Source organism: Pristiophorus japonicus, chromosome 17, assembly GCF_044704955.1.
Source record: "Pristiophorus japonicus isolate sPriJap1 chromosome 17, sPriJap1.hap1, whole genome shotgun sequence".
Classification (NCBI taxonomy): Eukaryota; Metazoa; Chordata; class Chondrichthyes; family Pristiophoridae; genus Pristiophorus; species Pristiophorus japonicus.
The window spans coordinates 82,473,939-82,618,117 of record NC_091993.1 but is presented as its reverse complement, the minus strand read 5'-3'; the positions used below and the strand labels follow the sequence as shown (position 1 = coordinate 82,618,117).

General features: G+C 43.7%; 3 protein-coding genes across 6 annotated transcripts; 2 read left to right on the top strand and 1 right to left on the bottom strand.

Moving 5' to 3' along the window:
- The first annotated feature begins 16,924 nt into the window (after positions 1–16,924).
- Positions 16,925–53,301, top strand: LOC139227834 (NADH-cytochrome b5 reductase 3-like). Its single transcript, XM_070858907.1, has 9 exons — positions 16,925–17,041; positions 34,168–34,317; positions 34,415–34,487; positions 36,091–36,197; positions 38,239–38,368; positions 45,936–46,019; positions 46,730–46,815; positions 48,876–48,975; positions 51,534–53,301. The coding sequence occupies exons 1-9, from the start codon at positions 17,027–17,029 to the stop codon at positions 51,704–51,706; spliced, it is 918 nt and encodes a 305-aa protein (XP_070715008.1). The 5' UTR covers positions 16,925–17,026; the 3' UTR covers positions 51,707–53,301.
- A 10,497-nt stretch (positions 53,302–63,798) lies between these two features.
- Positions 63,799–92,186, top strand: fance (FA complementation group E). The gene is made up of 10 exons (XM_070858906.1): positions 63,799–64,140; positions 67,154–67,808; positions 76,487–76,531; positions 77,351–77,404; positions 78,652–78,795; positions 83,001–83,124; positions 84,527–84,602; positions 86,507–86,573; positions 87,982–88,107; positions 90,216–92,186. The coding sequence occupies exons 1-10, from the start codon at positions 63,932–63,934 to the stop codon at positions 90,318–90,320; spliced, it is 1,605 nt and encodes a 534-aa protein (XP_070715007.1). The 5' UTR covers positions 63,799–63,931; the 3' UTR covers positions 90,321–92,186.
- An 845-nt stretch (positions 92,187–93,031) lies between these two features.
- Positions 93,032–143,669, bottom strand: LOC139227831 (probable E3 ubiquitin-protein ligase makorin-1). 4 transcript variants are annotated; one of them, XM_070858905.1, is made up of 9 exons: positions 143,483–143,669; positions 129,749–129,872; positions 118,718–118,846; positions 117,580–118,004; positions 102,986–103,113; positions 102,237–102,430; positions 100,795–100,902; positions 96,156–96,285; positions 93,032–93,967 (listed from the first exon to the last, which is right to left on the bottom strand). In XM_070858905.1, exons 3-9 carry the CDS (start codon positions 118,783–118,785, stop codon positions 93,773–93,775), a joined length of 1,248 nt encoding a protein of 415 aa, XP_070715006.1. In that variant the 5' UTR covers positions 118,786–118,846; positions 129,749–129,872; positions 143,483–143,669; the 3' UTR covers positions 93,032–93,772. The 4 variants fall into 4 exon arrangements, with proteins under 4 accessions (XP_070715006.1, XP_070715005.1, XP_070715004.1 ...); XM_070858904.1 differs by having other exon boundaries at positions 143,488–143,669; XM_070858903.1 differs by lacking the exon at positions 129,749–129,872.
- Between the last annotated feature and the right edge of the window lie 510 nt (positions 143,670–144,179).

Sequence of the window (144,179 nt, the reverse complement as noted above, 5' to 3'; positions counted from 1 at the left end):
TCAACAAATTTTAGAAGGAAACTCTATTAACATGTATAAAATTATTTTGTAGAATGTTTAACCAGTGATACCTGATGCTTTATGATTCAGTTTGTGAAAGAATCAAAGATTGATAGAGAATTCAAACAGGCTGCAAAGTTGAGAAAACACAGACCCCATGCCTACGTGAGAATGAGCACATTGTATTAAGTCATCAATCAACTTGACATTTCAGGACTTTTGGCAGCGAGCCAATTAGGAGTTAACAATATGTCAATTGAGCCAATAAGGTCAAAGGAGGCGAGTTCATTTCTGTAAATTGATCCAGGTTAAGAACAGCCATTTTTGCCATGTGTTATCAAAAGGACAAAGGGTTGGCAATCAGCCAGAGCTTGTTGCTGCTGTTGGAATAAAATTACTTTAAATCTACAACCAGATTTCGCATTTCATTGAAAATTAAGAGATCTAACAGTTAAGAAGCTTTGCTGAAACCTCTCGACAAAATCGTCCCAGTCTTCCCCAGCACAGTACCATTCCTCTGTGCTACCGGTGGCCATTCTCGTGGGTCGTGAATTCCCGTTTCTCGTCGCCAATGTAAAGTCCTGACTCTACAGTATGAAACCACACGAAGCACATTCTGGGGACAAGGTCACTCTGTGACCTTAACTCTTTATTCACAGGACTCCAAAGACGATGACCCTGCATGAGACCTCCCTTTTTATACCTATGTGATCAGGTAAGGAGTGTCTCCCACAAGTTCGCCCCTTGTGGTCAAGGTGTGCATCTATGCAGTCATACAGTGGTGTTACATTGTGGTTACATACATGACAAAGACGATGATTTTAAAATCAATGCAGTGTTTGGAATCAATGGTTGATGAACAATTCGGATGTAGTGTGGAACAGGATATAGCTGGCTGAACTTCATACAATTTCTGGAGGGGTAGGATGGGAAGCTACCAGGGCACGGAGTATTCAAGTTTAGAGGTGACAAAACCACTGAAATAGGTTTTGGTGGTAATGTGCAAGTGGAAATAAGCAGTATTGGTGATGGATACATGGGGGTCTGAAGCTCAGTTCTGGGTTGAAGAGGACATCAAGGTACCGGATGGTTTAGTTTGGTCTGAGCGAATGGCTAAAGGGGTTATAGAATTGGTGGCAAGGGAGTGAAGTTTACAACAGGGACTGAAAACCATGCCTTTGGTTTTCCTGGTGTTCATTTTGGGGTGGTGTTTTAACTCATTCATGTCTTAATATTGAGCAGGTGGTCTAACCAGTGGTCAAGAGATGTGGTGGAGAGGTGTCACATTACGCCCTCAGTGCTGAAGAACAGAGCAGGCCGGGGAGCGGAAGGAGCAGCGTGGCAGCATACCACTCCAGGGAGCAGCACGTGCTGGAGCAGGAGAGCAACGGCAGTGAAGAGGGACGTCACCAAGGTCCAGGTCGGTGATTGGAGCGTGGGCAGGTACTGCAGGAGTGGCGAGGTCAGGGCGAAGGAGCGCCGAGCGATTGCAGAGCGACATGATCGGGGCCCAGGAGAGGTGTGAGTTCGGGGCCAGGGGCCGAGGGGCAGCACAGGTCAGCCCACACTGTGATATGCGTGCACTAGGTCCATGCAGCTGAGCTGGTCTCCAGTCGTCTTGGTTAATCCTTGCCACTGGACCAAGACCTAGCTCTGTCAAGCCCGTGTGGTGGCTGGTGTGCAACGGTCACCACATGTTAAAAAAATCCACGCACAGGCATCTTCCACCCTTCAAGATTTAGTTCGGGACCTGTAATCTTAGGTCCTTCATTGAAACACCTGTGAACTTTCTGACGTGGAAGCAAGTCACCCTCGATTCGAGGGACTGCCTATGATAATGACTGTGTAGTTAACTGTATGAAATGATACAGAGAGATTGAGGTGGATAAGGAGAGATAATGCATTGCTGTTATGAGAACAGAGGATGTTAGTCATTACTTTGGCAGTCTTGGTGTAGTGAGAAGGGTGAAAATTGGACTGAAATAATTTGAACACAACATTTTGGAAAAGATCAGCAAAGACCTAGGTGCTGATGACACACTTGAAAACCTTTTGGAGGTGAGGGAGGTTAGATAGGGGCAGTAATTGAAGAGGATGAGTCAACTTGTGTTTTTTAAGGAGCAGGTGATGATGATGGCTTTGAATTGGAAAATAATAGTACCTGAGGAAAAGGAGCCATGAAAAATCTCAACCTGCATAGGGGCCAAGAGGGAGAAACATTTTTATCCAGAGAGTGGTTAGAATATGGAACTTGCTACCGCATGGAGTGGTTGAGGTGATTAGCATAGATGCATTTAAGCGGAAGCTAAATAAGTACGTGACGGAGAAAGCAATAGAAGGAACTATTGATAGGGTGAGATAAAGTAAGGTGGGATGAAGGTCATGGGGAACATAAATACTGGCATAGACCTGTTACATAGAAACATAGAAAATAGGTGCAGGAGTAGGCCATTTGGCCCTTCGAGCCTGCACCACCATTCAATAAGATCATGGCTGATCATTCCCTCAGTACCCCTTTCCTGCTATCTCTCCATACCCCTTGATCCCCTTAGCCCTAAGGGCTATATCTAACTCCCTCTTGAATATAGCCAATGAACTGGCATCAACAACTCTCTGCGGCAGGGAATTCCACAAGTTAACAACTCTCTGAGTGAAGAAGTTTTTCCTTATCTCAGTCCTAAATGGCCTAACCCTTATTCTAAGACTGTGTCCCCTGGTTCTGGACTTCCCCAACATCGGGAACATTATACCCGCATCTAATCTGTCCCGTCCCGTCAGAATCTTATATGTTTCTAGGAGATCCCCTCTCATCCTTCTGAACTCCAATGTATAAAGGCCCAGTTGATCCAGTCTCTCTTCATATGTCAGTCCTGCCATCCCGGGAATCAGTCTGGTGAACCTTCGCTGCACTCAATAGCAAGAACGTCCTTCCTCAGATTAGGAGACCAAAACTGAACACAATATTCCAGGTGAGGCCTCACAAAGGCCCTGTACAACTGCAGTAAGACCTCCCTGCTCCTATACTCAAATCCCCTAGCTATGAAGGCCAACATACCATTTGCCTTCTTCACCGCCTGCTGTACCTGTATGCCAACTTTCAATGACTGATGAACCATGACACCCAGGTCTCGTTGCACCTCCCCTTTTTCTAATCTGCCGCCATTCAGATAATATTCTGCCTTTGCGTTTTTGCCACCAAAGTGGATAACCTCACATTTATCCACATTATACTGCATCTGCCATGCATTTGCCCACTCATCTAACCTGTCCAAGTCATTACCCCCAATATCATGTGCTTTAATTATGTACACCAATCTCTTGTGTGGGACCTTGTCAAAAGCTTTTTGAAAGTTCAAATATACCACATCCACTGGTTCTCCCTTGTCCAGTGTACTAGTTACATTCTCAAAAAATTCTAGAAGATTTGTCAAGCATGATTTCTCTTTCATAAATCCATGCTGACTTGGACCTATCCTGTCACTGCTTTACAAATGCGCTGCTATTTCATCCTTAATGCTTGATTCCAACATTTTCCCCACTACTGATGTCAGGCTAACCGGTCTATAATTACCTGCTTTCTCTCTTCCTCCCTTTTTAAAAAGTGGTGTTACATTAGCTATCCTCCAGTCCAGAGAAACTGATCCAGAGTCGATAGACTGTTGGAAAATGATCACCAATGCATCCACTATTTCTAGGGCCACTTCCTTAAGCACTTTGGGATGCAAACTATCAGGCCCCGGGGATTTATCGGCCTTCAATCCCATCATTTTCCCTAACACAATTTCCCGCCTAATAAGGATATCCTTCAGTTCCTCCTTCTCACTAGACACTCGGTCCCCTAGTACTTCCAGAAGGTTATTTGTGTCTTCCTTCATAAAGACAGAACCGAAGTATTTGTTCAATTGGTCTGCCATTTCTTTGTTCCCCATTATAAATTCACCTGAATCTGACTGCAAGGTACCTACGTTTGTCTTCACTAATCTTTTTCTCTTCACATATCTATAGAAGCTTTTGCAGTCAGTTTTTATATTCCCAGCAAGCTTCTTCTCGTACTCTATTTCCCCCTCTTGATGAAACCTTTTGTCTTCCTCCCAGTCCTCAGGCTTGTTGCTTTTTCTGGCCAATTTATATGTCTTTTCCTTGGATTTAACACTATCCTTAATTTCCCTTGTTAGCCACCTTCCCCGTTTTATTTTTACTCCAGACAGGGATGTACAATTGCTGAAGTTCATCCACGTGATCTTTAAATGTTTGCCATTGCCTAGCCACCGTCAATCCTTTAAATATCATTTGCCAGTCTATTCTAGCCAATTCACGACTCAAACCATCGAAGTTACCTTTCCTTAAGTTCAGTACCCTAGTTTCTGAATTAACTGTGTCACTCTCCATCTTAATAAATAATTCTACCATGTTCTGGTCACTCTTCCCCAAGGGGCCTAGCACAACAAGATTGCTAATAGTCCTTTCTCATTACACCACCCAGTCTAAGATGGCCAGCTCCCTAGTTGGTTCCTCGACATATTGGTCTAGAAAACCATCCCTAATACACTCCAGGAAATCCTCCTCCACCGCATTGCTACCAGTTTGGTTAGCCCAATCAACATGTAGATTAAAGTCACCCATGATAACTGCTGTACCTTTGTTGCATGCATCCCTAATTTCTTGTTTAATGCTGTCCCCAACCTTACTACTACTGTTTGCTGTTCTGTACACAACTCCCACTACCGTTTTCTGCCCCTTGGTATTCCGTAGCTCCACCCAGACCGATTCCACATCATCCAAGCTAATGTCCTTTCTTACTATTGCATTAATTTCCTCTAACCAGCAATGCCACCCCCTGTCTCCTTTTCCTTTCTATCTATCCTTCCTAAATGTTGAATACCCCTGGATGTTGAGTTCCCAGCCTTGGTCACCCTGGAGCCATGTCTCCATGATGTCAGTTACATCATACCCGCTAACTGCTATCTGCGCAGTTAATTTGTCCACCTTATTCCCAATACTCGTCACATTGAGGCACAGAGCCTTCAGGCTTGACTTTCTAACACACTTTGGCCTTTTAGAATTTTGGTGTAATGTGGCCCTTTTTGCTTTTTGCCTTAGGTTTCTCTGCCCTCCACTTTTAATTTTCTTCTTTCTATCTTTTGCTTCTGTCCCCATTCTACTTCCCTCTGTCTCCCTGCTAGGTTCCCATCCCCCTGCCATATTGGTTTAACTCCTCCCCAGCAGCACTAGCAAACACTCCCCCTCGGACATTGGTTCCGGTCCTGCCCAGGTGCAGATGGCGAGGTATCGGTTCTACACCTACAAAAGGTCTGAAGGCCAGGAAGCTAAGACGCCTTGCAGGACATTGCAAATTTGAAGGACATTTGGAGCACATGCTCAGAGACTTTTACATACATGGCATTGGCCACGAAACCATACTTCACAAGCTTTTGACTGTAGAGACCCCAACCTTGAGTAAGGCCATAGCGATAGCCCAGGCGTTCATTGCCACCTGTGACAATACTAAGCAAATCTCTCAGCACACAAGTGCTGCTACAAGCACTTTGAACAAAGTGATGTTGTTTTCGAATCGTAACGTACAGTGCAGGTCACATATACCTGCACCTACACGCCCGCAGATGTCTCAGAGTCTACCATCAAGGGTGATGAATGCAAAGCCATTAACACCTTGTTGGCACTGCGGGAATGATCATCATTTCTATTCATGCCGATTCAAAGGATACATTTGCAAGGGCTGTGGAACAATGGGACACCTCCAACGAGTGAGCAGGCGAGCTGCTAAGCCTGTTAAGCCTGCAAACCACCACATTGCAGAGGAGAATAGATCCACGGAGGATCACTACGAACCACAGCCTCAGATAGAGGAGGCAGAAGTACATGGGGTGCACACATTCACCACGAATTTTCCCCCGATAATGCTGAATGTTGAACTAACTAGACTCCCGGTGTCAATGGAGCTGGACATGGGCGCGAGCCAGTCCATCATGGGCAAAAAGACTTTCAAAAGGTTGTGGTGCAACAAGGCCTCAAGGCCAGTCTTAACTCCAGTTCGTATGAGACTAAGAACTTACACCAAAAAACTGATTCCTGTAATTGGCAGTGCTGCTGTAAAGGTCTCCTACGATGGAGCGGTGCACAAGCTAGCACTCTGGGTGGTAACGGGCGATGGTCCCATGCTGCTCGGCAGGAGCTGGCTGGGAAAGATACGCTGGAACTGGGACGATGTCTGAGCGCTATCGGCTGCTGACGACACTTCGTTTGCCCAGGTCTTAAACAAATTTCCTTTGCTGTTCGAACCATGCATCGGGAAATTCCAAGGAGCAAAAGTGAAGATCCACCTAATTCCGGGGGCGCGACCCATCCATCACAAGGTGGCAGTAGTACCGTACATGATGAGAGAAAGGGTAGTGATCAAACTAGACCAGCTGCAACGAGCGGGCATAATTTCACCGATCGAGTTCAGCGAGTGGGCCAGTCCTATTGTCCCAGTCCTCAAGGGAGACGGCACCATAAGAATCTGTGGCGATTACAAAGTAACTATCAATCGTTTCTCCCTGCAGGACCAATACCCACATACCCACTACCAAAAGCCGACGACCTCTTTGCAACGCTGGCGGGAGGAAAGACATTCACGAAGCTGGATCTGAATTCAGCCTACATGACGCAGGAACTGAAGGAATCCTCGAAGACCCTCACCTGCATCAACTCGCACAAAGATCTTTTTATTTATAACAGATGCCCGTTTAGAATCCGATCAGCGGCGGCGATATCCCAGAGAAACATGGAAAGTTTACTGAAGTCGGTCCCGCACCCCGTGGTCTTCCAGGGCGACATCTTGGTCACAGGTCGGAGCACAGTCGAGCACCTGCAGAACCTGGAGGAGATTCTTAGTCGACTCAACCGCGTGGGGCTCAGGTTAAAACGCTCGAAGTGCGTTTTCCTGGCGCCTGAAGTGGAGTTCCTGGGAAGGAGGATTGCGGCGGACGGCATCAGGCCCACCAACGCAAAGACGGAGGCAATCGAGAACGCACCAAGGCCACAAAATGTGATGGAGCTGCGGTTGTTTCTGAGATACTTGAACTACTTTGGTAACTTCTTACCAGGTCTCAGCACCCTGCTAGAACCACTACATGTCTTACTACGAAAAGGGGGCAAATGGATTTGGGGCAAAAGCCAAGAAAATGCCTTTGTAAAAGTGAGAAAATTGTTATGCTCAAACAAATTGCTTGTGTTGTATGATCCATGTAAGCGTTTGGTACTAGCATATGATGCGTTGTCATATGGTGTCAGGTGTATATTGCAACAAGCTAATGATTTCGGGAAACTGCAACCAGTTGCTTATGCATCCAGGATCTGTCTAAGGCCGAGAGAGCCTACAGCATGATTGAAAACGAAGCGTTAGCGTGTGTCTATGGGGTAAAGAAAATACATCAATACCTGTTTGGGCTAAAATTCAATTTGGAAACTGACCATAAGCCACTTATATCCCTGTATTCCGAGAGTAAAGGGATAAATACCAACACATCGGCCCGCATCCAGAGATGGGCGCTCACGTTGTCCGCATACAACTACACCATCCGTCACAGGCCAGGCACAGAAAACTGCACCGATGCTCTCAGTAGGCTGCCATTGCCCACCACAGGGGTGGAAATGGTGCAGGCAGCAGATCTAGCCATGGTTATGGGAGCATTTGAGAGTGAGCAATCACCCGTCACTGCTTGACAGATCAAAACCTGGACAAGCCAGGATCCCTGATTATCTCTAGTGTTAGCGTTAGTGTTTTCTCAGAAGAATCACTCAACACTCAGAGTCGGTTCCAATGCTGATGCGGCCTTTATTACGCTTAGCGGGGAGGAAATCACAAGACTGAGTCCAGGCTTCTCTCCACAGAACAAAGGGTTACATTCACTTTTATATGGTTCACAACAGTTACAAACAGTTTACTACAGTTACACAGCCCATCACGGCTGGACACAAGCCAATCACAACGATTATAGATTATATATAGGTTCTTTTAACCCAATAGAATTCCCCTTATGTCTCAGGAACCATGTGTTCGTCTCTTGTCAGCTTGGGCTGATTGATATAGGTTCTCTCACTAGTTCTTTCTTCCTGGGGAATTAATTGGTTTATGGCCTTGAATACGGGAGATGGGTTCTCTCCTCATTATTCTTATCCTGCATCCAAGGCATTCCTATAGTGGGCCTCACAGGGTTATTGCTCGGTCATTGAACATTCAACAGTTCACAGCTTGACTACCTGATTTCCCATCATGCCTGGGCAGCCATTTTATGTGTGGCCACTTTAAACTTATATGCGTTTAGATATACCTAGCAGGTGCCTAATGCCTAGTATTCTGGTATATTCTAAAGGTGCCTATCTCCTACAACAACTCCCCCTTTCGGTAAAGGGACTAGTCCTAGTCCCCTTTTAACCGACCATTCGACCTTTATTAGATTTTGTGCACGGCCCGGTACTCCCTGCCTCAACGTGCTGGCCAGTCACGCGGTTTCAGGAGTCCCAGTTGCTTAAATCGAATTGACAAAGGCCAAATCCTCCTGCCCCCTTATAAAACAGGCTTGTTTAGTATCCGGGGAATGGTGATTTGTCCGTCTTCGTTGTGCGTGGTGTCTGCATGCCTGGCAGGCCATTACGCCCCATGTTATTGCTAAGATCAATTGTATCCCGACCAGTACATGTGAAATTATTCGAATCCATGGGTGGATGTTCACATTTATTCCCCAGTCCCAGACCTTTCTCCACCAACTCTGACTTTGTAAGTCTACCTCGGTATCTTCTTCCAGTACTTTGATTTTAGTTTGTAGTTGGTGGTAGAGCTTTACGGATTGACCCACTCTGAGCCTCAACTCTCGTAATACTTCGGTTAGATGTGGGATAAGGACCTGATCTGGTTCGTCATAATCCTGTAAATGATCATGGAGCTGATCGGTTACCTCAATAACTTCGGACTTCTGGCGCCTAACCTGGGTGATATGCGCTTGCCCGATCGCGACAGGTCGTAGTGGTGTAAAGCAAAAGTTTGGCTGTGGTATAGGGCACTGCAGGTCATTATACTGGAATGAACGCTCAGTAGTAGAGACGCAGTACCTTCCCTTCCCTCCGTAGCCTGCCCTCGCGAAGTGCATGTGTGCGGGCACTATTTCTAGTACACACCCGTCGGTTCGGTTAAACCCGCACTCGTCTAGCTCCCCTCTGCCCACCGGGTGAGGGCATACTGTGATTTCCCCCTTTTGCTTGCAATCTGCTAGGGAAATCCCGGTAAGTATGTTGTTTCGACGAACGGCAGAGGTGGTGGTCAGGTAGTAGCGTATGGAGACATTTTCCCGTATTATTCCGATATTCTCTCGTTGGTATAGGGGGAACGGCCCTGAGTCCGGCGTGGCTATAGGGATCATCAGGACTATCCCTATCCCGGTAGTCCTACCCATCTGGCAATCTGGAATTGCTTGGTATACTCTGGTCAGTCCCTTCAGAGTACAATTATCCAGTGTCCCCCTTTGGTTAGCCAACTGAGCTAAATGTGAACTGTCTATCCAATCGGGTACTTCCCCGCGTTGGATCTGGTCGAGATTGTGGCGGATCTGTCCCACCATCCACAGACCATAAGCGTGACAGAGTTGCCCCTGTCTTTGCTTTCCCTGTATCTTCCTGTTCTCTATCAATGAGGTGATTGATGGTTCTGGCGTGAGCTTCCAGGACTGAGATGCCATCCAGTTGGATTTTGGCACCCTCCTTTCCTAGGTTGGCTTGGTCTTCCTGGTTTTGCTCCACCCTCTCCAATAACCCCTTCATCACCCCTCTAAGCTGTTCCACCCTCTCATTTAATCCTTGTATATCTATCGAGTTCACTACGGAGTCCCTGTATTGAAAACGGTAGCAACATCATTAACTATTTCCCTCTTCATCCTGGGGGCTAACCCCTGTCCCCGGAACCTACTGGCACCCATTGCATCGGCAGCCTGCTGCATTACAACTTTACTTAATACATTGTACATTTTCCTTGACTGTTCGGTACAGTATTCCGGCATCTGGATGCCTGAAATATTGATCAGAACAGGCACAATTTCATGTTTAACATTATCATACAACAGTTCCCCTTCGTTGTATATTACAATCCCATTCTCTGGTCCCTTAGTAGTTATGGGACAAGGCAGTTTCTCGGGCAATGTAGTGGTTCTTATGGGGTGCGGTGTTGGAGGGGGTGAGAAACATACATACAATGATATTGCAGCCACCCCCGCCTCCTCGTAATACCCACACAGCCCCATTCCCTTCTTGCGGATGACCGATTGCTGGGATTGTCCCGGAGGCGCGCAAATTATGCCGAAAGTACATTCATCGGGCCCTTTGACAACCCTCCGTTTAATGCATCTGCTCCTTATACCCGTGGAGCACTGTACACATACTCTTATTCTTATTAGGATTCTTATTAGGATTCACTTGTAACCATGCATTAAAATAAGTCCTGTCCTTGCTCCAGTCCTTGGCTGCTGGGATGCACATTCCGTCCGTTAAATTAAACAAGACTCCATAGTTCATGTAGTTGTTTATTTCCAGCGTGCTCTGCTGTCCGTCGGTGTTGCCCAGGGTACGTGCATGTCGCAGGGCTATCCATATTACGAGTAGCGCCATTCGTATTCCCATTCCGGTAAGTATTATCTGTAATTTTAAACAGACGGCCTGGTCGTCACCAGGGGTTAAGTTTTTTGCTCTACGAGTGTCCCTGTCACCCTGCAAAATCAGAAGCACAAGGTTATAATCGAACCATTTCGAGCTGAATCTGTAGGGCGTGTGCCCGTGTCTTTACCCACTTAAATATTACCCAAACTCCTATTATGACCAAGGCCAAAGCTATTCCTCCAAACATCGCTGTCTGCTTTACCGTTAGGTTGGGTTTGTGGACTACACCTACCCACCGTGGGGTACATTGGCTCTACTGCCGTAGGTGATGGTGCTATGGCTGCGCACTGCACTATCCGTCTAGTCCCGTTATCTCTTCCAGCCTGTTTATCTTAGCTTTTAACTCTTCAATTTGTTTTATTGAGTATCTATTTCTTTATTGTATCAGGCAAGTATTATTACATAAGCTAGTTCTGTTTTTATTTTTGTTTCCTCTGTTAGGTGAGTCTTTTTTTTTCCTATTAAGAAATCCAAATTAATAATGTTCAGTATAAAACGGCTGTCAATGGAAAGGGTTAACTCCTTTCCAGGTTTGTAAGAAGACCTGATGTCATTACGTGACTTCACGTAATCATCTGAAAAAAAGTCTTTGTGCCTTCAAAACTGGCTTCGAAATTAGGAATCCGTTAAACAGCATAAATCATTAGAGTAAACTCCAATGTTTTCTTAACTTCTAATTCAAGTACTTGCCAAAGAAATTGTTTTTTAAATTGTTTTAAAACAAGACCACACATACAATAGCAATTTTGTTTACTGAAATTCAATTCTGTTTTTTTTTATTTCTCTCTTTCTCCTCATTATCTTCAAAACCCTCCTGCTTGTTTAGACTGTTCGGGACATTTTTGATAAACACTGTCCATTTTGGAAATCTTTTCAAACTGCATTGAAACTTTTTCATAATTTAAAATTCGAATCCATGTGGAGTGTTTTTTACCTATTCCAATTTTTTTTCCTTCTAATTAAACCAATATCTTTTTCACAGCAAACATCAACTAGTATTTAGTAAGTTATGTCTTTTTCCATTTAGTCCGTTACATCTATTTTTTTCTTTCTTCAAATTAGGTTTTGTATTTTACACGGAGGGTTCGTAACTCCATAAAGTTGCTAATTTAAAATCAATTGTTTACTTTCAAAGTGGCGTCTTTATCTTTTTCTTTTTCTCCATAACTGGAATGGAGTCCAGCTTTGAGAGTTTGAGGGCTGCCTTTCGTTATCTCAAAATGCTCCAGTTTCAAAGTCGTTACTAAAGTTTGCTGTTTTTAACATTTTCCAAAAGTCCCTTTTACACCTTCGCAGATAACTCGCCACTCGCCCAGAAGTTTGACCTGATCAGATTTAATTTAATAATTTTTTTTTTTTTGAATCCACCTCAGTATTTTCTGTGCCTTCTCTGAATATCTCAAAATCCCAATTCAAACTTTGTAATTTCAATCTTTATTTAAAACTTTTTTTTTGCTAGAAGCTCTTTTTTTTTTAAAGCATTCTTTATCTCATTCCGAGACTAAATTTATGTCTTTCAACCCAATCAATCATTGCATGTTTTCTTTCGGCAAGTAAGTGAGCATGTCAAATAAATCTTTTGCTCAACAAACCTATCCTTTATTTGTTTACTTTCCTAGCTCCGTAACTTATCATCCGAATAATTCCACACCTGCGTTTCTAACTTAAATGTCTTAAAACTTCCCACATACAGGACAACACTACAAAGGGTTAAAAAAAGACTTTCACTCTGTTTCTAAAATAAACAGACACTTGCATTCCTCTTCCAACCAGGCTTTCGGAACATGAAAACATAAAAAAATTCATTCTGCAGTCAAAAATCACACAGACACTTCTCACTCAACGACCAGACATTTACAACAGTCTCTCTTCTTGTTTTGGCTGGCTCTATTTTTGGATCCATGACCTTTCAGGGAATTCGTAGTTTTATCTAAATAATTCCTCACATAACTAGTTCCTGAGGATTCCACCCTGCTTTAATCATTTTTTCGATTAGCTTCTTTTGTTTTTCCGCCAGGTGGCGGGTAAGCGACCCTTCTGGTCCCCACTCGAGTTTACTTGTTTTCATGGCCATTCCTGGGTAGGACTAGTACCGTTAGGAATCTACTCTCAGCGGTCCGCTTTCTTTCTAGCGCGACTTGTAGTAAACTGTCTCTTGGCTACTGTCAGGTCACAAGTTCTGCTGTTACACAAATTTATACAATTCTTAAAAACGCGTTTAAGCAATTCCCGCAGTGCTCTACGTATCCTTAACGACTACCTACCACCGCTCGGCCCGTTGGTCCGACCCTGTTCACAGGTTTGGATTCCGTTAGCCGCTGTACACCGCTTGGTTCTACCCCGGGGTATTTCAAATTACACTACTGGGTCCGGAAGATGTCTCTCGGTATCACGATCCCACGGTCTAAGTGTGTTCCCTACGCCTACTTGGTTCCTGGCCGTCACGTGGGACAAAAGTCCTCTTAATTCAGGCTCAGGCTAGGCGTTTGAGATATTAGACTGTCTCCTCGTGTCGATCAACCAGCTTCCACCTTCCGCACCCTTTATACTTAAAAATCGTTTTTTTTTTATACTCACCCGGGTTTTTCCAAGGGCGTCCAGCGACTCCGGGAAATCCCGTCGACTACGCCACTGTTAGCGTTAGTGTTTTCTCAGAAGAATCACACAACACTCAGAGTCGGTTCCAATGCTGATGCGGCCTTTATTACGCTTAGCGGGGAGGAAATCACAAGACTGAGTCCAGGCTTCTCTCCACAGAACAAAGGGTTACATTCACTTTTATATGTTTCACAACAGTTACAAACAGTTTACTACAGTTACACAGCCCATCACGGCTGGACACAAGCCAATCACAACGATTATAGATTACATATAGGTTCTTTTAACCCAATAGAATTCCCCTTATGTCTCAGGAACCATGTGTTCGTCTCTTGTCAGCTTGGGCTGATTGATATAGGTTCTCTCACTAGTTCTTTCTTCCTGGGGAATTAATTGGTTTATGGCCTTGAATACGGGAGATGGGTTCTCTCCTCATTATTCTTATCCTGCATCCAAGGCATTCCTATAGTAGGCCTCACAGGGTTATTGCTCGGTCATTGAACATTCAACAGTTCACAGCTTGACTACCTGATTTCCCATCATGCCTGGGCAGCCATTTTATGTGTGGCCACTTTAAACTTATATGCGTTTAGATATATCTAGCAGGTGCCTAATGCCTAGTATTCTGGTATATTCTAAAGGTGTCTACCTCCTACAACACTAGTCAAAAGCTGTGTGCTTCACGGGAGCTGGTCCAGTGTCCCAGTGGAAATGCAGGAAGAGATAAAGCCGTTCCAGCGGCGCAAAGATGAAATGTCTATACAGGCAGACTGCCTCCTATGGGGCAATCGAGTAGTGGTCCCCAAGAAGGGCAGAGACACCTTCATCAATGACCTCCATAGTACCCACCCAGGTATCGTAATGATGAAAGCGATAGCCAGATCCCACGTGCGGTGACCCAGTATCGATGCGGATTTAGAGCCCTGCATTCATAGATGTAATACATGCTCGCAGTTAAGCAATGTACCCAGGGAAGCGCCGCTAGGTTTATGATCTTGGCCCTCCAAACCGTGGTCTAGGGGCACGTCGACTATGCAGGCCCGTTCTTGGGTAAAATGTTCCTTGTGGTTGTAGATACGTACTCCAAGTGGATTGAATGTGAGATAATGTCGGCTAGCACGTCCGCTGCCACTACTGAAAGCCTGCGGGCCATGTTTGCCACACATGGCTTTCTGATGTCCTGGTGAGCGACAATGGGCCATATTTTACCAGTGCTGAGTTCAAAGAATTCATGACCCGTAACGGGATCAAACATGTCACATCTGGCCCATTTAAACCAGCGTCCAATGGTCAGGCAGAGAGAGCAGTGCAAACCATCAAGCAAGGCTTGAAGAGGGTAACTGAAGGCTCACTGCAGACTCGCCTATCCCGAGTCCTGCTTAGCTACCGCACGAGACTACACTCACTCACTGGGATCCCACCTGCTGAACTACTCATGAAAAGAGCACTTAAGACAAGGCTCTCGTTAGTTCACCCTGATCTACATGAACAGGTAGAGAGCAGATGGCTTCAACAAAGTACATACCATGATAGCGCAAGTGTGTCACGCGAGATTGAAGTCAATGATCCTGTCTTTGTATTAAATTATGGACAAGGTCCCAAGTGGTTTCCCAGCATTGTCGTGGCTAAAGAGGGGACCAGGGTGTTTCGGGTCAAACTTTCAAATGGACTCATTCACCACAAACACTTGGACCAAATCAAACTCAGATTCACGGACTACCCTGAGCAACCCACCTTGGACCCTACCTTTTTTGATCCCCCAAAACACACACCAGTGGCAACCGACACCACGGTTGACCACAAAGCAGAACCCATCATCCACCCAGCAGCCCAGCAAGGGCCCAACAAATGATTCAACAACACCAGCTTTCACACCGAGATGAACAACCAGGGCAAGAAGGGCCCCAGATCGACTCACATTGTAAATAGTTACACGATTGACTTTGGGGGGGGGGAATGTTGTTATATATGTGGACTTGTATTTACTCTGTACAGCCACCAGAGGGCTCATTCCCTGGAGTCCCAAAGGATCCCATAATCCCTTGGGAGCACAGGTATTTAAGAAGGCTTCACAGGTTGGAGAGGCACTCTGGAGACCTGCAATAAAAAACTAAGGTCACACTTTACTTTGAGCTCACAGTGTTCAGTCTGACTCTTTCTCCATACACAACACCTGCTCCGCCATTCAATAAGGTCACGGCTGATCTTCGACCTCAACTTCACTTTCCTGCCCGATCTGCATATCCCTTGATTCCCATAGAGTCCAGAAATGTATCGATCGCCATCTTGAATATACTCAATGGCTCAGCATCTGCAGCCCTTTTGAGCAGAGAATGCCAAAGATTCACAACCCTCTGAGTGAAGAAATTCCTCCTCATCCCAGTCTTAAATACCCCTTATCCTGAGACTGCGCCCCTAGTTCTAAACAGGAAGATTGAGAATAACGTGGGCCACTTCCCCTATCTCAGGAGCCTCCTATCAACAAGAGCAGGCATTGACGACGAGATCCAACACCACCTCCAGTGCGCCAATGCAGCCTTTGGCCGCCTGAGGAAAAGAGTGTTTGAAGACCAGTCCTACAAAACTGTCACCAAGCTCATGGTCTACAGGGCCGTAGTAATACCCGCCCTCCTGTATGGCTCAAAGACGTGGACCATGTACAGTAGACACCTCAAGTCGCTGGAGAAATACCACCAGCGATATCTCCGCAAGATCCTGCAAATCCCCTGGGAGGACAGACGCGCAAACGTTTGCGTCCTCATCCAGGCCAACATCCCCAGCATTGAAGCACTGACCACACTTGATCAGCTCCGCTGGGCAGGCTACGTAATTCACATGCCAGACACGAGACTCCCAAAGCAAGCGCTCTACTCGGAACTCGTCCACGGCAAACGAGCCAAAGGCGGGCAGAGGAAATGTTACAAGGGCACCCTCAAAGCATCCCTGATAAAGTGCGACATTCCCATCTGGGAGTCCCTGGCCATAGACTGCCCTAAGTGAAGGATGTGCATTCGGGAGGGCGCTGAGCTCCTCGAGTATTGTCGCGAAGAGCATGCAGAAATCAAGCGCAGGCAGCGGAAGGAGCGTGCGGCAAATCAGGCTCCCTGCCCACCCTTTCCCTCAACGACTATCTGTCCCACCTGTGACAGACTCTGGTTCTCGTATTGGAGTGTACAGCCACCTAAGAACTCATGCTAAGAGTGGAAGCAAGTCTTCCTTGATTCTGAGGGACTGCCTATGTTGATGAGTTCTAGACACTCCAGCCAGGTGAAACAACCTCTCAGCATCTACCCTGGCAATCCCTCTCAGAATCTTGTATGTTTCAATAAGATCACCTCTCATTCTTCTAAACTCAAGAGAATACAGGCCCAATCTACTCAATCTTCCCAGTTCCCACCCTCCCAGTATGCGTCGACAGTGGGTAGAAGCTGTTTAATTTGGTGTGTTGCAGCATGGTGAAGGGCCTACGGATGTTTTTAATCTGCAGTGAAGGCGCTATGTAAATGCACGTTGTGGGTGCGTGCTCCAGCTGATCACCTCTCCCAGGGTCACCGCCCCGAGACAGCAGTGAGTCTCCTGGCCGCTGGGGGGCGCTGGTCACTCTGTCGGTCGGAGCGCGCATGCGTGGCGGGCGCGGGTGTTTCTGGGAGAGTGAAGGGCGGGCAACAGCCGTAAGTGCAAGTGTCCGAGTATCAGAGGCCACAGCCTGAGTGCCGGCCCCGCCATGGGATATGCGCTGGTAAGTGAGTGAGGGAAAGCAGTGTACCTGTCGGGGGGGGGGGGTCTCTGTCATTCGGGGGAGTCTCTCAGCAAGCGCTGGGCTGACGGCAGCACCGCCAGGGGCGGGGTGTGTCGGGCTGTGGGGAGGGGAGGGAAGGTGGAGCTTGTGCTGGTGCAGGGGCTGTTTAACTACACAGTTGTCAGAAAGTAAAAGACCATGTGCACACAGGCAATGTATAAACCAGCTGCTTTTTGTGTAAAATAGCTTTCTTCCATTGCTGTGTTGTTTATAGCCACTTAGGTTTGTAAGACCTGATACTATAATGTTCATCCTGTGTTTAATTATTTTGTGTTATTGCATTTTTGCTTCCGGTTGAGCTCACTGCACTGGAAAATAATTGCCATGTTGAGTACAAAAAAACCTTTGTGGCTGTTCTGGGGGTGTGATACTGTGTTTTGGGGCGGGCGAGGAGGGAGGTGGAATTCTCCCTGCATTTGTACAAATATACCTGGAACGTACGGTGGAATATTTGACTAGTGGGTGGATCATAAAAATGGAGAACACTGCCAAAATGCCGCAGGGTCTTAATATATTCATCTGGCAGCATGTCCTTGAAACTAGTTTTGAAAGTTAGCTTGCCTGTTAAAGGAATAGCATTGCTTGTATTTAGTAAGGATTTTAGTTAATGTTAAATAACTTGAAACCATTGGACTTTACCATCAAGCATTTAGTGTTGCACTACAATAACTTGCTCAAGATGTTTTATTGACTTAAGATTGCTGAAGAAATACATGCTATTAATGGAAATCAATATCTTGCTTTCAATTTAAGCTCAAATTAAAGCATTCTACACCATTACATTTTTTTTTGTAGTAGGTATAGAGGGTGCAGAATTCCTAAAATGCATCCAGGAGAACTTTTTAGCCAGTATGTAGCAAGCCCAACAAGAGAGTGTGCGGTTAAGGACTTAGTTTTAGGGAATGAAGCTGGGCAGTTGGAAGGGGTATCAGTGGGAGAGCATTTTGGTGATCATGATCATCATTCAATTAGATTTAGGGTAGTTATGGAAAAGGACAAAGATAAACCAGAAATAAAACTTCTAAAAATCCAATTTTACTAAGCTGAGATGTGATTTAGCCAAAGTGGACTGGAAATAGCTACTTGAAGGTAAACCTGTGTCAGTAGTGGGAGGCATTCAAGGAGGACGAGCCCCCTGAATGTTGAGGGGCATATAGGGTAGGATAAAGAAAAAAAGGGAGGCTTATGACTGAAACTGAGGGCTCAATACTGTAGAAACCTGAGAGTAGTATAGAAAGTACAAGGATGATTTTAAAAAGGAAATTCAGAAAGCAAAGAGAGCATGAAAATATTTTGGCAAGTAAAATCAAGGAAAACCCAAAGATGTTTTATAAATACATTAAGTTCAAGAGAATAACTAAAGAAAGAGTAATGGCATATTAGAGACCATAATGATCTGTGTGTGGAGGCAGAAGAAGTGGGTATGGATCTTAATGAATATTTTGTGTTTGTTTTCACAAGAGAGGGGTAATGCAGACATTGCAATCAAGGAGGAGTGTGAAATATTAGATGAAACAAACAGTGAGAGAAAGTATTCAGGAGTTTAGCCACTTTGAAAGTGGATAAATCCCCAGGCCCGGATGAAATGTATCCCAGGCTGTTGAGAGAAGCAAGAGGAAGTAGCAGAGGCACTGACCATTATTTTCCAATCCTCTCCGGCTATAGGAGTGGTGCTGGAGGACTGCTAACATGTGACCTTTGTTTAAAGAGGGAGAAAGAGATAGACCGGGTAATTACAGGCCAGTCAGCCTAACCTTGGTGGTGGAAAAATTATTTGAAAAAATTCTAAGGGACAGAATAAATCTTAATTTGAAAAGACATGGATTAATCCAGGCCAGTCAGCATGGATTTGTTAAGGGTAGATCGTGTGACTAACTTGATTGAATTTTTTGAGGAGGTAACAGAGGGTTGATGAGGGTAGTACGTTTGATGTTGTGTATATGGATTTTAGCAAGACTTTTGATAAGGTCCCACATGGCAGACTGGTCATGCAAGTAAAAGCCCATGGGATCCAAGGCAAAGTGGCAAGTTGGATCCAAAATTGGCTCAGAGGCAGGAAGCAAAAGGTAATGTTTGATGGGTGTTTTTGTGACTGGAAGGCTGTTTCGAGGGAGGACCTGCAGGGCTCAGTACTCGGTCCCTTGCCTTTTGTGGTTTTAACAAAGATTTAGACTTGAATGTAGGGGGTAAGATTAAGAAGTTTGCATATGATACAAAAATTAGCTGTGTGGTTGATAATGAAGAAAGCTGCAGACTGTAGGAAGATATCAATGAACTGGTCAGGTGGGCAGAATAGTGGCAAATGGAATTTAATCTGGAGCAGTGTGAGGTGATGCATTTGAGGCGGGCTAACAAGGCAAGGGAATGCATATTAAATAGGACACAGAAGTGTAGAGGAACAAGGGGACCTTGGAGTGCATGTCCACAGATCTCAAGGTAGCAGGCTAGGTAGATAAGGTGGTTAAAAAGGAATACAGAATACTTGCCTTTATTAGCTGAGGTTTAGAATACAAGAGCAGGGGGTTATGCTTGAACTGTATAAAACATTAGTTAGGCTACAGCTAGAGTACTGCGGGGAGTTCTGGTCACCACATTACAGGAAAGATGTGATTGCACAAGAGGATACAGAGGAGATTTATGAGGATGTTGCCTAGACTGGAGAATTTTAGCTATGAGGAAAGAATGGATAGACTGGGTTTGTTTTCTTTAGAACAGAGGAGGCTGAAGGAAGACCTAATTGAGGAGCCTGGATAGAGTGGATAGGAAGGACCTATGTCCCTTAGCAGAGGGGTCAACAACTAGGGGGCATAGATTTAAAGTAATTTGGTCGGAGGTTTAGAGGGGAAATGTTTCACCCACAGGGTGGTGGGGGTCTGGAATTCACTGCCTGAAAGGGTGGTAGAGGCAGAAACCCTCATAGCATTTAAAAAGTACTTGGAAGTGCACTTGAAGTGCCTTAATCTACAAGACTATGGACCAAGAGTGGAAAGTGAGATTAGGCTGGATAGCTCTTGGCCGGCCGGCGCGGACACAATGGACCGAAATGGCTGCCTTCCACGCTATAAATTTGTATGATTCTATGATATGTTTGGTGGGGAAAAAGGCTGGCACAATGGCTGACTGCCATTTTGATTAAACCTCTTTAGAATTAATTGGCAGTAACTGCTGTGCAAAGTGAAGATTAATCGAAGTGGTGAGAAGGAATTCAACCAAGGGGGAGGGGCATGTTAAGAGAATTAACATTACATTAGTCCTATCTATATTCTGTTCGAAAATCTCTCTGCAGCGTGGTGTATTCTTAACTTGTGGTTCTTGCGAACATTGTTGGAGAATGCTTTTCATTTTTTTTAAATTTTGGTGTAACTTCAGTTAAATACAATGGGAAGCTTCCTCCAAAGTAATTTAGCCTAAGTTCAGAAAAGCATTGTGGGTTATTTCCATTTCCCAAATTGTGCTTTTGTTTAAATAGATATTTACTGTTGGACATGCTCTAAATTCCTCAAAAATCCAGTCATCTTTGAGTGATGGAACCAATTTATTCCTGAACTATTTAGTGCTGTGCTTTAAGACTACCCAGACTCGCTTTGCTTCCAACTGCTGCGGCACCAAAAAATCCACTTTCAGCCCATTTCTTGTTAGATTTAAGAGTGTAGATATTTACTATTTTTGCTTGTCAATTTTTTTTTTTTTTAAGAGTGGCAAATTACTGTGTTTTTAACTACATGCATTGTTTGACAAAATCCCAGGTGTGGTTCTCCTTTCAAAAAAAATGACTGCCTAAATAATTGAATGGCGTGCAGCTCAAACCGACCAGGAAGACAGTACATAAGGTTTAAAATGACTGAAATGTCTACCACTTAATGTAAAAGAGACAACTGCTGAACTAGTTTATGGCGATTGTCCTTTCTTGGGTATCCATTGCAAAGCAAGAGTGTTTGTGATTTTTATTGAATTGTGTTAACTTCCTGGATAAATATCCCTGTTGTGCATTCTGTTTACCATGAATGAAAACAGAAATAAAATCCCATCAAGACGATTTAAATAAAAAGTAAAGCATACGTGAAGATGGCAGCCATAGAGACGTTGGAAGGCATGAAGTCTTCAAAGCAGTTAAAAGAAATGGTGCTTTCGATGTTGATATGGCTGTAGGTACTGTGTTGTAATTGATCAGTGGGAATCTGCTGTATTTGAGGTGTAGTTGCTGGGAAGTGTTGGAGTGCTGTATGACTTCCCAGCATTTACTTGGGAGGTAAACGGTTTAGTCTAAGGAATGAAAACACTCTACTGTGCCCATATATGGAGACAATAGACCTGAACAACTTGCTTCATGCATCAGGGGTTGCATTAGTCAGCCTATGAGATAAAATAAACCACGCCATGTGTGCTAGCTTAAGTAAAGTGAGGCTGCTTTCTCTAGTAGATTATAAGAGCAGGTCTTCAGGTGTCCTGGTTAACCCTTGCCACTGGATTAAAAAGCCTAGCTCTGTCAAGTCCGTGTGGTGGCTGATGTGCGACGGTTACCACACGGTTTTTAAAAAAAAATCCCCACACAGGCATCTTCCACCCTTTCAATTGGAGTTTAGGACTGGAATATCGGGTCCTTCATTGAAACATCTGAACTCGTGGAAGCAAGTAATCCTCGTTCGAGGGACCGCCTATGTTAAGACTTGTGCAGAGCTGTGCCAGTGATTTGCAAATGAGCCATTGTTGGGTTTTCTGCAAATGTTTTCCATCAGTGGCAGCTTGTTAAACTACTATTTTTAAAAAAAATTGTGACACTTTTTTCCCCCAGAGAAGTAGCCAGATTACATCAACTGGAGTTGAGCCAAATGGGAAATGGAGATTTAAAAAAAAAACTGGAATCAAAGATGTTCTGCCATCTGAACTTATAGATTTGTAGTTCGGGTAGCAACCTCGTTCGAACTGGATGGAGCAGCTCCACCCAGAAAACCAACCCTTCAGACGATTGGACCGTTGTCCACTTCGAGCATTTTCTGCTTTTATCGGGAACTAGCCAACATGTGATTCAATTGTAAGGGGAATAGATAGGCGATTCTGCAGCTGCAACCGAGACTCCAGGATGATATGTTGCCTCCCTGGTGCAAGGGTCATGGCTGTCTCGGAGCGGGTGCAGGACATTCTGAAAAGGGAGGGTGAACAGCCAGTTGTTGTTGTGCACATTGGTACCAACGATATAGGTAAAAAAAAAACAGGATGAGGTCCTACGAGACGAATTTTAGGAGCTAAATTTAAAAAGTAGGACCTCAAAAGTAGTAATCTCAGGATTGCTACCAGTGCCACGTGCTAGTCAGAGTAGGAATCGCAGGATAGCTCAGAAGAATACGTGGCTTGAGCAGTGGTGCAGCAGGGAGGGATTCAAATTACTGGGGCATTGGAACCGGTTCTGGGGGAGGTGGGACCAGTACAAAACGGACGGTCTGCACCTAGGCAGGACCGGAACCAATGTCCTAGGAGGAATGTTTGCTAGTGCTGTTGGGGAGGAGTTAAACTAATATGGCAGGGGGATGGGAACCAATGCAGGGAGACAGAGGGAAACAAAATGGAGACAGAAGCAAAAGACAGAAAGGAGATGAGTAAAAGTGGAGGGCAGCGAAACCCAAGGCAAAAAAACAAAAAGGGCCACTTTGCAGTAAAATTCTAAAGGGTCTAAGTGTGTTAAAAAGGCAAGCCTGAAGGCTCTGTGCCTCAATGCGAGGAGTATTCGGAATAAGGTGGATGAATTAACTGTGCAGATAGCAGTTACCGGATACGATGTGGTTGGCATCATGGAGACATGTCTCCAGGGTGACCAAGGCTGGGAACTCAACATCCAAGGGTATTCAACATTTAGGAAGGATAGACAGAAAGGAAAAGGAGGTGGGGTGGCGTTGCTGGTTAAAGAGGAAATTAATGCAATTGTAAGGAAAGACATTAGCTTGGATGGTGTGGAATCGGTATGGGTGGAGCTACGGAATACCAAAGGGCAGAAAACGCTAGTGGGAGTTGTGTACAGACCTCCAAACAGTAGTAGTGATGTTGGGGAGGGCATCAAACAGGAAATTAGGAGTGCATGCAATAAAGGTGCAGCAGTTATCATGGGTGACTTTAATATGCATATAGATTGGGTTAACCAAACTGGAAACAAATACGGTGGAGGAGGATTTCCTGGAGTGCATAAGGGATGGTTTTCTCGACCAATATGTCGAGGAACCAACTAGGGGGGAGGCCATCTTAGACTGGGTGTTGTGTAATGAGAGAGGATTAATTTGCAATCTCGTTGTGCGAGGCCCCTTGGGGAAGAGTGACCATAATATGGTGGAATTCTACATTAGGATGGAGAATGAAACAGTTATTTCAGAGACCATGGTCCAGAACTTAAAGAAGGGTAACTTTAAAGGTATGAGGCGTGAATTGGCTAGGATAGATTGGCGAATGATGCTTAAGGGGTTGACAGTGGATGGGCAATGGCAGACATTTAGAGACCGCATAGATGAACTACAACAATTGTACATCCCTGTCTGGCGTAAAAATAAAAAAGGGAAGGTGGCTCAACCGTGGCTATCAAGGGAAATCAGGGATAATAAAGCCAAGGAAGTGGCATATAAACTGGCCAGAAATAGCAGCGAACTCAGGGACTGGGAGAAATTTAGAACCCAGCAGAGGAGGTCAAAGGGTTTGATTAGGGCAGGGAAAATAGAGTATGAGAGGAAGCTTGCAGGGAACATTAAAATGGACTGCAAAAGCTTCTATAGATATGTAAGAAAAAGGTTAGTAAAGACAAACTTAGGTCCCCTGCAGTCAGAATCAGGGGAGGTCATAACTAGGAACAAAGAAATGGCAGACCAATTGAACAAGTACTTTGGTTCAGTATTCACTAAGGAGGACACAAACAACCTTCTGGATATAAAAGGGGTCAGAGGGTCTAGTAAGAAGGAGGAACTGAGGGAAATCCTTATTAGTCGGGAAATTGTGTTGGGGAAATTGATGGGATTGAAGGCCGATAAATCCCCAGGGCCTGATGGTCTGCATCCCAGAGAACTTAAGGAGGTGGCCTTGGAAATAGCGGATGCATTGACAGTCATTTTCCAACATTCCATAGACTCTGGATCAGTTCCTTTTGGAGTGGAGGGTAGCCAATGTAACCCCACTCTTTTTTTAAAAAAAAAAAGGAGGGAGAGAGAAAACAGGGAATTATAGACCGGTCAGCCTGACATCGGTAGTGGGTAAAATGATGGAATCAATTATTAAGGATGTCATAGCAGCGCATTTGGAAAGAGGTGACATGATAGGTCCAAGTCAGCATGGATTTGTGAAAGGGAAATCATGCTTGACAAATCTTCTGGAATTTTTTGAGGATGTTTCCAGTAGAGTGGACAAGGGGGAACCAGTTGATGTGGTGTATATGGACTTTCAGAAGGCTTTCGACAAGGTCCCACACAAGAGATTAATGTGCAAAGTTAAAGCACGTGGGATTGGGGGTAGTGTGCTGACGTGGATTGAGAACTGGTTGGCAGACAGGAAGCAAAGAGTCGGAGTAAATGGGTACTTTTCAGAATGGCAGGCAGTGACTAGTGGGGTACCGCAAGGTTCTGTGCTGGGGCCCCAGCTGTTTACATTGTACATTAATGATTTGGATGAGGGGATTAAATATAGTATCTCCAAATTTGCAGATGACACTAAGTTGGGTGGCAGTGAGAGCTGCGAGGAGGATGCTATGAGGCTGCAGAGTGACTTGGATAGGTTAGGTGAGTGGGCAAATGCATGGCAGATGAAGTATAATGTGGATAAATGTGAGGTTATCCACTTTGGTGGTAAAAACAGAGAGACAGACTATTATCTGAATGGTGACAGATTAGGAAAAGGAGAGGTGCAACGAGACCTGGGTGTCATGGTACATCAGTCATTGAAGGTTGGCATACAGGTACAGCAGGCGGTTAAGAAAGCAAATGGCATGTTGGCCTTTATAGCGAGGGGATTTGAGTACAGGGGCAGGGAGGTGTTACTACAATTGTACAGGGCCTTGGTGAGGCCACACCTGGAGTGTTGTGTACAGTTTTGGTCTCCTAACTTGAGGAAGGATGTTCTTGCTATTGAGGGAGTGCAGCGAAGGTTCACCAGACTGATTCCCGGGATGGCGGGACTGACGTATCAAAGACTGGATCAACTGGGCTTGTAATCACGAGTTCAGATGAATGAGAGGGGATCTCATAGAAACGTTTAAAATTCTGACGGGTTTAGACAGGATAGATGCAGGAAGAATGTTCCCAATGTTGGAAGTCCAGAACCAGGGGTCACAGTCTAAGGATAAGGGGTAAGCCATTTAGGACCGAGATGAGGAGAAACTTCTTCACCCAGAGAGGGGTGAACCTGTGGAATTCTCTACCACAGAAAGTTGTTGAGGCCAATTCACTAAATATATTCAAAAAGGAGTTAGATGTAGTCCTTACTACTAGGGGGATCAAGGGGTATGGTGAGAAAGCAGGAATGGGGTACTGAAGTTGCATGTTCAGCCATGAACTCATTGGTGGTGCAGGCTCGAAAGGCCGAATGGTCTACTCCTGCACCTATTTTCTATGTTTCTATACGGTAATTTTATGCCAAAATTACCGTTTTTGCTGCGCTACTGTTTTAGGCCTAACTTTCGGCCTTTGCATCTCTGTAAAATTGGCATTGCACGAAGATTCGCAGCGCAAACCGCGAGTTTCATCAATTTTTGTCTGGGGCTGGTAGCGCTGTGAGAGAGGCCTTGGGAGGGGAGGGAAATAATTCACGACCCTTACCTACTAAATTGTCTTCATACTTACCGCTGCTGGCAGGGCTGCACCGACAAGTTTGACCCTGTCGGTATTCTGGGCGTGGCGTAAGGGTCGGGAGAGTGCTGGAAGTACGACTAATGCAATGTGTCGCGTTGCATGTCGTTTCACTTCGGCGCACCTCTCCACGGCAGTACGTGGAAGCGCTGCCGCAAAGAGATGCCCGAGGATTCCACCGGCCTGTTGCAATGTCGCCGCAAATCCAGCCCATAAACTTACACCTTTAAATACGAGGGTGTATGTTTCGGGTAATGTGCAAAGCAAACACAAAGTACTTGTGGCGTAACAATATGTTAAGCATACGTTTGGCATTGAACTGCCTTTATTGCTTTACTCAGCTTAACCATCTCCCTTCCTAGGATCATTGGTGCACTGAACCACTCCTGATCGGGTTTCTGAAAATATAAGCAGAACTATATTGCTTTACCCTGCGAGCAATTGCAAAGTTGTCTTGCAACTGCACTCCTGTCTGATTTTCTTTGTGCTAACTAATATTTGCTGTTGTCTGACCTGTGGGCTATAGTACACTCTGTTCTACAGCAATGACAAATTATATTTAAAAATTACTTTGAGCACTGCGACATCCAGAATTGCAAATGTGTAATTGCCTACATAGTAAACAAAATGGCCCTTTTGCAGTCCAGTTCCAGTCTTACATGTTCAATATCTGGTTGAATTTTATCTTTATTGAGGATTTGACATTGGGTAACTTGTTCTTTGGGCTGGGCTTGGAAAAGTGCCCCAAAATATGAGTTCACTACTGTAATTATCCCTTTGGAGATATGCCAGGCCCTTCCCAATGATAGTATAGCTGCAAATGGTAACTCAGTGAAGAATTGTTCTTCTGCCTTTTGTGTTTTACCTCCGTTTTCTCATTTCTTATTTTTGCACAACTTTCTGTCTATTCACGTGCTGTCCTCTCCTGCTCAATAGTCAACATGTGTTATCATAGGCAGTCCCTCGGAATCGAGGAAGACTTGCTTCCACTCCTGAAGTGAGTTCTTTGGTGGCTGAACAGTCCAATACGAGATCCACAGACTCTCTCAGGTGGGACAGATAGTCGTTGAGGGAAAGGGTGGGTGTGACTGGTTTGCCGCACGCTCTTTCCACTGTCTGCGCTTGATTTCTGCATGCTCTCTGCGTTGAGACTCGAGGTGCTCAGCATGTGTATGCTGTTATCACTACTACTGTTGTGTTGCTACTTTTTACGTATAAGCTTTTAAAACTTTATTTAGCTGTTTAGTGCAAGTTTATTTTGCATTGCTCAAATCTGTGATTTCAACCCAATTAAGAATTGTTCAATACTAGGGTGGCCTCACCCCTCCTTCTCCAGCCCCACAATCCCCCCCCGAGATGTCCGCTCCTCTAAGCCTGCCCTCTTGAGCATCCCTGATTATAATCGCTCAACCATTGGTGGCCGTGCCTTCTGTTGCCTAGGCCCCAAGCTCTGGAACTCCCTACCTAAACCCCTCCATTTCTCTACCTCTCTCTCCTCTTTCAAGATGCTCCTTAAAACACATCTTTGACCAAGCTTTTGGTCATCTGCTCTAATTTTTACTTGTGCGGCTCAGTGTCAAATTTTTATCTTGTGAAGCGCCTTGGGATGTTTCATTGTTAAAGATGCTATATAAATACAAGTTGTTGTTGTTGTAGTGACATAGCCAGAAGGGGCAGAAATTTGTAATCAAGTTCTTGGGCATCACTAGCAAACCTTCACATAACTTGAGTGTCACAATCCTTTGCACAAGTTAGCTGGGAGAGTTTACACTTGTCAGCTTCAAGTGAAAAGTGACACATCCTGCTGTCCCTGATATTTTTGGCATTAGGCAGCAGATAATGCCCTTGTTCCAACAAGACAAGCTCTGCAGTGCTTGCATTTAATTATTGGCCTAGGGTTCAAAAACTTCACATTTTCCAGTGAGTAATTGGGAGTGGCACATTGCTTGTAAATTCAGATCTTTTGACCATATTGATACTGTATTAAAATCTGCATTCCCTGCTGGTAAATAAGAATGAACAGTTTGAAATTCATGTATGAAGATGTTAAGGTCCTAGACTTTGACCGAATGTAATATTTGGAGTCAATTTATTGACAATGCAGCACCTATATTGGCCAAGATCTCAACAATTAAAGAAAATGCTGTTCCACTTGAGATAAAACACAAGTTGGATTGAGTGGTGAAAGCAAGGGTGCAGCTTAGGAAAAAATGGAGGAAACTGATCCCATTCCATACAAGAGAAGTGTAAGCTGATAGCATAATGGAAACAAGGTCATGCAAGAACACGTACCATTAGCAGGATATTGTTGGCAATTCACTGGTGCTACCTCGCATTCTGTTACATTGATCACATTACTGAGTGTTTATTTGGTGTAAATTGGCAACTTTACTTTAAGTTGCTCGACTGAAATGCACCAGCAACTCTAGCTGCTGACAGGTTTCCATTTCCTACCACCAGTTAGATGTTTAAACATTGACAAAGTAAGTGGCCTGCTTTGCTGTGTCAGTGTTCAGTGACTTTCTTTAAATGTCAGTGGGAATAACTGGCTACCAGTCCTGACCCATGGAAACAACCTGACATATTCTGGCACATACATTTTATAAGCTGTAGCCAAGTTTGGTGCAAAAATGGAACCTGATATTCTTGTGTACTCTTCCATTTTATTCCTAGTCATAGCTGTGTAGACATTAAATGGTAAGAGAGGACAAATGTCTATTGCAGATAATTAAGATATTGGTATAGTCAGGTCAGAGTGGAAAACATTTATAGTGAATTTAAAAGGTTACTCAACTGAGTTTGGATAAACTCCAGTAGAAAGTGATGGGATTCCAGTTTACCATTCCATCCTGTTGTCTACATGTTCTGGTCCTAAGCATTATTTAGAATAAGTTCTAGGCTGAGGGGTCAGCAATCTTTGTTTTTAAACTGAATATTTAATTAACTTGACCTTGCAGGTTTTAATTGCATGTGTCCATGATGTAACACTGACAGATGACTTCTCTGCATACTTGTACTGTTGTAGCATTCTTTAAATGCGCGAAACTGTAAGCCAGTTTCTTTTTCAGTGTTCTTGATTGTCCATTTAATCACTTTTTTTTTAGGTCAGTTATGTGCCTACAAAATGTTTGACCATTTGCCACTGGCTCATTTGCCTTACTAATGCTGCATGTAATTTGGCTGCTGTGCTCACTGGGCTATTTCAGTTGTGACCTACTTTAGAAAGTTGAGGTTCAAGTGTATTATACTTTTATTTTTAAAAATTACATAGGATTACATTACATAGGATATACGGCACAGAAAGCGGTCATTCGGCCCAACCAGTCCATTTATGCTCCAGTCGAGCCTCCTCCCATCTTTCCTCATCTAAATCGATCAGCATAACCCTCTATTCCCTTCTAGCCTCCCCTTAAATGTTTCTATACTATTTGCTTCAACCACTCCCTGTGGTAGTGTTCCACATTCTCACCATCTTTGGGTAAATAAGTTTCTTCTGAATTCCCTATTGATTTCTTGGTGACTATCTTATAGTGATGGCCTCTAGTTATGCTTTTCCCCACAAGTGGAAACATTCTCCCTCTATCCGCTATCAAAACCTTTCATAATTTTAAAGACCTCTATTAGGTCACATTTTTCTCTTTTTCAAGAGAAGAGACCCAGCCTGTTTATCCTTTCTTGATAGGTATACCCTTGCATTTCTGGTATCATGCTTATAAATCTTCTCTACACCCCCTCGAGTGCCTTTATATCCTTTTTATAATCTGGCAACCAGAACTGTACGCAGTACCGTGTGGTCTAACCAGGGTTCGATACAGGTTTAGCATAACTTCCCTACTTTTCAATTCTATACCTCTAGAAATAAACCCTAGTGCTTTTTTTATGGCCTTGCTAACCTGTCGCAACTTTGTGATTTGTGTGTCTACTCTGATCCCTTTGTTTCTCTACCCCACCTGGACTCGCACCTTCCAAGTAATGTGACCTCTCTTCTTCCTACCTAGCTTATTAATGTCCTCCTGTAATTTGTTGCAATCCTCCTCAGTATTGACTATTCCACCCCAATTCGGTGTCGTCTGCAAATTTAGAAATTGTGTTTTTGATTCCAAGATCTAAATCGTTAATATAAATTGTGAACAACAGTGGCCTCAGCACTGATCCTTGTGGAACACCACTACCTATCTTCTGCCACTGAGAATAAGTTACCTTTTACCCATACTCTGTTTTCTGTCTTGAAGCCAGCTAGCTATCCATTCTGCTACTTGTCCCCTGACTCTGCATTCTCTGACCCTGTTCATCAGTCTATTATGGGGTACCTTATCAAAGGCCTTTTGAAAATGTAGGTAAATTTCATCTACTGCATTACCATTGTCTACTCTTACCTCCAAAAAATTCAGTGAGGTTGGTCAAGTAAGACTTTCTCTTTGAAATCCATGCTGACTATTCATTATTATTATTTTTGATTTCTAGATGTTCTATTTTCTCCTTTAGTAGGGATTCCATTATTTTTCCTACCACCGATGTTAAGCTGGTCTATAATTCCCTGGACATGTTCTATCCCCTTTCTTAAATATAGGTATTACGTTAGCTATCCGCAAGTCCTCTGCCACTACACTTTTTTCTAATGTATTATTAAATATGTGTAGTAATGCCTCTGCTATCTCTCTCCTAGATTTTTTTTCCAATGCGTGGATGCAATCCATCCAGACCAGGGGTTTTATCCTCTTTGAGCTTGATTAGTTTATTTAATGTATCCCCTCTTTTTTTTATTTTAAATGCACTTCTCATTACTGATATCATCCAATGTCCTGTCTATCTGTTCTATCTCCCTGGTAAATACTGAAGCAAAATAATTATTTAATATTTCTGCCATCTCTCTATTGTTACCTGTGGCATTATCCTGTCTATCTTTTAATGGTCCTATTTCCAGCCCAGCCATCCTTTTTTTATTGATGTGCCTTTAAAATATTTTACTATTTTGTTTTGTTGATTTAATTTCATAGTTCCTCTTTACCTTCCCAATTGTTTTTTTGACATCTCTCCTAATCTCTTTGTATTCTTCCTTATCATGCACTTCCCTGTTGTCTATGTACTTAATGTATGCCTCTTTCCTTGCTCTCCAATTGATCTCTTATGGCTTTACTCATCCATGGCGTCTCATTAGTGTTTAGTTTTTCTTTCAACGGGATATATTCCTGCACTCTGTTGAATACCGTTTTAAATGTTTCCCATTGCTGTTCTACATCATTGTTTGCCAATATTGTTGCCCTTTTTATTTTCCCAAGTTCTGTTCTCAGCCCCTCAATCAGCTTTTCTTCAATCTATTACCCTAGTTTTCGTCATACTTATGTCCTTCCCAATTATCATAGTGTATATTATGGTCACTATTGCCTAGATGTTCCCCCTACTTTTACTTTTCTTATCTGCTCTGGTTCATTCCTCATGACTAGGTCCAATAGAGAATCCTCCCTTGGGATTTTTACATATTGGGTTAAAAAGGAGCCCTGTACACAGGAACTCCATTCCCTTATCCCCTTTACCTGTCCAATTAATATCAGGATAGTTGAAATCCCCCCATGATTTATTTTTACTCATTTCCCTAATTTGTCTGCATATTTCTTCTTCCACCTCCCTTCCACTATTGGGTGTTCTGTCGACTACACCTATTAGTGTGATCGATTCATTATTATCCTTTATCGCTATCCATATGGATTCTATTTTTGTTTTGCTGATAGCTGCATCACTTTTTTTTCTACTGCCATTGTTATCCCTAATAAGTACAGCTACTTCAGCTCCACCTTTTTCTAAATGTTATACCCTGCAATGTTTAATTCCCAGGCCTGATTTTTCTGTAGCCATGTCTCCGTAATCCCTACTATGTCTGATTCCTCAATGCATGATTGCCTCCAGCTTCCCTGTTTTATTACACTGTGTGCATTGCTGTACAGTTTAACTCATATATTTTTAATAAGATTCCCTCACGTTTAACCATCTTTTCTATGCTTGCCATTAATGTTCTCCCTTTATTCTTTCCATGCTCTTTCCCTGTTTTGTTTAAATTTAGGCTGGTTACGGATCCATTCTCCCCCCCCGCCCCCATATTACTAATTTAAAGCCTCCCTATTTACCCTTTCTGCTAGGGTACGGGTCCCATCCCAGTTCAGGTGGAGCCCATCCCATTGGTACAGCTCCTTCCAGTCCCAGAACTGGTGCCAGTGTCCCATGAAAAGGAACCCATCTTTTCCACACCAGCCCTTTAGCTGCATGTTAATTCTCCTGATCTGTTTGCTTCTATACCAATTTGCACGTGGCTTGGGCAATAATCCAGAGATTATTACCCTCGAGGTCCTGCTTTTTAATTTGGAGCCTATCTCCAGATCCTCTTTCAGCAGGACCTCCTCCCTGTTCCTACCTATGTCATTTGTTCCAAAATGGGCCACGACAACTGGATTTACCGTTCCCTTTCCAAGTTCCTTTCCAACCGTGGTAAGATATCCCTTACCCTAGCAACACACCCGTCGGGATTCACATTTGTGCCTGCAGAGGACGCTATCTATCCCCCTCTATCCCCTATCACTAACACATTTCTATTCTCTCTTTCTCTTTCCCCCCCCCCCCCCACCCCACCACCCAGATAGCCTTCTGAGCCAAGGCGCCTTCGTCTGTATTGTGGCTGGCTTCCCTGATGTCTTCCTCCTTGTCCTCACGGGTAGCGAGTACATTGTACCTGTTGGACAGGAAAACTGCCCAGAAATTCCACCCCCTCCAGCTCAATGACTCTGAGCCGGAGAGATTCGAGATGGAGACACCACCTGCAGATGTTTGCTCGGTACAGTCTCACTGCAGCCCAAACACACAATGCTGTGCCATATCTTAGTCTAGTGTTATTTGTTTAATTTGCTTAAAACTTTATTCAGTTATTATTTTTAGTTATATTAATTTATTTATTTTGTTTTTAATTTCATAAAGTACAATATAGTTTCCTGCTCTTACTTTAAACCACTGTTCTAGCTTAGAGAAAAAACATTAATCCTCAATCACCTACCTGCGGTCCTGTGATGTCACTCCTTATTTTGTTTTTGTATCCGCTCTCCCGCTGTGCTGTTTAAATGCTCCTCTCTCCCCATGTGCTCTGCTGCACTGGATTAATATCCAATTACATATTGGATTTATTGTGGAGCTTTGTGGGCTGCTTGACTATAGCTAAGTTGAGTTTAATATGTTTTGGTACTGAACTACTCAAATTTGCATAGTACTCTTGTGTTGTGGAGTGACTTTCAATCTATACAATGGGCCAGAATTTACTGTGTAAATGACCGTGAGGCTAACAAGCTCACCGTTTATGCGCAAATCAGACAGCAACTTCAGAGGAGACCGACGCGCAGTTAAACACGCACATCCGAAAGTTGCTGTCTGAGATGCACTGTTCAGTGAATCTGGGTAAGGAGATGTACAGTTGCTTTCTCTGTTCACACAGACCCCAGATGCCCTGTAGACAGTGCTGTGCTGTTTCAGTCTCCCACTAACAGCTTGCTGTGCGAAAGCTCATGGAAATTAAACAGCCAAGTCTAACTAATAGCAGGTGCTGTTCAGTTGCCACTGACAGTAAATTCTGGCTCAATAATTTTAGTCTCACTGGGTGCTTATTTCTGTGGCAGTGATGCATTACCATGTAAGGTAATATACAACCCTAAATTAAAACTATTCCACTAGTGATTCACAAAATGCAGCTATTGTAAAGATTGGTGAAATGTGAGTCCATATTTGCTTGTGCTTGGTTCCTGCCCAAGCTCTTTGCTGAACTGTTTTGATAGAATTCTGTGCAAAAATAAATGCATATGCTCCTCCTCTCTTCCCTCACCACAAAATAAGTTTTCTTGAAATTATACTGTGCCATCATGGTGCATATTCACCGGTGTTCACGTGAAATTGCTATGCTATTTTTATTTTATTTTAACCAGTTTTATTTTTATATTTAAAAACTAGTTGAGACATCAGTCAAAATGGCTAAGAACAAAATCTAACACTGTGTTCATGTACTAGTATTCTTTAAAGTGAGTGACTTTTGTTATACTAGTCCTAGTCTCCATTTCAAATTCTGGCTAATACCTTTGGATTAATTCTGCCACACTATTAAGTAACCCCTGAACTACTTCATGCTAAAGATCTTTTAACTTTCTTTAATGAATGAAAGCATACTGTAGTTCTTGAAATAATGTATCTGTGCATGGTGTTGCCATGAAGTATTGTTGTGTGTTGCAGACCTCGGGAGTGCTTTTTGCGTTTGGAGCGGTTCTGTTGACGACCATTGGAGTTGTTGTGGGACACTATGTATTGTCCAGAAAAAAGAAATCTAAAATCACATTGCAAGATCCCAATGAGAAGTACCCACTGCGACTAATAGATAAGGAGGTAATTATGACTACTTTGTTTTTTTTTTTAAGTATTCAGTCTTTCAAAAATTACTAATGTGAAAATACTGTTGCTGTTTGTTATGCTTTTTAAACAGGTTGTGAATCACGACACCAGGCGGTTTCGCTTTGCTCTTCCGTCAGCCGATCACATTCTTGGTTTGCCTGTTGGTAAGTTACTTTCATCCTGACCAGCTTTGTTGGCCAAGGGCTACACAAGAACAGTTTAGATTGACTTGCTCTGACACTGCAATTTCTTCCCTTGTGGAGAAAAATATCTTTCTCCTGATGGCCGAGCTGAGACTGGGATCTTAGCACATTATGGGCCCAAATTTGGCCAGGAGTTGCTCTCTTTTTTTTTTTGGAGCAACTTGATTTTTCTGGAGTATCTTAAAAATCCCCATTCAGTACATTTAATTTGCGCCAGTGTAAGTGAGTTAGGATTTTTAGTTTTTATTTCAAAAAGGGGTGTTACCAGCCACCTACGTCTGTTTTGGCCATTTAAGCCAGTTTGGACAGCTAATAGTTGCTCCAAACTAACTTAGGGCAGTGTATGTGACCACTTGTGGCCGCACAGAAAACCCTTGCGGAGAGTTAAGAAATCAGCGCTGGTAAGTACATTCTAAAGCACAAAAATAAGCATTCAATAACTAACAAAAAAATACAAAGAAGCTGGGAGGCCCTGCACCAAGACTTACAAAGCACAAAAAGTAATAAGCAATCAATCAATCAATAACAAATTAAAAAAAAAAATAGAAGTCCTACCAAAACACGGCCGAGGAAAGCAGCGGGCCACCGATGAGGGAGACCATTCGGCCAGGGATAGGGGCAGCAAGCTTCAGCCCCGTCCACACAGCCTGCAGCGCGCACACAGATTCTGGGGGAGAGGAGCTACTGCACATGCGCGCACACTCTAGCGCGCATGTGCAGAAGTCCCGGCACTCTGACTCCACCCCCGAATTCAGTTACCATGCTACGCCACCATCGAGGAGGGGCTGGGGAGCGGCCAAACTCGTCCGGAAGATTTTTGGCACCCTTGGAGTTCTACAAAAGCGGCGCACTTCTGGTGAGTGTGCCAGAAATCTGTACTGGCCCAATTTGGGCCACATATTAGTACACCAGCATGCTGTGTCACTTGTTCCAGTGTGTGCTATTCATTGATACAATTATTGTCTGCTCTGTGCATCATTACCAGCATCTTTTGTTTTTCTAGATTGGCTAGGTCTATGATTTTCTTGTTTGTTTTTTTGCTTCAGTTGCTCACCAATCGTATTACACAAAACCCTTGTGTAGAGCCACGATGCAGGAAAAAAACTAATCCACCCAGGTGCAGATTGAGAGGAAAACTTTTGATAGTGTTGCTTTAAATGTTAGCAATCCGCATGTGTTCCTATATTTGCAGCAAAGTAATGGAAAACCAAATCCTAGATAAGATTTAAGGATACTGGACCCCACATTGTCCCCTCCTAAGTTTGTCTGTGCTCCAGCTATGCCTTCCTCACACACCCTACCCACTGCTCTACCTAGACTCCACTCTCTGCTTATTTGTCTGTGAGGCAGTGCTCACTCCCTGCTCAACTCATTCTGGGAAATGCACCCGACTAGAAAAAGAAATTATGTGCGTATGGCCCCACCAGACACACAGCCCCATCTCATCCTCTGTCTGCAAGCATTGCCCTGGGACAGCTGCTAGTACAGTTAAAATTGTATTACTTCTGCTGTTACTAGTTTTATGCTTAAACACCAGTTGTTTGACTTGGATCTTTCAATTCAGGACAACATGTCTATCTCTCAGCAAGAATTGATGGAAGTCTTGTTGTGCGACCATATACTCCAGTTTCCAGTGATGATGAAAAAGGCTATGTGGATCTTGTTGTCAAGGTAACACTTGTTTCATTATTCACCAACAAGAATGTAACTTAATGTATTTTTAAATATGATGGATTCTGTGAATATAACAGTGGAATTTAAAACTAGAAAGTAGCTAACCCTGTGCAGGACAATGAAGAATCTTTTCACCATAAAATAAAAATGAAGCAGTGTAGATACAACACCGTGCCGTTCATTATTTGTCAGTGTCCAGCTCACCTCTTTAAAATGTCATGTTATGCTTGGTTATTTTTGTCACGAGTGCCTGTTACAAATTTCGGGTCTGTATTTTCAGTGTTACTGGACTCTTTTTTTTTTTATATATAGGGGACATAGGATCTGCTTAATGAGTTGCATGATTTCTAGTAATATTGGGAGTGGTACGAATGAAAAGGCCTTACTGTAACCTCGCAGTTTCTCCTATCAGAAACGAGGCAAAACTGATTTATTTTTCATTATATATGAACGAACAGTAACAATTAGAAAATAATGCACACTACACTGTCCCTTTTCTGACCAGTAATCTCCCCAAAACAGGTCAGCAGTAAGCTTGAGAGCTCTCCACTTCCTTTTCAGTTCTCGCAGACTGTGCATTTGGCAGAACAGAGAGCCAACTGCTTGACCTCTAACCCTCCTCGATGCTCTGCTTGTGGATTATCCAGATGAGCTGTCGATCAAACTGATTGCCCCATTTCTTTTCCCCCTTCCCCAAGATGCGAGGGTCCCTAGCACTACTCCCTTCTGGGCTCATGATGACTGCCCTACCAACATACTCATCCAATCTCCCCGCTGGATGTGTTAACACATCTCATTGTCAAATTGATGTAGTGTGTGTGAAATACCATCCTGGGTAGATGCTTCCACTGGGTCTAATTTCTTGTGTTGAATCTTAATCTGCGTCACCAGACAATTATGAATTTAGCATCTGCTGAGTTGAAGTTAACTTAATTTCAATATCTTAATATAAATTACAAGAAATAACACATGGTGCCCTAAAGAACTGTTCCTTGTGAACTCAATAGTACTAATCATTGTCAGATTAACCTTATCTTTGTAGTTTAGTTGGCTATGCATAAATATGTAAAGTTATCCAGGTTAATGATTTATTGCATTAAAAGTCAGAAACTGATTAACTTACACAGCACTCGGAATTAAGAATTCAGGACGGCTGGGTAATCAGTAGATGAAAATAATTGGTCTGCATCAAACTTGGCAACTTCAGCTAATTTAGCTGGTCTCTTAGACAGCTTGTTCAAAAAAGCTGCGCACACATTTGTGTGCGCACACAGTGCAGTAGCCAATGTCACTGGCATATGCTAGTCCAGTTAAGCACTCTTGCTTAATTTTCTGCTATGTCTGGAAGATCGATGTTCATGATTAAATTCTATGTTTCTACTGTAGCATCTTCTATAGTTCACACACTTCAGTATTTGTACCTGTGTACTTCAAACACTTGTTATACGATAAACCGTGTCAGCTTTGGCTCAGTTTGTAGCACACTCGCCTCGGAGTCAGAAGGTTGTGGGCTCAAGTCCCACTCCAGGGACTTAAAACCTAAATCTAGGCTGACAGTGCAGTGCTGAGGGAGTGCTGCACTGTCTGAGGTGCCGTCTTTCGGATGAGACGTTAAACCGAGGCCCCGTCTGCTCTCGGGTGAACGTAAAAGATCCCATGGCACTAGTTTGAAGAAGAGCAGGGGAGTTATCCCTGTTGTCCTGGCCAATATTTATCCCTCAATCAACATAACAAAACACATTATCTGGTCAATATCACATTGCTGTTTGTGGGAGCTTGCTGTCAAAAATTGGCTGCCGTGTTTCCTATATTACAACAATGACTATACTTCATTGGCTGTAAAGCACTTTCAGACATCTGGTGGTCGTGAAAGGTGCTATATTAATGCAAATATTGTTTTACTTTTATATAGCTTTACATTTGGGAATAAATAACCATTCAATCCTATTTACTTTGCTTTTCTGCTGGAGTTGATGCTGATTTTAATTCCTTTTTTAGCTTCATCATAGAAACTCTGCTTGATATTGTCTCTTTGCAGATCTATTTTAAAGGGGTACACCCCAAGTTTCCTGAAGGTGGCAAGATGTCTCAATACCTGGAAGATATGAACCTTGGGGATACCATTCACTTCAGAGGGCCAAGTGGATTACTCACTTATCAAGGCAAAGGTGAAGTTTGAGTTTGCAATCCACTCGAAGGCACTAATCACATTTTATCACTGTCATTACCCTAATCTCAGATTTGATAAGGATCACCTACATTCATAAATGTATGTATGGGGGTGGGGGGAGGAGGAGCGTGTGGAGGAGAAACAACCTATAACTGTTCATCTGTACAGTGTACCCTTTGTACTAAATTTATTCTACAGTATTGCAGAGTGTGATGTCTGTGGCACTAAAAGTGCCTAGGCAATGCCAAGTTATGGAGACTTTGAAATGTAACAATTGTTACGACATAATCTTGAACAAAGACTTTCAGAAGGTCAGCTGTATTTGGGTGTGTAATAGTGTAATGTCCTGTTAGCATGATTTCCGTGGATTAACAACCGCATTAGAGTTCAGTGTGGCCATCAAATTGAACTCATTGTACAGGTTCTTATCAATAACTTTTGAAGTGCTGAAGGCATGCTAATTTTAAACACCACTAGCAAAAGATTGAATGGAACAGCGGCACCAGTTGGCGCTGAAGAGCGCTGCTAACAGGGTGCTTACTGCCGGACCGCCACATCCCGAGAACTTGATTGGAGTGTTAATGGCGCTACCACTTAGCGCTGCGCACTCTAGTGGCACCCACTTGATGTCAATGCACATAGAACGCCACGGTCGGGAACTTCAGTGGGTTCGCCTGCCTAAGTGTCTGGTGCTCATTGCGACAGTGAAGGCAGGCGTACCAGAAGTTCCCGGGGCGCTACTGAAACAGATCATCAGGTGAGTGGTTAGAAGGTGAGGTTTTTTCATTTACTTGCACTTTATTTAGCTTTGTTTCACTTTGTCCGATGTTTCAAAATGTTCCACTCGCTTCCTTGGCATTTATTTTTACTCTTCAGGTGGTCCAGTTGACCTCCACTTTGAGCAGTATTAGAGCGCCAGAACTTCAGTAGCGCTACCAGCTTGGCGCCCCAAGAGAATTGTGGAACGTTTCCCTTACACTCCACTCCACTCTTGGGGTGCTAAAAATCAATATCGCTACCACCGGCGCTAAATATCGTGCGGTGCTACAATTAGTGCCCAGGCAATGTTAGCACTTCAAAATCGCTGACCATCAATTTCTTCTTCTCCCCCGCTTATACATCTTAGTCATCATATTTCATGCCATAAAGTGACTCTGAACACGATCCTAAAAGTAACTTCTGACTTGTGCAATGAATGTTGTTCATGATCACAAAAGCTGTTGCATTAATACAAGTGAAACCTGTGATGTGTACTTGGGTGCATTGTAACTATCAGCCAGAAAAAGGCCTTGGATCATCACTTCTGTCTGCAGTGTCTGCTCATGATTCAAATTCTAAACTGGTGCAGTGTCTGCTTTTCGTTGCTGTAGACATTAAAACAGTGACTGGGTTATTAATAAACCCGAGCACGCTGGACTCTGCCGTTTCTGAGAATAGGCAGTGAACAGTGATGGCACCAGTTCTGCTGATGTGGTTTCCGACAGCCAACTGATGGCTTTTTTGAGACATCTGGGGCTCTCCAGCTCGTGTTCAATCATAGAATGGTTATGGCCGGGAAAAGGCCATTCGGCCCGTCGAGCCTGTGCTGCCTCTTTGCAAGAGCACCTCAGCTAGTCTCACTCCCTTTCCCTGTAGCCCTGCAATTTTCTTTTTTTCTTTCAGCTATTTATCCAACTTCCTTTTGAAAGCTGTGATTTGAATCTGCCTCCACCATCCTTTCAGGCAGTGCATTCTAGATCCTAACCACTCGCTGTGTTTTATATAACCTTTGGTTCTTTTGTCAATCAACTTAAATTTGTGGCCTCTGGTTCTCAACCCTTCTGCCAATGGGAACAGTTTCTCTCTCTCTACTCTGTCCAGATCCCTCATGATTATGAACACCTCTATCAAATCTCCTCTCAATCTTCTCTGCTCTAAGGAGAACAACCAGTCTATCCATGTAACTGAAGTCCCTCGTCCCTGGAATCATTCTCATAAATCTTCTCTAAGGCCTTCACATCCTTCCTAAAGTGATGATAAATGGACTTTGCACACATCAGCATGTGCTCCTGGTCTCCTGCATGGGGAACAAAAGATGGCAGGAATTTGCCATATTCTCAAGAAGAAAGCATTTTTTGTGCCAAACAATTGGCTTCCACAAAAGGAATGTTTGGGGCTTGGAAGCCCAGCCAATCTGACCATGCTAATGTTCAGACTTATTTGGAAGAATAATGATGTACCACAGTAGGTGCTCTGCTTACAACCTCCGCATTTTACAAATTACATAAACAAGCCTTATGCTATGCATGTAATGGCTGATCATCGTCAAGCTATTTCACGGCACTGCAGCTAGCATTACTTGATCTGGAACTGTTGGGACTATAGAAAGTTAGATTTTAAGGAAATCTGTAGCCTACTGGATCTTCCTACTTAGTTTCATTGTTTAACAAAAGCAGTGTAATTTTGGACCAATCTTTCCTTGATTATTTTTCTCTCTGGATATGGGTAACCTTGGTAGGTTTGTGTTTATTTCCCATCCCTGAAGGCTCTGAGAAGGTGGTTGTGGGATGACATCTTTAATTGCTGAAGTCCTTATGGTGCTCCTAGAAAGCTATTGGGTCAGGAATTCCAGGATATGACTGTGATGAAGGAATGGCACTATTTGTCTAAGTCGGGATGGAGCATGACTTTGTGAACCTGAAGGTGACTGTGTTTGCACAACATTGCTGCTTTTGTCCTTCTCCATGGTAGAGGTTGGAGGGGAGGCAGCAGCTTTCGATGCAAGCTTGGTGATTTGCTGCAGTAGATTGTAAATACTGCAGCCGCAGTGAACCAAGGATGGAGATGGTCAATATCTAATCCAGTAGCAGGGACAGTGATCAAGCGAACTGGCCTCGGTGGTTGTGAGCTTGAGTGTTGTTGAAGCTGCACCCACCCAGCTGAGTGAGTATTCCATCACACTCCTGTTGTAGATGGTGGAAAGACTGAGGCGTCAGGTGAGCCACTCCTTGCAGAGCGCCCAGTCTCTCCCCTGCTCTTGTCGCCACAGTGTTGATATGGTAGGTCTAGTTCAGCTTCTGGTCACTGGTGACCCCCAGGCAAGATGTTGGTGCGTGACTCAACAATGGTGGTGCTATTGGAGGTCAAGGGAAGGTAACATGACTTTTTCTTCATTACCTGTCATGATACTGACTTTACCTGCCACTTAGAGGCCCAAACCTTTCTTATCCAGGTCCTGCTGTAGGCTAGCATGGGCTGCTTCATTATTCAAGGAGTTGTAAATGGAGCTGAACAGTGGAATTGTCAGAACAGCCCCACTTGACCTTGTGACAGGGAACGTCAATGATGAAGCAGTTAAAGATAGTTGGTCCAAAGACACTTTCCTGAGTAACTTCTCCAGTGATATCCTGGGCTTTGATGACTGACCTCAATAACTTCTATGATGCATATGACTTGAGCCACTCGATTTTTTTTAAACGACTTGGCTCCTTGGTGCCATACCCGGTGGAATGCTGCCTTGATGTCGAGGGCAACTACTCTCACCTCCCCTCCGGCATTCAACTCTTGTGTCCATGTCGGGATCACGGCTGTGGAGTTCTAGAACGGAGTGTTTCTGCCAGAACCTGAACTGAGCATCGGTGAGCAGATTATTGGTTCCACTATTGATGAGGGAGCTAAGGATCATCCACTCAATAATTCAGCTTTTTTTCTTGCACATGTGTTAGCTCTACCATGGTTGTGGATGGGGATGTTCTGAGCTGCCTCCTCCTGTTTGTCCACCACCATCCTTGACTGAATGAGGTATCTTACTCTGATCTGTTTTTGGAACCACTTGGCTTTGTATAGCCTACTGCTTTTGGTATTTAGCAGACAGGTAGTCCTGGGTAGTTTTCACTGGGCTCATACCTCCATTCTAAGGTATGACCAGTGTTGTCTTTGGCATAGGAGTATGCCATTCAGCCCTCGAGTCTGTTCTGCCATTCAGTGAGATCATGGCTGATCTATATCCTAACTCCATTCACCTGCCATGGTTCTATATCCCTTAATACACATGGTTAGCAAAAATCTATCTCAGATTTATAATTATTAATTGAGCTGGCATCTACTGTTTTTTTGTGGGAGAGTACCACACTTCTACCACCCTTTGTGTGGAGGTGTTTCCTAATTTCATGAATACCCTGGCTCTGATTTTAAGGTTATTTCCTCTTGTCCTAGATGCTCCCACCAGCAGAAAAAGCTTCTATCAATTCTGTTTAAAATCCTAAAAACCTCATCAAATTTCCCCTTAACTTTCTATATTCCAGGGAATGCAAACCTAGTTTATGTAATCTCATAATTTAATCCTTTGAGCCCTTGTAATATTCTGATGAATTTACGCGGCCCTCCTTCCAAGGCCAATTTATCCTAAGGTGTGGTATCCAAAACTGTACACGGTACTCCTGATGTGGTCTAACCAGGGCTATGTATAGCTATAACAAAATATTCCATTAGCCTTTTTGATTTTTTTAATGCTTGAACACTACATTTTAGTGAACTGTAAATATGAACACCTAAATCTCCCCTTCTACACTCTCCTTTGAACCTGGGTTGGTCTCCTGGGGTGATGGTGATGGACTATGGGATGTGTCCAGGCCAAGATGTTACAGCTTATAGTGGTATACAGTTCTGCTATGGCTGATGATCCATAGCACTTATCAATGCATAGTTTCAGCATTATCCCCGCCTCATCCCCGCTTAGCATGGTGTAGTGCCATGGTACCCAATGGAAGATTTCCTCCCGGTGGAGACAAGACTTTGACTTCACACGGACTGTGCAATGCTCACTTCTACCATTGCTGTCGTGAACCAATGTGTTTACCTCTTGTTGGTTCCCTCATCACTTAACTGGCCTAGCCTGGCAGCTATGTTGAGAGCTCGGTAAGTGATGGTATTTCTGAGCATCTCTTTGTGGACCTTGAATTCTCCCATCCAAAGTATATTTTGTGTCCTTCCCTCAGCTGCTTCCAAGTGATGCTCAACATGGAGTACTGATTTCACCAGCTGCTGATCAGTAAGTTTTTATTGCTCTTGTGTACTCTGAAGCCAAGACCGTGGAGGTGGAATCAATACTGAGGACTCCCAAGGGAGGTTCACTGTGAATTTTCAGTCTTAAACTTTATTTGTAAAATTTATGGGTGACGTGGTTAAATCTGGAATATATATTTGTACTGCAGTGTGGTGAGACATGTAATGTGCTTTGAAAGCTGTAATGCCCTTTCTAGATTGCATGCCAGATCTGTACTTTCTGCTTCTTCCCCCATACATGTAATAATTGCATTTTAGAATGAACTATGAGGAATAAATCCCTTTCAGAAGTTTTGTTGAGCTGCAGTCACTTGTGTGGAGTGTCATTTTGCAATTTGGAGGTTTATGTTGTGCGAATGGCATGTCTGAGCAATTGTCAAAATTGTGGTACGGTAGTGTTTTTACTTGCCTGGTTCATTTCATATTGGGGTATAGGCATGCATCAAGTACAGAAGACTGTATGAACTGCAACATCAGGAACATAATTTACTCCTGTATGTGGACTTAGGGGACATTTTGGGCCCAAGTTTCGGGTGGAGTTGCTCCTATTTTTTTGGAGCAACTAGTTTAGTTTGAAGTATCTTAGAAATCGCAATTCTCAGCATTTAGTTTGCTCCAGTTCTAGTGAGTTAGTTTAGTTTTGTTTTAGATCATTTTTCAAAAGGGGGTGTTACCAGCTACTTACGCCTGTTTTGCAAGTTTAGGCACTGAAAAGTTACTCCAAACTAACTTCGAACGGAGTAAGTGTCGACTTTTGTACGCTCAGAAAAACCTTGCATACTATTTAGAATTAGGCACAGGTAGCCAGAGATTTGGGGGGGGGGGGGGGGGAGGGAAGTTAGAAGATTTTCCAAAGCATTAAACACTTCACTTTTTAAAAATAACCATCAATAATAGATGATAGATAAATCAATAAATAAATAAATAAAAAGTTCCTACCTCACCTACCCGTTCGGGAGCCCGGCCAGGGCTAGGGGCTGCGTGCTGCAGGCTGGAACTCGGCAATCTGCCCGTTCCAGGAGCCCATTCGGCCAGCAGCACACGCGCACAGAATCTGGGGGCCAGACTCCACTGCGCACGCGCGCAGCTGCCGGCACTCTCTTTGGTCTAGGGCTGTAGCTCCGCCCTCTGCTGTTGTGCTATGTCGCGCTGACTGCTGAACAGGCCTGCTGTACTTGGAGAATCGCGAGATAAGTTTTTGGCGCGCTTTTCATTCCACAAAATAGGTGGGCCTCTCAGAGGTGCGCCGTTCTAGCGGATATCGGAAACTTGGGCCCATTAAGGGCATTTATTGAATCAGACTGCTATGGCATGATTCAGTTTAGGATGGGTTTCACTGAACAGTATAGGAGTAACTGGCAGCATGAAGTGTCTAAATTTCTTGTGTTTATTTGGCTTTCAAGGGAGAGAACTAGCCTCTTCTGTGCCTCACACTCAAGAAAGAGTGAGCAACTGCGCTTAGACAGGAGAGGCATAAGATTAGCCTTGTGAAGTGTCGAAATGTCGACCTCCGATAAATGACTCACACCTTCAGCTCCGGCAGAAATTTATTTAATTTACTTGCTAGCAAGGGAAAGGTCACACTCAGTCAATGGCTAAGTGAACACCTCCGAAATGGTACAGTTTCACGAGATATTTATACAGTAAAACCCAAGTTATGGCCTCTCCCTGTGTATTGGCTCTGTCTCGCAGTCAGTGAATACAGATAGTTAATTACTACATCCTTGTCCTGATATGGTTCCAAGATATTTCCTTTTGTCAGGGTTATTAGTTGGCCGGCCGGCCATTACTCGATGGGAGTGTGGTAATGAGCTATTACCTGCCTTGCATTGTGTCAGGATTGTCCAGTTTCCTAGTCAGTTATCTTTTTGCATCAAATGGATGAGGTCTCTACAAGAGATAATGGCTGGTGGTTTGAGTACTTCGAAAAGGGTGGGGTGGCATGGAACTGGTGTTGTATAGACAATAGGAGAAGCACTATTGGGGGGGGGGGGGGGGGGGGGTACTTGTCTCAGCAGGACTTGCCTCCTAGCTGTCTGGTGGCAATCAACCCTTTCAAGCCAGGTTTAGCTGTTTATGCAAGCCGACTGCTTTATGCAGAAATTTCTGGAAGGACCAGGACTCCATTTTGTTATATATTAAAAAGGGCACAAAAATACCATGTATCAGCTTAGATAAAAAATTTCCACAGAAGCTACCCATCAATGTACTGTTTGTTGTTTTCCTTTCATCTGTATGGATTAGCTCAGCAACGTGGGGGACACACTTTTTAAAAAAAAAAAATATATCACTCCAAAGGAGCAGGCAAAGGTCAAACATTTGCCTCCTGAACCTGAGAACCAAAGAAAAGGTGAAAGGCAAATTCTGCTTCACATTTCACATGCAGTTGACAATCACTAAGCATATTGTGCAGCATTGCTTATTTTGTACTCTAGCACGAGTTTAAGATGACAAACTTTGACTGTATCATAACTCTTGTGGATGGAGAGGAATATTTGCATCATTTATTATTTTTTTTCTAGGCAAATTCAGTATCCAGTCTGACAAGAAATCACCACCAGAAGCCAAATTTGCAAAAAAACTTGGCATGATAGCAGGTGGATCTGGTAGGTAATAAGTTGAGAACACCATTACAGTTGTGACTTGGTTTGAATACAAACATGCAGATTTAATGTGGATCTGTTGAATAACTTGTGATAGTTGTCAATTGTTTCTAAATATTTGTACGGTGTCAAATGGGGTTCCATGAAAACTGCGTCCCTCTGATAACTTGCCCAAGTGGTTGGCAATGTGTAGGTATAGATAGTGAGCATGCGAAGGGTGCCCACATATTGGGGGGGGGGGGGGGGAGGGGGAGGAGAGGAAAGAGAGACATCATCTATCCACACTCACTTCCAGCATACATCACCAGATAGTAAATCAGGAGTTGAAATCCTCACCTGATTTTCATTCCCTGTCGGACTTTCTTCACAGCCATTGTGGAGGAGAGCTAACTCAGCACACTGGTAATTGTACTTGGAATCCTTGTCTATATGGCTTAGTTCCACACACAGGGCATTTACAGACACAGCCATGCATTGTTTTCAAGCCGGTATTTTATTGCATAAGGAGGAAGATGACCAAGAAGAAATTAAGACTTTTATTTTCCTTTTAAATGTTCGAAGTTGGGAAATAGAATATATTACATGGAATTCAAGGGACACAAACCTACAGAACAATTGTGTTGCCAAACTGAGTAAAATCACAATTGACTACATAAATTTGCATCCCGCTGTTTGTTTGGATGCTCTTTACTGATTGCTGCCTTATTCTGTAGGTATCACTCCAATGCTGCAGTTGATCCGTGAGATCATGAAGGATCCTGAAGACCCAACTATGTGCTATTTACTTTTTGCAAATCAAGTGAGTGGACTCATTGTGTTGAGGCAATCTAAATGGGACTAATTAATTAAAGCTATTGTGGAGGTATATAAAATAGAATTTATTTATATACCACCTTTCACAACCTCAGGATATCCTGAAGTCTTAACGCAGTTATAAAGTAGGGAAACGAGGTTGCCATGTTGTGCAAGGTCCCACAAACAGCAATGGGATAAATGACTGCATAATTTATTTTGGTGATGGTTGAGGGGTAAATAGTGGCCCGGATACCAGGAGAATTTCCCTGCTTTTCTTCAAATGCTGCAGTGGGGTCTTTTACATCCACCCGAGGGGGCAGTTTAATGTCTCGAGAAAAATGGCACTTCGGTGCAGCACTCCTTTAGTACTGCACCAATGTGTCAGCCTGGATTTGGGGCTTGAACCCACTGCCCTCTGACTCGGGTGAGAGTGCTACCACTGATCTTAATATGAAAAGAATTCTAAAATGTGGGTTATATTGATTGGAAGCATTGTGGCATGCTGCCTAGGCAAAATTGCCCCAAACTCTACAATCGTTGGTATTTAAGATTCTGATGCACCTGGAATAAATGGAAAAAAACACTTCCAGCTTCTAGTTCCACAAGAATGTAAGATTCTTCTGTGTTTAGAATAGTTTTCAAACAAAAGCAAATCTGACCATTGACTATACTGGTGCTACTTTATCCCACTTTGAATCTGTAATTTGGTTGGTGAAAGACTTGAAAATGGCATACATTTATTATATTTGGGTGTGGTAAAGAAAGGTAAGGGATGTGATCCTTTGTTAATATCTAAAATTTATCAGTTGCAACCAATATTCCCTGTAATTTTTTTTGTGCGCCTTTAACTGTCTGTGTGGCCCATGCAATTTCTTGCACATGCACGGTTATTTCCATTGTAAAGCCAGTGAGCAGCCTGCACAGGTCCACCAGCGGCTGCGCAGCTTAGCAGGAACATTGCTTGCAACCATGTCATGGCAACTGTGTATTCAGGGCTAGCCTTGAACTAACACCTACTCTAGGTGAATAACCCAGAGAATTCACTTTACATCTCTCAAATCTAGTAGCATCAAGACCGCAACAATACAGTGCCAAAGATGTTTATGAAACTTGTATCCAGTCGTCCTATTTAAGGCCAAATCAAACTGGCCATTTAGTCAACTGTTCAATGACAACTTGCGTTTTTCATAGCGCCTTTAAGGTAGTAAAATGTCACGCTGCTTTGTAGTAGCGTAATTAGAAAAAATTGCACGAAGCCAGAGGAGGAGCCATTAGGGACAGGTGGTAGGTTTTAAGGAGCAACTTGTAGGAGGAGAGGTATAGCAGTTTAGGAGGGAATTTGAGATTTGGGCATAGACAATGGAGGCACGGCCACCAGTGGTGGGATAAAGGAAGTCGGGAATGCACGAGGCCAGAGTTGGAGGAACACCGACTTCTCAGGGTTGTAGGGCTGAAGCAGGTTACGGTGATGCGGTGTCAAGACAATGGAGGGATTTGAACACTAGGATAGGAATTTTAAATTTGAGGCGTTTGTGGACCGAGAGCCAATGTAGGTCAGCGAGCGCATGGGGTGATGGGTGAACTGGACATGGTGTGCATTAAGAAAAGGATAGCAGAGTTTTGGATAAGCTCGCTTTTATGAAGGGTGGAAGATAGGTTCACTGAGAAGGCATGCCCTTAATTGGGACAAAAGGAATCCCCACATATTTGATCTCTTCCTTGTCTTTGAATTTATCTTGCTAGCTCCTGTATTGTGGTGATTCTAAAGTTCATAACCGTACCCATAGTTGAAACAAGATTTGAGTTTGTACCTATTTAAAGCAGATAATTACCATTTTACTGAAATTTTCACAGTTCAAGAAGTAGGAAAGGAACCTTTTGAAAGTGTTTACATAGGCTAGAGCTCATGGGCTACTTTCTTTTGGTTTTTACTTTTTTTTTTCTCCATTTCTCTTGGATTTGACTCTAGTTATGGGAATACACTGGCTGGCAGCCGGTCTCTTTCAAAGCAGTAGAAAACAGTTTTGTGTGTCGGTTAATTCAAAATGTTTTGTTTTGTCTTAGACTGAAAAGGACATTCTGCTACGTGATGACTTGGAGGAACTTCAAGCTGAATATGCTGATCGCTTTAGGCTGTGGTATACTGTGGACAAAGCTCCTGAAGGTAGACTAGGTTTTTCTTCAATACAGTTCATTAAAACAAATTTACAATGAATTCCTTTAGTATTGGCTTCTGGTGGTCTTTTCATTCAGGTTCAAGCTTAGATTCTTAATTTTACTGTAGATTAGAATTGGAGCCAGAGAATTACGTTTGTTCTTAATCTGCAATGCTAAATGAAATGCCCTGGCTGAGATCAACTAATTAACCGGGATGTAGATTTGTTCGTTTAGGGGCCACTCATTTGACTATCCCTTCCAGATTGGCTGCATTTTTCCACACCAGAGACTGCCTATGTCTGTGTAGTTGAGTGACCAAAATTCAACTCTAATGGCCATTTTTGTTTTCAATTAATCAAATACATTTTTCCCCAGAGTAATTTTTTGGTCCAGTATTGGTGATTGGATGTGTGACGGTTGAAAGAACAAAATAAGTGGGTTTTAATGTAAAATGGGAGTTGAAGAAAGGTTAAAATAGATTAGAAAATGAGAACAAAATAAAAAGGCCAAACAGAAGTAGTCTTTACAATCTTTTAATGTAAAATTTGTGTAGTTGATTACAGGGGCTAATTTCCATTAATAAAGCATTACATTAGAAAAGCTTTGACCATGTTAATTGTATAAATAAGTTACTGTAGGTGAGGTGCTTAATAAAATCCTGTAATAGATTTCTTTGCTAATGAGCAAGTTTCTGAGACTTTAAAGTTAATCTTCAACTTGAGTTGTCGAGCTCCATTTATAAACCTCACACATCTCAATATTAAGTATTTTCTTGCTGTAGGTGAATTATTGCAGTTTCTTATTAATTCATTTCATAGCCTCTTCCATTGTACATTTTTAATACATTGGCTCTTAAAATAGAAGGTACAATTGCACTGGTCAAAGTTGACATTCTTTGTGAGCCGGAATTCAGCCTCCCGGTGAGGCTCTGGCCAACAAAGTGGCGCCCACAGAGGATTGTCGAATGGCTGCCGACTTGCGGGGGACTGGCCGACGCTCACAGAATTCTTCTCATTTTTTTCCAGCGGTGACCATATTCACCCCGCTGCTGTTGAAGCCTAAGTGCGTCATCAGAGCGCGCACCACCGATGTCCCGCTCCAGAAGTGCAATTCAGCTGGAAAAGTCTTGCGGCCAGTGCCCCAACAACTTTTTCTGTCAGTGCACGGTGTGTAAAATGGCGGTGTGGCCGCCATTAAAAGGAAGGGTGCACTGCCGCGGTCGCCATCTTATTTTTTGTCGGTATACTGCCAGGTCGGCTCGATGATTATGCCCCCGACAGGCAGCCTGGCACCCCCCTCTTGAGTGCCAGGCCGCTGGCCCAGCCGAAACCCTCCGTGGTGGTCTAATTAAACTAATTGCAGTGTTTGCAGTGGCCCTCCCCTTTAACTGAAGGGAAGAGATGTGGTTACGCGCCAGCGCGATGACGTCATCGGCCCGGCGACGGAGACACCGTTCCCGCCCCCACTTCCGCCCCGCTAGTGACGGTCACTCTGTCCCACCTCCACTTCTGCTTCCATTCTGACCGACTTCCGTCCCGCTCGAGAAAAAAAGAGAGCTTAATTTCGCTGGGTGGGTTGCTGCATCCATTGTGGTGACCAAAAAACAACATAAACAGTAGGGGCGCCCCATTTCCGGTGTGGGTGAATTTTGGCCCCTAAGTGTCAGCAGGCTGTCATCCACAGGGCTCATTGAGTGTGAACCTGTCCTCGGCTACATCAAAACGTGTACTTCCCAGAAAATCTCTCTCTCTCCAAAACCCCAGGAGCAGAGGCTAAATGAAGTGCACTGGCTGGGATCAACTAATTAACAGGGATCCAAATAGAGTAGGGATTATGAAAGAATATTTCTGTTGGTCAGTGTATGGGGAACAAGGGTTAGTACTAAAAGTATAAGGAGGGCCATTAGAATTAATGTTTGTGCAGAAATTCATTGGAATATTGAATACAGCATTTAAGTGACAATTAGATAAACAATTGAAGAGAGGGGGAAAACAAAAAATGGGATTAGAGTTCTAGCATGGGCTGAGTGGCCTCCAGTGCTAAAATTTCTATAGAACCTGAACTCTTCCTGGTTTGGTTCACATTGAGTAATGTATTTACTCACCAAGACCCAACTTATTTTTTAATAATTGAAATTATTGTCTCAGACGAATTGATTTTTGCTGTCTAGCTAGAAGCCAGAGATAGATTGCATAACAGATTTCTTCCACAATGATGAGTTCTAGCCAGTGACGAGCAACAATTAATTTGGATGAGTTCACTTCAGTTGTTCTTTTTCCCTGCCTGTGAATATCTTGTCTAATTACTTCTATTTGGTATGTATCTATGAGCCTGATTAGTAACTAAACAAACTGATCCATCAAGCACAAACCATTTGGTCTTGCATTTTTTTCAACAATGTCCTGAGTGGTAAATGTGTTTCCACCTAATGCTTCAAATGTGTGTGTGTGTGTGTCCTTCGCATTGACCCGAGGTAGTACTGGAGACCAATTCTTGAGGCACAAATAGGTTTTATGGAATTATCCAAAATGGGTCTGTTTGATGTCAATTATTTTTGTATTTTAGGCTGGGATTACAGTGAAGGTTTTATAAATTCTGATATGATGAAGGAACATCTGCCAGCACCTGGTGAGGACGTCTTGATTCTCATGTGTGGCCCGCCTCCCATGATTCAGTTTGCATGCAATCCCAACTTGGACAAACTCGGATATGTACAAGGAATACGCTTTGCTTACTAACTGTCATGGTTCCCATATTTGGGTTTGGGAAAAGGGGGAAGTGATACACAAACAAAATGGAAATATTTGCACTTCATGGTGTGTTCGCCTTACTGATATTAAAACAAAATAAGCTGATTTGTATGCAGGTTACATTTAATACTTCATATCGAGTGTGTATTGTACATATTCAAATACATGTATAATGTGTTATAGACTGTACTATAGGTTAATCTGTTTGAAAAGCAGAGAGTTGAGAACTTCATGTTTAGTGTGCATGTCATCAATGTTTGCATTTAAAGCTTCATGTATCTTGTTCTACTGGAAATTTTTTGGATGTCAAATTGCACAGTGAAACTGTCCAAGTCTAAAAAGCAATCCGGAGGACAGGGGAAACGTGTTGCTGGATATGTTGGACTTTTCAATTCTGCAGCCTTAAAATGTTGTTTTTATTTGCACTTTCACACACTGTTCTACCACTGGCACTGAAGAATGTGTGTAAGTCAGTGCTCCTCACATGCTACCATCAGTGACCAAATAGTGCAGAATCCAGGATATGCAATTAAATCATTTTAAACCTTTCGGCCTTTTTCTTGTGCATGCCAAGGGTGTGGGACTAGGTGGTATAATAAATTAGCGCACTACTTTCTCCTCTAGGTCCCAAAGCCGCCTCTGGCACCAAGTTTTTTTGAGTGAAACTAGTCTGGGCCCGTAGTACAATACTACACCTAACTGGTAATCTTGCTTAAAGGCCATCTGGATGGCGTTTTGGAAAAATTCCCACATGCATTAAGGGGTGCTGTTTTGAAGTTGCGTTAGGGCATATTGTTGGCTTTTACTTTGATAAGATGCAAGTTCACCAAAAAGTTATAAAAAAAAAATGCAAATACCAAACATGGGGACAATATTAATGGGATTTGCAGTCAATGCAATGCTGTCTGGATGTAGTTCGATAGCAGTAATTGATGTTAGTCTGAATACTTGAAACCTTCCCATTCAGCAGGCTTGGCACAACATCTTGCTTTAATGTTTTATAGCGTCCCTGCAAGTTATAAATAGCCATGTCTGTGTCTGACTCAGTCTTCTCATGTTTCCACAGTGAACACGTAGTAATTCTAACTGAAGTACTCGTGCCTTAAGTGACTGTTTTAGATCATTTGCTTGGAGGTTTTGATCAGTGAATACTCTGAAGAGTTTGTATCTAAGTCTGCACTGCTGCATGTTTGATCTAGTTTACTGCAGCTGTAATGTTTGCTTACTTACATTATGTGCAACTGTAAACTGAACTTGGCTTTTGTGGATCTGAGCATCCAGTTGTTCAGTTGGAGAAACTGTGCCATATCAGAAGCCTCTCCAGTAAGAATAAAATATTTGCCCCACAAATTGTACTTTGCCACAACCTGGTACAGTGTAGCTGTTTTAGTACAATACAAATGGTTGGCATGACACAAAAATCAGATACTTCAATCATTAATTGAAGTATAATGGAATAATAAATCTTGGGATTTGTCCTGAAGATTCTTTCAGTAAATTGTGGTGATCACTCTGATCCTGATTGTTTTTGAAATACAAATGTGTATGGCACAGAATGCAAATAAAATTCTTTTGGTGATCAATTTTATGTATTGTGATGACTTGGGTCTTAAACTTCAACATTTAAAAAAAAAAGCTGAACATGGGCAGTAAAGAATAATCTGATTATGTTAAAACAACATTTTGAGCACTTCATAAACTATTCTGCATTCAGTCGAGGCATGTTGTAGGGGTGCAAAAAAAGTAAATGTGTAACAGCCAGAGTGAGTGGGAAGGAGATGTCCTGTAGTGAAGTAGGACTCTGACATGACAGACCCATAAAGGCTGGATTGAAGGAACACCAGAGCACAGAGGGTTCATAGCATTTATGAACTTCTGTCATTTGTAAATTTTAGAAGGGATTGTATAGTCCAGGTTACCAGAAATTACTACCATAAATGGGCAACAATGAGGGTGAGTTAGACAAGTAGTGGGTTTGATCCTTTTGATTGGCTTGTTTCAGCTTGGTACATTGCCAGAAACTCTTAAATTGGCCTCACCACCCTAGGCTATTAAGGAAGAGGACATTAGCTAAGTTTTACACTCCTGATTTATTTCCAGGAGGAATAATTGGATGTGTATAGATGTCCAGAGAGGATAGAATCTGGCTCATCTGTGATGCCCTGTTTCCTTCCTTCCATCCTCCCTCCCTTGGTCAAATAGCCTTCTGAAATTCATTCATAGTTCACGTGTTTAGAAAGGCCACTTGGGCAAAATGGGAGGGGGGGGGGTGCAATTGAACCTGTGACACTTTATCCTAACCAGGAGTTGACATATTCAGGAGAGGAAAAAGTGAGCAAAGGGAGACTGAAGTTGATTTACAAGTGAGTTTGAGATTGTATTGGCTGAGGCTGCAACTTCCAATTTTCTTTTTGGGGAGAGGAAATTAATGTGGAGAAGAATTGGATTTGTTTTCAGCATAGTAAATATGTGAGGCTGCACCTGGATATTGCATCTTGCTCATTTCCAACAAAGGTCTTTATTCTGAGAAGCTGCACTAGAGCCCCTGTTTAGGTGAAACTTTCTGTACATGATTTAAAAAAAATACTTAATGACCAACTTTGTTAGTATTGCACCTTATGCCTGATCAATAAATCCTTTTGAGATATAGTTTGAAATTCTCTTTTGCTGCTGAAATGACACCTGGAAAAACTCCATGAATGTAGTAAACCTCTTGGGCATATGTTTTGCAATTCCTTCATAATGGAGCTCAATTGTGATGAGTTATCATCTTGAGCTTGCTTGGTTTATGATTATGTATCTCGCCAAGTTTGAGCTATTTTTGTGCATGAACATGAGTCCAGTTCATTAGTCCCGTATTTTATGTAAAATCTAGCGATGCTACCCTTTATTCAACAACTTTTGTCTTGGAGCAGGTTTTTTTTAATGGTTTCTTTGGTAAGTACATTCATTCAGCTTTTGTTGACACCTAAAAGTGAGGGGAAACTGCTTTGAAGATATAAGATGCAATCAAGAGTTTTGTCTGGAATACAAACTAGAAATATTGATGTTTAAAGGACAGTCAAATAGTGCTTATGCCTGTTTCTTGAAGTAATGAGTGGTCTTGTCAGTGGTTTCTCCCCACTGCTGTACTGAGTCTTAATTCACTATATTGGTGATGTGGTTCACAGTCTGAACATCTAGCAGCTGCATTTACCTACTGAAGGTCTCACTGGGATCCCTTAATTAGAGATAATTCAGCTTTGACTGGCACGCTAAATCTTCCAGGAAATAGATTACATTTTGCAGAGGGAGCACTGCCAGGAACTGGAGTCAAATTAATTACCTGTGCAAAGGTTCAGTGAATATTTGTTTAGCCAAATAAAAACGATTGTGTACACTTGCAAAATCTGGAATGTCTTGGCTCAGCTGAGGCCATTTTGATGAAAGCAGCTAACGTGTACTAAAATATTTTAGTACTGTTGCAGAAGACCAGGATTTGGTTAGCATTACTAGCTCTATCCATTAGAGGACATTTTACCATAACTGTTGAATCAAAAGCTAAATTCAATTTGAAACATTCTACACCGTGCAGAGATACTGGAATCTCTTCTCAATTACCAGAAGCCATCTGCTGCTCTACATCATTAACTCTGTTCCAACTGCAAATGAGGCAGTAACACAACCAGATTGCCGAGTAGTCTGATCTCTTCCAACAGTTGGGCAGATGTAAAAGATACTGACAGGAGTGCAACAAAGAATTGTACTGCTTGTCAAAGGGATTAGTAACTAGAAAACTTGGAGAAAGGATACCTTTTAAAGTTGAGCATCAGCAATTGTAGTAACCCCTGTAGGTTTTAGGGGTAATAGAAAAATGATGTTAGCATAACTTGACCTGCACAGAAAGCATCTTGGATTAACTAGTATAGAGGGTACAGCATGTGTCTAAAGCATCTATTTACAGAATAAGCAAGATAAGACAGCTGGTGTAAGAATCAACTGTATTCCTGTAGACAAATAGACCCTTAAATGAGAATTTTGGAGTGTATAAAATGTAAATGTTAAGCAAGGATACAGAAGTATAATGGAGAATGTGCTGACACAGTACAGATAGGGGACAGATTTGTGAACAACACCAGTTTAAAAAAGGGAAGAACTCCATTGAACAGTGAGGAACATGACCGTGTGATCCAAGGGTCTATTGTCTACAGGAATACAGTTGATTACAGTCTATTAGCGCTGCAGGAGTGTTAGCAAGAAAATGATCATCTGACAAAAGAAACTGAACTTTAAAAACTGTAGAGAGCATAAGGATGGCCATTTAGGACAGATGAGAAATTTCTTCACTGAGGGTTGTGAATGTTTGGAATTTTCTACCCCAGAGGGCTCTGGATGCTGAGTATATTCAAGGCGGAGATTGATAGATTTTTGGACACTAAGGGAAAAGGGGATAGGGTGGGAAAGGATACCATGCTCCTGCTCCCATTTCTTATGTTAAACAGCTGCAGAAGAGTGAAATACAGGAGCTCAAAGGCAAAATAGTTGAACAGCGAATGATTGGAATAGCTTGTTCACAAGCTCTGCTTATGTTTCTGTAGAAAGGGGCTGTCTCAACTGAGAATGAGGCATTGAAGAATCAGGTAACCGAGTTCGAGGCAGAGAATGAAGCATCCAGTCAGACTGGCCAATGCCTGAAGGAATCTGAACCATTAAAAGAATCCAGCAACAAAAGAGGGCAACACAGTATAAATTATGGAGAGATCCTAATCAGTGCCCAAGGAAAGGGATGCAAGGAGCTGAAACACAATCTTGAGGAATTGGGAAAGGAAGTGGCAGAGTGAAAAGGTTTATTTACCCAAAGTATGTTACAGGATATGGGACTGGTAGGAAGAGAGGCATTCATAGTGTTTTTGGAAGGTGAATTGATTAAGACTGCACGCTTCACTGGTTCCCCAGCATTCTCTTCCCCCTGTACTGTCTGTGTTCATGGCAACTCTTTCACAGCAGACAAAGGCTGTAATGTAGTTACATAAAGAACCCTTGATTACTACTAGCAAGTGCAGAAAACATCAGAAATTGAAAGATAAAATTGAAATGAGAAAAAGCATAAATTAAAAGGCTACAGGATTAATTTTTTTAGTGTACTGTCTTTAAAAAATCAATGTGAAACAGCTTTGCAGAGCTGCTGGCTCCGCCCCTCTTGTTTGCAATGTTAACCTTTTGTAAGCCTTCGTTTAGTTAACATTAAGATTTAGAAATGTTTTACATTTCAATCTTTTAACAGGAAGAGCTCATTTTTCCTTAGTTATATTCAGTAGATTTATAATTATCCACAAGGCTTGCTGAAGAAAAAAAGGTAACTTGTAATTACTGGGTATTTGTAAGCATGTGCTGTCTTTACTTTTGTTGAATATGTGTATATATGTAAATGATATTTTGAGATATTGATTTCCTTTGTTTTGGGGTTTGAGCTGAATTAGAGTAATTAATGCTAACCACCTGAGTTTACTGACCAAATGTCTGATCAAATTATTACATTCTGGATACTGGTTTTCTATAGTATCGAAATCTGATCACGTAAATTATGTGAGCAGTCTCTGGTTCGTGACATGGGTTTGTCACGTACCAATTGGCAATTCTGATCATTATCCACGGCGGGGAAATCAAGAATTTAATACAAAAGCAAAATCCTGCGGATGCTGGAATCTGAAATTAAAAACAAAATGCTGGAATTCTCAGCGGGTCAGGCAGCATCTGTGGAGAGAAACAGAGTCAACGTTTCAGGATGAAGGGTCATCGACCTGTGAAGCGTTAACTCTTGTTTTTTTTTCTCCACAGATGCTGCCTGACCCACTGAGATTTCCAGCATTTTCTGTTTGTCAAGAATTTAAGGTGGATGGGAGTAAATAAGGAGTGAATGTTGAGTGTAATTAAGGTAACTGGAGTTGTGTGACATTTGGAGAAAGTGACTATTTGATATCATAGTGAAATTAATTAAGGATTAATTAGATGGAGCTGCTGTATTCTCGAAACTTGATCTTGTTTAGGAACCTTGGGGCCATAATGCTGCTCGTTACTTCACCGTCCACCTCAGATACTGACTGGAAGCAAGGCAGTGTGCCCGGGATGAAGGCAAGACATGCTACTGTTTTACCTCATGTTTGCATTATGTGTCCCCTAATCAGAAGCAGTCTTAGTCACAGAAAGGCGGATAACCCAGGCACCATTCCAGTTGGACAAAGATGTAGAGTGGGAGAAGATCAGAAGAGAAGTAAATTAGGAGGGAAAAATCACACTTTATTGTATCATCACATCATCTTCGGTATGTCATTGTCCTCTACTAAATTCACTAAATCTTCACTGCACCACTCATAAGTTCCTATGTCTAATTTCAGGCTTACGGTCTCTTAATTTTCCATTGTTTAAATGTCATATGATGTCATTAGATGTTAGTGGAAGGAATTTATTTTTGTACCGCACCCAACTGATTAAATCAGGCTATAACTGTAAGATGTGTGGATTGAGCACATTCCCACTGGGTTCTAAAAGCCATTTAGTCACTGCTGTAATGTAGACAAACACAGCATAGCAAGGTCCCATAAACAGCAAAGAAATAAATTATCGAATAATCTGTTACGGTGGTAATGGTTAAGGGATAAATGTTGGCCAAGACACTCTTCGAACGGTGCCATGTGATTTTTTTTGCGTCCACCCAAGAGGGCAGACGCGCACGCACTCCCCTGCCTATAATCACATGCTCAAGTCTCTGGAATGGGGCTCGATTCGATCACCACCTGGGTGAGAGCGCTACCACAGAGCCACGGCTGACACTATATAAGGTTAATCACAGATTTCTAAACTGAAATTGGAGATATCAGTGTAGCTGCGGAGCCTAAAGAGTAGATATTGGTGCTGCACCTGCTCATGGAATCCCTGCTACACTCCCCTGTGAGATGGCGCACCATCTTGCCGTCCGGAGGAGGTGGGAGTCCCCAATGGAGTGCTCTCTACGTGGGAGTCCTCCCCTTATTTATTGGGGACTTGGCTTGGAGGGTGTTGCACAGATCAGTCCCATGCAATAAGTTTTTAAGTCGGTTCACGGGCTTCCAGGCCGCCTGTAATTTCTGTGGTCTAGAGGAGTCCATGTTCCATGTATGTATTGAATGTGCAAGGTTGCAGCCCCTCTTCCAATATTTGAAGGGGCTGCCCCCTCAAATTCTGGTTGCACTTTGGTCCCACACTCCTGATCTTTGGGCACCCTGTGCGGAGGGGAGCGAGCAGGTCGGAAGGCCTCCTCGTAGGATTGCTCCTGGGCATGGCCAAGGGGGCCATCAGCAGATCCAGGGGGTTGTTCGACCCAACTGCCTGCCTCTCTTCCGCGGTTACATCCGAGCCAGGGTGTCCCTGGAGATGGAGCACGGGAGTGTCCACCGGTACGCTCGCGGCCTTCCGCGAGAGGTGGGCGCCGGAGGGACTGGAGTGCATCATCGCCCCCGGCAACCAAATTTTGATTTGATATAAGTTACTGCCAAAGTTTAATTTGTTTATTGTGTCGGGTTTGGTGCCACCCCTCCCCTTTTAGCCAGGGAGCAGTTGTATAATGTGTGTTTAGTGCCCTCAAAAAAAACACTTCCCTGTGAGGAACATCTGCTCCATCAGCTGATCTGCCGGTTCTAAGTTCCCTTATGTATATACTTGAATACTCATGATTTATTCTGCAGGTCTATCATTTTTGTCTGGAATGCCCTTAAGCCTGAGGAGTCTGGAAGCAATGCACAATGATAAAACTCAATGACAAAACAAATTCATCTGAACTGGTTTCATTATTGCCCTGTCTCTCAAATGCTTTGCTCAAAGGGGTATTAACTGTACTTATCATTAAGTATTATTGCATTATTGACCTGGTTATTGCTATATGGGGTCACGAGGTCACAGCAAGTGGAGGATATCATGTAAGGGCGGGTGCGAGGGACCATCATTATCACCTGGGCCTTGTGTTCGGGGAGGAGGATCTCTTCTCAAACTGTATCTATCCAGTACTTTAAGAAATCCTCTCTTTTCAGGGATGTGTTAAGAAATTACTAATAGGCTCTTGTGGAACCCCCCACCCAAAAAGTTCCAATGTCACTTTGGAGCCAGCTGCAAGGAAGATATTTTTCCCAGCAATGTAGACCTTCTCTAGATTTTCCCTCTGCTCAGCGGTCCTTCTGAGATCAGCAAATTGATATCAGGACGACCGCTGCATCCTCCCAGGTCCGTGGCATCATTCAGTGCTATACAACTGGAGCACCAGGCCAGCTAAGATTTATTAAATTATTTTTTCTATTTTTATGGTGTTGGGACATTTTGAAACATGGAGAAGGAAGAGGTAGAGATTGATGGGATATTAAGACTAGCTTAGCATATAGTACAGGAGCAAAGACTACAAGATTGTATGCATTTGTTTATGAACACATAGGGGCTAAAATTCCAGCCTCGCCGGGTCCATACGGAATATGTACGAACCTGGCGAGGCCCTGCAAAAGCCGGTTTTTGGCGTGCAATGCGCATGCGCCGAAAACCGTCTTTTCCGATCTGTCAAGTTTTGGCTTGACAGATCGAACGCATCCCCGCAGCCAAGACATCCACGCGGGAGAGATTGGGCTATTTGCCCATCTCTTGCCCAGCGAATATCCTTAAAATTCATGCGCCTGGTAAAAGCAGGTACATAGCCTGTTTTTACCAGTGTAAGAGTTTTAAAACACATAAAAATGTGTTTAATTTTTATTGTTTAAAAACCCTGTTCACTAAGGTAAGTTTATTTTAAACCCTATTAAAACACTAAACAAAAATCCAAAAACTATATATTTTTTCTAAAACATTTAATGAACTTTAGTTTCAATTAATCTTAATGTGAGGTGTGTTTTTTATTTTTTATGTTTTTAGTGTGTTTGGGTTTTTTTTCTCATTAATAGCAATAAGAACTTTAGATACGGAGTTCTCATTGCTATTAATGAGAATGCTGTCGTCATCATCATAGGCGGTCCCTTGAAACGAGGATGACTTGCTTCCACGCCAAAAAAGGATTAAGTTCACAGGTGTTCCAATGAAGGACCTAAAATTCCAGGACCTGAACTATATCCTGAAGGGTGGAAGATGCCTGTGCGTGGATTTTTTTAACGTGGTGGCTATTGCACACCAGCCACCACATTGGCTTGACAGAGCCAGGTCTTGGTCCAGTAGCAAGGATTAACCAAGACAACTGGAGACCTGCTCTGCTGCACTGACCTATTGTGCACACATATTGCAGTGGGCTGGCCCATGCTGCCCCTGGCCCCAAAGACACACCTCAGCACCGGCTCACTCTTTCCTGGTCTGCAGCTCAGTTTCATCTTTCACCTCGCTCCCATGTATCACTGAAATAAACCATATTACAATGCTTTACTGGTCAGCTGTGCCCCATTGAGGGGAGACTTCGCTAGCTTATACTGGTTGCACATAATCGGGTAAGCTAACCTCCTCCAAACCACCATTCATGTATAAGCCAATACAAATGATGTCCTGGGTTAAACCCATGCTTGTGAAAGCACAGTGGCTTATCCAGTCTATCCACATAACTGAAGTCCCTTATTCCCTGGAATAATTCTCGTAAATCTTTTCTGCACCCTCTCTAAGGCCTTCACCTCCTTCCTAAAGTGCGGTGCCCAGAGGACACAATACTCTAGTTGAGGCCGAACCAGATAAAAATGCTAAATTCTGCAATGATCCAGATTTGTTTCATTTGAAACTTTAGAACTGACTGAATCTCAGAGAACCTGCAGGAAAATTGTGCATTAGTAAAAGCTTAGTTAAAATGAATTTTTACCGACTCTGCACGTCAGCTTTGAGTGTGCTCTGCATTGCATAGACTGCAAAATCTACGGCACGGCCTTGGACAACATGGACCACTTTCCTTACCTCAGGAGCCTACTATTAGCAAGGGCAGACATCGACGACGAGGTCCAACACCGTTTCCAGTGTGCCAGAGCAGCCTTCGGCTACCTGAGGAAGTGTGTGTTCAAAGACCAGGCCCTCAAATCTGGCACCAAGCTTATGCTCTACAGGCCCTCCTGTATGGCTGAGATGTGGACCATATACCGTTGACACCTCAAATCTCTGGAGAAATACCACCAACGATGTCTCCACAAGATCCTGCAAATTCACTGGGAGGACAGACGCACCAACGTCCCCAGTATTGAAGTACTGACCACGCTCGATCAGGTCCGTTGGGCTGTCCACATGCCCCACACGAGTCCCAAAGCAAACGCTCTACTCTGAACTCCTACACGGCAAGTGAGCCCCAGGTGGGCAGAGGAAAGGTTTCAAGGACACCCTCAAAGCCTTCTTGATAAAATACAACATTCCCACCGCCAAAGAGCAACCTAAGTAGAGGAAGAGCATCTGGGAGGGTGCTGAGCACCGAGTCTCATCGCCGAGAGCATGCAGAAACCAAGCAGCGAAAGGAGCGTGCGGCAAAACCGGCTTCCCACCCACCCTCCCTTTCCTTCAATGACTGTCTGTCTGTCCCACCTCTGACAGAGACTGTAATTCCCATATTGGACTGTTCAGTCACCTGAGAACTCACTTTTTTAGAGTTGGAAGCAAGTCTTCCTCGATTTCGAGGGACTGCCGATGATGATGATAGACCGCAAACCCGAGGGCATGACCTACATATTACAAAGTGGAATTGACTGTCAAATCTCAGATAGCAACTCCATAGTCGTTACTTTGTACGCAAAACACATCAATTTCTGTCGTAAACACCCAGTTCTGTTTGTTATTGGCACCACAAAATGGGAGTGCTATAATCAGCCTGTTAAACCTAGAATTTATGTTTACAGTAGAAACATAGAAACTAGGTGCAGGAGTAGGCCATTCGGCCCTTCGAGCCTGCACCACCATTCAATAAGATCATGGCTGATCATTCACCTCAGTACCCCTTTCCTGCTTTCTCTCCATACCCCTTGATCCCTTTAGCCATAAGGGCCATATCTAACTCCCTCTTGAATATATCCAATGAACTGGCATCAACAACTCTCTGCGGCAGAGAATTCCACAGATTAACAACTCTCTGAGTGAAGAAGTTTCTCCTCATCTCAGTCCTAAATGGCTTACCCCTTATCCTTAGACTGTGTCCCCTGGTTCTGGACTTCCCCAACTCGGGAACATTCTTTCTGCATCTAACCTATCCAGTCCCATCAGAATTTTATATGTTTTTGAGATCCCCCTCTCATTCTTCTAAACTCTATTGAATACAGGCCCAGTCAATCCAGTCTCTCCTCATATGTCAATCCTGCCATCCCAGGAATCAGTCTGGTGAACCTTTGTTGCACTCCCTTAATAGCAAGAACATCCTTCCTCAGATTAGGAGACCAAAACTGAACACAATATTCCCAGTGAGGCCTCACCAAGCCCTGTACAACTGCAGTAAGACCTCCCTGCTCCTACACTCAAATCCCCTAGCTATGAAAGCCAACATACCATTTGCTGCCTTCACCGCCTGCCAACTTTCAATGACTGATATACCATGACACCCAGGTCTTGTTGCACCTCCCCTTTTCCTAATCTGCTGCCATTCAGATAATATCTTGCCTTTGTGCTTTTGCTACCAAAGTGGATAACCTCACATTTATTCACATTATACTGCATCGGCCATGCATTTGCCCACTCACCTAACCTCTCCAAGTCACTCTGCAGCCTCTTTGCATCCTCCTCACAGCTCATACTGCCACCCAGTTTAGTGTAATCTGCAAACTTGGGGATATTACACTCAATTCCCTCATCTAAATTGTTAATGTATATTGTAAATAGCTGGGGTCCCAGCACTGAGCCCTGCAGCACCCCACTAGTCACAGACTGCCATTCTGAAAAGGACCCGTTTATCCCGACTCTCTGCTTCCTGTCTGCCAACCAATCATTATAAAGTCAAAACATTAGGCGAATGGGGACCAGGTGTGTGTGTTGGTGTAAACACACCCATTGCACCAGTCTGTGCATGCCCTGATTTCACACACAACCCGCGGGATCTCCCGCCAAGAGGCCCGGAAACCGCGCGGCGCAGACCGCCAAACACAACGGAAGTGACGACAGATAGTTCAAACCGTCGGCGGCAACTGAAGAAAAAGCCCAGAAAGGAGGCGAGTCGGTGCTGGTCCCGAGGTGACAGCATCATTTCAATCCAGGCTGCCTTCTATCTTGTGATTTGTCGCGAGGGGTATGGAGGCCCACAAGGCGCTGCTGGCACAGTTTGAGAAGCCGTTCCCGATCCTGCTGCACACACTGGCCGTGGGCCCATCGGGAGCCGCCGCCGCCTTTCATCTCCTGCCGCGGCTCCAAGCACAGCAGCCGCTCCCCTGGGGGGCCTTCACCGACACACTGTGCCGGCCGGAGCCGCTGTTGGACGGCGAGGAGCAGAGGCTGATTCTGTAAGGCCCGCTCACTGTCCCCGATCCTCGGGCTGCACCAAGTGTGGGAAACACTGCAATAAGTTCATTGTATTGGGAATGCTGCAATTCCACACGTTGCTGCCTGACCCGCTCAGTTTTTATTTCAGGTTCCAGCATCCGAAGTATTTTGCTTTTGAATTCATTTTACTGCACACTTTGAAGTCACGGTTCTGTGCACGGGTCACAGGAGTGGGGCTCACTCCAAAGACTTGACATAATCTAGGCTCACCCTTCAGCACTGAGGACGTGCACTGTTTGAGATGCTACCTTTCAGATGACACTTCAAACCAGGGTCTTATCTAACCTCTCAGATGAATGTAAAATATTCTGTGGCATTATTCAAAGAGCAGGGGTCCTGGCTAATATGTATCCTTCAACCAACACCACTCAACATATTTATCTCATTGCTGTTTTTGAAACCTTGCTGTGCACAAATTGGCTGCTCAGTTTGCCGACATTACGACAGTGATTATACTTGAAAAGTGTTTCAATTTCCTTAAGTGCTTTGGGATGTCCTGAAGAGGGGGTATATAATGCAAGTTCTTTTTTTAACCTCTTGATTTGATGATCATATGTTTTTGTTTATTTATTTTTCTCTCAACCACTTGCCACATGTTTGCAAGACGTATTGACTTGCTCTTGGGCACCTGCTGTTGATCCAACTATGAGGAGATGCATGAAAATGTGATGTTTTTTCTCCTTGAGTTGGAAGCACCTGTCTTCTTGTCAGTGATTCCTTGGTGACTTTCCATAGGAGCCGTTGCCTGTGTTTTTGGCTTCCCCGACCTCAATTCTTGTCCCTATTTAATGTCCATTGTTTTTTGCCTTATTATGGACTCAAATGTTTTCTTTGTGAGGAGCACTATAGAAATTAAATTGCTGTATGTGAATATCATGAAAACCATCCCCTCTCGCCATTCGTAGCAGAGTGGACTGCAATATCAATGCACTCTTTTGCCATATTGTACAAAGCCTACATGGTTAATTGTGGCCAACAAGAAACCCAGTGCCGAATGAGTTTTAGAAGTTCTGCCCCTTATGGTGGTGACTTGGAATACAGTTTCATTGTTGGTGGCCACCTTCTGGTGCTGTCTCCAATTGGCTCTTCAGGTTTGAACTTGGACAGTGAGTGCCAGCAAACTCGCCACCTGAGCCCAATCCCACCCTTGCATATGATTGATATCAATGTACATCCAGCAGGCTTCACTGAATCAGAAGTAGGTACCCTGATGGGGTTCTCCCCCTATGCCCTCAGCCTGGAGATGCTGAGAATTGTTGTAAAAGAAAACGAGAAGAACTTAGATTTATATACAACCACCAGATGGCTCAAAGCACTATACAGCCAGTTCAGTACTTTTTTGCCATGTAGACACTGTTGTAATGTAGGAAATGCGGCAGCCAATTTGCAGACAAGCAAGCTCCCACAAACAGCAATGTGATGACCAGATAATCTGCATTTTTTGTTTGTGGATTGAGGGATAAATATTGGCCAGTACTCCCCTGCATCTTTGAAATAGTGCCATGGGATCTTTTACGTCCATTTGAGAGGGCAGATGGGGGTTCAGTTTAAAGTCTCATCTGAAAGACGGCACTTCTGACAGTGCAGCGCTCTCTCAGCATTGCACTGGAATGTCAGCTTAGATTTTTTTTATGTTCAAGTCCCTGGAGTGGGATTTGAACCCACAACCTTCTGACTCAGTGGCATACAATCCTACAAATTGTACAATCCTACCACTGCTTCAGCTGATATCAGATAACTCCGCTCAGACCAGGAATATAACCTGGGGCTTCCTTGTTCTGTATGGCTTAGTACTTATAAAGCCTTTGGGTGAATCCAGTTAAAGGAGCCTTTAACCTAGTAGGCCTGGTATTACACTAATTGGCTGTTATTCCAGTTGTTTCACTTTCTCTGCAAATAAACCACAATGCAGTTTCTTAAATTACTCTGTTATACAGTGATAAAAATTGATATGGATTTACACAAGAGGGATTTGTTCCAAGTTTTCAAGATATTAAGGGGAACTGATAGGGTAGGGGAGCCTAGGATATGGGGCATAGTCTAAAAATTAGAGCCAGGCCTTTCAGGAGTGAAGTTAGAAAACACTTCTACATGTAAAGGATGCAAGGAGTTTGGAACACTCTTCCACAGTAGGTAATTGATGCTAGGCCAATTGTTAATTCTAAATCTGAGATTGATAGATTTTTGTGAACCAAAGGTATTAAGGGGACATGGGGCAACAGCGAATGTATGGAGTTAGGTCACAGATCAGCCATGGTCTCATTGAAAGTCGGAACAGGCTCGAGGGGCTGAATGGCCTACTCCTGTTCCTATGAGCCCACCATCATTAGAAACTGGATTGAGACACTCAACGTTCATTTTATGTAGGACCCTTGCAGCCAGCAGATATAGCAGGCTTTCAACTTATCAGTGTGGTTTGCATTTGAACTCGAGTCCTAGAAATGAAAGTGCCTCCACTCATTATATTTCCGTGGTACAGGTATGTAATTCGAGCATACTATCTCGAAGACGAGCAGGGGAGTTATCCACAGTGTCACCGCCAATATTTATCCCTCAATCAACATTTCTTTTTAAATTATCCGGTCATTATCACATTGCTATTTGTGGGAGCTTGATGTGCACAAATTGGCTGCTGTATTTCCTACATTACAACAGTGATTACACTTCAAAAGTATTTCATTGGCTATAAACGCTTTGGGACGTCCAGTGGTCATGAAAGGCGCTATATAAATGCAAGTCTCTCATTTTTCTTTCATCAACTATTCATTGGGCAGTTACATGTATGTAGGGCTAGTGATTTGTTATCACTGAGATCCTCTGGCATTTCCACTGCCTCTGCAAAATTGTGTTACTCAGGCAGCAAGTCACACTGGAGTAAGTGTTTATAAGGTTGCAGGATTTGTGATAAGCTGTGGTAACAAAATATTCTGTCTCAGCTATTTACTAACAGTTTTGTTGTTTGCTCTCTCTTAGAAAACCATTGTTTTATCTTTTGCCAGTGATGGTCAAAAGAAACCTCTTATCTTTCCTTCACTTGGGCAACGCCGTTGTACCTAAAGACTGTCTGCGTCATCTCATCCTACAGCTGAGGCAAAACCCTGATGCTGATCTCTGGACACAGAAATTAGTTGATGTCCTGGAACAGGACTTGGAAGGGGGACTATGTCATTCGACGCCTGTCTCTCATACAGACCGAACTCGGCAGCAATTGAAATGTCTCCGTCAGAAGTTAATGGGGATTTCTGAAGACCATTCCACTTCTGAGAAAAGGTTAGGCTGGTACTTCAGTCAACAACAGAAGAGCAGCGGTAATGAAGGCTCTGATGATACAGAAGTCAGGTCAGTATTAACACACAACTCCAAAAAACGGAAGAACTCTGGTAAAGGTGCAGCTGCTTTGGACGATGACGAGCAAAATGCACCAAAGAAAATAAAACTGGCACAAGAGGTGGTCTGTTTGGAGCCTTTTATTGGCAGCGAGAAGCAAGATGTCACCCCAGTGCTTGGGAACTCGGAAACCTTGCAACTTATCCATACACAGGAGCATAACAAGTTGGACATTGTTGAGGTGGAACAGAAAGCCCCTCCAAACACAGAGAAAAGACTTGATTTGCCAGAACATGTCAAGGTATGAGTAACATTTATTCAAATGTATGTAGAGGATGTTTGACAGGAATTGTTTATCATCAGTTTTGGCCGTAGTTTGAGTAATTTACTTCATCCAGTATCGTGCACATTATCTCTCCCGTAGCTTGTGAGATTCGTTTATTAAATTCTGGTGTACAGGTATTAACATTCTGGAAATACTATATTTTTCAGACAGAAGTACAAAGGATTGTGAATGATTTGCTCTCTGAGGGTGAACCATAGTTATTACGATGATGCACTGCAATAGGGAGGAAGGGCAGGAGATTAATGCAGGATGGAGTGAGGCAGATAGAGGAGTAAAACAGCTCTGGACACAAGCTTCCCTTCTATCTAGCTCCTCTGTTTTGTGGTATCAGTTAATTGCAGTGGTAGCACTCCCAATTGAGTCAGAAGACTGTGCATTCATGCCCTACTCCAGCACTTGAGCACATCTAAGCTGACACTTCAGTGCAGTACTGAGGGGGTGCTGTCTTTTGACTGAAATGGTAAGCTGAGGCCCAATCTCTCAATATAAAGGATCTCATGGCACAATTCAAAGAGGAGCAGGGCGTTCAGTGTGTTCTAGTTAATCATTACTTTGCTGTGATGTGCTTCAGGGCATCCTGAGGATGTGAAAGGTTCAATATTAATGCTCTTTCTTTCTTCATCTTTGTCCTGCCTTACTCCGTATCTCGTCTCCTGGCCTCACTCCCTGATGTACTGCATCGTCCCTGTGCCAGTCTCCTATCCCACCCATCACTATGTTTCTGTCATGTCCCACAGCCTTTTCCCTTCTGAACAGGCCCACAGCCTACCCCTACTCTTACTTGGGTTGTTGGGCACAAGGTGCTGGCTCTCTCAGCATCCTCTCCTGTCGCTTTCCCAGTGCTTACCCTGTCACCTGCAGTACCTCGGTGCCACTTCTCCCACACTCTCCGTCCTTCCCAGTATTCTTTCCATCTCGTGCCCCTTCTGATTCCCGGTCCCAATACCTCCTTCCAACTCCCATCCCAACAAGCCTCAAGCTGGCAATAAACTTTGCAAGTCCTGCAAAATATTTGTCCTCTCTCTTGAACAAGTGTAATGTATCGTCAGCAAACTTGGATACAAAGCTAGGTGGGAAAGTAAGTTGTGAGGAGGATGCCAAGAACTGCAAGGGATATAGCCAGGTTAAGTGAGTGGGCAAGAACATGGCACATGGAATATAGTGCGGAGAAATGTGAAGTTATCTACTTCAGTAGGAAAAATAGAAAAGCAGAAATTTTCTTTAATGGTGAGACTGGGAAATGTTGGTATTCAGAGGTGTCCTTGCACACGAATCACATGCAGGTACAGTGAGCAATTAGGAAAGCAAATGGTATGTTAGCCTTTAGTACAAAAGAATTGGAGTGTAAGAGTAAGGAAGTCTTACTGCATTTATATAGGGCCTTGGTGAGACCACACCTGGTGCACTGTGTACAGTTTTGATCTCCTTACCTAAGGAAGGATATATTTGCCATAGAGGGAGTGCATCAAAGGTTCACTTGACTGATTCTTGGGTTGAGGGAGGATTGTCCTATGAGTAGATTAGGCCTCTATTCCCTAGTGTTTAGAAGAATGTTAGGTGATCTAATTGAAACTTATAAAAATCTTATGGGGCTTAACAGGATATACTTGCTATAGAGCAAGCGCAACGAAGGTTAACCAGACTGATTGCTGGGATGGGGGGATTGTCCTATAAGGAGAGATTGAGTAGACTAGGCCTATATTCTCTAGAGTTTAGAAGAATGAGAGGTGATCTCATTGAAACATACAACATTCTTACAGGGCTTGACAGGGTAGATGCAGTGAGGATGTTTCCCCCTGGCTGAGGAGTCTGGAACCAGGGGTCACAGTCTCCGAATAAGGGGTCGGCCATTTAGAACTGAGATGAAGAGACATTTTTTCACTCAAAGGGATGTGACTCTTTGGAATTCTTTACCCCAGAGGGCTGTGGATGCTCAGACATTGAGTATATTCAAGACAGAGATCAAATAGTTTTTTGAATACCAAGGGAATCATGGGATATGAGGATAGTGCAGGAAAGTGGAGTTGAGGTAGAAGATCAGCTGTGAGCTTATTGAATGACAGAGCAGGCACGAAGGGCTGAATGGCCTATTCCTCCTATTTGTTACGTTCTTACAAGATCCTCCTATTTGGTCTTATCCAGGATGAGTGCATTGTCACCCTGAATCTGACTGAAACCTGGTTCATTTCACCAAGCCCACTCTCACTCGGTTACACATTTTAACATATTCTTCTGCCTGATGTGCTGTGGGGGACTCCTTCAGATCTTGCCTTAGTCTAACATACTTTCTCCATGTTACTTGAACTTGTTGTCCTTGAACATGTTGTCACCTCCCAAATCCCTGCCCATCTTTCCCGCAACTCCATGTTTGAATCCCTCCAATCAGGTTTCCGCCCCCGCCTGAAATGACGCTTATCAAAGTCACAAATGACATCCTATGTGACTGTGACAAAGGTAAACTATCCCTCCTTGTCCTTTGCAACATGTCTGCAGCCTTTGACATGGTTGACCACACCATCCTCCTCCAACGCTGCTTCACCATCGTCCAGCTTGGCGAGACTACTCGCCTGGTTCACCTCTTATCTAGCTAATCGTAGCCAGGGAATCACCTTCTCTTTCTGCTCCCGCATCGTTGCCTCTGGTGTCCCCGAAGAATCTATTCTTGGCCCCCTCCTATTTCTCATCTACATGCTGCCCCTCGGGGACATCATCCAAAAACACAGCGTCAGTTTCCACGTGTACGCTGATGATACCCAGCTCTACCTCCCCACCACTTCTCTTGACCCTGTTATATATGTAAACCTGTAAATACCTTGTTTAACCACCAGAGGGCTCATCCCCTGGAGTCCCAAGGGATCCCGGAATTCCTTGGGAGCACCTGTACATAAGGAAGCCTCACAGGCTGGAGAGGAACTCTGGAAACCTGTAATAAAGGACTACGGTCGCACATTACTTTGAGTTTACAGTATCTGGTCAGATTCTTTATTCAAGACATAACAACTGGCGACAAGATACAGAAGACGAACCCCACCGCAACAATGCAGAGAACCATGGGCATCCTGGAGAAATTTTCTGAGGGAGATGATTGGGAAACCTTCGTGGAGCGATTTGACCAATACTTCATGGCCAACGAATTGGAAAAAGAAGTGAACGCTGCCAAACAAAGGGCGATCCTCCTCCCGTTTGCGGGTCACCAACATATGGCCTCATGAAAAATCTGCTCTCTCCAGCGAAACCCACAGAGAAGTCGTACGATGATTTGTGCACACTGGTCCGGGAGCATCTAAACCCGAATTAAAGTGTTCTGATGGCGAGGTACCAGTTCTACACGTACAAGAGGTCTGAAGGCCAGGAAGTGGCGAGCTACATTGCCGAGCTAAGACACCTTGCAGGACATTGCGAATTTGAAGGACATTTGGAGTACATGCTCAGGGACTTCTTTGTACTTGGCATTGGCCAGGAAGTAATACTTCGCAAACTTTTGACTGTAGAGACCCCAACTTTGAATAAAGCCATAGCGATAGCCCAGGCGTTCATCGCCACCAGTGACAATACCAAACAGATCTCTCAGCACATGAGTGTTGCTGCAAGTACTGTGAACAAAGTGATGTTGTTTTCGAATCGTAACGTACAGGGCAGGACTCCCATGCCTGCAGCTACACGTCTGCAGATGTCTGAGTCCACCATCAAGGGTGGTGAATGCAAGGCCATTAACACCTTGTTGGCGCTGCGGAGGTGATCATCGTTTCCATTCGTGCTGCTTCAAAGGATACGTTGGCAAGGGCTGTGGAACAATGGGACACCTCCAACGCATGTGCAGGCGAGCTGCAAACCCTGCTAATCCTGCAAACCACCATGTTGCAGAGGAGAACAGATCCATGGTGGATCACGACGAACCAGAGCCTCAGACTGAGGAGGCAGGTATATGGAGTGCACACATTTACCAGAAAGTGTCCCCCGATAATACTGAAGGTTGAATTAAATGGACACCCGGTGTCAATGGAGCTGGACACAGGCGCGAGCCAGTCCATAATGAGCAAAAAGACTTTCGATAAATTGTGGTGCAGCAAGGCCTCAAGACTAGCCCTGACTCCCATTCGTACTAAACTGAGAACGTATACAAAGGAACTGATTCCCGTAATCGGCAGTGCTATCGTAAAGGTCTCCTATGATGGAGCGGTGCACAATTTACCACTCTGGGTGGTACCGGGCGATGGCCCCACGCAGTTCGGCAGGAGCTGGCTGGGAAAGATGCGCTGGAACTGGGACAAAGTCCGAGCGCTCTCGTCCGTCGACGACACTCCATGTGCCCAGGTCCTAAACAAGTTCTCCTCGCTGTTCGAACCAGGCATCGGGAAGTTCCAAGGAGCAAAAGTGCAGATCCACTTGATTCCGGGGGCGTGACCCATCCATCACAAGGCGAGTGAGTTTGGAGATCGAGCTGAACCGGCTGCAACGAAAGGGCATCATTTCGCCGATCGAATTCAACGAGTGGGCCAGTCTGATTATTCCCGTCCTCAAGGAAGACGGCACCGTCAGAATCTGTGGTGATTACAAAGTAACTATCAATCGTTTCTCCCTGCAGGATCAATACCCGCTACCAAAGGCAGACGACCTATTTGCGACGCTGGCGGGAGGAAAAACGTTCACGACGCTGGACTTGACCTCGGCCTATATGACACAGGAGCTGGAGGAATCATCGAAGGACCTCACCTGCATCAACACGCACAAAGGTCTCTTCATTTACAACAGATGCCCGTTTGGGATTCGATCAGCCGCGGCAATATTCCAGAAGAACATGGAAAGCTTGCTGAAGTCGGTCCCGCGCACCGTGGTTTTCCACAACGACATCTTGGTTACAGGTCGGGATGCCGTCGAGCACCTGCAGAACCTGGAGAAGGTTCTTAGTTGGCTTAATAGTGTGGGGCTCAGGTTAAAACTCTCGAAGTGCGTTTTCCTGGCGCCTGAAGTGGAGTTCCTGGGGAGAAGAATCGCGGCAGACGGCATCAGGCCCACCGATTCGAAGACGGAGGCATTCAAGAACGTACCGAGACCACAGAACGTGATGGAGCTGCGGTCATTTCTAGGACTCCTGAACTACTTTGATAACTTCTTACCGGGTCTTGGCACACTGTTAGAACCACTGCACTCTTTACTGCGGAAAGGAGATAAATGGGTATGGGGTAAAAGCCAAGAAAATGCCTTTGAGAAAGCTAAGAAACTGTTATGCTCAAACAAATTACTTGTGTTGTATGATCCATGTAAGCGTTTGGTACTAGCATGTGATGCATCGTCATACGGTATCAGGTGTGTATTGCAACAAGCTAATGAATCTGGGAAATTGCAACCGGTTGCTTATGCATCCAGAGGTCTGTCTAAGGCCGAGAGGGCCTACAGCATGATCGAAAAAGAAGCGTTAGCATCAATATCTGTTTGGGCTCAAATTTGAATTGGAAACCGACCATAAGCCACTTATATCCCTCTTTTCGGAAAGTAAGGGGATAAATACAAATGCATCAGCCCGCATTCAGAGATGGGTGCTCGCGTTGTCTGCATACAACTACGCCATCCGCCACAGGCCAGGCACAGAAAACTGTGCCGATGCTCTCAGTAGGCTGCCATTGCCCACCACGGGTGGAGATGGCACAGCCCGCAGATTTAGTTATGGTAATGGGAGCATTCGAATGAGCAATCACCTGTTGCCGCCTGACAGATTAGAACCTGAACGAGCCAGAATCCCTTACTGTCCTTAGAAAAGAAAACTGTGCTCCACGGGAGTTGGTCTGTCCCGTTAGAGATGCAGGAAGAACTAAAGCCGTACCAGCGGCGCAGAGATGAAATATCCATACAGGCAGACTGCCTCCTATGGGGTAATCGGGTAGTGGTGCCAAAAAATGGCAGGGACACTTTCATTAATTACCTCCACAGTACCCACCCAGGCATTGTAATGATGAAAGCGATAGCCAGATCCCACGTGTGGTGGCCCAGTATCGATGCAGACTTAAGAGTCCTGCGTGCACAAATGTAACACATGTTCACAGTTAAGCAATGCACCCAGGGTAGCGCCACTAAGTTAATGGTCCTGGCCCTCCAAACCATGGTCCAGGGTCCATGTCGACTATGCAGGCACATTCTTGGGGAAAAATGTTCCTTGTGGTTGTAGATGCGTACTCCAAATGAATTGAATGTGAGATAATGTCGGCAAGCATGTCCGCTGCCACCATTGAAAGCCTGCGGGCCAGGTTTGCCACGCACGGCCTGCCTGATGTCCTTATGAGTGACAATGGGCCGTGCTTCACCAGTGCCGAGTTCATAACCCGCAATGGGATCAAACATGTTTAAACCAACGTCCAATGGTCAGGCAGAGCGAGCAGTGCAAATAATCAAGCAGAGCTTGAAGAGGGTAACCGAAGGCTCACTGCAGACTCGCCTATCCCGAGTCCTGCTTAGTTACCGCACAAGACCCCGCTTGCTCACTGGGGTTCCCCCCGCCCCCCTGCTGAACTGCTCATGAAAAGGGCACTTAAGACAAGGCTCTCGTTAGTCCACCCTGATCTATACGAACGGGTAGAGAGCAGGCGGCTTCAACAGAATACATATGATCGCGCAAATGTGTCACGCGAAATCGAGATTAATGATCCTGTATTTGTGTTGAATTATGGACAAGGTCCCAAGTGACTTCCCGGCACTGTCGTGGCCAAAGAGGGGTGCAGGGTGTTTCTGGTCAAACTTTCAAATGGATTCACCTGCAATAAACACTTGGACCAAACCAAACTCAGATTCACAGACTATCCAGAACAACCCACAATAGACTCTACCTTTTTTTACCCTCCAACATACACACAAGTGGTAACCGACCCAGCAGTTGACCACGAAGCAGAACCCATCACCTGCAGCAGCCCAGCAGGACTCGCCACACCCAGCAGCCCGGCAAGGCCAGCTGCACAGCAGCCCTACGAGGGCCCAACAAACGACTCACCAAAACCAGCATTTTCACCGAAACGATCAACCAGGGAAAGGAAGGCCCCAGATCGACTCACATTGTTAATAGTTACACTATTGACTTTGAGGGGGTGGGGTGGGTGAGTGTTATATATGTAAACCTGTAAATACCTTGTTTAACCACCAGAGGGCTCATCTCCTGGAGTCCCAAGGGATCCCGGAATCCCTTGGGAGCACCTGTACATAAGGAGGCCTCACAGGCTGGAGAGGCACTTTGGAGACCTGTAATAAAGGACTACGGTCACATGTTACTTTGAGCTTACAGTATCTGGTCAGATTCTTTATTCAAGACATAACAGACCCCTCGACTGTCTCTAAATTGTCAGACTGCTTGTCCGACATCCAGTATTGGATGAGCAAAAATTTCTTCCAACTAAATATTGGGAAAACCAAAGCCATTGTCTTTGGTCCTTGCTACAAACTCCATTCACTAGCCACCGACTCCATCCCTCTCTCTCCCTGGCAGCTGTCTGAGGCTGAACCAGACTGTTCGCAACCTTGGTGTAATATTTGGATATGTGCTGGTGTCAGAGGACTGAAAAATTGCCTTGTTCAAAAAAAGGTGCAAGGATAAACCCAGCAACTGCAGGCCAGTCAGCTTAACCTCAGTGATGGGGAAGCTTTTACAAACTATAATCCAGGACAAAATTAACAGTCGCTTGGACAAGTGTATGAATTAATTAAGGGAAGTCAGCACGGATTTGTTAACTAATACAAAAGCAAAACACTGCGGATGCTGAAATCTGGAATAAAAACAGAAAAAGTTGGAAATCTCAGTGGGTCAGGCAGCAGAGAAATAGAGTTAACATTTCGGGTCGATGACCCTTCGTCAGAACTGGAGAGTATTTGAAAAGAACAGATTTTTAACAAGCAGTGAAAGGGGGAGGGGAAGAAAGAACAAAAGGGAAGGTCTGTGATTGGGTGGAAGGCAGGAGAGATTAGAAAGACAAAAGGGATGATGGACTGAATTGAAATGGTAATGCCAGGAGTTAGAAAAACATTAGTCAAGATAGGGTGTGAATGGCAGAATAATGACCAGCTACCATTGGAGTCAAGGAGGGGGAAAAAAACGCTTCGGGGGCGGGGAAGGGAGCCAAAGATTGGCAGCGGTTACACTCTGAAATTATTGAACTCGATGTTGAGTCCAGAAGACTGTAAAGTGCCTAAACTAAAGATGAGGTGCTGTAACTCGAGCTTGCATTGAGCTCCATCAGAACAGTGTAGGAGACAGAGGACGGAGAGGTCAGATTGGGGGTGGAGTGGAGAATTAAAGTGACAGGCGACCGAAAGCTCGGGGTCACACTTGCGGACTGAACGGAGGCGTTTCGCAAAGCGGTCACCCAATCTACGCTTGGTCTCCCTAATGTAGGGGAAACCACATCGTGAGCAGCGAATACAGTATACTAAATTGAAAGAAGTACAAGTAAATCGGTTTGACCTGGATAGTGGGAAGAGAGGAGGTAAAAGGGCAGGTGTTGCATCTCCTGCGCTTGCACAGAAAGGTGCCGTGGGAATGGGAGGGGGGCTGAGGGTGACTACAGAATGGACCAGAGTGTCTGGACCAGCGAGCCTTGCTGATTGCATAAACTTCCTAGTTTCTAAATCTGTTGAATTATGTTTTTCTTTAACAGTCTTCAGTATCCAGACTGAGGGATCTGTTTGAAGCAGATTCAGAGGTAAGTGTTCTTTTAAGTGTTTTTGATCCACACAAAACAAAATGTTCATATATCTTACATTTTATTGCTATTTTCAGCCATGTTTTTAGTCCCCAGGGAGTAAAGCGTGCTCATCCACTAGATTAGTATTGGGCAGAAAATAACTTTTACTAATTTAATTCATATCATTCATATTTAGACAAAATTTAGTTCATTATTAGTGCCATCCAGCACCAGCGATGTACAGCATATTTAGTTTTTCAAATTAAACCAAATCAGTGAGCTCGGAACACTGCTGTGTCTTCCTGGATCCGATGATTGAGAAGAGCCCTCACATGCAGCTCGTGCATTTCTCCTAGAACCAGCGGATGAGTGCCTTTGGCAGTGGGTTATTGCAATACACTTGGTTCCAGAATGACAGTAACACAGCCTTAGCTCGGTTGCATTTAGCGTAATAATTGGGAGAGAAGGGCAATGTGACTTGTGGGAAACCTAATAATGGGAACAAAGTTGATGATACGAGTTAAGTACTGTAATTATCTGAAGTTTTGTTATTAGTGGGGGAGAGTGAGGTGTTGAAGGTACAGCGTTACAACAGGCTGCTCGGCAGATACAGAACTACATAGCTTGCTTTCCTCACATTTTTATTTTGCTTCTCTACCTGTGAAAGTTCCATTGTGATTGGCCCTGGAAACTGAATTCTGCTATAATGTTTATTGTAGTCCAGCTAAGGCTGTGTCTTTGTATTAGTTTGTGATTGTGACAGTTACAAATAGACTCAATCTGCTGTTGCATCTATCTGCAAACCGTTTTTGTTAAGTCTTTTTTTTCTCCTTTCAGAAGTCTGAAACATCTCAAGAACTAAATATCCTGAATGAGTGCGATCCAAGCCAGGTAGGACCAGAGTGTGTGTTTTTTTTGGCACCGCACCCTGTTTGGTGCTTAAAAAAAACACACTCTTTAGTTCTGACGAAGGGTCACTGTCCCAAAACGTTAACTCTGTCTCCTCTCCACAGATGCTGCCTGACCTGCTGAGATTTCCAGCATTTGCTGCTTTTATTTCAGATTGTCTTTAAGGTGGCGCCCCATTCTGCCTCAGTATCACTGGCCTAGACCTTCCGTTTGGGGGCACCCCTGGTGGGATTGGACTTCTCCCTACCCAGGATACGCTCCCCTGATCCCAGCTTTATTTCCAACCCCCAGGGTAATTTGCATGAGAGAGGGAGGCTCCCAGTCTCTGCTGGGTAGTCACAACAGACCTGGGCTGGAGGCTTGTTGCCAAACCCCTCGGGGCCGTTGCAGTGGGGGAAGGAAGCATGCCACTAGAACTTTGTAAAGAAAATGGAATTTGTTTGTGCTGCTGGGACGGGATGCCTGTGCTCAGAGCGTTTGTACGGGCCCCTTCCATTGCACCCCGCTGTTGATCTGAGAACGCTGGCAACTGGGCCCTTGATGGCAACCCTTGAATTCAGTATTCGCTCAGGACATGGGGAACACACATTTTGTGCTACCAGGACTCTTTGGAAAAGGGGAAGGGAGTGGAACGTGTCCCCCAGCTCATTTTAGGCCCCACCCACTCCAAATCTACAGACAATTATCAGGATGGGACCACTATGTGGGTTCTCAGAATCTCACTCATGTCAAGTACCATTGTTTTTTAAGTGCTTAACATATATAGAAAATTGATCAGGCTTTAATTTTCCATCTTGTAGTGTATTGTGATAATTGATTTGGCCCTGTAAACATCCTACAGAAACCAACTCCACTTAAAGGCCTTGGGTATGGCCTATCAATATGAGTAAAGAACTGCGTTGGTAGGGATATCATTCAACTCTTGACTCATTTCAGAGCTGGGAAGGATGCAGTTTCCTATATTGCACCTCCTTTTTTCACTACCATGTAAGCAAGTCAACAGAAAACACAAAATGAGTTTCAGAATTGCAGTTGTGCAGCCTTAGCTGGACTGAGCATGTTAGCAAATTCCATTTCCAGATTACAGTATCTGTTTGGCACAGTAAAATATCATAGTCCACATAATTAGGTACCTTGTATATCCTTCCAGCATTGTGCCTGTGAATCATTAGTTTTGTTCATAGTGTTTTCAATAATTAATTTTCACATTGCATTTCTTGTACCTGTAGCTGGAGACACTCTGTTTAATGTTGCGGCTGTCTGAACTCCCGGAGCACCTTCTGCCCTTGGCCTGCAACAGACTGATCGCGCTGTCATCTGATCTCAGTTACAGTAATGCGACTGTGCTTGCTCGTAACCTCTTCTTGACGAGGGTATGATCATCTGTGTGGTATAAATCTACAATTCCCCTTTTGTTTTTTCTTTTCCAGCTCTTCCACTCTGTGATTGATTGCATAGGCTTTTCAGCCATTGAAATTTGAATGGGCTCCTCTTCCGCCCACAGCAACGCTGGACACCAGGGATTGCTGTGGCACAAATAACAGAAAATACGTTGGATGATGTGCTTCCATAGCATTACGGCATGCCCAGCCATATATGGCAGACATATTGTAGGTCCCATGTCACTTCCAGCAGGAAATCCTGGAATTGGAGGGAGCAAGTGGTGAGCCAGGGGAGTAGTGGTTCCCGAAGAAGATGACACCTTGTCCATCCTAGTCACGTCGGGGCTGGAGTACCTCAAACAGAAAATCTAGTTGCAATTTATTTGTAATGCGGGGGGGGGGGGGGTATTTTCAGTATTTGATTTCTGCTACCTGTGACACTACATTGTATTTGTATATGCTTCACAGCAAGATTGGAGTACTGCTGCATCTTCTTAGGCAGTCCCTCGGAGTCTAGGATGACTTGCTTCCACACTAAAAATGAGTTCTCAGGTGGATGATGAGTCCGATGCGGGACCTACAGTCTCTGTCACAGGTGGGGCAGATGGTGGTTGAAGAGACGAGTGGGTAGGGTGCTTGGGTTGTTGAGCGTTCCTTCCACTGTTTGCGCTTGGCCTCCCGGTGAAGAGACTCGAGGTGTTCGGCACTTTCCCGGATGCTTCTCCACTTTGAGCGGTCTTGGGCCAGGGACTCCCAGATGTAGGTGGGGACCGAGGGTCTAGCGGGAAGGAGGAACTGAAGGAAATCCTTATTAGTCAGGAAATAGTGTTAGGGAAATGGATTGGATTGAAGGCCAATAAATCCCCGGGGCCTGATAGTCTGCATCTCAGAGTACTTAAGGAAGTGCCCTAGAAATAGTAGATGCTTTGGTGGTCATTTTCCAACATTCCATGGACTCTGGATCGGTTCCTATGGATTGAAAGGTAGCTAATGTAACCCCACTTTTTAAAAAAGGAGAGAGAAAACGGAATTATAGACCAGTTAGCCTGACATCAGTAGTGGGGAAAATGTTGGAATCAATTATTAAAGATGTAATAGCAGCGCATTTGGAAAGCAGTGAGAGGATCGGTCCAAGTCAGCATGGATTTATGAAAGGGAAATCATGCTTGACAAATCTTCTAGAATTTTTTGAGGATGTAACTAGTAGAGTGGATAAGGGAGAACAAGTGGATGTGGTGTATTTGGACTTTCAAAAGGCTTTTGACAAAGTCCCACACAAGAAATTAGTGTGCAAAATTAAGGCACATGGGACTGTGGGTAATGTATTGACGTGGATAGAGAACTGGTTGGCAGGCAGGAAGCAAAGAGTGGGAATAAAAATGGGTCCTTTTCAGAATGGCAGGCAGTGACTAGTGGTGTACTGCAAGGTTCAGTGCTCCGACCCTAGCTATTTACAATATACAATAATGATTTAGACTAAGGAATTGAATGTAATATCTCCAAGTTTGCAGATGACACTAAGCTGGGTGCTAGTGTGAGCTGTGAGGAGGATGCTAAGAGGCTGCAGGGTGACTTGGACAGGTTAGGTGAGTGGGCAAATGCATGGCAGATGCAGTATAATGTGGATAAGTATGAGGTTATCCACTTTGGTGGCAAAAACAGGAATGCAGATTATTATCTGAATGGTGACAGATTAGTAAAAGGGGAGGTGCAACGAGACCTGGTGTCATGGTGTATCAGTCATTGAAAGTAGGTATGCAGGTACAGCAGGCAGTTAAGAAAGCAAATGGCATGTTGGCCTTCATAGCGAGAGGATTTGAGTATTGGAGCAGGGAGGTGTTGCCTTGGTGAGACCTCACCTTGAATATTGTGTGCAGTTTTGGTCTCCTAATCTGAGGAAGGACATTCTTGCTATTGAGGGAATGCAGCGAAGGTTCACCAGACTGATTCCTGGGATGACAGGACTAACATATGAAGAAAGACTGGATCGACTAGGCTTATATTCACTGGAATTTAGAAGAATGAGAGGGGATCTCATAGAAGCATATAAAATTCTGACAGGATTGGACAGGTTAGATGCAGGAAGAATGTTCCTGATGTTGGGGAAGTCCAGAACCAGGGGTCACAGTCTAAGGATAAGGGGTAAGCCATTTAGGATTGAGATGAGGAGAAACGTTTTCACTCAGAGTTGTGAACCTGTGGAATTCTCTACAGAAAGTTGTTGATACCAGTTCGTTGGATATATTCAAAACAGAGTTAGATGTGGTCCTTGCGGCAAAAGGGATCAGGGGTATGGAGAGAAGGCAGGAGTGGGGTACTGAAGTTGCATGATCAGCCATGATCATATTGAATGGTGGTGCAGGCTCGAAGGGCCAAATGGCCTACTCCTGCACCTATTTTCTATGTGCTTGCAGCTTTTCCTCTGCCTACCTGGGGCTTGCTTGCCATGTCGGAGTTCTGAGTAGTAGCGTGCTTGTTTTGGGAGTCTCGTATCGGGCACATGGACGATGTGGCCCGTCCATCGAAGCTGATCGAGCGTAGTCAATGCTTCGATGCTGGGGATGTTGCCCTGAGCGAGAATACTGACGTTGGTGCGCCTATCCTGCCAATGGATTTGCAGGATCTTGCGGAGGCAGCGTTGGTGGTACTTCTCCAGTGCTTTGAGGTGCCTGCTGTACATAGTCCATGTCTCTGAAGCATATAGGAGGGCCGGTATCCCTGCTGCTCTAGACCATGAGCTTGGTGCCGGGTTTGATGTCCTGGCTTCAAACACACTCCTCCTCAGGCGACTGAAGGCTGCATTGGCATACTGAAGGCGGTGTTGGACTGCGTCATCGATATCTGCCCTGTTGACAGTTTCCATACCACAGGAGCCTACTATCAGTTGAGTGTTGAATGGTGTTTGGATCTGATACTTTGGAGGATACTTTGAAGCCATTGTTTTTGGTCCCCGTCACAAACTCCGTTCTCTAGCCGCTGACTCCATCCCTCTCCCCAACTTCTGTCTGAGGCTGAACCAGACTGTTCACAACCTTGGTGTCATATTTGAGCCTGAAAAGAGCTTTCGACCTCATATCCGCTGCATAATTAAGACTGCCTATTTTTACCTCTAACATCGCCTGTCTCCGCCCTTGCCTCAGCTCATCTGCTGCTGAAGACCTCATCCATGCCTTTGTTACCTCTAGGCTTGACTATTCCAGTGCACTCCTGGCTGGCCTCCCATATTCTACCCACATAAAATAGAGGTGATCCAAAACTCGGCAGCCTGTGTCCTAACTCGCACCAAGCTCCACTCACCCGTCACCCCTATGCTCGCTGACCTACATAGGCTTCCGGTTAAACAACTCCTCGATTTCAAAATTCTCATCCTTATTTTCAAATCCCTCCATGGCCTCACCCCTCCTTATCTCTGTTTTCTCCTCTAGCCGCACAACACCTCCACTACCCCCCTGCCCCCCCCCCCCCCCCCAAAGTATCTGCGCCCCTCTAATTCTGCCCTCTTGTGCATCCCTGATTATAATCGCTCAACCATTGGTGGCCGTTCCTTATGTTGCCTAGGCCCCAAGCTCAGGAACTCCCTTCCTAAACCTCTCCTCACCGCTACCTCTCTTTCCTCCTTCAAGACATTCCTTAAAACCTACCTCTTCGACCAAGCCTGCGCTAATTTCTACTTGTACGGCTTGGTGTCAAATTTTATCTCGTAATACTCCTGTGAAGCGCCTTGGGATGTTTCACTACGTTAAAGGCGCTATATAAATACACATTGTTGTTAGCCTATGCAGAGCCAGTTAACATTTCTATTTATGGGTATACAGCCTGATAATGATCTGTAGCTCTTCTAATGGCTCAGTTGGTAAAGCAGCGTGTAACTGAACCTTAAGGATCAGCAGTTTCCTAGGTTTGGTTAATAGTATGTCTGAATTAGTTGATTGCAATCAGCTTAGCTTAGACATGTTCATTACTATCCAGTGACCCCCCTGCTGAAAGTGCAACAAGGAGACGATCAGCCTTGGATGTGATATCTCCTATAGTCAAATAGCACGTTAATACTAATTTTCTGGACTGACACATGAAGAAAGGCCACCTAGACGAGGCACGGGGAAGTGCCTGTAGAACTATGTCCCCAAAAGGAATATGGCCTTCAGTCGAGCAGGGGGAAAATGATCCATAAATAAGTGGATTCTGTATATTTTCAGGTACTCTCTCTGACGGAGCCTGCGTCACGCTTTCTAACGGCCGCCATCACCTCATTTTGCAAGAAGTATGCACGTCCATCCTGCAGTGCTCTGATCGGGCCGCTCCTTCAGACGCCAGACATGGGTACGGTCAGGTTTGAAAAGCTGTGGGAGATGCACTGATAACCACTGTTATCGCTGTCTAACTAAATGACTAGAACATTCCTCACTATAGTCAGACATGAACTGGTAATCTGTGCACAGTTGTTTTTACTCTCTTTCCTTGCCCTTTTTAACTGAGCACTAAGCCTTAAATTTGAGATTTCCAGCACCCCCCTCTCTTCCCACCCACCCCCCCAGTATTTTGTCTTTAATTCTCCCCATTGGGAGGAGACGCGCCAGTTCATCACTGCAGCGATCAGCATCTCGCTGTATGCAAAATTATGAATATGAATCTGTGCCCTTCCACTTAGTGTTACAATGCATAAGAACATAAGAAATAGGAACAGGCGTAGGCCATTTGGCCCCTCGAGCCTGCTCCGCCATTCAATAAGATCATGGTTGATCTGATCTTGGCCTCAACTCCACTTCCCTGCCCACTCCACATAACCCTCTACTTCTTTAATCTTACAAAAATCGGTCTCTCTCCACCTTAAATTTATTCAATGACCCAGTCTCCACAGCTCTCTGGGGCAGAGAATTCTATAGATTTACAACCCTCAGAGACTGAGAGAAGAAATTCCTACTCATTTCTGTTTTAAATGGGCAACCCCTTATTCTGAAACTGTCCCCTCGTTCTAGATTCCCCCATGAGAATTCCCCGCACAGAAGCATCCTGGATTGAATTCCACCAGAAAAATCGCCCAGCAGGGGGACACACGAAGTGAGTCTTAATGGTGGGGCAAAAAAAAAAGATTTTTTCTTCCATTTAATGAAAAGAATCCTCTCTGCGTCGACGTTGTCAAGCCCCCTGAGAATCTTACAAAAATGCGCTTTATAAATGCAAGTCTTTTCTTTCTTTCATAATCTAATGAAATGTAATTCTGTAAGTTGCAATCTCTAACATCTTTGTTTCTAGTTACAAACATGAACTGCTGCAGCAACAACCTCCTTGTGCTCTGATGATCCTGCTCTTACACCATCTGCGAGGAGGTGCTAAAGTGTACTCTGAGGGTTGGGTTCCTCTCGTCACTATTTGCATCGACACTAAATCCCATCAAAAAGATTGCATTTGCAATGTCACTGCAGCTAATGACCAGAGTGCCTCTTCCCCCATCATGGAATCTTTCATTCTCTCTCTCTGATACTTTCTTTTTAAGGCTCAGCCAATTGTCCAACTGAGGTGAAGAGCCCTTGATGTGGGCATGTATCTGCATCTTTCCACGCTCTATAACAATGCATTACGGCAAATTTGAATCTCGATCATCTGATCCATAACTATAAAGTCATTTTTTTGTATAGCAGATTTGACTTAAATAGGCTGTAACTGTTAAAATGCTTTTGTCTGCAATTTAATGGGAGCATCAATGTTTCTGGATTCTTTACAGGAACTGCTCAAGTGGAGCTGATCTGCAGACTTACAGAAGACTGCCTCGAACCAGAGCATCTAACAGTGATATTTGGGTTGATTTATTCTATTGATAATTAAAGTTTACATCGCGTGTATATTTTGTACTGTTCCTCCCTCAGACAAATGTATTGAAAGTATCGATTCATATGGTTAAAAGGAAGAAAAAATTCACTTTTTTTTGGCGCCACCATTAAGACTGTGTGTGTGCCCCTCTTGGCGGGGCTGCTTTTCTGGTGGCATTCAATCCAGGATGCCTCTGCTCCTCGAGCTGCTTCATTGCAAACAAGAGGGCAGTGACTGCAGAAGAGCCATCAGGCCATTGTGGAGCTGAATTCCCAGCCTGTAGTGGGGTTTTGTGGGGTCAGGCCAGTTTGTAACGCAGCCACTTGATGTTGGTTGACTTGGGATGAGAGGGTTGTCCTATGAGGAGAGATTGAGTAGATTGGGCCTATCATCTCTGGAGCTTAGAGGAATGAGAGGTGATCTCCATGAAACACAAGATTCTGAGAGTCTGTTTTCCCTGGCTGGAGAGTTTAGAACCTGGAGCAATAGTCTCAGTATAAGGGCTCAGCTATTTAGGACTGAGACGAGGAGGAATTTCTTCACTGAGTGTTGTGAATCTTTACAATTTTCTGCCCCAAAGTCCTGTGGATGCTGAGTCGTTGAGTATACTCAAGACTGAGATAGATACATTTTTGGACTCTAGGGGAATTGAGAGATATGAGGATAAGGCAGGAAAGTGGAGTTGAGGTCAAAGATCAGCCACGAACTTCTTGAATGGCGGAGCAGGCTCGAAGGGCCGTATGGCCTACCTGTGTGTCTTTATGATGACCACAAAATTGATGTTTTAAAAATGAATTTAAGGTACGAGTATCATCCACCTCCATCAAAGGGGAGAATATTTTCAACAAAACGCACTCCGAGATTTTATTTCCCTTTTAATCAGTAATGAAGAAAGGAAGAGTAGGAACTACTTTTGTGCAAAGTGTTGAAAGCACAGCTGCAGAAGGAATCCTTGTGAGCGCCCTTGGCAACTTCAACTAAAGGTTACCAAACATAAACATTAAGAACTGACTCTTGCGCAGATGTGGTTACAGATTTGGGGACCTTGCACCATTTGCAAAAGCTCTGCTGACTGAGAGATGATCTCTACTTTCAGCACAGACCTTAGCGTGCTTATGACAATGTTCACAGGATTAAATGGTGAGAAAAATTAGTTTAAGCTAGAGCTCTGCAACTTTCACTGGTTTGTTTTTAGCTCTGACTGAATCCAGTTCAATTGGTAAATCAAGCATACTGTAAAATCACTTTTAAAGTGTAGCCACTTGTATTGTAAGCAAATGTGGAAACCACTTTGCAAACAGTGAAGCTCCATTAACATCATTGAGGTGAATGACCAGTTAATCTGTTTTTGGTGGTTTTGGTTGAAGGATGAGTGTTAGACCAGGAAACCAAGAGCATTCATGTGGAAAGAGGACCATGACATATTTTACATTCACCCAAACAGGCAGACAGGGGCTTTATTTAATGTTGCATCCAAAAGTCCGGACCTCTGACAATGCAGCACTGAAGTGTCAGCCTACATTATGTGCTCAAGTCCTGGTGAGGCTTGAACCCACAGAGGTTAGAGTTTAAACACTGAGCTAAATTGGTGGACAAGTGACCCCAGCAATGTATGTAGGACAACTTGATTTCCAGTGGCAGACAGAGTCTTGGGATGAGTTCACCTGCCGCCTTTATCAGGCAAGGAAAGTTGAAGGGACTCCACATAATAGTACACAGCAGGCATAGGAAGAATGTGGTCTGTGGAAAGTCCTAATGCAGGCAAGAAAAGAATAGGGAGAGTTGAACCATGAGGATGAACAATGGCTGCAGTGTCTTTTATAAAAGACCATCTATTAGGATTTTCTTTTAAGTGCGTTGGCCATTCCTGCTAATTATTGTGATATACTTACAGACACGTCTTGTCCATCACATGGAGTGAAGAAATACTTTCTGTGGTCCTTACACTGCTTGAGAGGAAGGTGAGAAATAAAAAAAAGTAACTGCAAGTTGGTGGCACCACAAGACACTATTGTTTCATTGAGCAAGTTTTTACAATAATAACTTTTTATTTATATTGTGCTTTTAATGTAGTAAAACTTCTCAAGGTGCTTCATAGCAGTGTTGCAAATAAACAGATAAATTTGACAATAACATACAACAGCAAAACCAACCTGTTGATCTAAAATAAATCTGCCAACATATAAAGTATCATCTATATTTGTGATTTACATCAAATTCATAACTAAATCTGTACTGTTCTTGGGCAAGGTGCCAGAGGGCTGCTGGCACAGTGGAACTACCCCAGCAAGAGGAGAGAGGATTGGGGGGGAAGGGGGGGAGAAAGAGAGAAGTTGCTGCAAAGTATAAAACTGTACTTCCCATTCATTTCAGAGAGTAACCAAGCACTTTCAGGATTATGTCATTTTTGTTTGAAAGTACAGACTTGGAACTGTTTCCATTCGTATGCTATCTTAGTTAATGGAGCTGCTCTTTTTCTTGGCTGAGTAAATTATTATAATAGGTACACATATTCTGAATTACTGTGTGTGTCTAAATGTCCCTCCTGTGTAATATGTATACTTAATACAATGCTCTCCTCCCAGTCAGCTATTGCAGGCTTGCCTCCCAAGTCCTGCTTACACCTTGGTTCTATACTCTGTGACCGTCTTCATTAATAATAGGAATCACTAATTTCTATTCTTTCCTTCACAACCTAGAAGTAGAAAGGTCAGGTGATGGAGATAATATTTCAAAGAAAGAAAATGGAACAGTGTCGATAGGAATTTGTGTACTATTCACTGTGTGGATTTAAAATCCAGTATTGGCCCCTCTGAAATAGCTCATAATCGAAAGAAATATAGAACTTGTGTTTATGAAGTCCCTTATCATTTTTACTAGGGCGTCCCAAATTGCTTTACAAATGATAGGTTACTTATTTTTTTAATGTTATGTAACAAATGCAACAACAACTTGTATTTATGTAGTGCCTTTAACATAGTGGAATGTCCCAAGGTGCTTTTCAGGAGTATAATGTGCTAAAAAAATTTGACAAGCGCAGATATGTAATTAGCTCATTTTCTCTTGATTAGGCCGAAGCCCCGATCTCAGTTGGTAGCTCCATTAGGTTGGATCACTGAGAGCCACTGGACCGAGTCTGCTGCAGCCACTGCCACCATGGCTCGTGACAGCCGGCGCTGAAAGACACCGTACTCTGCTTCCAAATGGCACCACCATTGCAATTCACCAACAGTCGCATAGCAATGTCTTACAAACAGCATATTAATAAAGGACCAGATAATTGATTTTCATGGTGATGGTTGAGCGAGGAATGTTAGCCAGGAACTTAGTCTGCTATTTGAACAGTTACCATTCTATTTTTCTTAATAGGTTGAATTAACATCTGAACTGTTTGAGCAGTTTGTTCAAAAGCTAAGTCAGCAGGCTGTGAGATTCAACAAATCTGTGAAATATGCCAAGATGGTCCTAGCTACACTCACAAAGTACCAGATCTATGTGAGTATTACAGCTGGGCTTTGAGGAAAAACTCAGGCTGAGATCTTAACTTATTTTTCAACAGAGCTGCGGGGGTGGGGGGAGGAACTGGAGTGTAACAGCTAGCTCCCTGCTCACTCCCCCTCATCCCCAAAGCCTTCCTGCCAAAAGTGGAGCAAGGGGGGCGTGGATGGGCGACAATATGATGGACTCAAGTACTCAGATGTAATGGAATAATGTGCAAAAAGAAATGCTCATCGAACTTATGTCTGTTGTTTGCATCCTCATAATGCAGGATACAAGGGATGCCTGTTCATTACTGACTGAGGTGGACAGTATGGGTCCCGTTCAAAATGTAAACGTTTTTGAATCTGGTGATCGAATGCATTGGCTTCTGTCATTTCCTTTTTATTTTGGGGGATTATACACCGTCTCTGATGCCTGCCAAAATTATGCAGTTGACCTCAAGGCCAGAAAATCAGCCGGGGGGGAGGAGGTACCTCTGGGCACTCCGAAGATGTGGCTCAATTCTGCCAAAGCAGAAAATGTTGACTCTTGTGTCTAATGTACTGCATTAATTTAACAGTACAATTAGATGGTCACATTGCAACAGAATGAAACATTCTTACTATTGTAACCGATGGACTCAAGTACTCAGATCAGATAATTGTGCAGGTTAAGTGCTGAAGTGGTGCAGTATAACTTTTTTTCTAAATGTTTAGAAAATTTAAGGAAAAGGGGTTAATTGCATTGTAATAGATTATTTTTCACTCGGCTCTTGACTACTATATGGAGTCTACCTGAGTAGGCATTTAGTTAACGTCCTCTTTATTTTCTTCACTAATGGAGTGATGGCCTCAGCCAATAGGTATTAGTTACTTCACCAATGAGGATTTCAATATACAGTCCCCACTGCTTAAATTGGCCCATTTGTGTGAACTCAGTTTGCCCGTTAATACATGATGGCCGGCATAACAGTCTGTAGATTGTGCTAACGGCCCATGCCAGCAGCCTGATGTGGGAGCGGGAAGAGAAGCCATTGCAGGTGATTCTCTAAGAATGGAACCAGGTGAGTGCAGTCCCACCCAGCTGGACAACGGTGAAGAGATGTTGGAGGTGGACGGAGTGGTCAACCGTGTCAAAGGCTGGAGATAAGGACCAGGAGGCATAGTTTACCTTTTTCAGTCACAAAGGATGTCATTTGTGACTTTAGTGAGAGCTGTTTCGGTACTGTGGTAGGGGTGGAAATTTGATTGGAGGGATTCAAACATGGAGTTGCGGGAAAGATGGGCACGCATTTTGGAGGCGACAATATGTTCAAGGACTTGAGAGGAAAGGGAGGGTGGAGATGGGGTGGTAGTTTGCAAGGATGGAGGGGGTTAAAGGTTTTTTGAGCGGGGTGATAACAGCAGATTTATGGGAGAGGGGGACCGTACTGGAGGAGAGAGAACTAGTCAGCTAACATGGGAGCCAGAAAAGAAAGTTAGGTGGTCAGCAGTTTGATGGGAATAGGGAGCAGGATGTGAGTCTCAGGGAGATGATAAGTGGGGGAAAGATCATGAGGGGAGACTGGAGAGAAACTGAAGAGGCGAGTTCAAGGGGGAACCGCAGGAAGTATGGATCAGTGGGCTCGAGGAAGGGTCTCAATCAGCGAGATAGAGCTCCTCACGTTCGTCGGAGTTGAGGGTGGAGGAGAGAATAGAAGCCAGGGTTTATCTTTGCATTCCAGAATTATTCTGGAATAGTGAGCAATGTTGGCAGATGAGAGCAGGACCTGATTTGTGCTTTATCTGCAATTTTCTTAAAATTGGGAGGATTGCTGAAAGCTCATGTAACGAAGGCAGTGTTACAACTGTGCCATATGACAAAGTTCCAGGGTTCAATGTCTGAGTAGGGATGAGCCCCATGGTCCTTGCTTCCAATTACTATCCAGTGACCCCATTTGGAAAGTGCACCAGTCGGGTGAGAACAGGATTAGGTTTGGCTGTGAAGGGCTCCCTTCCACCCCCATCATGGTCAAGACACAGAACCTGTAGAATGGCACAGATGCCTTCAGGCATAAGGAAAGTTAATAGAAAATCAATTGAAGAAATTACAAAAACAATTTTTTTTGTTACTGCTCTTTCTAGATATCGTCCACTCACAAGAACACATTGTCCTGTGCCTTGACATTACACATGACGTTTCTGAAGAAGTCAATGCAAGCAGCACTAAAGCACGTTGTTACAATGTGAAGTACTTTTTCTGGTTATCAAGAACTGAGGAAACAATTGTGGGACATTGAGAGGGTAGACTACATTCTTCAGTTCCCTAACAACCACAGCAACAATTGGAATAGGTGAAGTCTGGTTATTAATATAATTTAAACATAACTGTTTGGTTTAAGTTAAGGATTGACTATTGTGTGTCATATATAAAATAAATATATTTGCAGTGCAGGTATGAGTATTACTAGTCCATGATATCTGCAGTTACACTTTCCCACCACCTCATGGTACTGCAGATCCCTATACTAATGCATTAAGGGAAAGTAGCTTTCTGTTGACATTGTCCCACAATCTGCTGGGAAAACAATGGTGCTGTTAGTTTTGGTCTCCTTACCCAAGAAAGTATATATACTTGCCTTGGAGGGGGTACAACAAAGGTTCACTAGATGAGAGTATTGTCCAAACAGGAGATATGAGTGGATGCTGCCCTTTGCTGGGCAGGCAGAGTCTCAGACTAAGGGGTTGACCATTTAGGACTGAGATGAGGAGAAATTTCTTCAGTGGTGTGAATTTTTGGAATTCTCTTCCCCAGAGAGCTGAATACTCAGTATATTCAAGACAGATTGCTAAACTTTTGAATACCAAGGGAATTATGGGGATTGTGTGGGAAGGTGAGGTCAAGTCAGTCATGAGCTTGTTAAAACAAATTAAACTTGCCACATAGCTGGTATTTAAATGGAAGGACCCTTTGAATGACAATGTTCCTTTTAATACAACTTCCTCAGGCTCAAAAGGGACAATTGAGACTATGGTGTCTCATCCTGAAGGTAGTAAATTGAGGTTTTTTTTTTAATAAAAACTTACTTTTCCTTTCTCATTCCAATCTTTGTCTAGTTTGACTTGTATTCACCTTGTTCCAGTTTTTCCTCAAAATTACACTGGTTAAGGCAGTAGACCATAGTTGTCATTTTAAGCATAAAAATCTTGCTAGGGAAAAAATAAAATCAAACTAGGAGCAAGCTCTGAGATGTCCAACCTCAGCAAATTGTGGGCCAATGAGTCTGATATTAGATGACCATACAGGCCTGAACATTAGGTTCAATTCCTGGTCTGTACAGGAGTAGTTGATCACAACTGGGACAGAGATAGTGGTGGAGAATTCTTGGTATCAAAGGGAACTAGCCAGAGAGAAGATAAAATGAAAAGTCATGGTAGCTAACTAACAAAAAGGATTGATAAGATTAGAAGCCACCACTAGATACTAGCAACTTGGGCAGCTAAGCACTTTTAGGTAATGATCCAGGTATGCTGTCACTATTACCTTTCTTGCAGTAAACACTTGTGAATTGGAAGGGTTTTCTATGATCAGCTGCAAAAAAAAAACCCCTGGATCCAAAATTCAACACCATTTTTGGGACCCATGTCTGTTGTGGCTTGTAAATAAGAGCAGCAATCATGATTTCCTTTAGTTGCTCAAGCCCTGGAATTCCCTCCCTAAACCACTCCTTAAACCCTACCTCCCTTTGATCAAACTGGCACGTGTCAAATTTTGTCTGAACACTCCCATGAAGCACTGAGCTATGTTAAAAAGGAGCTGTATAAATGGCAAGTGTTTTCTGAATAGGGGAACCATGTGAACTCTTACACAACCTTTAATCACAGCCCAGCATAGCTTCAGGTTATGATACTCAACTTCAAAAAAGGACTGGGTTATTTCATAGGTGGGGTCTAGGTGTTTGCCACTTTACCCATCATTACTGTGGAGATCGCCTGCATATAATCAGATGGCTTATTCTGAGCACAATGCAGATTCTCCTTTAATAAACTCCAGAGTGACTAGATGCCAACCTCCTGTTTGCCCTGGTGTCTAAATATGCCTTTCCTTTATTTATTTTGGTGCTTTTCCTAGGTGTAATAAAGGGCAAGTATTGAGAAGTTGTTGATTGCTCCTGAGGCAGAGGTGGCCTCCCTCACATGGCAGATGCTGCTGGTTGCAGCTTAGGCAGTCCAAGTTGATCTTGGGGGTGGGTGGTGGAGGCTGGAGGAGAAGGACAGATGCCTGGGATATGGTGCGATCCTACAAAAACAGCAGCCTCCGGCAAGTCTATTCCAGCAGTCAATTCCATCCTCACTGATCAGCAGGCAGACTTCAGCAACACCTCCCAAATCTATGTCCACCATTACGCAGAACGACAAGGGCAACAAGTGCATCGCCACACCAGCTCCAAGTTCCTCTCTAAGGTCACACCATCGTGACTTGGACAGATCACTGTTCCTTCATTGCTGCTAAGTCAAAATCCTGAAATTCCCTTACCCAAAAGCACTGCGGGAGCACCTTCACCACATGGACTGCAGTGGTTCCCACCACCTACTCAAGGGCAACTAGAAATGGGCATGAAATGCTTGCCTTGCCAGCAACACCCAGGTATGAAAGCCATTACTCAAGGCTCAGTAACACTACAATCCTACAAGCAGCATTTATATAGCATATTTAACATAGGAAAACATCCCTAGGAAGAAAGAGGTTTAGGGATGGAATTCTAGAGCTTTGGGCCTCAGCAGCTGAAATAAGATGTAGCAAAGAAATTATGTTTTTAATAAAGGTATTTGAAGCTGTCATTTTATTAAAACATGAACTTTGTGGATAACTTGTCAAAAGCATGCATGCCCTAGGTGCTTAAAGCACACATCCTACACCATAGGTGCCCAAAAGAGAGTGCAAGAATTGAACACAAAACTATTTACAAAATGTTTTATTGACATTGTTAGCACACACATTTTTAAAAAAAGATTCCCACTGATTTTATCAATAGTAGCTCATCATTGATCAGGTTATAAAATGCCATTGATCCAAGTTAAATACCCATTTATCCCTATTAATTGATGGAAGGAAGCAGCAAACTGGATATTGCAGTTATACTGAATCTACATTATTCAGCTATTCTACCTTTGGTGTAGTAACTCAGCATCACTATAATACCATAGGTCAATTTACCTTCAGTCATACATCTACAAGGTTTGGTGAAACAGCCAATGCCCCAGTGAACAATTGAATGATAATCCCAGCAATGAGCATGGAATTCAGCAATCAATCCCCGAAATCCAACATCAAATCACCACAATATGAATTGTTCATTCAGATGTATTGCATGTGCCACTCACTCTTTGCAAGTGTAATACATCTTCTCCAACCTAAAAGGGCTTGAATTGCTGAGTGGCTACAACTACAGGTTTTAGCAAATAAAATAGGTCCATAGAATGTCACAGTATAACTAGTCCAAGAAAAAATTCTCTCAACTTCACTACTTACATCATCAGTGTAAACAGACTTTAGTTACAAATGCCTAACTGTATGGCTTAGCCTGCTATCTACAACAGCACTGCCAAAATGTAGGATAAACAATTGCTATCAATATTCCACCTGCTGCATGCAGTAGCACTGCTCCACACAAGACTTTCATGGCACAATCAAAGCCATCTTAATCATCAGAATCATCACAATCTGGATTAAAATCAGATAGATCGGAATCAAAAAGTTCATACTGAAATTGCACCAAGTTCTCTAAAAAGGAATCATCGAGGGAAAGAATACCAAGAAGGCGAAGGGTATGGTCATAGTCGTCATCCTCATCGTCATCGTCATCATAGTCTTCCCACATAATTCCCAACGGAGGCTGTGGGAAATACAAGACATTAAATCCTCTTAAGATTTAAAGAGTCAGTTGTGCAATGCTTCTGATAAGGTTCAACCTAAAGTCAAACAGCAGTCAAGTATATATTTTTTAAATTTCCTTGTTGGCCACCCTGGAGAAAGCAAACAGCCAGCCCATCAGTCCACTGCAGCTGCTGCCCTGCAGTGCCAGCAAGCTGCTCCAATCACTGCTTTAAAATGTTTAACCATGATTTTACTACTGAAAGGTACAGCAGGCTCAAGGGACCAAATGGCCTATTCCTGCTCCTATTATGTTTTTGTAGGGAAATGGGAAACCTTGTTGTTTACCATTGAAAAATAAAATGCATCCCATCATTCGCAGCATTGCCAAAGTTGAACCACTTAAAACAGCAGATCCTTGCTGGCACAGCAAGTACATCCAATTGACTGAGGTACACGGACTTGGTCCCAATCTGGGGGTTATTCCAGCCAGGTTGGCAGCAAGAGTACTATATTTAGTCGAGGTTGCAGGGTGGATGGGAAAACTTTTCTATCCAGCAACCCCTGTACACATACAGAACATGCTAAGTCAGCAAATCATTCCTCCTCCCACACTCTGTAGTCTGCCAATACCAGTCAAGGTCAAATGTGGCATATCACAATAAAATACACACATTACATTACATGCAGTATATTCCCAAGTAATGAGAGAGCAATACTTTACAGCAATAAAGAGTATCAAATGAGACATCAGCAAGCAATTGGTAATAAAACTCAGGTAAAAGCTTTCCTTGTTCCTTCCTAGTCAAGAGTTCAAGCTAACTTAGAATCTTACAGCACACCTTGCCTCCTTTGAAAGCTATTGAATCCACTCTTTTCCCCATAGCCCATCAAATTTATCCAAGTATATGTCCAATTCTCCTTTGAAAGTAACTGTTGAATCTGTTCCCACCAGGTAGTGCATTACAGATCACAACTCACTGCGAAGAACCACCCCAGCAGCCCTCTGGTTCTTTGCCAATTATTTTAAATGCATGTCCTCTGGTTACCAACCTTCCTGCCAATGGAAAGTGTCTCCTTATTTACTACAAAACCCCTAATAATTTTGAACTCAAATCTCTCCTTAACCTTCTCTGCTCTAAAGTTCTCTAATCTTTCCTCTTAATCAAAGCCCCTCATCCTTGGTACAATTCTGGAAAATCTCCTCTGCATCTACTCAAAGGCTGAGATCCCCTTCCTAAAAAGCTATGGTGCCCAGAATAGGACACAACACTCCAGCTGTGGCCTAAGTAGTGACAAACAGTTTGGCACAATCTCCTTGCTTTTGTACTCCCGATTTATAAAGTCAAGGATCCCATATGCTTTAACAGCTTTATAAATGGCTATAAAAGATTACTGTTTTCAGTTTTTGATTGCAGGCAAAAACATGTCTAAATAGGCAAGTTTATTGGGCAAAACTAGTGAATTAGTTTTTTTTTAAATAAACAGATTTGCATGGTCAGTGGACCAAGAAGCAGTTACTGAAGCAAATAGTCAATAACTGTACATTGGGCCCCCAATTTCATACAAGGGTTGGCAAAAGATGGTCTTCCTGACAAGTTACTGATACTGGGCTATTAAAAAAAAGGTACCAAGCAGAGGCGTGAAGCTCAAATACCTGCTCTCCCCTCCTTTTAATACACCCTTCCAAAGAGTCGTTGAGCCAAATTTCCAGAAAACATGACTTGGCACTGACTGCAAATATCTTGAACATTACCAAATCTGGTCTGCATTATAAACATGGGATGGAAGTGGTTCAATACAGGATTAAATTGCCATGAAGGTTATGAACAGGATTTCTACCTTTGTGTTGTTAAGTTGCACCAGATAAGAGTGCAAAATGTTGTTGAATTTGGGTATATTTAGCTCACTCAAATAACAGGCTTCAGCATGTAAACACACCAGTCACTAGTTTCACTTAGAAGAAAGCTTACACAAATCAAAAAATTTGAAATTTTGCTCCATTCTTTTAAGCGTTTTAATTTTGGAAAGGAGCGTAAAATTGACAGCTGCTGAAGGAAGGCTCAACTTATTTAAAAAGGAAGACTTGCAGTTTAATTTGACTGGAGATAAGGCAAAGGTTAGACGATTTACTAAGTTGGCCTGTCATTAAACAGCCTGTGAAAAGAGCACATCAGTTACTTCTGTCACAATATATAGTATTTCCTTACTGGATTGCTTCGCCTCCTTGGCTTATGCTGTGTGGGCCGATAGCCCTCTGGAAACTCATGTAAGTATATGCATTCAGATTTAAAAGGACATCTGCCATTACTTCGTAGAAAAAACTTGCATCGTATTTTTCTGTGAAAAGAATGTCATTATAGATGTGAATCAACTGTGGCTAGGATAGGATTTTTAAAAATTTCTCTTCCACCAATTTTCTCAACTTCACTTGCTCTTTCTTTGCTGTGGTAAGTTCTGAAGTGCCAACCACCCTCATACTTTGCCTGAACAACAATTCATGTGCCACCTAGATAGCATGTTTCAGCAGGCTACATGACCAGAGAGCCTGCTCAATCCTACATGCACCACCTTTTTAACCGTATTACATCATACCACAACTTGTCCAAGAGAAGTCACTCAAGGTCAGTCAATATTATATCTAACAGGCTGTAGCCAGAAACAACTAATGAGGACAGATCGGAGTTTGACTTGGGCAGTTGCTTGGAGGAAAACAAATTTTTAGAAAACTACTACATACAAGAGCATCAACTGACAACAAATACCCCACAACAATGAATGCCCCAAGAACCCTAATTCAAACAAGTAGTTATCAACTTTGCATTTGAACTTCAGAGTACAAAGAACATGTGGCAAATTTGTTGCCATCTGTGCAATGCAACTACAAAGTATTTTAAATGCACCATTCTGAAATGCAATGGTCCCATTACTTGTCCATCAAGTGGATCTCATGCACCCCTGAACCAGAGTCCTGTGATTTTCTACCCTTACAAATAGCTCAAGCCATTTAAGAACCCTTATCCTAGGTAATAGTGCATATTGATTTTACTTCAAAGCCATTCTACACTACAGCATTTTCAATACATGACATTCAAGCTCAGCTTGGATTCTGAATTAATTAGATCAGAAATTAAAGTGCCCCTACACAACAGCACAAGCTTATGTACACCGACAGCAAAAACTACCAGATCTTTTCAATCTATAAATCGCTGCACTACACAAACATCTGGAATGTACATTAGTTTAATGTTTCCACAGAGTCCCCTTTCCAGGAGGAATAATTCACAAATGGTTGTTCACAACATCTAAAATGAGGCCTTCCTGGCCAAGTTAACATTAATGGAATCAAGAACATAAGCCATTTTCTTGAACTCAGACGGAGGCCTGCACTGCTTTATTGGCCCTTACTCAACCAGAGCATTAAATTCAGAGCACATTTTACATTTACTATTTGCACTTACGCAAGCACCACGAACAGAAAAGAAATGCCCCAAGATGCTTCAAACAGGCCAAAGTCAACACCAAGCCAAAGAAATTAGGAGGTAACTAAAAGCTTAGTAAAGAGAGATGGGTTTTATGGAGAGTCTTAAAAGGGAAGACGGAGAGGTAGGCCGGCGGAGAATTTGGAGAATAGATGCCAGAGCTCAAGGCCGAGATGGTCGAAGGCATGGTCGCCAATGATGGCGCAAAGAAAATGGGTGATATGCAGAGGAGGCTAGAAACAGAGAGTTAGGGAGGGGCAAAGCCATGTTAGCAGTAATATATTGAGCTGGATTGAGAACTGGCTGGTAGTGTGTAGGCAGAAAGTAGTTAAAGATGGATTTGGATCTGTTTGGAGAACAGTCACAAGCAGTGTCCTGCAGGGATCAGTGCTCTTTATTTTTATGATCTAGATCCTTAGAAGAAGAGAGTAGAGGAAGGAAATTTATGCTAACTTCTTTATAAAACACTGGTTAGCCTTCGGCTGGAGTATTGTTTCAATCCTGACCACACTTTAAGATGTCAAGGTCTAGGAGAGGGTGCAGAAGAGATTTACTAGAATGTTACCAGGGATGAGGGACTTCAGTTATGTGCTGACTGGAGAAGCTGGGTTGTTCTCCTTAGAACAAAGATTGAGATTGGAGGTGTTCTTAATCCATGAATAGTTTGGATAGAGTAAATAACAAACTAAGGAACAATTGTTTCCATCAGTGGCAGAAGGGTCAGTAACCAGAGGACACAGATTTAAGGGGATTGGCAAAAGAAACAGGCGACTGAGGAAACTTGAGAATTGTGGTGATCTGGAATGCACTGCCTGAAGGGTTAGTGGAAGCAGATTCAATAGCAACATTCAAAAGAAAAACAATAGTTGGAAGGGAAGGGAAGGGAAAAAGTTAGTGCTGTGGGGAAAGAGCAGGGGAGTGGGATTAATTGTGCCAAAGAGCTGGCACAAGTACAATAGGCCGAATGGCCTCATTCTGTGCTGTATCATTCTATAATTCTAGATGCAGGTGTTGGGGGCACGATCTGGAAATCTGCAGATGTTGCAAAGATCTGTACAAGTATTAGAAATGTAGACTATGCTTCACTGCTTCAGACAGATCTTGATGTGCTGGAAAATTGGGCACATTATTGGGAAATGATGTTTAATTTGGAAAAGTGCAGTATTATGCATGTGAGCAGGGCAAATGCTGAACAAACCTTCAGGGGAAAGCATGAGAGAGAGATCTGGGCATTCTAGTGCATACATCTATAAAAAAAGGCACATGAGCAATGCTGTAAAGTGATAGCAAGAGCGATTTGGTGTTGGAGTGCATCCATAGGACAATTGCAAAGAAAAGGCAAAGTATGATATTTTGTCCTTGTACAAGGTCTTGGAATACACAGTGTCCAGTTTTGGTCTCCTCACATGGCAAGTGGCATTGAGGCTTTCCAAAAGGGTAAAGAGGAGAGCCACTAGATTAATTCTCAGTAAAAAGCATCTTAATCATCAAGGTAGGCTCAGAGGGAACTCTACACTTAGAAGTGTAGACTTGGAGGTTATCTGATTGAGATTTATGAAGGCGGCAATAGATTGTATTCCAGTTGACAGTTTGTTCCATTAAATAGATTTAGGGAGGAGCCAGGGGTCACAATTTTAAAATGTACAAGGCCAGATCTAGATTAGATGTCAGGAAGTGTTTCTCTCCTCCTCCCTCCCCCAGAGAATAGTGCACCTCTGGAACAGACAGGCATCTTATGCGGTAGACGCTGATTTGCTGAATTTCTTCAAGAGCTGGACGCATTCCTGGCTGGGGCGGAGATCACCTCTTCCAAAAAGATAGGGACCGCAGGGTGATCTCCTGGACTAGTCGCATCTGCCTAGATGGGTCAGAGAAGAATTTTCCAGGATTTTATCCCCTCCAAATTGGCCTGGTTTTTCACCTCTCCCAGCAGATCGTACTTTTGGGTGCACTGGAGAGTATATATAGTGATACACAAGATATCAATTGCGTGGGACAGGCTGGATGGACCAGAGGGTCTTTACCTGCCAGTCAGTTTGTTTGTATGTATGTGAATTTTAAAATATGAGTTTAGGGACCAGGAGCCAATATGGGGTGAGCAGAACTTGAAGATAAGAGGATACAGGCAGCTGTTTTGAATGAGCCAAAATGGGCCAGCTAGGAGAGCATCAGAATAGGCAAGTCTGGAGGGGGGGGGGGGGGGGAAAGGAGGGAGAAGGGGGAGAGAAGAGAAGAAAGACAGGACAAAAAAAAAAAAGGTATAGATTAGGATTTTAGCCAGATGTCTTGAGGCAGGCATTGTTAGACATAGCAAGCTTGGTGACAAATAAGACACCAAAATGACAAACAGCCTGGCTCAACCAGAGACAGCAGCCGGGGAGGATGATGGAATTAGTGGCGAGGGTACAGAGGTTATGGCAGGAGCTGAAGACTATGGCTCTGGTCTTCCCAATATATGTCACTGGAGAAAGCTGCAACTCATCCAGGATTCGATGTCAAGACAAGCAGGCTGATGACAGGCAGTGGAGGGGGGGGGGGGGGGGGTGCAGAAATGGTGTCATCAGAGCAAAAAACTTATAGAACCTGGCACCATGTCTTTGGATGAGTCACCAAATGGATGAGGAGATGGGGTCTCCCTGCTCTTCAAATAGTGCCACAAGATCCTTAACGTCCACTTAAACCACCTTGAGGGTTTCTCCTCAGTTTTGTCCTCGAGTAGGAGCCATCCTTTTATGTTCAACCCCCTTTTCTAGGGTTTTTTTTTTGCAGGAGGACAAAGTGCTCCTCAAGCTTAATAAAATTAAGATTTGTTTAGGGATTACTTCCAAAGGGTAATAAGCCACATTGCCAATGAAGACAGCAGCAGGAAGGAGAAACTAAACAAGCAAAGAGAATAGCCATACCGAATTCAGTATTTGGAGCTATGGGTTCTGGCTCCATGTCCTTTTGAGAGGCACAGTATGGTTTTACCAGCTATACATCAAACACTACATAGTGTTAAGCATAAGTAAAGAATGCAGCAAAGACAGTTCAAGCAAAATTGAGTGCAATGTCACGGCTGTTCCGTTCAGATACACATGCAACTGAATGTGTTATAACTATTTATCAGCACATATACTATCAGTAAATGCAATGTATACGAAGAAAGTGTATATATCTGCCAGGTCATTTTGAAAGTACATTCACAACCAATTCTGCATTGCAAATTTAATCAGTTTAAGATTGTTAAAATACAAAAAGTGGAATTAAAAAGATCAAGTATTTGATCTTAAGGAACACAGTGCAGGTCTGTAGTATATTCAGAATTAAGGAACAGATTAAAATACTTTTTTCATTGGGATATTGCAGTAGTTATATGCAAACATACCTCTTTTCAGCTTTAAACTTGTCAATGAGCTTCTGTTTCTGTTCATCAACTACCCAGTACCTGTGTGGTATGAAGTAACTGGACACTACTCTACATTCAGGACATGCCCTGCAAACAAAGGAGATCTTTGAAGTTCTTAAATTTTCCCTTGCATACATTCAAAGAAAAAAATATTTTCACCACAACCCCTTCCAGTCTACAAGACTGTCTGGGCCAGACTGTCACAAATGCTATCAGCTGCACCCAATGAATACAACTTTCCAGCCAGATCATACAGTATTAAGCTTTACTTATCCAGACATTTACAAGCAAAATGTTCCAATTTGAGATGGTCATATTCTCAGCCACCAGCTTAAATTGCTTTCAGATAGTAAACATTTATTTTCCCTTTCCTACAAGGCTACCAGAAATACTTTCAAGCATTCAACAGTATTCTTTAAAAATTGTGTTTTTCAAATTGCTCCTGAAAAAAAGTCATCGAGGCCATTTTGTGCTGTACTGGAAAACCAAGCTAATACAAAAGCAAATTACTGCACATGCTGGAAATCTGAATTAACCAGAAAATGATGGAAATACTCAAGTCAGGCAGCATCTGTGGAGAGAGAAACAAAGTTAACGTTTCAGTTGGATAACCTTTTGTCAGTACTGGAAAAAGTTAATGTAACAGATTTTAAGCACGTGCAGAGACAGGGAAAGAGGGGGGGCGGGGGGAGATTGGAGAAAGAACAAAGGAGAAGGTCTGTGATAGGCAGGAGAGATTAAATGACAAAAAAGGTATGATGGTACAAAGCAAAAGGAGATGGTAATGGGACAAGAGAAGAAACAAAAGATGGGTCGAGAAGAGGTGTAAATGGGAATAGCAGAATCAACAACTATCTGAAAAAATAGGGACCGAGGTTATGGTCTGAAATTGTTGAACTTGATGTTGAGTCCAGAAGGCTGTAAAGTGCCTAATTGAACAATGAGGTGCTGTTCCTAGAGCTTACATTGAGCTTTCAAGAGGCCAAGGACTGAGGGCACAGTGGGAGTGGAGCAGAGAATTAAAATGACAGGCGACCAGAAGCTCGGGTTCATGCTTGGGGACTGAAGGAGGTGTTTCGCAAATCAGTCACCCAATCGGTGTTTGGTCTCCCCATTGTAGAGGCTTCCAATTTCCACCCTTTCCTCACCTTCACATGGTCCATCTGTGACTTTTATCTCCATTTCTGGGGATAGGCTAAGTTTGAGCACATCAACACGCCTGGTGATTGGATCTAGGCTGTCCAGCTCAGCTCTCACTAGATAAATTTGTTGAGCCATTGAGAGAAGCCCTAACCTACATATTCATCAAGATTTATATTCTTTAGGCATTTCAACAGTTAACAGTCAACAAGGTAATTAGAATAGTGATATTACTAATGGCTCCACTACAGAAGTTGTTTCATTTGGTGATATTTACTTACTTTATTATATTACTGGTGAACCCCTTGCTGTTTCGCCATTTCTTGATACAGGTCACACAGAAAGCATGGTTGCAGCCAGGAAGAATTGCAAAGCAACGGTCTTTAGCTGGTGTTTTTTCATAGACTGTGTCCATGCAGATTCCACAAATTACATCTTTACTCATTTCAACAGCCAGGTTTTCAGTCCACTTTTTCTAAAATTAAAAAAAAAGTGTTACTAAATCAGTGCTTACTCATACCTGGCTTTGAATTCCTTTTCTCACTGCTTTACACCAGTTATACTGCCAAAGCTGTTCGGCAAGTTAGCAATAGCAGCTACTCAATAGTCATCTATAACTCAGCAAATTCTAATCATGGCAGAGATGCCAAGATGTGCTGCCTTGAGGTGTACAAGGAAAGGGAAGAATCAAGTGTTTTTTTTTTAAAACTAAAAGTTAATGTCCCTTCAATCTCCATCGATGCTATCATGTGACAGCTGCCCTTACTAACCAAGGAACCTGCTGGTTTTGGAATCTTTATTGACTTGAATTGTACTTTGCAATGCTCCAAGAGACAATAAATTTTCCTTCATTGCCACCAGAGATACCCCAAAGAATGATCAAAAATGCTCAGGACAATAAAGCCTTAGCAAAGTACAAGTACTTTGGGGGATGGGGGAGAAAAAGAAAAGAAAATTCTAAAAATGCAGTTATTAAATCTCAGTGACAAGCAGGTGGGTGGATTCCTTTGTAAAAGCTGAAACCACATACCTTTGTAGCAGATTGAGAAGCTGAAGAGGCTCTCTCGAAGTCAGTTTGAGGTATGCTGTTGACACAACTGCACGCTTCCCTGGACATAAAATGGAAAGGATCTGCTGCCCGTGAGGTTGGTGCACAATCTGAAATGTGCAAACAATTCAACACGAATACCCGATTAATTGTAGAGTATGTGCAGAAGGACACCAAAAATATTTTCTGTTGTCAGCACTGAAACTAAACAAACAGTGTACATGCAGCACACAAGTAAACTCGACATGTATACAAGAAAGTCACAATTTGCACTTTTAATTTGTCCGAGGGGGTATGAATATTTTACATCTTGCTACAATGAAAAGGATTGCACAAGACCTAGATTTTCCAAAAATTGAATTCTCCAACAGTAGATTTCAGGATTGTGTTGAATTTTGCAAACCATAAAACAGCAAATATGCTAACTTCAAAATACATTTGTTTTCAATTTGGCCTTTACTTTTGTCCACTTCTTCTGAAGGTGATGATTAAAGCTGTGGTTCTACTACAGGTACTGCTCGGAGCCCAGTCACCCAAGTGGCCCTTCTTCCAACATGATGGCAGGTCATCTAGGTCCACACTCTAATTAGAAATATTATTTTTTTCACTCCTAAGAATTAGGAGCAGGAGTAGGCCATTCATCCCTCGATCCTGCTCCTCCATTTAATATCATGGCTGATCTTCTAACTCAACTTTCCTGCACTGTCCCCATATTCCTTGATTCCCTTAATATTCAAAAATCTATCGATCTGTCATGAATATACTCAAAGACTGAGCCTCCACAGCTCTCTGGGGTAGAGAATTCCAAAGATTCATTACCCCCTCTGAGAGAAGAAGTTTCTCCTCCTCTTGGTCCTAAATGGCTGAACTCTTATTTTGAGATTGCGACCCCGGGTTCTAGACTCCCCCGCCAGAGGAAACATCCGCCATGCATCTACCCGGTCAAGCCCCGTCAGAACTGTGTATGCTTCAATGAGATCATCTTTCATTCTTCTAAACTCGAGAATATGGATTAGTTCCTATGGATTGGAGGGTAGCTAATGTAACCCCACTTTTTAAAAAAAGAGAGAGAAAAAAAAATGGAATTATAGACCAGTTAGCCTGACATCGGTGGTGGGGAAAATGCTGGAATCAATTATTAAAGATGTAAAAGCAGCACATTTGGAAAGCAGTGACAGGATCGATCCAAGTCAGCATGGATTTATGAAAGGGAAATCATGCTTGACAAATCTTCTAGAATTTGAGGATGTAACTAGAGTGGACATGGGAGAACCACTGGATGTGGTGTATTTGGACTGTCAAAAGGCTTTTGACAAGATCCCACACAAAAGAGATTAGTGTGCAAAATTAAAGCATATGGTATTGGGGGTAATGTATTGATGTGGATAGAGAACTGGTTGGCAAAGTAGGAATAAACAGGTCGTTTTCAGAATGGCAGGCAGTGACTAGTGGGGTACCGCAAGGTTCCGTGCTGGGACCCCAGCTACTTACAATATACATTAATGATTTAGACGAAGGAATTGAATGCAATATCTCCAAGTTTGCAGATGACACTAAGCTGGGTGGCAGTGTGAGCTGTGAGGAGGATGCCAAGAGGCTGCAGGGTGTGACTTGGACAAGTTAGATGAGTGGGCAAATGCATGGCAGATGCAGTATAATGTAGATAAATGTGAGGTTATCCACTTGTGGCAAAAACAGGAAGGCAGATTATCTGAGTGGTGACAGATTAGGAAAAGGGGAGGTGCAACAAGACCTGGGTGTCATGGTACAGTCGTCATTGAAAGTTGGCATGCAGGTACAGCAAGCAACGAAGGCGGCAAAATGGCATATTGGCCTTCATAGAGAGAGGATTTGAGGATAGGAGCAGGGAGGTCTTGCTGCAGTTGTACAGGGCCTTGGTGAGGCCACACCTTGAATATTGTGTATAGTTTTGGTCTCCTAATCTAAGGAACGACATTCTTGCTATTGAGTGCAGCAAAGGTTCACCAGACTGATTCCCAGGATGGCAGTAATGACACAAGAAAGAAAGACTGGATTGACTAGGCTTATTTTCACTGGAATTTAGATGAATGAGAGGGGATCTCATAGAAACATAAAATTCTGACGGGATTGGACAGGCTAGATGCAGGATGAATGTTCCTGATGTTGGGGCGGGGGTGGTGGGGGAGGGAGAAAAGAGTCCAGAACCAGGGGTCACAGTCTAAGGGTAAGGGGCAAGCCATTTAGGACAGATGAGGAGAAACTTCTTCACTCAGAATTGTGAACCTGTGGAATTCTCCAACACAAAAGTTGTTGACGCCAGTTCGTTAGATATATTAAAAGGGAGTTAGATGTGGCCCTTGCGGCTAAAGGGATCAAGGGGTATGGAGAGAAAGCAGGAATGGGGTATTAAAGTTACATGATCAGCCATGATTATTGAATGGTGGTGCAGTCTCGAAGGGCCGAATGGCCTGCTCCTGCACCTATTTTCTAGGTTTCTAATATAGGTTTAGCGTACACAATCTCTCCTCATAGGACAATCCTCCTATCCCAGGAATCAGTCTGGTGAACCTTCATTGCACTCCCTCTATGGCAAGTATCCTTCCTTAGGTAAGGAGACCAGGGGCCTATAATAATTGCAATAAGGCATCTTTATTCATACTCAAATCCTCTTATAATAAAGGCCAACATACCATTTGCTTTAACTGCTTGCTGTATCTGTATGTTAACTGTGATGTGTACAAGGACACCCAGGTCCCTTTGAACACCCACATTTCCAAATCTCTCACCATTTAAAAAATATTCTGCTTTTCTATTTTTCCTACCAAGGAATCACGAGACAGAGACAACAATTGTACTACCCTAAGCTACCCAGCTGAATTTGCCCAATTAATTTCAGATTTATCAGTATTAGCATCCTTAGCTAGAGGAATGCAGGAGGTTATGATCATTTTTATAGGAAACCCAGGCCCAAAAGCACTGATTTGTACAAAGCATTTCAATAGACTTGGTACATACATAACCAGGTCATCCAGTTTTCAGCCATGGACTTATGCAGAGTCAGTACTTTATTGCAATTTTAAGTCACCGTGGAGCGAGTGGGCAAGAGAACAAGACATAGAAACATAGAAACATAGAAAATAGGTGCAGGAGTAGGCCATTCGGCCCTTCTAGCCTGCACCGCCATTCAATGAGTTCATGGCTGAACATGAAACTTCAGTACCCCATTCCTGCTTTCTCGCCATACCCCTTGATCCCCCTAGTAGTAAGGACCTCATCTAACTCCTTTTTGAATATATTTAGTGAATTGGCCTCAACAACTTTCTGTGGTAGAGAATTCCACAGGTTCACCACTCTCTGGGTGAAGAAGTTCCTCCGCATCTCGGTCCTAAATGGCTTACCCCTTATCCTTAGACTGTGACCTCTGGTTCTGGACTTCCCCAACATTGGGAACACTCTTCCTGCATCTAACCTGTCTAACCCAGTCAGAATTTTAAATGTTTCTATGAGGTCCCCTCTCATTCTTCTGAACTCCAGTGAATACAAGCCCAGTTGATCCAGTCTTTCTTGATAGGTCAGTCCCGCCATCCCGGGAATCAGTCTGGTGAACCTTATGTCCCAATTGTTTTAACCAATATGCAACACTTCCTGCTCATTTGTATTGCCATAGATCTGCTCACTTCCTTCATCAGACTCAATTGATCCCTAATTTAATACCATCATGAATTTGACCAACTTGGATGTTTTTGAATCCAAGTAGTTTATAGAAATTTGAACGTGTAGGAAGATGGTCCACTAAGACACACTAGTAGAGTTCTGGCATAGCAAAGAGTTAATACTTGAACATTGGGAACGCTGAGACAAAGTCGAATATTAGTTTCAGCAGATGTTCCTAATCGAATGCCAGATGGAACTAGATCAGTCAAGATTGTAGACCAGACGAATATGCACTTGGGCAGACACCAGTAGTACAAGCAAGCAAATACCTACACTATCCCAGGTATCAAAAAGGAGGTATCTTCCTGTTTTGGTTTAGGCACTAGAAAAAGACTATAGACCCTAAACGTAAATCCTTCTTTGTTCTTGGAGGAAGGCAACATCGGCAAGGCAGTATTTATTTGCCATTCCCATGTGTCCGGAGGACATTTAGAATCAACCACATAGTGGAATTGGAGTCACATGTGGACCCAACTGGATAGCAGTAGCAAATTCCTTTCCCTAGAAGTCATTAGAGAACCAGTTGGGTTTTTAAACAATCCAGCAGTCTTCTATGGTTTTCTGATGTTAGCTCATACATTGCCATAGTTTCTTGAATCCAATCTCAGTTTACTATGGTGAAGAACCCTCATGGAAATTCTACACCATTGAGTTTTAACAGTTAAAACCTGTAAGAGTATCAACTGGTATTTGCAACAAGTGGGCATGTGGAAGGGACATCAATGGGAGAGCAGTTAGATTTAAGGTAGTTATGGGAAAGGTCAAGGATAGACCAGGAATAAAAATTCTAAATTGGGGGAAAAGCCAATTTTGTTAAGTTGAGGTGATTTAGCCAGTGGACTGGAAACAGCTACTTGAAGGTAAATCAGTGTCAGGAGGCTTTCAAGGAGGAGATCCAGAAGGTTCAGACCAAATATGTGCCCTTAAAGAAAAAGTCCAGACTAACAAATCTAGAGCTCCTTGGATGCCTAGGGACAAAGAAAAAAAGGGAGGCTTATGACAGATATTGAGGGCTAAATACTGCAGAATCTCGAGTATAGAAAGTGCAGGGGTGAAATTAAAAAATATCAGGAAAGCAGAGAGCATGAAAAATTCTTGGCAAGTAAAATCCAAAGATGTTTTATAAATCTATTATTAAGAGCAAGAGGATAAATAAAGGGTAGGGCCTATTAGAGACCATGAGGGCAATCTGTATTTGGAGGCAGGAGATGTGGGTATGGCTCTTAATGAATACTTAACGTCCGTTTTCATGAGAGGGGCGATGCAGACATCGCTATCGGGAAGGAGGTGTGTGAGAAATATTAGATTAAATAAGCATAGCAAGAGAGGAGGTATTAAAGGGGTTTAGCAGGTTTGAAAGTGGATAAGTCCCCAGGCCCAGATGAAATGTATCCCAGGCTGTTAAGCAAAGCAAAAGACAAAATAGCAAAGGCTCTGACCATCATTTTCCAATCCTCTGGTTTCCGGTGTCGTGCCAGAGGACTGGAGGACTGCTAAAGAAGGGAGAAAGGGATAGACCAAGTAATTACAGGCCAGTCAGTCTAACCTCAGTGGTGGAATAATTATTGGAAAGAATTCTGAAGGACAGGATAAATCTTCATTTAGAAAGAAAGGGATCAATCAAGAACAGTCAAGGGAAGATTTGTTAAGGGAAGGTCGTGTCTGACTAACTTGATTAAATTTTTTGGAGGTGGAAACAAGGTGGGTCGATGAGGGTAGTGAGTTTGATGTAGGGTACATGGATTTTAGCAAGACTTTTGACAAGGTCCCACATGGCAAACTGGTCACAAAAGTAAAAGCAGGGCAAAGTGACAAGTTGGATCCAAAATTGGCTCAAAGGCAGGAAGCAATGATCTAGACTTGAATATAGGGGGTATGATTAAGAAGTTTGCAGATGATACTAAAATCAGCTGTGTGGTTGATAATGAGAAAAAAAGCTGTAGACTGCAGGAAGATATCAACTGGTCAGGTCGGCAGAACAGTGGCAAATGGAATTCAATCTGGAGAAGTGAGATATAATACATTTGGAGAGGGCTAACAGAAAGGAACACACACTAAATGGTAGGACACCAAAAAAAAGTGTAGAGGAACAAAGGGACTTGAGTGCATTTCTACTGATCCCTGAAGTTAGCATGCCCAGGTAGACAAGGTGATTAAGGCGGCAAATGGAAAGCTTGCCTTTATTAGCCAAGGCACAGAATACAAGAGCAGGGGGTTATGCTTGAACTGTATGAAACACTAATTCAGCCACAGCTAGAGTACTGTGTGCAATTCTGGTCACCGCAATACAGGAAGGATGGGATTGCACTGGAGAGCATACAGAGGAGATCTACGAGGATGTTGCCAGGAGTGGAGAATCTTAGCTATGAGGACAGATTGGATATGCTGGATTTGTTTTCCTTGGAACAGAGGAGGCTGAGGGGAGACCTCATTGAGGTGTATAAAATTATGAGGGGCCTATTTCCCTGAGTAGAGGAGTCAACAACCAGGGGGCATAAATTTAAAGTAATTGGTAGAAGGTTTAGAGGGGATTTTGAGGGAAATGTCTTCACCCGGAAGGTTGTGGGGTTCTGGAACTCACTGCCTGAAAGGGTGGTAGATTCAGAAACCCTCACCACAATTAAAAAGTATTTGGATGTGCACTTGAAGTGCTGCAACCTGCACGGCTATGGACATAGAGCTGGAAAGTGGGATTAGGCTGGATAGTCTCTTGCTGGCCGGCACTGACACGATGGGTCAAAATGGCCTCCTTCCATTCTGTAAATATCTATGATTCTAACTGGAGGCAGTTCAGAGAAGGTTCACAAGGTTGATTCCTGAGATGAAGGGATTGTCATATGAAGAAAGGTTCAGCAGGTTGGGTCTATACTCTGAGTTTAGAAGAATGAGAGGTGGTCTTATTGAAACATACAAGATTCTGAGGGGGCTTGACAGGGTAGATGCAGAGAGGAAGTTTCCCCTCATGAGGGAATTTAGAACTAGGGGGTATAGTTTCAGAATAAAGGTGTTGCCCATTTAAAACAGAAATGGGGAATTTCTTCTGAGGGTTGTAAATCTTTGGAATTCTCTACCCGAGAGAGTATGGAGGCTGGGTTTTTGAATATATTTAAAAAGGTGGAGATACAGATTTTTGAATGATAAGGAAGTCAAGAGTTATGGGGAGCAGGCAGAGGTGGAGTTGAGGCCAGGATCAGATCAGCCTCGAGGGACCAAGTGTCCTATTCCTGCTCCTATTTCTCAAGTTCTTGGAACTGCACCCACTAAAGACTGAGGTTGTAGGTTGAGGCTAACTATTTCAATATTGCAAATGTACCAATACAGTGAATGTGAGCCTTGGTAAATCAATATTGTAATCCTGGTCAATGAGCAAAACTCAAGAAGCTAATCTCAGTTAAGATACCGTTTTATACTTAAATAACCTATGATGATCTTGACAGTCGATTAATAGAATTCTATATACTCAATGACTAACTTTTACAAGTGTGGAGTCTCATTGAAGATTTTTTTTAAATTAAATACATTTAATAATTGTTAATTGTGTTAACAAAAGATGTGGGTAAATAAAAGTGTTATTTAATGCAATCTTATCTTTGAGTTCGAGCAGCACGAGTCCGTGGTGCGTGGAGAGGCCTATAAAAGCCCAACGTCTGAGGAGGAGTGGCAGTTCAAGCAGCGCGGGTCCGGGGTGCGTGGAGAGGCCTATAAAGGCCCAACATCTGAGGAGGAGTGGCAGTTCGAGCAGCGCGAGTCCGGGGTGCGTGGAGAGGCCTATAAAAGCCCAACGTCAGAGGAGGAGCGGCAGTTCGAGCAGCGCGAGTCCTGGGTGCGTGGCGAGGCCTATAAAGGCCCAACGTCTGAGGAGGAGTGGCAGTTCAAGCAGCGCGAGTCCGGGGTGCGTGGAGAGGCCTACAAAGGCCCAACATCGGAGGAGTGGCAGTTCAAGCAGCGCGAGTCCGGGGTGCGTGGAGAGGCCTATAAAGGCGTGATTGTACAGCTCCAGCCAGGAGAAAAAGCAAAAAAGTAGAAAGAAATCAAAAGGTGACGTCACAGCCAAAGGGGCAAGTGATTGGTGAGTAGCTTTTATTTTTATTTTTTATATCAGTAAGTAACCTGTTAAGTGTTGTCACCAAATTAAGTGTATTTAAAGGTTATGTCATGGCAGGAGAGCTCAGTCACGTGATATGCTCCTCCTGTACCATGTGGGAACTCGGACACTTCCGGTGTCCCTGACGACTACGTGTGCGGGAAGTGTATCCACCTCCAGCTCCTGACAAACTGCGTTGCGGAATTGGAGCGGAGGGTGGATTCACTCTGGAGCATCCATGATGCTGAGAATGATGTGAGTAGCACGTGTAGCGAGTTGGTCTTACCGCAGGTGAAGGGTCCACAGCCAGATAGGGAATGGAAGGCTAGCAGGAAGATAGTGCAAGGGTCCCCTGCGGTCATCCCCCTGCAAAACAGATACACCGCTTTTGAGTACTGTTGAGGGAGATGACTCATCAGGGGAGGGCAGCAGCAGCAGCCAAGGTCATGGCACCGTGGCTGGCTCTGCTGCACAGGAGGGCAGGAAAAAAGGAGAGAGCGCGGTAGTGATAGGGGATTCAATTGTAAGGGGAATGGATAGGTGTTTCTGCGGCCACAACTGAGACTCCAGGATGGTATGTTGCCTCCCTGGTGCAAGGGTCAAGGATGTCTCAGAACAGGTGCGGGACATTCTGAAAAGGGAGGGTGAACAGCCAATTGTCGTGGTGCACATTGGTACCAACGATATCGGTTTAAAAAAAAAATGATGAGGACCTAAGAGACGAATTTAAGGAGCTAAATTAAAAAGTAGGACCTCAAAAGTAGTAATCTCAGGATTGCTACCAGTGCCACCTGCTAGTCAGAGTAGGAAATCGCAGGATAGCTCAGATGAATACGTGGCTTGAGCAGTGGTGCAGCAGGGAGGGATTCAAATTCCTGGGGCATTGGAACCGGTTCTGGGGGAGGTGGGACCAGTACAAACCTGACGGTCTGCACCTAAGCAGGACCAGAACCAATGTCCTAGAGGGAGTGTTTGCTCGTGCTGTTGGGGAGGAGTTAAACTAATATGGCAGGGGGATGGGAACCAATGCAGGGAGACAGAGGGAAACAAAATGGAGACAGAAGCAAAAGACAGAAAGATGATGAGTAAAAGTGGAGGGCAGAGAAACCCAAGGCAAAAAAAAAGGGCCACTGTACAGCAAAATTCTAAAGGGTCAAAGTGTAATAAAAAGGCAAGCCTGAAAGCTCTGTGCCTCAATGCAAGGAGTATTCAGAACCCAGGAGAGGGCGCAGAGCTAGTTAGAATGGGTGAGAGCTCAGATGAACAGGACCCCAAGAAAGAATGCAAAAGGCAGGAGGCAACAGAGCAGAGTAGCACTGGAGTAAGGGCAAACCACAATGTGATAGGAAGGGACAATATGTATGAATATAAAGGGGCTGCAGGAGGGGTCAAAACTAAAAATCATGGTTTAAAAACTTGTATTAAAACACTCTACCTAAACGCACGCAGCATTCGAAATAAAGTAAATGAGTGGACGGCACAAATCATTACAAATGGGTATGATTTGATGGCCATTACAGAAACGTGGTTGCAGGGTGGCCAAGACTGGGATACAGGGGTATCTGACAATTCGGAAAGATAGACAAGGGAAAGGAGGTGGGGTAGCTTTATTAATAAAGGATGATGTCAGTGCAGTTGAGAGACACAATATTGGCTCTAATGAACAAAATGTTGAATCACTGTGGGTGGAGATTAGAGATAGTAAGGGGAAAAAAGTCACTGGTGGGCATAGTTTTTAGGCCCCCAAATAATAACTTCACGGTGGGGCAGACAATAATCAAGGGAATAATGGAGGCATGTGAAAAAGGAACGGCAGTAATCATGGGGGATTTTAACCTACATATCGATCAGTCAAATCAAATCGCACGGGGTAGCCTCGAGGAGGAATTCATAGAATGCATACGGGATTGTTTCTTAGAACAGTATGTTGCAGAGCCTACAAGGGAGCAAGCTATCTTAGATCTGGTCCTGTGTAATGAGACAGGAATAATAAACGATTTCCTAGTAAAAGATCCTCTCGGAATGAGTGATCACAGTATGGTTGAATTTGTAATACAGATTGAGGGTGAGGAAGTAGTATCTCAAACAAGCGTACTATGCTTAAACAAAGGGGACTACAGTGGAATGAGAGCAGAGTTGGCTAAAGTAGACTGGGAACACAGACTAAACAGTGGCACAATTGAGGAACAGTGGAAGACTTTTAATGAGCTCTTTCATAGTGCTCAACAAAAATATATTCCAGTGAAAAAGGGCGGCAAGAGAAGGGATAACCAAGGAAATAAAGGAGTGTATCAAATTAAAAACCAATGCGTATAAGGTGGCCAAGGTTAGTGGGAAACTAGAAGATTGGGAAAATTGTAAACAGCAAAGAATGACTAAGAAAGCAATAAAGAAAGGAAACATAGATTACGAAAGTAAACTTGCGCAAAACATAAAAATAGATAGTAAAAGCTTTTATCGATATATAAAACGGAAAAGAGTGACTAAAGTAAATGTTGGTCCCTTAGAAGATGAGAAGGGGGATTTAATAATGGGAAATGTGGAAATGGCTGAGACCTTAAACAATTATTTTGCTTCCGTCTTCAGTGGAAGACACAAAAACCATGCCAAAAATTGCTGGTTACGGGAATGTGGGAAGGGAGGACCTTGAGATAATCACTATCACTAGGGGAGGTAGTGCTGGACAGGCTAATGGGACTCATGGTAGACAAGTCCCCTGGTCCTGATGAAATGCATCCCAGGGTATTAAAAGAGATGGCGGAAATTATAGCAGATGCATTCGTTATAATCTACCAAAATTCTCTGGACTCTGGGGAGGTACCAGTGGATTGGAAAGCAGCTAATGTAACACCTCTGTTTAAAAAAAAAAAGGTGGCAGACAAAAGGCAGGTAACTATAGGCCGGTTAGTTTAACATCTGTAGTGGGGAAAATGCTTGAAACTATCATTAAGGAAGAAATAGCAGGACATCTAGATAGGAATAGTGTAATCAAGCAGACGCAACATGAATTCATGAAGGGGAACTAATTTAATGGAATTCTTTGAGGATATAACGAGCATGGTGGATATAGAGGTGTACCGATGGAATGTGGTGTTTTTAGATTTCCAAAAGGCATTCGATAAGGTGCCACACAAAAGGTTACTGCAGAAGATAAAGGTACACGGATCAGAGGAAATGTATTAGCATGGATCGAGAATTGGCTGGCTAACAGAAAGCAGAGTGTCGGGATAAATGGGTCCTTTTCGGGTTAGAAATCGGTGGTTAGTGGTGTGCCACAGGGATCGGTGCTGGGACCACAACTGTTTACAATATACATAGATGACCTGGAAGAGGGGACAGAGTGTAGTGTAACAAAGTTTGCAGATGACAAAGATTAGTGGGAAAGCAGTTTGTGTAGAGGACACAGAGGCTGCAAAGAGATTTAGATAGGTTAAGCGAATGGGCTAAGGTTTGGCAGATGGCATACAATGTCAGAAAATGTGAGGTCATCCGCCTTGGGAAAAAAAACACAGTAAAAGGGAATATTATTTGAATGGGGAGAAATTACAACATGCTGCGGTGCAGAGGGAGGGACCTGGGGGTCCTTGTGCATGAAACTCTTTTGGACATGAATCCCAAAAAGTTAGTTTGCAGGTGCAGCAGGTAATCAGGAAGACGAATGGAATGTTGGCCTTTATTGCGAGGGATGGAGTACAAAAGCAGGGAGGTCCTGCTGCAACTGTATAGGGTATTGGTGAGGCCGCACCTGGAGTACTGAGTGCAGTTTTGGTCACCTTACTTAAGGATATACTAGCTTTGGAAGGGGGTACAGAGACGATTCACTAGGCTGATTCCGGAAATGATAGATTGAGCAGACTGGGTCTTTACTCGTTGGAGTTCAGAAGGATGAGGGGTGATCTTATAGAAACATTTAAAATAATGGAAGGGATAGACAAGGTAGAGGCAGAGAGGTTGTTTCCACTGGTCGGGGAGACTAGAACTAGGGGGCACAGCCTCAAAATACGGGGGAGCCAATTTAAAACCGAGTTGAGAAGGAATTTCTTCTCCCAGAGGGTTGTGAATCTGTGGAATTCTCTGCCCAAGGAAGCAGTTGAGGCTAGCTCATTGAATGTATTCAAATCACAGTTAGATAGATTTTTAACCAATAAGGGAATTAAGGGTTATGGGGAACAGGAGGGTAAGTGGAGCAGAGTCCACGGCCTGATCAGCCATGATCTTGTTGAATGGCAGAGCAGGCTCGAGGGGCTAGATGGCTTATGTTCATCCAATTAACCCCTGCTTGGTATCTAAAATTGTCAGGTTGCTTATCCGACATCCAGTACTGGATGAGCAGAAATTCTCCAATTAAATATTGAGAAGACCGAAGCCATTATCTTTGGTCCCCACCACAAACTGCAATCCCTAACCACCGATTCCATCCCTCTTCCTAGCATCAATCTGAGATTGAACAAGACTGTTCGCAACCTAGGTGGCATATTTGACCCGGAAATGAGTTTCCAGCCACATATCTGCAGCGTAACTAAAACCACCTTTTTCCACCTTTGCCCCTGCTTCAGCTCTTCTGCTGCTGAAACCCTCATTCATGCCTTTGTTACCTCTCGACTTGACTACTCCAACTCATTCCTGGCCAGCCTTCCACATTCCACACTACGTAAACTTGAAATCATCCAAAACTCAGCAGCCAGTGTATTAACCCGCACCAAATCACGATCACCCATCACCCCTGTGCTTTGACCGACACTGGCTCCCAGTTAAACAACGCCTCCTTTTCAAAATCACTCCATGGACTTTCCCCTCCCTATCTCTAATCTTTTTCAGCCTCACAACCCCACAAGATGTCTGCGTTCCTCAAATTCTGGCCTCTTGAACATCCCTCATTATAACTGCTCAACCATCGGTGGGCGTGCCTTCCGCTGCCTGGATCCTAAACTCGAACTCCCTCCCTAAACCTCTCCTCCTCTTAAGAACTCCTTAAAACCTCTCTAAACAAGCTCTTGATATCTGCCTTAATTTCTTCAGCAGCTTGGTGTCAAATTTATCTGTGTCTTGTAACACGGTTGTGAAGCGCCTTGGGACATTTTACTATATTAAAAGGCACTATATAAATAAAAATTAATTGCAGCAAGTAGGAACTAATTCCACTTCACTGTACTGCAGCTGTATTGTAAACCAAATACAAAATTTGGATTGGGTTATTCAAGATGATTCAATTTAGACATCTTATACACATTAGATGAACTGTAAATTCCAATCCAATTCACCAAGGCATACATACTTGAAAATGAAGAGGGAAGTGAAGGAGGAAAGATTTACCAGATACTCATACTGATTACCTACCTACTGGGAATTCAAATACAATATACACAGTGAAACCTGTATAAACAGACACTCTCAAAAAACAGCCACTTACTAAGACCCTCAAATAACTTGCATGGTAAAATATAGAAGTGGCACAATGAAACCACAAATTCTTGCAAATTACAAACTGCCTTCAATGCACAAAGCCCTTTTATTACTTAAAGCACAGGACACAGCCTGTGGCAAAGCTGCTGTATCTGGAACTTTGAGTCGGGATCACTGACACTGCCATAAGAACACAAAAAATAGCAGCCAAAGTAGGCTATTCGGCCCTTCGAGCCTGCTCCATCATTTCCCCTTCAGCTTGCTTCCTTTCTACCCCCAAATACTCATGTCAGTGTTTGCCAGTCAGCATGAGGCACAGCAGGTTATGTGAAAGAAACTGCTTTTGTGGAATGTGGATCTCTTTACCCAGCATGCACTGCAGCAGAGAAACTGCTCTATCTCGGATTGAATGCTTGCATGGCTCTATTCCAGGGAGAACGGTTTTGCTGCTGCTGTGGATTCTACTGAAAACTTTACAATACAGACAATGACCATTTTTAAAACAAGGACAACTGCAAGATGTCAGTCATGAAGGAGTATTAATTTATAGGTTTCAATGCATCATGTAATTGAACATTTTATCTCACAAAAGATCAAAGGTCCCAGTGCAGATCCCTGGGACACTCCACGTCTCTGTAGACTGACATTGTTCCCATGGCAAGCTCACTGATTGCTTTCTTTCAATCAATTTCTTATACACCTCAAACTTTCACTGCTTTAAGCTTGTGCAACATCCTTTCATGTGCAACTTGATTAAAGGCTTTCTGACGTCCAGATAAAGTACCATCATAGGAATTTCGAACACCCACTTAGAATGGCAAGTCCTCAAAAATTAAGGTTGGTTAAGCACTATCCGCTTCCTCTGAAACCAGGTTTGTCATTTTAGGTGCCAGCTCAGATCCCTTCCTTCAAATTTGTTGTTGATACATTCTACAGTTTTGCTGTTGCAACACTATATGCTTGCAGTTACCCAAGCTTCTATTATTTTTTTTTTTGAAGGACAGTACTCATATGGCTAGTTTCCAATCCATTGGCACCTCTTCTGTGGTTTTACTGATACAGCACTTTAGATTTAATTTCCACCAACATACTTGCAAAGCTTCTTTGCAGTGTGTTTAAAAGCAGCATTTATTTCCGGATTCATTTCAGAAAGGGAGTCAACAAAATAACTTGGGATGCTAATTTGAACAGAATACTCCTTTCCACGAAACAAAATCTCTCTCCTCCACCTTACTTCACTCCCCCCAACCCAAGTAATTATAAAGTTTTGCGGTATGGAATACTAACAACCAATACGTAATATTGCATTATTCAAACTCAACTATTGTTTGAGAGATGCAAGTTCCAATAAATTTATAACACTCCCATTTTATTGAAGGTCACTATTACCTACCATGCTCTTGAAACTGTTGAGGCATAAATTCCGCATCAAGTTCCCATCTCTCAGAGCATTTAGAAGGAGTTTCATTCTCTTTATCTTCTGCGACCTCCTCCTCCAGGTGCATGCCAAAACGCTCAGTATTTCTACCAAAGTGAGGGAAACTCGAGACAGCAGGTTCAGAACCACGTCGACCCCAAGTAGCCTTTGCAGTAGTTGAGTGGACAGTACATCCTACAGCATGGGAAGGCTGAGAAAATCCTGCCGGCATTCGCTGAATAGCAGGAGCAGAGCTACGTCTGTTTCCTCCTCCAGTGCGGTCACTAGATTCAACACCATGGTAACTCCGGGATGATTCTGCGGTCGTCAACTGAAGCGCAGGAGCAGAACCACGTCTGCTCCTGGATGACCATCGCACAGTCGGACTGATGTGTTGATATCTGGCATGATATTTTTAGACATTGTCCATTAATACATTTTAATTCAACCTCATACAAAAGTCTTCAGAAAATTAACTTGGGTATCAAGTCCTAGATTGCTATGAAACTACATATATAAACCAGCCTAGCTAACCACCCTTGTATTGAACCCAGCAACCCATTCCAATACACTTGGGTGGCAATTATATCCATGCTGGAGAATGCAACTTCCCCACAACACCACCCCCCCGCCCCTTCTCTCACTACCTCAGGACATCACGACATCCTCTGCTTCTCCCCTCACCCCAGCAACACACCCCCCAAAAAAGTTTGAAGAGAATACTGCAGAGTTTATAAAATCAAAGACAAGGAGGATATCCTAAAGATGTTTAAAAAAAAGGGAATGGTTATAATTCCTGTGCAGGAAAAAAAACCAGCTTTGTCTCAATCGCGCTGGATTGTTTCTACAATGTAGTTAATACATAACACTGCAACACAAACGAAAAGGCCCGTTAGTCTGTGCTGTGATGATCCCTTTTAAAAGCTTTCTGCTAGCATGGAAGGCTTGCGACCTAATAACTAAAGAAAAATTAATACTTCCTATGTGAAACACTTCAAAGTATTTCAAATGGTGCAATAAGGTGCTGTAGAAATGCAAATATTCGTTCTAACAAATGTAAAGTCCAAAAAGAAGCATTCATATTATAAATTCCTACAATTTCCCAAATACAAACCTGCAATGGTTTCCATAGAAGCAAAATCCATTTGAAAAGTGCCTACAGATCTGGGACGACTTCTGCATAGTCAGATCATGTGAGTAATAGCAGCTATGTCCCCATTTGCAAGCTCCAAGGGCGAAGTTCCTGGAAAACAGACATTACAATGTTTTTTCAATGCTTCAAATCAGCATACCAGAGATACCCAAAGGATAGCTGTTAGTAGGCTTATAATCCCATCAACAGGTACCGTAGCATAGTGGTTACGTTACTGGACGAGTAACCCAGAGGCCTGGATTAACTATCTGGACACACAAGTTCAAATCCCACCATGGCAGCTGGGGAATTTAAATGCAGTTAATTAAATAAATCTGGAATTTAAAAAGTGGTCATAAAAACCCACTTGGTTCACTAATGTCCTTTAAGCCCTCTGAAATGGCCTAGCAAGCTACTCAGTTGTATCAAAACCTCTACAAAGAAGCAAATCCCTTCCGAACAACACTGGGAGTACAGGTACCTTCACCACAGACTATCAGTTCAAGGGCAGCTCACCACCACCTTCTCCTGGGCAATTAGGGAAGGTTAGTAAGAGCTGCCCTTGAACTAATAAAAATTAAGATAGTAGCCATATAGAAACAGAAGCGAGGGAGATCCACGGTGGATTCATGTGGCTCAAGATAGAGGGGGTTTGATGGGCCTTTTCTGGTAGATTTTATGAAAATGCTATTGAGACCAGGTAACAATGCGTGCTCTATGGTTCTAAAGAGCTCATCATCAGTCAAGTCTGTCTTAAACTACCAGTCAAGTCTGTACCTAAAAACTCGTCATGCAAAAGGACATCGACAGGCTAAGTGAGTGGCCAAAATTTGGCAGATTGAGTATAATGTTGGAAAGTGTGAGGTCATGCACTTTGGCAGAAAAAAAATCAAAGAGCAAGTTATTATTTAAATGAAGATTGCAAAGTGCTGCAGTACAGCAGGACCTGGAGGTACTTGTGCATGAAACACAAAAGGATAGTATGCAGGTACAGCTAGTGATCAGGAAAGCCAATGGAATCTTGGTCTTTATTGCAAAGGGGATAGAGTATAAAAGCAGGGACGTCTTGCTAGTTATACAGGGTATTGGTGAAACATCGGGCCCAGGTTTGCGCCACGCTTAGAACGGCACATCTCCGTGAGCTGCGCCGACTTTTTAAGAACAAAAACTGCGCTTAAGTTACCTTACTATTCTCCCCGCAGCTGGAACGATGAAGGCCCTCGGTATAGCGCAGCACAAGGGCAGGGGCGGAGCCAGAACCCGGCGCTGAAAACAGTGCCAGGACCTCTGCACATGCGCGCTAGAGGGTGTGCGCATGTGCAGTAGCTCCTCACAGCCCAAATCTGTGCAGGCTGTGTGGGAGGGACCCGAAGAATGTCGGCCCTAGCCCTGGCCGAATGGGCTCCCCGCCGTGACCTGTGGAAACAGTGCCTGCCGCATTCAGCCGGGAGTACTATAAAGAACAAAGTCTGGAATAAATTAGTTTAAGGTAAGTTTCTAGAGAGAAAATGATTGAAGGGTATGGGGAAAAGCTGGGTTTCTGGGGTTGAGATTATTTAAAAAGGGATGGGCTTGTGTCTGTTTTCCCCCACCCCATGGAGTTGTGTGTTTTTGCATTAATTTCTGAAGCAGCAATTACAATGAGCTTTCTCAGTGGCTCAGCCATTTGGGGCTTTACAATGACAAAGCTAAAAATACATTGTTGTGCAGACAGCTTCAAATAATTTGATAAACTATACAAAAATCACTTGAGGGTATAAAGATGCTGTGTTATTGGATGTTTTAAAAAGTATTTTATTCAGTTTTTATCTCCACGTACCTGTTGCATGTAGATGTTGGTTAGTTTACCTAGGATTCTGTAAAAGCAATCAATATGGTAAAGGAGGGGCAGCCTGATTTTGCAATGCATGAAGCAGTAAGCTTGTAATCCAACATGCACATTCAGAGGAACTGGCTGAGATAGTCAAGTTAATTAGCCAATTTACTAAGTCAAAAAATAGTTATGGTGTGGGAGTGTAATCATTTTCAAAACATGATTGATTTATTGATCATTTATTATTGATGGCAGCTCTATTTGTAAAAGTGAAGTGTTTAATGCTTGTAAACTCTTCCCCTCCCCCCCTCCCCCACCCCACCGCCCCCCCACACCCTTTCGTTCCCTGCGTCTAATTTCTCAAGTGTAGACAAGGTTTTTCTGAGCATACAAAAATCTACACTTAGTTTTAGTTTGGAGCAAGTTTTCACTGCCTAAACTTGCAAAACAGGCATAAGTGGCCGGACATGCCCCCTTTTGGAAAAAAAACTGTTCTAAAATGAAACTATTCTAACTCACTAGAACTGGAGCAAACTAAATGCCGAGAATTACAATTTCTCAGATGCTCCATTCTAAACTAATTGCTCCAAAAAAAAAAAAAAAATAGGAGCAACTCAGGCCGAAACTTGAGCCCATAGAAAATAGGTGCAGGAGTAGGCCATTCAAGCCTGTACCACCATTCAAGATGATCATGGCTAATCATGCAACTTCAGTACCCCGTTCCGGATTTCTCTCCATTCCCCTTGATCACTTTAGCCACAAGGGTCACATCTAACTCCCTTTTGAATATATCGAATGAATTGGCCTCAACAACTTTGTGGTAGAGAATTCCACAGGTTCACAATTCTCTGGGTGAAGTTTCTCCTCATCTCGGTCCTATATGGCTTACCCCTTATCCTTAGACTGTGACCCCTGGTACTGGAGTTCAACATTGGGAACATTCTTCCTGCATCTAACCTGTCCAATCCCGTCAGAATTGTACATGTTTCTATGAGATCCCCTCTCCTCCTAAATTACAGTCAATCCAGTCTGTCACGTCAGTTCTGCCATCCTGGGAATCAGTCTGGTGAACCTTCGTTACACTCCCTCAATAGCAAGAATGTCCTTCCTCAGATTGGGAGACCAAAATTGTACAATATTCATGGTGTGGCCTCACCAAGGCCCTGTACAACTGCAGCAAGACCTCCCTGCTCCTATATGCAAATCCTCACTATGAAGGCCTTCATGCCATTTGGCTTCTTCACTGCCTGCTGTACCTGCATGCCAACTTTCAATAACTGATGCACCATGACACCCAGGTCTCGTTGCACCTCCCCTTTTCCTAATCTGTCACTATTCAGATAATATTCTGCCTTCCTGTTTTTGCCACACCTGGAACACTGCGTGCAGTTTTGGTTTCCATATTTACGAAAGGATATACTTGCTTTGGAGGCAGTTCAGAGAAGGTTCACTAGGTTGATACCAGAGATGAGGGGGTTGACTTATGAAGAAAGGTTGAGTAGGTTGGGTCTCTACTCATTGGAATTCAGAAGAATGAGGGGTGATCTTAATCAAAATGTATAAGATTGAGGGGACTTGACAAGGTGAATGCAGAGAGGATGGTTCCACTGATGGGGGAAACTAGAGGGCACAATCTTAGAATAAGGGGCCGCCCATTTAAAACTGAGATGAGGAGAAATTTATTCTCAGAGGGTTGTTAATCTGTGGAATTCGCTGCCTCAGAGAGCTGTGGAAGCTGGGACATTGAATAAATTTAAGACAGAAATAGACAGTTTCTTAAACAGTAAGGAGATAAGGAGTTATGGGGAGCGGGCAGGGAAGTGGACCAGAGTCCATGATCGGATCAGCCATGATCATATTAAATGGCAGAGCAGGCTCAAGAGGCCATATGACCTACTCCTGCTCCTATTTCTTATGTTCTTATCTGCTCCTTAACTACTAATTTGGGTCATAATAGGCAGGCTGTCAGCAGACTTATGTCCCCCATGATCTGGAAGGGAACCACTCCTGCCAAGAAAATGATATGGCCCAAGGATCATACAAAAACCCATTCATTAGCCACAGGAACACATCACATTCCTATAGCTGATGTACAGAATAAAGGTTTTACAGCCATGACTTGATACTCCTCTCGAGAGCAGGCTGGGTGTGTACACTTACCAAATCGAGACACAGACCAACAAGATAAGAAAAGCAAATAATAAAACAGGAAAATAGTATTACTCGGTTCCTCAAATATATATGAGACACCCAACTCAATTTCTCACTAAACATCAATATTAAAACAAATTACTTGCTATAACCTCAATCTAGTCCAACTTCCCTCAATTGGCTAGCATGGAAACTTTACAAAAACATTTGCGGTCTTAAATCTGGACAGGAATTTCCAATACAGGTTGGACCTCTCTGGTCCGGCACCCTTGGAACCTGACTGGTGCTGGATCAGAGAATTTTCCAAACCACTGGAGGTCAGCAGCGTTGTCGCCAGTTGCCAACGACCTGGACGCATTCTGCAAATGCACTGCGCAGAAACCTACTGCACAACATTTCGTCGCCTAGAATCACTCAGTTTTAAAAAAAATACTCAGGCCCAACTTCGGCACCTCAGTCAGCTGCCTGCCCTTCCCCGGCCCGCTTACCTCAATGAACACCAGCACTTTAAAAAACCAAATACATACAAAAAAGCAGCTAGTGATCAGAGATAAAATGGAGGATAAATCAAGGAGATGCCAATCCTCACCCACGATCCTACTCCTCGCGCCAGTTCATGTATAAGCCACTAACAGAGCCAGATTGGTGGAAGTAGCAGCTTCCTCGCACCGAGATACACATCAACCCCCTCATCCAGGGGGGGTGGGGGAAAAGAGGGGGGAAATGTCAGCTCAGCCCGGCACTGCAGCCTTCAGAGCATATGCGCCTGCCACCAATCGGGCAAGGAGAGGTGGCCTCGGCAGCGAGGAATGCATGTCAAACCACAGCATCAGCCAGTGTGTAAAACCTCCAGCTGGCCAGGGCAAGGCTGTCAAGATTTGTCATCCAAAATGCATCACAAGTACATTTAACACGTGCACACATTTTTTTTTTCAATGGACACCACCTGCACTGATGCCAGACCAGTGATGTTTCTGGACTAAAGAGGTGCAACCCATATAATTCTTGAAAGATGTAGTCTTTGTCTGTCAGAGGGCACCAGCCAACTTCTTTGAATGTCTCAAACAGCAATGTCCCTATCCCAGGCCATGGCTTATTCTTTGGCATGTGTTCAGGAGATTTGCAACCACCCTTAAAGCTACCCTGAAACAGAAGCAAAGGTAATTGCATCTCAATCACTTCAGATCAGCAGTTATTGACCGGTATATTCAAAAATAATATATATTAGTGCCTTTCACAACCACCAGACGTCCCAAAGCACTTTACAATAAATTAAGTACTTTTTTGGAGACAGTGTTGTAATGTAGGAAATGCAACAGCCAATTTTCACACAGCAGGTGTTAAGTCCTAGTTCGGGTGGTCAGCTGCATTCGACAATAATCGAGTCAGATACCTTCAATCTTTACGTCTTTATTGAAGCAGCTTCGGACCGGTTACCAAACTGCCAGCAGAGTCTACAGATTCCGGGGCAGGCAGACAAAAGGTCTGCCTATCCTCACAGACGCATCCCTTTTATTCTTACAAACCGAAGGAGGTATGGCCTGCTTCATCAATCACAGTGTGTTACTAGGGCTTCATGAATTGACAGCCTGTTTATCTTTAGAACACTATGCTTTTACGAGCGGAATTGCAACAAGCAGAATTGCTCAGGGACACCAAAACCTCCTACGTGTTAGGATAGCTTGGCTTAATCACGCGAAGCAAATGTGCACCTTATCAAGTCATGGCCATAAACCCTTGTTTATCAGTGATGGTCACACAAGCTACTTTGTCCACTACTTTCTCACGGAAAACCAAGTCTGTCTGTTATTTTCTTATTGATTCCTAGAACCATTTTATTAACCCTTTCATGATTCTTCCACATACATTCACATTCCCCCCTTTTATCATTTCATGATAAATTCTCATTCATAAATCTTTACTCTCAATTTTGTGCACGGCCCGGTACTCCCTGCCTCAACGTGCTGGCTAGTCATGTGGTTTCAGGAGTCCCGGTTGCCTAGATCAAATTATGCCCCATGTTATTGCCAAGATCAATTTTGTCCCGACCAGTATGTGTGAAATTATACGAATCCAAGGATGGATGTTCACATTTATTCCCCAATCCCAGACCTTTCTCCAGCAACTCTGACTTTGTAAGTCTACATCGATATCTTCTTCCAGTACTTTGATTTTAGTTTGCAGTTGGTGGTAGAGCTTTACGGATTGACCCACTGAGCCTCAACTCTCGTAATACTTCGGTTAGATGTGGGATGGGTGATATGCGCTTGCCCAATCATGACAGGTCGTAGTGGCGTAAAGCAAAAGTTTGGCTGTGGTATAGGGCACTGCAGGTCATTTGGGTCCCTTGTCTTACTTCTACACAGGTATCCACACTCTGGCAAGAGGTGATGCCCATGTTTGAGTCGTGAAGACATGAATAATTGGACTGCTTTGTAAGACAAATCTGGTTAATGGGCACGTCCACTTTTGCGCACCCGAATCCTGTACCATTCCAACACTCTTGGTACCCATCCTTCCCAGACCCTGTGGTGTTTAGGCAGGTGGCTGGGGTGCCTCAGCCATCGGAATATGTGAAGGTAATGTTTTCGGCGGGCGGGGTATCATTGTATCCTCGTATGTAAAGACTGGGATCCATAACCGGGGTTGGGGTAAACAATTCGGTGACCGACATAACAGGGTAGCATACAACCGACTCTGGCACGAATAAGATCTTATGAGTCCTCAGGAATATATTATGATCGTTCCCCAGTTGCCCTTGCACATTCCTTTTCCTCCTTTGCCTTGTTACTGATTCCAGGGATTGGTCCTTTGAATCAACTAAGTCATCTTCAGGTTGGTCAGGGCAAACAAAGTCCATCTCACATTCCCTGAACCGGCATGGCAAATTCCATCGGTCTTTGCCCTGTAGAGTCACCTGTCGATCAACCTGTGAGAGTATACCCGTACGGGATTTTATTTTAGTCATGGTCCATGATTCGAAATTGTCTGGTGTCCTGGTTCCACATTGTACGATATCTTCCGTACAGAGGCAGAGAATTTGCTCTCGTGAGCCGTCGGTTGGGCAGCTGAGTAGTCGTCCCCCTGTTTTTGTTACTGTTATCAGCAGGATCACGACTCCTAGCAGCAGGGTTCCGTGCATTCTTTCAATCCTGAAAGACAAAGGGGCTTGCAAACCGTCATGTTACTATCGTGGCTACCAAGGACTCATGTTATGTCTAAATACCTAAAAGCAGAACAATCATATGATAATTAATTAAAATTATGGCTTAAAATTATGGCTAAAACGGTTACGGAACGACAGGAACGAACGTATTATGGCACTTCAATTATTAGTCCACGTCTATCTCCACTCCCCCCTTTTGATTACCGCCGGTAATCAATTTGCAATGATGCATGTGCACTCACGCGTCTCTACCTTCCACCTTTACAGCGGTGGGGGTGGGGAGTAAGACCTGAAATGGACCATCCCATCGGGGCTGGAGATGACGTCGCGTCCAATTTTTGATGAGGACGAAGGATCCGGGCTCGATAGGGGATGATCCGTGAGAAGAGGGACGGTCATCATAAGCGGCGCGAACCTGTGAATGAGAGGCTCGCAATGCCTTAGTTAGGGCTAACACATAGGCAGTCATCTCCTCAGTCATGTGATGAAAGTGGACGGCAACTGGGGAATGGTGGTCCCAAGAGGTCTGCCGTACACAATCTCGGCCGGGGTGAGACGCGTCGACCCTGCGGGGGTGGAGCGAATCTGAAAAAGAGCTACAGGTAACAATTTTAACCAAGTCGACCCTGTTTGAGGTGTCAATTTAGCTAACTTGGTTTTAAGAGTCTGGTTGGTTCGCTCGATCAGACCTGCCGCCTGGGGGCGATAGGCACAATAGAGTTGTTGATGTATCCCTAACTGTTGGCACAATTCCTTGTTTACAGCTGCAATGAAATGGGGTCCGTTATCTGAGCCAAGACGACCGGGAACCCCAAAGCGAGGGATAATTTCCTTCAGCAATATCTTAACAACAGTACAGGCTCTATTATCCGGAGTAGGATAAGCTTCAATCCATTTACTAAAAACAACAATAACCAACACATATTTATAACACTGACAGCGTGGCAATTCTATATAGTCCATCTGCAAAGTCTCGAAGGGTCCGGCTGGCAAGGGTGTTTTACCTAATAAACATGGTACCCCCCCCTCCAGGATTATGGTGTTGGCATGTAAGACAACGAGAAATAATATTCTGCGCAAACATTTGGAGGCTAGGATGCCACCATGTCTGGAGGAGCAGGTCACTAGTGGCTTTTGCTCCACAATGCGTGGCATAATGAACACATTCAATTACCCAAAGGGCTAATTCATCAGACATACAAATTTGACCAGCAGGTGTGATCCACAACCCGGAGGCAGTATCATATTTACAATCATGATCGTTCCAAAGTTGTTTTTGTACAGCAGGAGCGTTCTCCTGTAGGCGAAGTACTTCTTCGATGGTTGGCATTGGCTTTTCAGGGGCCGACAAGCTCGGTTTAGAGCTGGACGTCTGCCTCATCATTCGGGGCACAACAATCTGCTGACTCCTTGCAGCACACTTAGCCGCCTCGTCAGCACGGCGGTTTCCGATGTCAATTGGAGAGGAACCGGCAGTATGAGCGGAACATTTAATAACAGCGATTTATCGAGGGAGCAGAAGAGCAAGTAATAGGTCAGACACAAGCACTTGGTTCGAGATTGGCATACCGGTTGAAGTTAGGAATCCTCAGTTTTTCCAGAGCTGGCCGAAGTCGTGGACAACCCCAAAGGCGTAATGGGAGTCAGTGTAGATATTGACTCGGAGATCCTCTCCTAAAATACACGCACGGTGAGGGCAAAAAGTTCTGTTTGCTGAGCGGAAAGGGGGACCTGGAAGGCTCCAGACTCGAGAGTCGTTCCTTCTTTGTTGATGGAGGAACTGCCATCAGTGAACATAACAAGATCAGGGTTTAACAGAGGGGTATCTGAAAGGTCTGAGCGAGGGCTCGTGTCCTCGAGGACTGAGTGCAGACAGTCATGATCCGGCTTCTCAATAACAAGAGGTGGACTTTCAATGAAAGTTGCCAGGTTTAGCGTGGTACAGTGTCTGAAGGTGAGGTGTGGTGTGGATTATTAAGGAGGTAGATCTCATATCTGTTCTGTTGGGCTGAGGTCAAGTGCTGAGTTTGAAGTTGGCCGAGCAAGGCTACTATGGCGTGGGAGCTATAGACCACAATCTCTTGCTGCAGAGTCATATTAGCAGCGGATTGCAAGCTATCATAAATGGCAGCCAGAATCAGTGTACAGTGGGGATATCCAAGGGTGACAGGGTCTAATTTTGAGGAAAAATATGCAACTGGTCGGTGTCTATCTCCATGCTTCCGAGTCAGAACCGAAGTAGCGCATTCTTGGAGAACAGTACAATATAACTGGAACGGGCGATCGTAGAGGGGTCTTCCCAAGGCTGGTGCTTGTGTAAGGCAAAGCCTTAACTGTTGGAAGGCATCTGTCGCCTCTGGTGACAGCGTGAAATCTCCTTCGCTGCTTCTAAGGCTTCGTGAGTTTGATGTGTTAAGGCTTCCTTAAATCTAGTCCATTCAGGACCAGTAAGTACCTGTTGTACCAGAGACCAAAGGTCCCTTGAGTCTGCTTGATAGACTCTGATGGTTCGTGACAAAAATTCAATGAACTGTTGAGGACAGGTAATTTTTATTCGGGGCGCTGGTTAATCTGTCCCAGTATCTGACCCTGACACTATCACATCATCCTCATCCGAAGGGGTTGATTTCCCCTTTACCACTACGTCGTTGATTTCTTTCAAGCTGTTGTAATCTCCCTATTTCCTATTCAAGTTGACGCCGTCTTTGAACCTGGCTTCTAATCCCCTCTGCAACGGATCGACAGAAAACCTCATAGTCAGACTTAGTTCCCCGAGACTGTCGTTCTATATTAGACACATTGTCTAAACTGGGATAAATGAGTGTTGCAGCAGCAGTGGCGCCCGGTGTTGGGACATTAGGACCGGGGTAACGGGGTGGTAGAACTCCGTTCGTCTGTAAATTTGGCACCGGCACATTTACTGCCACAGCCGCGTCAGCCAAGGCATTATCAGGTTGTGCCATCGGACGAGGCAGGGGAGCCCCTGGAGTCATATTCCAATTATCCCATTCATTGTCCTCGTCAGCCCCTTGCATGCCAAGACCAGCCATTGAACTACGTAGTTCAGTTAAAGATTCCTTGTTTGTTCTATTTCTCTTTTCCTGTGCACATTCCTTTCTTTAAATTTCCAATGACTTAGGGATTCCCGCATCGGTTAATTTAATTCCTGCCTAGAGCATTCTCCTGCCAACTCGCCAGAATATTCTTATCTTTTTCATCCTGACAATGTTGGCGCCAAATTTCAATCAATTTCTTACTCTTTTTCCCGATTCCCCTTTTCCAAATTAATTCTTGGGCATGTTTAATTGTTTCTAAATCACTTGAACCCCCTAATGGCCATATGTCTGAACCTAATTTCTGATTCAAACCTCCCGACAATTGTCTGAGTTGCTCGTTTTTATCTGGGTGTTTATCACACAACCTCTGTAAAACGCTACTTGAGCCTGTCGTTGTATCAAGTATATTACCCATGATATAACTTATCGTAACCTAGGTATTCAATGTTTTGACGGACTCATTAAGTGAGACAATTTCAAATCAGTTATCTTTTAACCCACCACCGTGATGTGCACCCACAACTTCCTTTTCTCTTTATTCCTTACTGTTTTAACATTTGACAGACTACTTGTGGTAGACAATTTCCAGATCAACCTACTCCTTCGTCATTTTAACGGACCACCATCATGGAAAATTCCAAATCTATTCCTTCGTAACTTTAATGGACCACCATCGTGGACAATTCCAAATCTATCTTTTCCTGGGGTAATCTGACAACTGACCACGGGCGATCCCGTCAACAATTAATTGAACAGTGGTGAAAGATCCGCGACCAGAACTTACGACAGGAGGAAAACAAAGTGGCAATTTAACTAAATATACTCACTTTGGGGCCCATTTCCTCTGCCGCGTCCCGTCTGTAGGATATCAATGATTCAGCCACTTCCAATCGAGAGTTTTTGGGATCCCACTTCTGACACCAAATGTTAAGTCCTAGTTCGGGTGGTCAGCTGCATTCGACAATAATCGAGTCAGATACCTTCAATCTTTACGTCTTTATTGAAGCAGCTTCGGACCGGCTACCAAACTGCCAGCACAGAGTCTACAGATTCCGGGGCAGGCAGACAAAAGGTCTGCCTATCCTCACAGACGCATCCCTTTTATTCTTACAAACCGAAGGAGGTATGGCCTGCTTCATCAATCACAGTGTGTTACTAGGGCTTCATGAATTGACAGCCTGTTTATCTTTAGAACACTTTATGCTTTTACGAGCGGAATTGCAACAAGCAGAATTGCTCAGGGACACCAAAACCTCCTACGTGTTAGGATAGCTTGGCTTAAATCACACGAAGCAAATGTGCACCTTATCAAGTCATGGCCATAAACCCTTGTTTATCAGTGATGGTCACACAAGCTACTTTGTCCACTACTTTCTCACAGGAAACCAAGTCTGTCTATTCTTATTTTCTTATTGATTCCTAGAACCATTTTATTAACCCTTTCATGATTCTGCCACATACATTCACACAGGCTCCCACAAACAGCAATGTGATAATGACCAGCTAATCTGTTTTAGTGATGTAGGTTGAGGGATAAGTATTGGCCAGGACACTGGGGATAACTCCCCTGCTCTTCAATGCCATGGGATCGTTTACATCCACCAAGAAAGCAGATAGGTCTCGCTTAAATATCTCATCCCAAAGACAACACCTCCAACAGTGCAGCGCTCCCTCAGCACATAACACAAGAACTCAAAGCAGGAGACTATTTGGCTCCTCAAGGCTGCTCCGCCTTTTAATCGGATTCAACTCCATAAAAACACAGAAATTTGCAGACCATTCCAGCCCATCGTGTCTGCGCCGGCCGACAAAGAGCCACACAGCCCTTGGTTAGCAGCCCTAAAGATTACATACAAACCCATGTACAATGACAGAAAGGCAAAGAGCACCCAGCCCAACCAATCTGCCTGACCACAATAGCAACACCCCTTATACTAAAACATTCTATATGATGTGGTCTCCTGGAAGAGGCAAAAAAACAGATAAAAATCCAGGCCAATTTATGGAGAAAAAATCTGGGAAAATTCTTCTCTGACCCATCCAGGCGATTGAAACTAGTCCAGGAGATCACGCTGGCCATATTCTTTCTCTGCAGTACTTATTATATCTGCTCCATCCAACAAAAGGACATCCAGTCTAATCCCAATTACCAGTTCTAGGTCTAGGTCTGTAACCCTGCAGGCTGCTGCACTTTAAGTGCCCATCCAACCATCTCTTAAGTGGTGAGGGTTTCTGCATCCACCACTCTTCCAGTCAGCAAGTTCCAGATCCCCACAACCCTCTGCATGAAGCCCCCACCTCAAAACCTTCCACCAACCACTTTAAAACTATACCCCCCCCCCCTCATAATAGATCCCTCCACCAATGGAAATAGGCCCTTACTATCCACTATCTCCAGGCACCTCAATATTTTGTACACCTCAATGAGGTCTCCTCTCAACCTCCTCTGTTTCAATGAGAACAAACCCAGCCATTCCAGGCAGCATCCTAGTAAATCTACTCTGCACCCTCTAGTGCAACCCAGCGACCAGAACTCCAGCTGTGGCCTAACCAAAGTATTATACAATTTAAGCATAACCTCCCTGCTCTTATATTCTAAGCCTCGGCCAATAAAGGCAAGCATTCCGTATGCCTTCTTAACCACCTGGCCTGCTACTTTCAGGGATCTGTGGACAAGCACTCCAAGGTCCCTTTGTTCATCTACACTATTAAGTGGCCCACCGCTTAATGTGTATACCCTTTCCTTATTAGCCTTCCCAAAGTGCATCAACTCTCACTTCTCCGAATTAAATTCCATTTGCCGCTGCTCTGCACACCTAACCAGTAGATTAAAATCCTCCTGCAGCCCATGACTTTCCTCCTCATACCACACAGCCAATTTTAAATGTCATCTGCAAACTTCTTAATCATAGTCCCTATATTCAAATCCAAATCATTGATATATACCACAATAAGCAAGGGTCCCAGTACTGAGCCCTGCAGAACCCCACTGAAAACATCCTTCCAGTCACAAAAACATCCATCAATCATTATCCTTTGCTTCCTACCTCCAAGCCAATTTTGGATCCAACTTGACACTTTGCCCTGTATCCTATGGGCTTTAATCTTCATGACCAGTCTACCATGCGAGACCTTATCAAAAGCTTTGCTAAAGTCCATATATACTACATTGTACGCACTACTCTCATCGACCCTCTTGGTTACCTCCACAGGTTAGTCAGACACGATTTTCCCTTAACAAATCCCTAATTGTTCTCAATTAATCCTTGCCTTTCCAAATGCAGATTTATCCTGTCTTTCAGGATTTTTTTCCAATAATTTTCCCACCACTGAAGTTAGGCTGACAGGCCTGTAATTACTCAGCCTATCCCTTTCTCCCTTCTTAAACAAGGGTATTACATTAGCAGTCCTCCAGCACCATGCCCAGATCCAAAGAGGACTGGAAAATGATGGTCAAGGCCTCTGCTATTTCCTCTTTTACTTCACTCAACAGCCTGGGATGCATTTCATCCAGGCCTGGGGACTTATCTACTTTCAAAGCTGCTAAGCTCCTTAATACTTCCTCTCTCTATTTATTTCATCCAGAATATCACATTCCTCCTCAATAACAGTATTTGCATTGCCCCTTTCCTTTGTGAAAACAGATGCAAAGTATTGGTTAAGAACCCTCCCAACATCTTCCACCTCCACACAAAGATTACCCTCATGGTCTCTAACAGACCCTACCCTTTCTTTAGTTACCCTCTTGCTCTTAATATATTTATAGAACATCTTGGGGTTTCCCTTAATTTTACTGGCCAAGAATCTCTCATGCTCTGTCTTAGCATTCCTAATATCCTTTTTAATTTTGCCTCTTAACTTTCTATATTCCTCTAAAAATTCTATAGTATTTAGCCATTGATATATGACATAAGCATCCTTTTTTTCCTTAATCCTCCCCAGCAAGTCCCTAGACATCCAGGGGGTTCTATTATTTTTCCCAGTCTTTTTCTTTAAGGGCACATGTTTAGCCTGAGCCTTCCGGATCTTCTCCTTAAATGCTTCCCACTGTTCCGACAGTGATTTACCCACAAGTAGCTGTTTCCAGTCCACCATGGCCAAATCACTCCTCAAAACTAGCAAAATTAGCTTTTCCTCAATTCGGAACTTTTATTCCAGGTCTATCCTTGTCCTTATCCATAACCAACTTGAATCTGACTGAGTTATGGTTACTGGCACCCAAGTGCTTTCCCACTAATACCCCCATCAGCCTACCCAACTTCATTCCCCAAAACTAAATCCAAGACCGCCCCCTCTCGTGTTGGGCTTGCTACATACTGACTAAAAAGTGCTCTTGAATGCATCTCAAGAATTCCGCACCCTCTATACCCTTCACACTAAATTTGTCCCGATCAATATTTGGATAGTTAAAATCCCCTATTACTACCCTATGGTTTTTGGACTTCACAGCAATTTACCTACATATTTGCTCCTCTACCTCCCTCCCACTGTTTGGGGGTCTATAATACACGCCCAGTAGTGTGATCGCCCCTTTTTTATTTTTCAATTCGACCCACAAGGCCTCATTTGATGATCACTAACATATCATCCCTCCTCACCACTAATATTTTCTTTAATCAGTTCTGCAACCCCTGCCCCCCACTTCCCTGTCCATTCCCCATAACCTTTATCGCTCAAATCTGACCATTTCCGCCTTAAATATATTCAATGTCCCCAGCCTCCACAGCTCTCTGGGACAGAGAATTCCATAGATTTACAACCGTAAGAAATTCCTCCTCAACTCAGTTTGAAGTGGGCAGCCCCTTAATCTGAGACTATGCCCCCCCTCCCCCATTCTAGTTTCCCCCACAAGTAGAAATATCCTCACTTCATCCACCTTGTCAAGCCACTTCATTATCTTATATATCTCAATGAGATCATCTCTCATTATATATGTTTCAATAAGATCACCCCTCATTCTCCTGAACTCCAATGAATAGAGGCCCAACCTATCTTCATAAGTCAACCCACTCATCTCCAGAATCAACCTAGGTGAACTGCCACCAATGCAAGTATATCCTTCCTTAAATACAGAGACCAAAATTGTACGCAGTACACTAGGTACGGCCTCACCAATACCCTGTACTGTTGTAGCAGGACGCTGCTTTTATACTCCAGCCCCCTTGCAATAAAGGCCAACATTCCATTTACCTTCCTGATTACTTGCTGTACCTGCATAATAACCGTGTTTCATGCACAAGGACACCCAGGTCCCCCTGTACTGCAGCATTTTTTTTATTTACATAAGAACATAATATAAGAATTAGGAACAGGAGTAGGCCATCTAGCCCCTCGAGCCTGCTCCGCCATTCAACAAGATCATGACTGATCTGGCCGTGGACTCAGCTCCACTTACCCGTCCGCTCCCCGTAACCCTTAATTCCCTTATTGGTTAAAAATCTATCTGTGATTTGAATACATTCAATGAGCTAGCCTCAACTGCTTCATTGGGCAGAGAATTCCACAGATTCAAAACGCCTCAAAGAAATTATTCCTTCTCAACTCGGTTTCAAATTGGCTCCCCCGTATTTTGAAGCATTTTCCCCACTACAGATGTTAAACTAACCGGCCTATAGTTACCTGCCTTTTGTCTGCCCCCTTTTTTTAAAAAAAAAGAGGCTTTACATTAGCTGCTTTCCAATCCGCTGGTAGCTCCCTAGAGTCCAGAGAATTTTGGTAGATTATAACGAATGCATCTGCTATAACTTCCGCCATCTCTTAATATCCTGGGATGCATTTCATCGGGACTTGGGGACTTTTCTACCTCGAGTCCCATTAGCCTATCCAGCACTACCCCCCTAGTGATAGTGATTGTCTCAAGGTCCTCCCTTCCCACATTCCTGTGACCAGCAATTTTTGGCATGTTTTTTGTGACTTCCACTGAAGACCGAAGCAAAATAATTGTTTAAGGTCTCAGCCATTTCCCATTATTAAATCCCCCTTCTCATCTTCTAAGGGACCAACATTTACTTTAGTCATACTTTTCCATTTTATATATATCGATAAAAGCTTTTACTATCTGTTTTTATGTTTTGCACAACTTTACTTTCGTAATCTATCTTTCCTTTCTTAGTCATTCTTTGCTGTTGTTTAAAATTTTCCCAATCTTCTAGTTTCCCCACGAACCTTGGCCACCTTGTATGCATTGGTTTTTAATTTGATACTCTTTTATTTCCTTGGTTATCCATGGCTGGTTATCACTTCTCTTACCGCCCTTCTTTTTCACTGGAATATATTTTTGTTGAGCACTATGAAAGAACTCCTTAAAAGTCCTCCACTGTTCCTTAATTGTGCCACCATTTAGTCTGTGTTTCCAGTCTATTTTAGCCAACTCTGCTCTCATTCCACTGTAGTCCCCTTTGTTTAAGCATAGTACACTCATTTGAGACACTACTTCCTCACCCTCAATCTGTATTACAAATTCAACCATACTGTGATCACTCATTCCGAGAGGATCTTTTACTAGGAGATCGTTTATTATTCCTGTCTCATTACACAGGACCAGATCTAAGATAGCTTGCTCCCTTGTAGGTTCTGTAACATACTGTTCTAAGAAACAATCCCACATGCATTCTATGAATTCTTCCTCAAGGCTACCCTGTGCGATTTGATCTGACCAATCGATATGTAGGTTAAAATCCCCCATGATTACTGCCATTCCTTTTTCACATGCCTCCATTATTCCCTTGATTATTGTCTGCCCCACCGTGAAGTTATTATTTGGGGGCCTATAAACTATGCCCACCGGTGACTTTTTCCCCTTACTATCTCAAATCTCCACCCACAATGATTCAACATTTTGTTCATTAGAGCCAATATCATCTCTCACCAACTGCCCGGATATCATCCTTTATTAACAGAGCTACCCCATCTCCTTTCCCTTCTTGTCTATCTTTCCGAATTGTCAGATACCCCTGTATGTTTAATTCCCAGTCTTGGCCCCCCCTGCAACCACGTTTCTGTAATGGCCACAAAATCATACCCATTTGTAATGATTTGTGCCATCAACTCATTTACTTTATTTCGAATGCTGCGTGCGTTTAGGTGGAGTGTTTTAATACTAGTTTTTAAACCATGATTTTTAGTTTTAACCCCTCCTGCAGCCCCTTTATATTTCATACATATTGTCCTTTCCTATCACCTTGTGGTTTACACTTACCCCAGTGCTACTCTGCTCTGTTACCTCCTGCCTTTTGCATTCTTTCTTGGGGGTCCTGTTCATCTGAGCTCTCACCCACCAACTAGCTCAGAGCCCTCTCCTGGGTTCCGAATACTCCTTGCATTGAGGCACCGAGCTTTCATGCTTGCCTTTTTAATTACACTTTGACCCTTTAGAATTTTGCTGTACAGTGGCCCTTTTTTTTTTGCTTTGGGTTTCTCTGCCCTCCACTTTTACTCATCTCCTTTCTGTCTTTTGCTTTTGTCTCCCTGCATTGGTTCCCATCCCCCTGCCATATTGGTTTAACTCCTCCCCAACAGCACTAGCAAACACTCCCCCTAGGACATTGGTTCCGGTCCTGCCCAGGTACAGACCGTCCGGTCTGTACTGGTCCCACCTCCCCCAGAACCAGTTGCAATGCCCCAGGAATTTGAATCCCTCCCTGCTGCACCACTGCTCAAGCCATGTATTCATCTGAGCTATCCTGCGATTCCTACTCTGACTAGCTCATGGCACTGGTAGCAATCCTGAGATTACTACTTTTGAGGTCCTACGTTTTAATTTAGCTCCTTAAATTCATCTCGTAGGACCTCATCCCTTTTTTTTTAAAAACCTATATCGTTGGTACCAATGTGCACCACGAGAACTGGCTGTTCACCCTCCCTTTTCAGAATGTCCTGCACCCGCTCCGAGACATCCTTGACCCTTGCACCAGGGAGGCAACATACCCTCCTGGAGTCTCGGTTGCGGCCGCAGAAACGCCTATCAATTCCCCTTACCATTGAATCCCCTATCACTATCGCTCTCCCACTCTTTTTCCTGCCCTCCTGTGCAGCAGGAGGGCATTTAAAAAATAATTTGCTTTTCTAATCTTTGTCAAAGTGGATAACCTCACATTTTCCCACATTATACTCCATTTGCCAACTTTGGACCAGTTAGCCTGTCTATATCCCTTTACAGATTTTGTGTGTCCTCCTCACAATTTGCCTTCCCATCCATCTTTGTATCATCAGCAAACTTGGCTACATTACACTCGGTCCCTTCATCCAAGTCATTAATGTAGATTGTAAATAAATAGTTGAGGCCCCAGCACAGATTCCTGCAGCACCCCACTAGTTAATATTTGCCAACTGGAAAGTGACCCACTTTCCCGACTCCGTTTTCTGTTAGATAGCTAATCCTCTATCCGTGCCAATATATTACGCCCCCAACCCTATGCACTGGAATGTTAGCCTAGATTTGTGTTCAAGTCGCTGGAGTGGGACTTGAACCCACAACCTTCCGACTCAGTCAACTGCACCATCGTTAACTTGACCCTTGACCGTGTCTTCCATTTTCCGCACCTCTGCTCTCACCTTTTCCCTTCCCTCAACCATGACAGGGTTCCCCTTGTCCTCATCTTTCACCCCACCAGCCTCCACATTTAACAGGTGAGCCTCCGCCATTTCTGCCACCTTCAGCGTGATCCTACCAACCACCACATCGTCCTCTCCCCTCCCCGCATTCCGAAGGGACCGCTCCCTCCACGACACCCTGGTCCATTCTGCAGTCACCCACAGCATCCCATCCCCTTAGCATCTTTCCATGCAATCGCAAGAGATACAACACTTGACCTTTTACCTCCTCCCTTCCCAATGTCCAGGGCCCCAAATACTCCTTCCAGGTGAAACAACAATTTACTTGTATTTTCAATTTAGTATACTGTATTTGCTGCTCACAATGTAGTCTCCTCTACATTGGGGAGACCAAGCATAGATTGGGTGACCGCTTTGCTGAGCACCTCCGTTCAGTCCGGAAGTGTGACACTAATTCTTCACGCCACTCTCACTCCTACACTGTTCCAACGAAGCTCAAGGAACAGTACCTCATCTTTCGTTTAGGCAGTTGACAGCCTTCTGGACTCAACATCGAGTTCAACAATTTCAGATCGTAACCGCTGCCAATATTTGGCTCTTTTCTCTTACCTCCCGCCACCCGAGCCTTTTCTTTTTTCTGATGAAGGGCTGCTGACCCAAAACGTTAACTGCTTTCTCTCCAGATGCTGCCCAATCCGCTGAGATTTCCAGCATTTTCAGTTTTTATTCCGGATTCCAGCCTCCCCAGTATTTTGCTTTTGTAGCAGTCAAACTGCTTTGTGCATTAATTAGTGTGAAGGCTATAGAGGGTGCGGGATTCCTAAAATGCATTCATGAGAACTTTAGCCAGTATGTAGCAAGCCCAACATGGGAGAGGGCAGTTCTGGATTTAGTTTTAGGGAATGAAGCTGAGCAGATAGAAGGGGCATCAGTGGAAGAGCATTTAGGTGCGAGTGACCATGGGCCCAAGTTTCCACCCTCTGTATAATTGGCGCACCTCCATAAGGTGCGCCGACTTTCTGGAATAAAAAGGGCGCCGAAAACTTACCTTGTGATTCTCCAGTCTCCTCAGGACATCTTCGTGCTCGGCGTGGCGCAGCACAAGGGGTCGGGGCAGAGCCAGGTCCAGGCACGGAAAACAGTGCCGGGACCTTTGCACATGCGCACACATACTAGCTCCTCGCCCCCGAGCCTGCGTGGGAGGGGCCCGAAGCACGCCAGCCCTAGCCCTGGCCAAATGGGCCCCCCGGGCGAAGATCCCTCCCTCTTCTCCATGTCATCAGCAGGGCCCACCCGCCCGGCATCTCGCTGGGGGTGGGTCCCGCCCGAAGTGTCGTCGGCAGCGGCCCGTTCAGCCGCTCTTCACACCCCTTCCCCCCCCACTCCTCATGGCTGTGTGTAAAAGTGAAGTATTCAATGTTTGTAAACTTCCCTCCCCACCCCCCCATCTCTCGTACCCGATGCCTGATTTATAAGTGTAAGCAAGGTTTTTCTGAGCGTATAAAAATCTACACGTACTCCATTCTAAGTTAGTTTGGAGTAATTTTTCGCTGCCTAAATTTGCAAAATAGGTGTAAGTGACTGGACACGCCCCCTTATGAAAAAACAAACTAAATGCCGAGAATTGCAATTTGTAAGATGCTCCATTCTAAACTAGCTGCTCCAAAAAAAAAAAAAGAGCAACTCAGGCCAATACTTGAGCCCCATAATTCAGTTAGATTTAAGGTAGTTATGGAAAAAGACAAGGATAGACCAGGAATAAAAGTTCTAGATTGGGGAAAAGCCAATCTTGCCAAGCTGAGAGGTGATTTAGCCAGTGGACTGGAAACAGCTACCTGAAAATAAGTCAGTGTCAGAGCAGGAGGCATTCAAGGAGGAGATCCAGAGGGTTCAGACCAAATATGTGCCCTTAAAGAAAAAGGGTGGGATTAACAAATCTAGAGCATCCTGGATGTCTAGGGTAGGATAAAGAAAAAAAAGGGAGGCTTATGACAGATACCAAGGGCTAAATACTGCAGAATCTAGAGTATAGGAAGTGCAGGGGTGAAATTAAAAACAGGTATTAGGAAAGCAAAGAGCATGAAAAATTCTTGGCAAGTAAAATCAAGGATAACCAAAAGATGTTTTATAAATATATTAAGAGCAAGAGGATAATTAAAGAAAGGATAGGGCCTATTAGAGACCATGAGGGTAATGTGTGTGTGGAGGTCGGAGAAGTGGGTAGGGTCCTTAATGAATACTTTGCTTCTGTTTTCACAAGAGAGGGGCGAGGCAGACACTGCTATCAGGGAGAAGTTTGAAATATTAGATGCAATAAGCATAGTGAGAGGGGAGGTATTCAGAGGTTTAGCAGCTTTGAAAGTGGATAAGTCCCCAAGCCTGGATGAAATATATCCCAGGCTGTTAAGAGAAGCAAAAGAGGAAATAGCAGAGGTTCTGACCATCATGTTCCAATCCACTCTGGTTTCAGGTGTGGTGCCAGAGGATTGCTAATGTGGTACCTTTGTTTAAGAAGGGAGAAAGGGGTAGGCCGAGTAATTACAGGCCAGCCCAACCTCGGTGGTGCGAAAATTATTTGAAAACATTCTGAAGAAGGACAGGATAAATCTGCATTTAGAAAAAGACAGATCAATCAAGGACAGCCAGCATGGATTTGCTGTTAAGGGAAGGTCATGTCTGACCAACTTGATTGAATTTTTTGATCAGGTACCAAGGAGGGTAGTGCATTTGATGTAGTGTATATAGATTTTAGCAAGGCTTTTGATAAGGTTCCACATGGCAGACTGTAAAAGCCCATGGGATCCAGGGCAAAGTAGCAAGTTGGATCCAAAATTGGCTCAAAGGCAGGAAGCAGAGGGTAATGGTTGATTATGTGACTGGAAGGCTGTTTCCAGTAGGGTTCCGCAGGGCTCAGTATTAGGTCCCTTGCTTTTTGTGGTATACATCAATGATCTAGACTTATATAGGGGGTAGGATTAAGAAGTTTCCATATGATACTAAAATCAGCTGTTGTTGATAATGAAGAAAGCTGCAGACTGCAGGAAGATATCAATCAATTGGTCAGGTGGGCAGAACAGTGGCAAATGCTATTCAATCCAGAGAAGTGAGACGTAATGCATTTGGGGAGGGCTAACAAGACAAGGGAACACACATTAAATAGTAAGACACTGAGAACTGGAGGGGGAACAAAGGGACCTTGGAGTGCATGCCCACAGATTATTGACGGTAGCAGGCCAGGTAGATAAGGTGGTTAAGAAGGGATACAGAATGCTTGCCTTTATTAGCCGAGGAATAGAATACAAGAGCAGGGGAGGGTTATGCTTGAACGGTATAAAACACTAATTAGGTCACAGCTAGAGTACTGCGTGCAGTTCTGGTCACCGCATTACAGGAAGGATTTGATTGCATTGGAGAGGGTGCAGAGGAGATTTACGAGGATGTTGCCAGGAGTGGAGAATCTTAGCTATGAGGACAGATTGGATAGGCTGGGTTTGTTTTCCTTGGAACAGAGGGGAGACCTTATTGAGGCGTGTAAAAATGAGGAGGAGCCTAGATATAGTGGATAGAAAAGGCCCATTTCCTTTAGCAGAGGGGTCAACAACCAGAGGGCATAAATTTAAAGTAATTGGTAGAAGGTTTCGAAGGGATTTTTAGGGGAAATATCTTCACCCAGAGGGTTGAGGGGGTCTGGAACTCACTACCTGAAAGAGTGGTTGAGGCAGAAACCCTCACCACAATTAAAAAGTACTTGGACATGCACTTGAAGTGCTGTAACCTGCAAGGCTACGGACCTAGAGCTGGAAAGTCAGAGTAGGCCTCTTGTTGGCCGGCACGGACATGGGTCGAAATGGCCTCCTTCTGTGCTGTAAATTTCTATGATTATATAATTCCTTCTATGCAGTTTCTAACAATTCAAATGAGTTTTTGTTACAAAAATGACAAATCAATTTTTGCCACAATAGGACTTTGATTACCAAAGAGACATTACAGAACCTTATCCTGGAATGCTCAACCAAAATAGTAATTTTAGCTGCTGTATGACATCTGCAACTACATAAATTTAACTTCTTAGGCAGAAATATGAAACATACTTTCTAGGCTTAACTAGAAGCAACAGATGTCTAAATTAATTGTATGTGCAGATACAATTCATCTGTTCAAATCACACCTGCATAACTTTTTTTTTTTTAAACTGCCTCAATTATAATTTTTAGTACCGGTGGTCTGTAAACAGAAGAAAAGGCATAGGGAAAAGCCACCTTCGAGAGTAGTGTTGCAAGTGTAGTTGCAACACTGAAGCCTGATCCCAACTAACCCGTAACAAACAGACATTAAACTTCAAACTACTTAGTTCGAAGGAAAATACACCATCCAGCACAATAAGTGGCAAAATGAATGTGCAGCTCCAAGGAAATGTGCTTTTTGCCTCAGAAGCCTTTCTGCAGTGGAAACAAACGACGAGGTACAGAGAGTCTCATCGCTTGGTTATTCTTTGGGTTGTTAAAAAAAGACTTGCATTTATATAGTGCCATTCACGACCACCAGACTTCCCAAAGTGTTTACCAGTCAATTAAGTACTTTTTTTTGAAGGGTAGTTGTACTGTTGTAATGTAGGAAACAGCAGCCAATTTGCACATAGCAAAGTCCCATAAACAACAATGTGATAATGGCCACATAACCTATTTTGGTGATGTTGATTGAGGGATAAATATGGGCCAAGACACTGGGGTAATTCCCCTACTTTGCTTCAAAATAGTGCCATGGGATTTTTACATCCACCCAAGAGAGCAGAGTATTCCGCATGCCTTCTTAACCACCTGGCCTGCTACCTTCAGGGATCTGTAGACATGCACTCCAAGTCCCTTTATTCCTCTACATTTCAATGTCTTACCATTTAATGTGTATTCCCTGGCTGGAGGAGGGAAGTGGAAGCCCGATCGATAGGTCCACGAGTCATCACCGATGGGTGTTGTGGTGGGAAGCTTGAGGTAGGCCCAAACTTGTGGGATTTGCAGAGTTGGGTTTAGAGTAAGGATTTAAGTGACACCTGGGAGTCCCTGGCCAAAGACCACCCTAAGTGGAGGAAGAGCATCCGGAAGGGCGCTGAGCACCTAGAGTCTCATCGCCGAGAGCATGCAGAAATCAAGCACAGGCAGTGGAAAGAGCATGCGGCAAACCTGTCCCACCCACCACTTCCCTCAACGACTATCTGTCCCAACTGTGACAGGGACTGTGGTTCTCGTATTGGACTGTTCAACCACCTAAGAACTAATTTTAAGAGTGGAAGCAAGTCTTCCTCGATTTCCAGGGACTGCCTGTGATGATGATGATTCCCTGGCTAGCCTGCCCCAAATATATTACCTCACACTTCTCCGAAAAGGCACCTCCAACAGTGCAGTATTCCCTCAGCACTGCCCCGAGCGTCAGCCTTGATTTTTGTGCTCAAGGCTCTGGAGCAGCAATTGATCCCACGACCTTCTGACTCAGAGGCGAGGATGCTCCCCACTGAGCCACAGCTGACACAATCACAAGGTGAAGATATTCAGAGTTTCTCTTTCCCCGCAACAAAAAAAAACAGGATTAAAACAAGAGTCTGTAGTGCGAACTTTAAAAAAAAAACGCCCCCTTCAAAACACAGATAAGCACAAAACAGCGCTGGACATTACACAACACAAGATGGAGTAAACAACTTCTGGTCCGGGTTGTTGGGCAATGGGCATCAAGGACAATAGAGCTCCGACTGAAAAAAAAAAGCGGCTAATCCCCCGCCCGCCTACTATGACTTAAAAAGTGCAGCAGCAAGTGAAAGAAAAGGCGTCCGAGCTGCCCTGGCCCTCCCACTGCACCGGGACCCCAGCACAAAGGGCGCCCGCATACCCGCAGGCAGCCCAGGAGGAGGGGGAGGCGCGCTCCGGCCATTACTTCAGCCAACGGAAGGATTTTTAAAAAAGTTTTCCCCCCTCCTTTCGCCTCGCTCGTGGGGAGATAAGCGTCGGAGCTTCCCTCACCTCACCTGCACAAAATGCGCCTTCGACGCGGAACACTTTCTGACCATCCCTCCGCCATTCTGCCGTTTCTTTCTCCTCTTCCTTTCCACTTTGTTAGTCAGCGTCCCGTGGCCCCACTCCCAGGCCCAAGGCCCGAGCCGACTTACTTCGCCAAGAGCCACTTATCACTACATGACAGACCCCCTCCTCCGTGTGATCTTTTATAATTCACCAATCAGCTGCGACTATCACCCAATTTACCGCCTTCGCGCTTTTAATAGGTTCACACATCAGCCAATCAGAGTGAATCTCGACGATGATGCCAAGACCCCGCCAGATTGAAATGGTGATTGTGCGCGAAGAGTTGCTTTGCATCAAGGAACCACTATTGATTCACCTGTGGAAGGGTGAAACATGGATCATGTACAGCAGACACCTCAAGTCGCTGGAGAAATACCACCAATGATGTCTCCGCAAAATTCTACAAATCCCCTGGGGGGACAGACGCACCAACGTTAACGTCCTCGTCCAGGCTAACATCCCCAACATTGAAGCACTGGCCACACTTAATCAGCTCTGCTGGGCAGGCCACATAGTTCGCATGCCAGTCACGAGACTCCCAAAGCAAGCGCTCTACTCGGAACTCCTTCATGGCAAACGAGCCAAAGGTGGGCAGTGGAAACGTTAAAAGGGCACCATCAAAGCCTCTCTGATAAAG

What these genes read in the sequence shown, in the direction of transcription:
- LOC139227831 (XM_070858902.1), bottom strand. Translation starts at nt 143,540, where the DNA reads ATGGCGGAGGGATGGTCAGAAAGTGTTCCGCGTCGAAGGCGCATTTTG. An exon ending in TCAACAGTTTCAAGAGCATG is followed by an intron (nt 103,114 to 117,579) that starts GTAGGTAATAGT and finishes TGCACATTTCAG; the next exon opens with ATTGTGCACCAACCTCACGG. An exon ending in AAGTTTAAAGCTGAAAAGAG is followed by an intron (nt 96,286 to 100,794) that starts GTATGTTTGCAT and finishes TTCTTTTCACAG; the next exon opens with AAAAATACGATGCAAGTTTT.
- fance (XM_070858906.1), top strand. Translation starts at nt 63,932, where the DNA reads ATGGAGGCCCACAAGGCGCTGCTGGCACAGTTTGAGAAGCCGTTCCCG. An exon ending in TGTTTGAAGCAGATTCAGAG is followed by an intron (nt 76,532 to 77,350) that starts GTAAGTGTTCTT and finishes TTCTCCTTTCAG; the next exon opens with AAGTCTGAAACATCTCAAGA. An exon ending in TCACAAAGTACCAGATCTAT is followed by an intron (nt 88,108 to 90,215) that starts GTGAGTATTACA and finishes TGCTCTTTCTAG; the next exon opens with ATATCGTCCACTCACAAGAA.
- LOC139227834 (XM_070858907.1), top strand. An exon ending in TGCGACTAATAGATAAGGAG is followed by an intron (nt 34,318 to 34,414) that starts GTAATTATGACT and finishes CTTTTTAAACAG; the next exon opens with GTTGTGAATCACGACACCAG. An exon ending in ATTTACTTTTTGCAAATCAA is followed by an intron (nt 46,816 to 48,875) that starts GTGAGTGGACTC and finishes GTTTTGTCTTAG; the next exon opens with ACTGAAAAGGACATTCTGCT.